Source organism: Hyla sarda, chromosome 5 (genome assembly GCF_029499605.1).
Source record: "Hyla sarda isolate aHylSar1 chromosome 5, aHylSar1.hap1, whole genome shotgun sequence".
Classification (NCBI taxonomy): domain Eukaryota; kingdom Metazoa; phylum Chordata; class Amphibia; order Anura; family Hylidae; genus Hyla; species Hyla sarda.
In genome coordinates, this window is record NC_079193.1 from 336,273,006 (window position 1) to 336,394,901 (window position 121,896).

Here is a 121,896-nt window from a genome sequence, read left to right on the forward strand (position 1 = left end):
GAGAGAGGCAGCAGAGGGGAGGGCATGTACGGGAGGGAAACAACCAGGCAATGGCTACAGCTCGGCCACATGGGCCTGTGGCACCCGCACCGAAAATAGATGAAACAGAAAAAAATAAAATAAAAGAAAATGAAAAACCCAGTGAGACAGCGTAAATAGTACTATACACAGGCATTATCATAACATCAAAGCACAGGTAGACAGCAATCAACCCTATCGGAAACCTCCTGGCCTCTCCACAGAGCCAGATCTGGTGCGATGGCGGCGTCGAGAGTGTTGGGGCCGCGGGGAGAACCTCTCAGATTGGGAGGAGCGCAGCCTAGGCTGGGGCGGGAGGAGGGAGGAGAAGGGGTCAGCAGACAGTTCCACCCATCCCGGGAGTGACACAGGAGGGAGATCAAACGCCCGGAGAAAATGGGGGAGGTCCTCCAAGGTGCGCAAGGTAGCAGACTTGTCTTGGTGATGAGCATGCAAGGTAAACGGAAAGCCCCAGCGGTACACGATGTGGCAGGATTGCAGTTCATGCAGGAGGGGCTTCAGGGCCGGCCGCAGGCGAAGCGTGTGTCTTGATAAATCCGGAAAGAGCTGCAGCTTAGCCCCATCAAAGTCAATGTCCCTGAGCTCTCGGGCCTTTTGCATAATCTCTTCTTTCTCAGAGAAATAGTGAATGCGACAGATAACGTCCCGCGGCTTAGCAGGGTCTGAGCTAGGAGGACGGAGAGCTCTGTGTGCCCGGTCAATAGCAATTGGGGACTGAGCCGGACGGCCCAGGATAGAATTGAAGATGTCTGTTAACGTAGGCAGAAGACCATCAGTTCGAGTCGCCTCACGGTGACCCCGCAGTCTGATATTGTTGCAACGGTTTCGGTTTTCCTGATCGTCCATATGAGAGTGCAAAAGCTTCTGATTAACCGCTTGTTTAGAGACTGCAGCCCTAAGCTCAGCAATAGATTCCTGGGTGTCAGATCGAAAGGATTCCAGAGTCCCAACTGTTGCGGAGAGGGTTTGCACCTCAGACTGCACCTCCTGGAGGTCCCGTCTCCAGGCAGAACGCAAGTCCTCCCTGAGGGCTACAATATCAGCCTTGGTAGGTAAAAAAGATAATAACGCCTGGAGCTCAGGGTGGGATTGCAGTATTTGGGCTGCAGCAGAGCTTGGTGGGATAGGGTCCAGGACAGGTGCAGGAGCGGGCAGTTGTGGGGGCCTCTGTGAGAGCTGTGGGGGGCAGGGCACCACAGTCTCAGTCCCAAAGTCATCAGCTGGGGTCTGCAGGGGCCAAGGGCTACCCCCTGAGGAGGACCAGGAGGGGGCCAGTGAGGGAGGAGGTTGCACCCCCTCAGGTGCCCGGGAAAGTGGGCCCAGGGGGGGAGGTGATGAGGGGGCTGCCACAGCAGAGTAGAGCAGGGGGGATCCCTGCGTTCCAGGACAGTCCGCCATTGCTGTGGTGATGTCCCCAGCCAGGATGGGGACCCCAGATAGCTGAAGGGGCCACCGCACTCCCGTTGTTGCAGGTGGCGTGGGCAGGGGCTCAGCAGCCCAGGTGGTGTCCGGTCTAGGACTGGAGAGGGGAGCTGAGGGCTGATACGGTCGGGGCTGCAGTGGCGTGTGCAGAACGGCCTCTGCAGCTCCCGGCGGATCCGGCAGCAGAGGGGCGCCCCGTGAGGTTGGAGCAGCTGGGGCAGGTAAGCACAGGTCCCCAACGGGCAAATCAATCAGCAGCGGGACAGGGGGTATCTCCTCAGGGCCCGCACACACTCACCGGAGGCCTGGTGTCCCCGCCGCTTCTTCCTGTCTCCTGCGCCTGAGGACCGAGATGGCGCCTGCTGTGAGGTGCCACTGACGGTGGGCGGGGCTTCACACTGCTGTGAGGGAGTTGAAGATGGCGGCGGCCCCGGGGGGACTGCGTCCAAGGAGTCCTGGAGCCCGGCCAGAGGGGTAAAATAAATTGAGATCGTGCCGGGGGAGCCCGGGAGTTTCCCACGCCTTTGGGGCCTTTTAGTTTCATCCTCCGCACCATTATTCAGATATTGTGGGCCTCTCTCTCCCGTGCAGTCACGGAGCTCACAGAAAAAACAGCTAGACGGCGTGCATAGCAGGCCACGCCCCCGTATACATTTTTTTTATATGTTTCTATTTTCAGAGTGTCATTTTTTTTCTCATATTTTTGTACATTATTATAGCTGCAGCCATATTGCCTGAGCAGTTTTTAACAGCATTTAGAGATGTACTGGTAAGAATAAGTCTTTAGCCCAGTGGTCTTTAAAGGGGTACTCCGGTGAAAAAACTTTTTTTTTTTTTTTTTAAATCAACTGGTGCCAGAAAATTAATCAGATTTGTATATTACTTCTATTTAAAAATCTTCATCCTTCCAGTATTTATCAGCTGCTGTATGCTCCACAGGAAGTTCTTTTCTTTTTTATATTTCCTTTCTGCCTGACCACAGTGCTCTCTGCTGACACCTCTGTCCGTGTCAGGAACTGTCCAGAGCAGCATAGGTTTGTTGTGGAGATTTGCTCCTGCTCTGGACAGTTCCAGACATGGACAGAGGTGTCAACAGAGAGCAATGTGGTCAGACTGGAAAGAATTACACAACTTCCTCTGGAGCATAAAGCAGCTGATAAGTACTGGAAGGATTAAGATTTTTAAATAGAAGTAATTTACAAATCTGTTTAACTTTCTGGCACCAGTTGATTTAAAAAAAAAAAAAATATTCCACCGGAGTACCACTTTAAAGACCACTGATCTAAAGGCTTATTCTTACCAGTACATCTCTAAATGCTGTTAAAAACAGCTCAGGCAATATGGCTGCAGCTATAATAATGTACAAAAATATGAGAAAAAAAAATTACACTCAGAAAATAGAAACAGATTAAAAAAAGAAAAAAAAAAAATATATATATATATATATATATATATATATATATATGTGTGTGTGTTTCAGTATCTGGCTATAAATCAGTAAAAATAAATTTAGGTAACACATTTTCTGTACAGCTGCGCCCACGGAGCATATCTTTGTCAGGCTGCTGTGTCTGAAACCCCACGCAGTCTAAATGCATTAGGTAAAAACCTGACCTTTAAAGGGGTACTCTGGGGAATAAAACCTAGCCCTTAACCACAGGATAGGGGTAAGTGTCTATTCACAGGGGTCTGACCACTGGGACATCCAAGAATTGTACATACTGTAACCTTGTCAGTAGCAAACAATATTGTGGCAGCTAAAATCCAACATACTAGGTCCTTCTTTTAACAACAGGGAGACTCAGGATACCCCCAAATATATTAGATGGTCAGTCGGTCCCACCATAATTGTCAGATTCAGCTAGTATTTGTCTAATATTAATGGCCACCTTAAAGGGGTATTCCATGATTTTTTTAATGTGTGCAACAGGGTCTGTAAAGATAGCGTAGTTCATAATATAGTGTCTGTATCTGGGTTTGATGGTGGTCTTGCAAATTCTTCTGTCATTTTTACCCCAATGTTTCTTTTCACAGCATACAAAATGAGTGTGATCTCAGGTTTTCCCAGGTTGCAGTGCGGCTCGAGACATTACATCACTAGTTAGGTGTTCAGAGGGAGCCTATCTATGCTTCAATGGGTGGAGCGACCGCTGGGCGGGAGGGAGATTATTCTGCAGTGAATTGTAGGTTCATAACAGCTGGAGGCGCCCTGGTCAGAATACACTGGTCTATTGAATTGAAGGGAGCACAGGTGTATTTCAGTGGGTGGGGTGGCTGATGTGTGGGAGGGAGAAGAATGACCTCACACTTACAAACAAGGAATTATGGGACTTGTAGTTCGAGGGAGGAAACTCCAACAGGAAATAGCTATTTCACAAAAAGCTAGCCTCGGTGTTATGGTTGACTCAGAGCACAGCCATTTAACCCAAAAACAAGCGCAGATCCTTCCTAAGCATGTCCATTACTGTCTGGCAGGCAAGTACTAAAATCACCTTATGGTGGAGAACCCCTATTATGGATGTGTTCACACGTTGCTGCTAATTAGTGGTACTGCAGCTCATTACCGCATGTATTTTTGCCTTAAGTTACTGAATTCCCTGTAAAAATTGTGCATTCTACAGCAGTTATGTAAATTATGCAAAATAACGGTAAATTGCGCCATTTACTGTGATTTCAGTCATTTTTACTGTGATTTCAGTCATTAGTTGGAAAAACGCATGCGGTAATTAACTGCTGTACCGCTAATTAGCAGCAACGTGTGAACACAGCCTTAAGTTTTACTATCATTTAAAACAACATTAGCTCCCATATTCCCTATGTCTTTTAAGGAAGTATTTGTAATGTTAAAGGGTATCTATCATGTCAAAACAAAATTTGACATGTTGTCCAGACTACTGAGACCTACTGCAGTCAGTAGTTATATGCCAGGAAAATTCTGGAAAGCATTCACCTCAATGCCCAGCTGTCAATCAAATCTGACCTTTCTCTACATAAGTCTATACAGCAAAAAAAAAAAAAGGTCAGATTTGGAGGTTGGCTAGGGAGTCGAGCTTGATGCTGTGAACTTCTTAAGCTTATGATTTGTGATTGCAGTGGGTCTATGGCGCGACACCCTATCCAATCAAAAGTTTTGACATCTGGGCAACATGTCAAAATTTTTTTTTACATAATTGTTACTCTTTAAGTTTACATAGAAGATTTCCTAGGAGATATGGGAGCTTATATTGCAGTTAGACAGCTCCAGATCTTGTGGACTGACACGACGCTTCATATCATGTATCAGTTTTCATATTAGACTCAGAATACATTTGCTGTTTATTGTAATGAGAATTATAAAATGTCTCTTTTATTAGATACTTATAAAAACAAACTATTTCTGGTCAAATAAAGAAATAAAACCAAATTTCAATAAACAGTGAGTCTCATGGACTCCTCTGAATGGACACGTGTGTTCGTTTCCATACACTCTCTGTCTTAAAGGGGTACTCTACCCTTAGACATCTTACCCAAAGGATAGGGGATAAGATGTCTGATCGCAGGTGTCCCGCCGCTGGTGACCCCTGCCATCTCCTTGCTGCACCCGGCATTCGTTTAGAGCTTCAAGTGCAGGGCCGGAGGCTTGTGAGGCCACGGTCACGCCCCGCTCGTGATGCCATGGTCACTCCCCCTCAATACAAGTCTATGGGAGGGGGCGTGACATCCACCACGCCCCCTCCCATAGACTTGTATTGAGGGGGAGTGACCATGGCGTCACAAGCAGGGCGTGACCGTGGCATTACAAGCCTCCGCCCCCCCCCCCCCCCCCCCCCCCGCATCGCCAGTCATCCGGCACAAAGCAAAGTTCAGATGTCTGGGGTGTCGCAGCCGAGATCGCGGGGGTCCCCAGCTGGATAGGAGATAAGATGTCCAGGGGCAGAGTATCCCTTTAAGGTTATTTAAAGGAACAGTATATATAAAAATGAATGATAAAACAAAACATAGGAAAGTCTTGCCCACACTGGCAGTCTGCAGGATTGTCTGCATGCCACTGAAATAATGAAATATATGTCTAAATCCCACATGGGTCAAATTCTTCCTGATCTCTAAAGCTGGCCATACACATTAGATTATTGTTGGCTAAACATGTTGATTTTAGCAGGACCTGCTGACCACCTAATGCAGAGGTCCCCAACCCAGTCCACAAGGCCTACTACATTTTTCCCTGTTTTATTCCAATGGAGTAAGGCTGGGTTCACACTACGTTTTAAGCAATACGGGTCTGTATATGCCTGGGGGGGAGCGAAAAACGGGCGCTCCCGTATCTGGCCCGTATGTAATGCATTTCAATGAGCCGACTGGAGTCAAACATTGACTCCGGTTGGCTCATTTTTTCCCCCGTATACGGTTTTCCCATCGGACCTAAAACCGTGGTCTACCACGGTTTTACATCCGGTTAGAGAACCATATACGAGGCAAAAATGAGCCAACCGGAGTCAACGTTTGACTCCAGTCGGCTCATTGAAATGCATTACATACGGGCCAGATACGGCTGGGATACGGGAGCACATGGAATTGTGGCCTTGAGAACCACTGTAATGTGTATGGAGGTTTCAAAAGGATCGGACACTTATATTTCTGGTGCCTGAGCTGTTTGGGAGCTGCATACTTACCTGTCCATTGAAAAAACATACATGTAGCCCAGCAGGCGTGTATATGGGGACAATGGGAGAGCTTGTTGTCCACTGAATAAACTAACACTTATGACTAATTTAAAGGGGTTATCCAGGAAAAAAACTTTATATATATATATATATATATATATATATATATATAATCAACTGGCTCCAGAAAGTGAAACAGATTTGTAAATTACTTCTAATAAAAAATCTTAATCCTTTCAGTACTTATGAGCTGCTGAAGTTGAGTTGTTCTTTTCTGTCTAAGTGCTCTCTGATGACACCTGTCTCGGGAACTGTCCAGAGCAGAAGCAAATCCCCATAGCAAATCTCTTCTACTCTGTGCAGTTCCCGAGACAAGCAGAGATGTCAACAGAGAGCACTGTTGACAGACAGAAAACAACAACTCAACTTCAGCAACTGATAATTATTAGAAGGATTAAGATTTTTTAATAGAAGTAATATACAAATCTGTTTAACTTTCCGGAGCCAGTTGATATATAAAAAGAAATGTTTTCCTGGAATACCCCTTTAACATATTTTGTTATTGAGGAGCGGGTCTTTAGTAAAGGGGACAAGACTTTATCATACCTGGTCTTATTCCAATGGGGGAGGGCACCTGCATCAGCCTGTAGCCATACAGTCATATAGGCATCTGATCTGTGGTTCTGAAGGAGTGGCTCATCATCAGTCTATGTCAAGGATGTGACCAAATGGGCAATTGCATGGGACACCATTTTCGAAGAGGCCCTTCCATTGAGAGGGCTCCCAGCCTGAATTTACTGTCCACTCCTGACTAGTAGGGGGCTACTTTGCTTGTTCCGCAGTGACCCATTGTCTTCCTGGGACATACAGAACTGTTCATGTATTGTTCTTTACTATGTTGATACAAACATAACGCTCCCTGTCTCTCGTATACATGGCGCAGCCAGCTAGAACACGCAGCTTTTTCCTAATCTAAATGAAAATTGAATGAATAGGAAACTTCAGTTTAATGACAGGAATCATTTCCTCTCCATTGACTGATGTTCTATTCATATCTTTAGGAAATAAAGCTTAGGGGAGTCTCATTAGAGCCCACGGATCCTGACAGACAGACACTGGCCGGTTATTGGTTCCAGAAGAAAAGTACATGGGATAATCTGGCTCTAGGGTGACGTCACGCCGCCATTCGCTCCAGAATTTGACTGCGCTCTTTAATTCCTTTAAAGCCTACTAACCTATTTTGGTCGCGTCTAATGAATAAATAACATGCAGTCAGCATTGCCCTGGTTTTAACTCAGCCAGATTCATGGATATTTCATTTTCTTAAAAGTGTCTAAATGTGTATTGATCCGGTCAGTGTCAATGAACAGTCCCTGGGATTGAAACCTCCAAAATATGAAATGAAAGTAGCAGCAGCTATAGAATACCTTGTCACGTGTGCAGTAGATGTCGGTTCAGCAACCACTCCTAGTACTGATCTCTAACTCACCCAGTCCCTTGTCTAAGGGCTCATTCACACTATATACCGGGCGGAGATTCCATCTGTAGTGGGCGCCGTCAAAGCAAGAAGGCGCTAGGCCTGTTAGGAAATGCTCCCAGCTGGCCTGGTGACTGTTTCCTGGATAATGTATGGATTACAGTGATCCCTCAACTTACAATGGCCTCAACATACAATAGTTTCAACATACAATGGTCTTTTCTGGACCATTGTAAGTTGAAACCAGACTCAACATACAATGCTACAGACAGTCCAGATCTGTGAAACATGTCAATGGCTGGAAGAACCAAATAATCAGAATGGGCAATTTACTGGGAAACTCCCTGTATTCCTGAAGTGCATGCACTGACTGGTGTCTGGTAGCGCCCCCTACAGTACAGGGAGGTATTACATGTTCTGTACACTTTACCTGTACCAGGGTTAGCTGCTCCTTTGGACACCAGGATAGGGCGACTCCATGTTACTTTTTAGGACATTGCATGTACTGTACAGGACCCTGAAGAAGCTCCTGTCCTCAACATAGACCAGTGTTTCCCAAGCAGGGGGCCCCCAGCTGTTGCCAAATTACAACTCCCACCATGCCCGGACAGCCTTTGGCTGTCCGGGCATGCTGGGAGTTGTAGTTTTGCAACAGCTGGAGGCTCCCTGCTTGGGAAACACTGACATAGACAGTGATTTACAGCTCCCAGCAGATCTTTCTTACTTTTATATGTAAGGATTTGCTTTATCTATATTAGTTATCTACTTATTTTTCTTTAATTTTCACTTTTTCCTATTTTTGGATGGCATTTTGGTGGCTTCAGAACCAATTACCAGGTTTCCATAGAGTTCTGGTCTCAACATACAATGGTTTCAACATACAATGGTCGTGCCAGAACCAATTAATATTGTAACTTGAGGGACCACTGTATTATGGATGGTTGCTGTGGGCAGTAACAACTAATGGACACGTTAAGGAAAGAAAGGTTTTTGGAGTATATTCAAACAGTCCAATGGTCCCAAACTGAGATCAGGCACTGTGCAGTACAGTGGACTTAAAGGGGTATTCCAGGCAAAACCTTTTTATATATATATATATATATATATATATATATATATATATATATCCACTGGCTCCGGAAAGTTAAACAGATTTGTAAATCACTTCTATTTAAAAATCTTAATCCTTCCAATAGTTATTAGCTTCTGAAGTTTTCTGTCTAACTGCTCAATGATGATGTCACGTCCCGGGAGCTGTGCATGATGGGAGAATATCCCCATAGGAACTGCACAGCTCCCGGGACGTGAGTCATCAGAGAGCAGTTAGACAGAAAACAACAACTCAACTTCAGAAGCTAATAACTATTGGAAGGATTAAGATTTTTTAATAGAAGTAATTTACAAATCTGTTTAACTTTCTGGAGCCAGTTGATAGATTAAAAAAAAAGTTTGGGCCTGGAATACCCCTTTAATGTGATCATAGTCAGACAAGCCAAGGGTCATCCATGGAACAAAAGAGAGGGTAGCCAACCAAGAGTCAGGAAATGGAAATCATTCAGAACTGTATATGAGGAACCATTTATTTTTTTATTCATGTTTTTAATGTTTTACCTTTAATTCTCCCTAGAGGACTTGGCCAACACACTGCAATACTACTGTATTACAGTGTATTACAATTTGACTATGCCCTGCTTTCTCATTTTGGAGTAGGGGTACTTAAAGAGTAGCTATCACTAAATTCAATTTCCCTATTCCCCTTCCCCATCTGTCCCTGACACTAACTACATCTATCCCGGTCTTTATTTTTCCCCAAATCCCCATAAAAAACCTTTTGATGCACAGCTACAGGAGTTCAGAGTTGAGCTCTCTGGTGAGGGCAGTAAGTGGGCGGCCCCGGCAGGCGCGACATCTATCCCTGTATTTATTTTTCCCCAAATCCCCATAAAAAACCTTTTGATGCACAGCTACAGGAGTTCAGAGTTGAGCTCTCTGGTGAGGGCAGTAAGTGGGCGGCCCCGGCAGGCGCGACGTCATCTGAAGCCTGGCTGGGCTCGTTTCCGCCCGTCTCATCTCTCTCCTGCAGCTCGCGCGCTGCAATGAATGGGGAGAGGGAGATGCGGGGGGGGGGGGGGGCGGGGATGTTTAAATTTCGCATGCGCAGGAGCGCTGTGCTCGCTCTCTGCCTGTATAGGAAACAGGCAGAGAGCGAGCACAGCGCTCGTGCGCGCACACGCGACGCGCAAAATTTAAATATCTCCCTCTCCTCATTCATGTGAACGCGCCTTCCGGACCACGCCAGCGTTGGTCTGAATATGATCAACGTCAGGGGTGGAAAAGTAATCCTGAGCCATATAGGGTGACACCTAGTGGCCAGATTTTCAAATGTAAAAAAAAAACACATAAAACATGATTTTTTTAAAATAAAATATATTAGAAACATTTTTGTTTTGACATAATCTATTTAATATTTTTTTTTTTTTTTTTTTTTTTTTATGAGAGTACCCATTTAAATTTCAGGCCTACAGGTGTAGAGCCTTAACTAGGCCCCCAGCTGCCATCTTACCCACTCGGCACACTGATGTCAGGTGTCAGCAATGGGACACAGCATAAATTGTGATGTTATGTGTCATATTATGGATCTATTATCCAATAGAAGCATTTCTTCCACATGATATAACATTGCGCTGTGAAGAACCATGCGCAAGCACAGACTGTCTACAGGGCCATAATATGGACCCATAGGGGTGTCTTGTGCCACTTCCCAGGGACCCAATGACTTATAAACCAGATATAATAAAAAAAAAAAAGGCAAATTTATTAGTAGTAGGTAGGAATGAAAGGTGGCGCATCTTCTCCACTGTCATTTTTACAGCTTTCTCAAAATCACACGGTCCTGTGTGTGATTTTAACTTTAGTCAGTAATTCATAATTTTTCATAATTCATCAAATTTGGCGCAAATCCCGTTTTTTTTTTTTGGCGCAGATCCACGCCAATAAATTTTGCACATGGAAAACACACTTAGCAATGTCAGCAAATGTAAAGGCGTCAAAATACATTAAAAACATTTTTTTGTGAAAGCAGCGACGCCTCCGGGGCTGCTCAATACTATCCTGCGACATAGTTGCCTCTGAGGAACCTTCACCCTCCGTTGAGCCAACATTGGACATGGCCGCACAGGTTCAGGAAAGGTAAAGCACTAAAGCAGTGGTCTCCAACCTGCGGACCTCCAGATGTTGCTAAACTACAACTCCCAGCATGCCCGGACAGCCAACGGCTGTCCGGGCATGCTGGGAATTGTAGTTTTGCAACATCTGGAGGTCCGCAGGTAGAAGACCACTGCACTAAAGTAACCAAAAAAAAAAAAAAACTACCCAAGTTGAAAATAAAATCCATTTCACATGGTGACTATAAACCCCATAAAAGAAAATAACTCATGTCGCTTGCTGATATACTGCAGGAGGGACCCCGAAATGGCTGCTCTACAGGGTAAAATACGCGTCCTCTGTGGGGGTAAGTTCTGTGTAAAAGGCGCTGTGAACGGCTGATTTCAACATTTGCGCCAAAATTACTAACAACTTGCGCCAAATGATAAATTTGATGCATGTCCACGAAAACCAAAGTGAAAAAAAAAAAAGGGTAAAAAGAAACAGGCAAAATTGATAAATAATAAAATCAAGGGCAGTGCAGCTCAATCAATAAATAGCCTGAGGTTAACTGGTAAGGTCTGATTACCCCAAGACCAAGAAATATGTAGATGAATATAATAAAGAAATTATATGACCAGTCCTCAAGGATAATGAAAAGAGTGAAAAAGAGAAAGAATAGAAAGGAAGAAGCAAAAAGATGGAGATAAAAGATGTGGACAAATTGACAGATAGTAGATCACAAATAAAAGTATGGAAAATAAACTGATGCTGACTACAGTGATCTTATCTTGGTTACAGTGATAATAAAAATACCTGCAAAATAAACGTAAACAATCATGTACATTTATTAAGTAAAAATAATAATAAAATAATATTAAAACACCTGGGCAGGGCCCTTGCCCAGGTATTAGAGATATGCTTAAAAATTTACTTATAACATTTCTTGTAAATGATAGATTGCCAACCTTCTCATAAAAATAATTGTTTATAAAATATTGTATATAAGATAGCAGCCAATGACCAAAGTCAATGTGATAGTTCTAGTCTATTTTAGCAGCCACAGTAGTTGGGATTGTTCATCTCATGAAGCCAATGTACTGTATTGGTAACAAAATGGATACAAAGTGTCCGCTAAATATAGCAGATGAGATGAGCGATACAGTTATGCCTCCCACTTTACTTCAAAGAACGATCACAGTATAGGACATTCAGAGCGGTACCTTACTTGCAGTCTTCACCGTGTAGCTTCTAATATATTAAAGGAAAACTCCGATGCAGCCTCCCCCCCAAAAAAAATTAATGCCATAATGTAGCCCATTAAAATACCTTTTGATGGAGCCCTCAATCGTGTAGAAGGGCCCAGCCGTTTTCGCATTATGTGCCCGGCCCGCGCTGTAAAAACGACATCTCCCAGCATGCCCGCTCGTCACATCCGGCCTGTATCTCCCCTGCTCGGCCCCCTCCAGAAATTATAATAAATCACGTCCCCTCCGCGTTTGCTGAGCTGAGCCTATGGCAGCTCAGCTCAGCGCATATATGAATATATTAGTGAGGGGGCAGTAGCCGACACCGGGCTGGGAGGCCGGCAGAGCCCGCAATGACTCATGGGAGGTATGAGTCACCGGGCTAAGTTGCCGATGAAGCGCTCAGAATAAGCGGTCGAGCGTCATCAAATGCAGGTAAAGGACCCGGCTTCCGGGCAGCGGAAAAATGCCGGAGAAGACCGGGAAAGGGGCCATATGGAAAGCGCAGGTATATTACAATGTTATATAACTTTGCTTGATACTTCTTTTGCCCCAGAAAAGATTTGCATCGGAGTACTCCTTTAAGGCTACTGAGGAATACCACAATTGTGGTGAAACGTGTTTAGCTTCAATCTTTAAGTATTGCCACAACCATCTCTTGTTTATATCAGCCACCAAGTCAGCCGATACCGCCTTGCCAGCGCTGCAGTACCCAGACTCGTGGCCCACTACTGAATAGCGCGCTATTCACACCACAAGGATCCCGGCTCACAGCCGATCGCTACTCCCTAGGCCGACGGGCGAATAGTGCCCAGCATAACTCCATTCACCCACTGCTTCATATTGGATGCCGGCTCTATACATCACAGAGAACAACAGCGCATCATTTGGGACCAACGCACCTTCACATGCGCCTTCCCGGAGGAGCCCCTGCACCTATGTCAGGTTGGTGGTTGCCCTCGTTTTAGTCCAGTCTCCAGGAGTCTGCCGCTCCAGAGACAGTCAGCTGCCGTACAACACGGTGAAGACTACAAATAAGGTACCGCTCTGAATGTCCTATACTGTGATCGTTCTTTGAAGTAAAGTGGGAGACATAACTGTATCGCTCATCTCATCTGCTATATTTAGCGGACACTTTGTATCCATTTTGTTACCAATACAGTACATTGGCTTCATGAGATGAACAATCCCAACTACTGTGGCCGCTAAAATAGACTAGAACTTTCACATTGACTTTGGTCATTGGCTGCTATTTTATATACAATATTTTATGAACAATTATTTTTATGAGAAGGTTGGCAATCTATCATTTACAAGAAATTTTATAAGTAAATTTTTAAGCATATCTCTAATACCTGGGCAAGGACCCTGCCCAGGTGTTTTAATATTATTTTATTATTATTTTTACTTAATAAATGTACATGATTTTTTAAGTTTATTTTGCAGGTATTTTTATTATCACTGTAATCAAGATAGGATCACTGTAGTCAGCATCAGTTTAATTTCCATACTTTTACTTGTGATCTACTATCTGTCAATTTGTCCACATCTTTTATCTCCATCTTTTTGCTTCTTCCTTTCTATTCTTTCTCTTTTTCACTCTTTTCAATATCCTTGAGGACTGGTCATATAATTTCTTCATTATATTTATCTACAAAATTGATAAATACCCCCCATATTTCCCAATAGTTTGGTCCATACCTCTCATAAGACCCGTAACGTCCGCCACAAGGATTCTGCCCGTAAATTTTCTGCGTGGCATCATACTTAGCAGCGAGTGATTCACAGCAGTATACAGCCGATTCCAGTAACAAGTACCGGCCATTATATCTGAGTGCAGATTGCGCTGTCACTGCTTACGTTAGGCGGTGATGTCTAAACAAAAGAAAGCCCAAGTTTACAATAGTCTACGAAATACTACCTGCTGACACAAGGCAATATCCTGGGCAAGTTTTCCTCTGCACAGGTTTTGATAGATCTCCCCCATAAAATGTACAGTTTATATCCGAATTCCAACCCCCTGCTCTTGTTTTGGGAGTCACATGTTACCTGGCAGGTTCATCCTCGGACTGTACAATTTTCTTGGTTATTATCTTGATATTTTGGTTTTCCTCTCTTTTCCTTGTATAGATTATGAATGAATTTACTTAGGAAACGCATTTAGCGCCTTTTTTCTCCATGATGTAAACGATCGCCTTGTACAAAATTGGCCAAGAAACTATTCATATTTCTGGAAATCGGCCATTTCTCAGTAACATGGAATGCAGATGTTATTTTCATATCTCTATTAGTGTATAAATAAGTTATGTTCTCTCCCAGTAGTCACTGTAAATCTGTAGGCCATTAAACTTATGTACAGGCATGGACAAATTTGTTGGTACCCTTCCGTTAAAGACTGAAAAACCCAAAATGGTCTTAAATAACTTGAAACTGACAAAAGTAATAATGAATAAAAAATAGCAAAAAGAATTCTGATGAGATTCAGACATTGCGTCTGAATTGTGGCTCAACAGAATCATTTTGAAAATGATGGTCCCTGTACTTAAAGGGGTACTCCACTGCCCCAGCGTCCGGAACATTTACTTGTGAACACCGGGTGCGGGCTGCCGGGTTCATGATGTCACACCACGCCCCTCAATGCAAGTCTGTGGGAGGGGGCGTGACGGCCGTCACTCCCACTGCCATAGACTTGCATTGCAGGGGGCGTGGCATCACGTCACGAGGGGGCGTGGCATTACATCACGACCCTTGCAGCCCACACCCAGCGTTCGGAAGTAAATGTTCCGGACGCTGGGGCAGTGGAGTACTCCTTTAAAGGGGTACTCCGGCGCTTAGACATCTTATCCCCAATCCAAAGGATAGGGGATAAGATGCCTGTTCGCGTGGGTCCCGCCGCTGGGGACCCCTGTGATCTTGCATGCCGCACCCCGTTAAAATCAGTCCCGGAGCGTGTTCGCTCCGGGTCTGATTACTGTCGATCACGGGGCTGAAGCATTGTGACGTCAAGGCTCCGCCCCGTGTGACGTCACGCTCCGCCCATAGGCTGTCACGCCCCCTCCCATAGGCTTGTATTGAGGGGGCGAAGCGTGACGTCACACGGGGCGGAGCCTTGACGTCACAACGCTCCGGCCCCATGATCGACAGTAATCAGACCCGGAGCGAACACGCTCCGGGGACTGATTTTAGCGGGGTGCGGCGTGCAAGATCACAGGGGTCCCCAGCGGCGGGACCCCCGCGATAAGGCATCTTATCCCCTATCCTTTGGATAGGGGATAAGATGTCTAAGCGCCGGAGTACCCCTTTAAGTACAGGGACCATCATTTTCAAAATTTTTAGTAATTTTTATTGATTATTTCTTTTGTCAGTTTAAAGTTTCTATCTTCGCTGAATTGCGCGCTAGAGGCGGGCCCCCGTGTGAATTTGAATATTCATGGTCACATGATCGCTTGTGCCTACTGAGCGCTCACATGTTCAGCAACCATGAATATTCAAATTCACCCGGCGGGCCCACCTCCAGCACGCAATTCAGCTAAGATAGAAGCCAATCTTCAGAGGGACCGGGCACTGGACTGAAGGTAGGTATCTTAGTCAGAGACCCCACATCGGTCTCCTGTTCACCCACACTATAACCCAGTGTATTGGGTTTGGTGTGGGTGAACAGGATGACCGTTTTCCTTTGATATTTTTTTGCACATCCTTTTGGGGCAGTCACTGCGATCCAGTAATTTTTGTAACTCTCAATGACACTTATGCACTTGTCTCCAGGTGTCTTGGCCCACTCCTCATAAGATCCTGCTCCAGCTGTCTCAGGTGTGAAGGTGTCTTCTCAGACTGTAGGTATCTTGGCCCACTCCTCCTAAAATCTTGCTCCAGCTGTCTCAGGTGTAAATGTGTCTTCTCCAGACTGCAGGTATCTCGGCCCACTCCTCAAAAGATCCTGCTCCAGTTGTCTCAGGTGTAAAGGTGTCTTCTCCAGACTGCAGGTATCTCGGCCCACTCCTCATAAGATCCTGCTCCAGCTGTCTCAGGTGTAAAGGTGTCTTCTTCAGACTGCAGGTATCTTGGTCCACTCCTCATAAGATACTGCTCCAGCTGTCTCAGGTGTAAAGGTGCCTTCTCCAGACTGCAGGTATCTTGGCCCACTCCTCATAAGATCCTGCTCCAGCTGTCTCAGGTGTAAAGGTGTCTTCTCCAGACTGCAGGTATCTTGGCCCACTCCTCATAAGATCCTGCTCCAGCTGTCTCAGGTGTAAAGGTGTCTTCTCCAGACTGCAGGTATCTCGGCCCACTCCTCCTAAAATCTTGCTCCAGCTGTCTCAGGTGTAAATGTGTCTTCTCCAGACTGCAGGTATCTTGGCCCACTCCTCATAAGATCCTGCTCCAGCTGTCTCAGGGGTAAAGGTGTCTTCTCCAGACTGCAGGTATCTCGGCCCACTCCTCCTAAAATCTTGCTCCAGCTGTCTCAGGTGTAAAGGTGTCTTCTCCAAACTGCAGGTATCTCGGCCCACTCCTCATAAGATCCTGCTCCAGCTGTCTCAGGGGTGAAGGTGTCTTCTCCAGATTGCAGGTATCTTGGCCCACTCCTCATAGGGTCCTGCTCCAGCTGTCTCAGGTGTGAAGGTATCTTCTCCAGACTGCAGGTATCTTGTCCCACTCCTCATAAGATCCTGCTCCAGCTGTCTCAGGCGTGAAGTTGTCTTCTCCAGACTGCAGGTATCTTGGCCACTCCTCATAAGATCCTGCTCCAGCTGTCTCAGGCGTGAAGTTGTCTTCTCCAGACTGCAGGTATCTTGGCCCACTCCTCATAAGATCCTGCTCCAGATGACTCAGGTGTGAAGGTGTCTTCTCCAGACTGCAGGTATCTTGTCAGGTGTCAGCAGTAGGACAGAGCACAAATTGTGATGATGTGTTTCATATTAAGGATTTATTATCCCATAGAGGCATTTATTCCACATGATATAACATTGCGCTGTGAAGAACCATGCGCCAGCACAAAGACTGCCGCTTCCCAGGGAGCCAATGACTTATTTACCTACTTATCCAGCAACTTTTAGCCTGGTTGTTACCCAACCAGATAAAATAAAAAAAGTCAAAAAGTCTAATTTATTAGTAGTAGGTAGGAAAGAAAGATGCTATGTGAAATTCTCATTGTCCCAATAGTTTCATCCATACCTGCCAACACATTTCACTCCAGAATGCCATGATAGTCTTCAGATTTTTTATTGTACCCTGTACAGATTCCAAACACCCTGTGCCAGATGCAGAACAGCAGCCCAAGAGCCTCCTCTCTGCTTCACTGTAGGTTCAGGGTTCTGTTCTTTGTATGTTTCATTTTTCCCTCTGTGAACATAGAGCTGGTGTGACTTGCCAAACAGCTCCAGTTGTGTTTCATCTGCCCAAGGAACATTCTCCAGGAAGCATTGTGGCTTGTCCTTTGGACAGATGAGACAAAACTGGAGCTTTTTGGCAAGGTACACCAGCTCTATGTTCACAAACACAAAAATAAAGCATCCAAAGAAAAGAACACTGTACCAATTGTGAAGCATGGAGGTGGCTCGCTTATGTTTTGGGTTCATCAAATACAATATGTTATTCCATCTATACTATATTTAGGTTGTGCATTTATAGTGTCCCAATAGGACTGTGCTAGCTACTACCCTATTAAAGTTGTCAGGTGTCATGCATACACTGAGGTCCTATCAAGGGTTTACATTTCTGCATACAATGTACATAGCTGAATGGTGCTTTGGTCACATACTTCTCCTAGCCAGTCACTGCAGGGGAAAGTCCCTAATGTAACCTCTCCTTCTCCAAGGAGAAGGGAAGGACCGACACCTGTTAGAATCAGCTCAGGCCAGAGCCACAAGTCTCTCAGCTCCTGCTGGAAAGAAATGCAAATCTATTAGTCTAGACTGTTCTCCCTCTACAGTAGCTTTTGCGACATGACATTCGGTAAGGCGCATCCAAAGAAGTCTTCCTGATTTGGGATTTTTTTTTACTTCTCTCTTTCAAAAATTTTCCCTCTAGTAGACCTGATAATTAAAGGATATTTCTCACAGCGTGGACAGGAACAGAAGCAGGAACAGAGACTTGATTATAGACCTGGGTCGAAGACAAGTGGCCTAGGTGTAGATTTGCCTAGCAGTAGCAGGAGCTAGGAAATAGAGCCCTGCATTGGGATCCTAAAGGACTCAATGAAAAACATGTGGACGGGGCAGGTATGAGGCTGCTGGTGGCGGGAGCAGGAGGTCAGACACTATGCCTGTGGGTCCCGCAAATCCTGCACATACCCAGCCTCTGAGAAATGTAGTGCTGCCACTGATATAAAATGTCTGCGGCGCCAACAGCCTGTTCAGGATCTGCAGCACGGGCCATGGGCACTTTAAATCAGTGATCCGCCGCAACACAAGGGGTGAGGTGGGTGTTAAAATGGCACGGGCGGGGGGGGGGGGGGGGGTTAAAATGGCATAGGGTGGATAAGGGGGTCATTTAAGAAGGGACAGGTGGAATTGGACACACATGTGGCAGGAGTGGGTGGGAGTGAAACACACCTTGCTGGTTTGGGCGATACTGGCCAAAAATGCAGCGGAAGCAGGATTAAAAAAAACAATTACCGCGCCGGGCAATACTAAGAAATATTCACTTTGATGGCTGACTAGAACTTTCAGCAAGTGCAGAGCTAGGAGAGGTTACTCTGGCAAGAGCTAGACATACATTTTTCACCTTGCATCACAGTGAACCAACCTGTGAAGATCTACAGTAACTTAGTAATTTTAGACTGAGAACTTGAGAACCAGTGAGCATATAGATCTGCATTAGTCATTACATGTACACATGCGAAGACAACACCTAAGATCACTAGATTCAGTAAAGCTAGATGCTGCAAAAGCACTCATTAAAGGACAGTGACCAAACATCCAATTAATGGACAGTGACCAAACGTCCATTCTTCTGGATGAGAAGCTGTAACCGACTAAGCTGTATTTAAAGGGGTTATCCAGGAAAAAACTTTTATATATATATATATATATATATATATATATATATATATATATATATATCAACTGGCTCCAGAAAGTTAAACAGATTTGTAAATTACTTCTATTAAAAAATCTTAATCCTTTCAGTACTTATGAACTATTGCAGTTGAGTTGTTCTTTTCTATCTTAGTGCTCTCTGATGACACCTGTCTCGGGAACTGTCCAGAGTAGAAGCAAATCCCCATAGCAAACCTCTTCTACTCTGTGCAGTTCCCGAGACAAGCAGAGATGTCAGCAGAGAGCACTGTGGTCAGACAGAAAAGAACAACTCAACTTCAGCAGTTGATAATTATTGGAAGGATTAAGAGTTTTTAATAGAAGTAATTTACAAATCTGTTTAACTTTCTGGAGCCAGTTGATATAAAAAAAACCTTAAAGGAGAACTCCGGTATGGGTGGGAAAAAACAACTTATCCCCTATCCTAAGCATAGGGGATAAGTGTTAGATCGCGGGGGGTCCGACAGCTGGGGCCCCCTGCGATGTCCTGTACGGGGACCCGGCTCGCTCCTGCTCAATGCAGGAGCCTTTGGCAGTCTCCGGCCTTGCCATAGAAGTGAATGGAGGGGGCGTGTCGGCCGCAGCTTCGGCTGTGGTCGAAAATGCTCGGCTCCTGCATTGAGCAGGAGCGAGCCAGATCCCTGTACAGGACATCGCAGGGGGCCCCAGCTGTCGGACCCCCCGCGATCTAACACTTATCCCCTATGCTTAGGATAGGGGATAAGTTGTTTTTTCCTACCCATACCGGAGTTCTCCTTTAAAGCAACTGTTTTACGGAATCCTGGTGTCCAGGTCTCACTCCTGCACTTTGTATATGGGGAACAGCTTCACTGACAAAAGCTATGGGGTCACGGAGGAGGATTGGGTTAGTTACCACTCTGCATGTGACATAAACATTAGGGACTACTACACCCAGCATAACCATCAGCATCTCCCCCTAGTGGCTACTAAATATTTGAAGTGTTACCGGTGTTTAAAAAAACAAAAAAACTGACATGTCATAGAGATATGTAAACGGTTTAATCCGTGGGGGTCTGGGTGCTAAGACCCTTAACGATGGCAACAACATATGGGGAGAAAAGTGCAGCTAAATGCTTGTTTTCCCCTCCATGCCCTCACGGCAGTGGACAGGCCCATTTTTTTAATAGTATTTATTTAAATTTTGCATATAAAGATAACAAACATCGCCGTCCTGTCGAGATAAACAGAGGGAACCGCGCCTCCTGAAGGCCCCAGTGAACCCCAATAACCACCAATAAGGAGATGAGGTATACCAAAGGGATCAGCAAGGTACATAGGAGACCACTTCGAAGCCCCGAGAGGAATCCAACAAAGACAAACAACCAGACACACATCCATACACACTTCCCGACATCCCCCCCGAACCCAGCCCTGACACCGACCGAGCAGTGAACTCCCCTGGCGACCTACTGAGACAGTCCAACCGGCCAATCAGCCGACTCTGCAACCAACAACCAAGGGGTCCACACCATATCAAAATTCTTAGGGTACTTACGACTAACATAAAGGGCCTGATACAAAGGGACTGTTACGCCGAGCGCTCCGGGTCCCCGCTCCTCCCCGGAGCGCTCGCTTCTCTCTCGCTACCGCAGCGCTCCGGGCAGCTCCACTGACCCGGTGCGCTGCGATACCGTCTCCAGCCGGGATGCGATTCGCGATGCGGGTAGCGCCCGCTCGCGATGCGCATCCCGGTTCCCGTACCTGACTCGCTCTCCGTCTGTCCTGTCCCGGCGCGCGCGCGCCGGGTCTCTGCGATTTAAAGGGCCACTGCGCAGCTGATTGGCGCAGTGGTTCCAATTAGTGTGTTCACCTGTGCACTCCCTATTTATACCTCACTTCCCCTTCTCTCCCTCGCCGGATCTTGTTGCCATTGTGCCAGTGAAAGCGTTTCCTTGTGTGTTCCTAGCCTGTGTTCCAGACCTCCTGCCGTTGCCCCCGACTACGATCCTTGCTGCCTGCCCCGACCTTCTGCTACGTCCGACCTTGCTTCTGTCTACTCCCTTGTACCGCGCCTATCTTCAGCAGTCAGAGAGGTTGAGCCGTTGCTAGTGGATACGACCTGGTCACTACCGCCGCAGCAAGACCATCCCGCTTTGCGGCGGGCTCTGGTGAAAACCAGTAGTGACTTAGAACCGATCCACTAGCACGGTCCACGCCAATCCCTCTCTGGCACAGAGGATCCACTACCTGCCAGCCGGCATCGTGACAGTAGATCCGGCCATGGATCCCGCTGAAGTTCCTCTGCCAGTTGTCGCCGACCTCACCACGGTGGTCGCCCAGCAGTCACAACAGATAGCGCAACAAGGCCAACAGCTGTCTCAACTGACCGTGATGCTACAGCAGCTACTACCACAGCTTCAGCAATCATCTCCTCCGCCAGCTCCTGCACCTCCTCCGCAGCGAGTGGCCGCTTCTGGTCTACGACTATCCTTGCCGGATAAATTTGATGGGGACTCTAAATTCTGCCGTGGCTTTCTTTCCCAATGTTCCCTGCACTTGGAGATGATGTCGGACCAGTTCCCTACTGAAAGGTCTAAGGTGGCTTTCGTAGTCAGCCTTCTGTCTGGAAAAGCTCTGTCATGGGCCACACCGCTCTGGGACCGCAATGACCCCGTCACTGCCTCTATACACTCCTTCTTCTCGGAAATTCGAAGTGTCTTTGAGGAACCTGCCCGAGCCTCTTCTGCTGAGACTGCCCTGTTGAACCTGGTCCAGGGTAATTCTTCCGTTGGCGAGTACGCCGTACAATTCCGTACTCTTGCTTCAGAATTATCCTGGAATAATGAGGCCCTCTGCGCGACCTTTAAAAAAGGCCTATCCAGCAACATTAAAGATGTTCTGGCCGCACGAGAAATCCCTGCTAACCTACATGAACTCATCCATCTTGCCACTCGCATTGACATGCGTTTTTCCGAAAGGCGTCAGGAGCTCCGCCAGGATATGGACTTTGTTCGCACAAGGCGTTTTTTCTCCCCGGCTCCTCTCTCCTCTGGTCCCCTGCAATCCGTTCCTGTGCCTCCCGCCGTGGAGGCTATGCAGGTCGACCGGTCTCGCCTGACACCTCAAGAGAGGACACGACGCCGCATGGAGAATCTCTGCCTGTACTGTGCCAGTACCGAACACTTCCTGAAGGATTGTCCTATCCGTCCTCCCCGCCTGGAAAGACGTACGCTGACTCCGCACAAAGGTGAAACAGTCCTTGATGTCTACTCTGCTTCTCCACGTCTTACTGTGCCTGTGCGGATATCTGCCTCTGCCTTCTCCTTCTCTACTATGGCCTTCTTGGATTCCGGATCTGCAGGAAATTTTATTTTGGCCTCTCTCGTCAACAGGTTCAACATCCCAGTGACCAGTCTCGCCAGACCCCTCTACATCAATTGTGTAAACAATGAAAGATTGGACTGTACCATACGTTTCCGCACGGAGCCCCTTCTAATGTGCATCGGACCTCATCACGAGAAGATTGAATTTTTGGTCCTCCCCAATTGCACTTCCGAAATCCTCCTTGGACTACCCTGGCTTCAACTCCATTCCCCAACCCTGGATTGGTCCACTGGGGAGATCAAGAGTTGGGGGCCCTCTTGTTTCAAGGACTGCCTAAAACCGGTTCCCAGTACCCCTTGCCGTGACTCTGTGGTTCCCCCTGTAACCGGTCTCCCTAAGGCCTATATGGACTTTGCGGATGTTTTTTGCAAAAAACAAGCTGAGACTCCACCCCGGGGCAGAATCTATCCTCTGTCCGCCCCAGAGACTCTTGCTATGTCGGAGTACATCCAGGAAAATTTAAAAAAAGGCTTTATCCGTAAATCCTCCTCTCCTGCCGGAGCCGGATTTTTCTTTGTGTCCAAAAAAGATGGCTCTCTACGCCCTTGCATTGACTACCGCGGTCTTAATAAAATCACGATAAAGAACCGCTACCCCCTACCCCTCATCTCTGAACTCTTTGATCGCCTCCAAGGTGCCCACATCTTTACCAAACTGGACTTAAGAGGTGCTTATAATCTCATCCGCATCAGAGAGGGGGATGAATGGAAAACGGCATTTAACACTAGAGATGGACACTTTGAGTATCTGGTCATGCCCTTTGGCCTGTGCAACGCCCCTGCCGTCTTCCAAGACTTTGTTAATGAAATTTTTCGTGATCTCTTATACTCCTGTGTTGTTGTATATCTGGACGATATCCTGATTTTTTCTGCCAATCTAGAAGAACACCGCCAGCATGTCCGTATGGTTCTTCAGAGACTTCGTGACAACCAACTTTATGCCAAGATAGAGAAATGTCTGTTTGAATGCCAATCTCTTCCTTTCCTAGGATACTTGGTCTCTGGCCAGGGACTACAAATGGATCCAGACAAACTCTCTGCCGTCTTAGATTGGCCACGCCCCTCCGGACTCCGTGCTATCCAACGTTTTTTGGGGTTCGCCAATTATTACAGGCAATTTATTCCACATTTTTCTACCGTTGTGGCCCCTATCGTGGCTTTAACCAAAAAAAAATGCCAATCCCAAGTCTTGGCCTCCTCAAGCGGAAGACGCCTTTAAACGGCTCAAGTCTGCCTTTTCTTCGGCTCCCGTGCTCTCCAGACCTGACCCATCTAAACCCTTCCTATTGGAGGTTGATGCCTCCTCTGTAGGAGCTGGAGCGGTCCTTCTACAAAAAAATTCTTCCGGGCATGCTGTTACTTGTGGTTTTTTTTCTAGGATCTTCTCTCCGGCGGAGAGGAACTACTCCATCGGGGATCGAGAGCTTCTAGCCATTAAATTAGCACTTGAGGAATGGAGGCATCTGCTGGAGGGATCAAGATTTCCTGTTATTATTTACACCGATCACAAGAACCTCTCCTATCTCCAGTCTGCCCAACGGCTGAATCCTCGCCAGGCCAGGTGGTCTCTGTTCTTTGCCCGATTTAATTTTGAAATTCACTTTCGGCCTGCCGATAAGAACATTAGGGCCGATGCTCTCTCTCGTTCCTCGGATGCCTCGGAAGTTGAACTCTCTCCGCAACACATCATTCCTCCTGACTGCCTGATCTCCACTTCTCCAGCCTCCATCAGGCAAACTCCTCCAGGAAAGACCTTCGTCTCTCCACGCCAACGCCTCGGAATCCTCAAATGGGGTCACTCCTCCCATCTCGCAGGTCATACTGGCATCAAGAAATCTGTGCAACTCATCTCTCGCTTCTATTGGTGGCCGACTCTGGAGACGGATGTCGTGGACTTTGTGCGAGCCTGCACTGTCTGTGCTCGGGATAAGACTCCTCGCCAGAAGCCCGCTGGTTTTCTTCATCCTCTGCCTGTCCCCGAACAGCCTTGGTCTCTGATTGGTATGGATTTTATTACAGACCTACCCCCATCCCGTGGCAACACTGTTGTTTGGGTGGTCGTTGATCGATTCTCCAAGATGGCACATTTCATCCCTCTTCCTGGTCTTCCTTCAGCGCCTCAGTTGGCTAAACAATTTTTTGTACACATTTTTCGTCTTCACGGGTTGCCCACACAAATAGTCTCGGATAGAGGCGTCCAATTCGTGTCAAAATTCTGGAGGGCTCTCTGTAAACAACTCAAGATTAAATTAAACTTTTCTTCTGCATATCATCCTCAATCCAATGGACAAGTAGAAAGAATTAACCAGGTCTTGGGTGATTATTTACGACATTTTGTTTCCTCCCGCCAGGATGATTGGGCAGATCTTCTACCATGGGCCGAATTCTCGTATAACTTTAGAGTCTCTGAATCTTCCTCCAAATCCCCATTTTTCGTGGTGTACGGCCGTCACCCTCTTCCCCCCCTCCCTACTCCCTTGCCCTCTGGTTTGCCCGCTGTAGATGAAGTGACTCGTGATCTTTCCACCATATGGAAAGAGACCCAAGTTTCTCTTTTACAGGCTTCATCTCGCATGAAAAAGTTTGCCGATAAGAAAAGAAGAGCTCCCCCCATTTTTGCTCCCGGAGACAAGGTATGGCTCTCCGCTAAATATGTCCGCTTTCGTGTCCCCAGTTACAAACTGGGTCCACGCTATCTTGGTCCCTTCAAAGTCTTGTGCCAAATTAATCCTGTCTCTTACAAACTTCTTCTTCCTCCTTCTCTCCGTATTCCTAATGCCTTTCATGTCTCTCTTCTTAAACCACTCATCATCAACCGTTTCTCTCCCAAATTAGTTTCTCCCACTCCTGTCTCCGGTTCTTCTGACGTCTTCTCAGTGAAAGAGATACTGGCCTCCAAGACGGTCAGAGGAAAAAAGTTCTTTTTGGTGGATTGGGAGGGCTGTGGACCTGAAGAGAGATTCTGGGAACCTGAGGACAACATCCTAGACAAAAGTCTGCTCCTCAGGTTCTCAGGCTCTAAGAAGAGGGGGAGACCCAAGGGGGGGGGTACTGTTACGCCGAGCGCTCCGGGTCCCCGCTCCTCCCCGGAGCGCTCGCTTCTCTCTCGCTACCGCAGCGCTCCGGGCAGCTCCACTGACCCGGTGCGCTGCGATACCGTCTCCAGCCGGGATGCGATTCGCGATGCGGGTAGCGCCCGCTCGCGATGCGCATCCCGGCTCCCGTACCTGACTCGCTCTCCGTCTGTCCTGTCCCGGCGCGCGCGGCCCCGCTCCCTAGGGCGCGCGCGCGCCGGGTCTCTGCGATTTAAAGGGCCACTGCGCCGCTGATTGGCGCAGTGGTTCCAATTAGTGTGTTCACCTGTGCACTCCCTATTTATACCTCACTTCCCCTTCTCTCCCTCGCCGGATCTTGTTGCCATTGTGCCAGTGAAAGCGTTTCCTTGTGTGTTCCTAGCCTGTGTTCCAGACCTCCTGCCGTTGCCCCCGACTACGATCCTTGCTGCCTGCCCCGACCTTCTGCTACGTCCGACCTTGCTTCTGTCTACTCCCTTGTACCGCGCCTATCTTCAGCAGTCAGAGAGGTTGAGCCGTTGCTAGTGGATACGACCTGGTCACTACCGCCGCAGCAAGACCATCCCGCTTTGCGGCGGGCTCTGGTGAAAACCAGTAGTGACTTAGAACCGATCCACTAGCACGGTCCACGCCAATCCCTCTCTGGCACAGAGGATCCACTACCTGCCAGCCGGCATCGTGACAGGGACATATTTATTCACCAACGCTATCCAACGAGACAACGGAGGGGTGGACGTATCCTTCTAGGTCATAACTACCACCTTGGGGGCACAAAACAGCAGGAAACGGATCAACAACCGTCTATGAGCACTGAAGACCAAGTCATTGATAACCCCCAATAGACATACCGTAGGGCTAAAGACAGAGGGGAAGTCCAGATGAGCACCCAAGAAACCCATCCCCTCCCTCCAGAAGGCTGCAATAACAGGACACTCCCATACAGCATACAGAAAGGTACCAACTTCCAAGGAACATCGAAAACACAGGTCAGAGGGAGACAGTCGTGGACAGGCCCATTGACCCCGCAAAAAAGGAGATGGCAACCTGAAAGAACGGGAAGAACCTCCCGTTCACCTAAGAGTTTCTATCTGTTCTAGAGATCGGTGGGGGTCTCATCGCCAAGACCCCCACCGATCAAAACCTTTCACTTGTCTCTATGATACTATTTGTATAAAAGAAAGATCCAAAAGTTGATGACTTCATAGCCCATTGTTGTCTACAGTCCATATTATAAGTAGATGCTTCCATTGTACTAAATTATGGAATTAACTAAATTAACAATAGATTTCACTGATGGGGTCATTGAATATTATCACAGTCACTTTATATTCCTGGAAGCAACAAACCACATCCTGGCTCCCATCTTTAGTTTTCCAAGTACTTCATACTCATTCATTCTTCAGGATGGTGTTTGTTTTCTTAATCTTGTCCTACATAAATATTAATGACTCATCTGTGGAGGAATTTTAAAGGGGAAACATGGCGAGGAAATAAGGAAATTACTTTATCAACCCAGAACACGGAAGTTCTCGAAGAAAAAAAAATCAACCCTCCCCCCAATGTTACACTTTATCATGTCACTGCTACTTCTTGTACATGTTTGCTATAATAAAGGCCACTGCGGACCCCCGCAATCTTGTATTCGCCACCCACCTCTGCCGCGCTGCACGCCGCGCTGCCAGCTCACAAACTGCCGGGTGCCGACCACGGGGCCGGAGTATCGTGACGTCACCCCCCGCCCCCGCTATGCAAGTCTATGGGAGGGGGCGTGACGGCCGTCACGCCCCCTCCCATAGACTTGCATAGCGGGGGGTGACGTCACACGGGGGCGGGTGACGTCACGATACTCCGGCCCCGTGGTCGGTACCCGGCAGTTTGTGAACTGGCAGCGCGGCGTGCAGCTCAAAGAGGTGGGTGGCGAATACAAGATTGCGGGAGTCCCCAGCAGCGGGACCCCCCGCGGTGAGACATCTAAGATGTCTCAGGGCTGGAGTACCCCTTTAAAGCTTTTTATGTATTTACAGCAGTGTTTCCCAATCAGTGTCTCTCCAGCTGGTGCAAAACTACAACTACCAGCATGCCCGGACAGCCAAACTGATGTCCAGTCATGCTGAGAGTTTTAGTTTATTAACAGCTGGAGACACACTGGTTGGGATTAGAGATGAGCGAACTTACAGTAAATTCGATTTGTCACAAACTTCTCGGCTCGGCAGTTGATGACTTTTCCTGCATAAATTAGTTCAGCTTTCAGGTGCTCCGGTGGGCTGGAAAAGGTGGATACAGTCCTAGGAGACTCTTTCCTAAGTATCCACCTTTTCCAGCCCACCGGAAAGCTGAACTAATTTATGCAGGATAAGTCATCAACTGCCGAGCCGAGAAGTTCGTGATGAATCAAATTTACTGTAAGTTCGCTCATCTCTAGTTGGGATGTTGTTTTAAAGCGTAGCTGTTTTTTCAGGTACATTTTTAGGATAAGCTGCTATGTGTGTACATGAGGAGTAGCATAGTTTCTGGCTATTATAAAACTTCTATATGGTATTTTTCAGGAGATTTCACAGGGGTTGAGGGGGTCCTGTACTTCTATGTCTCTGTCATGTCTTCCATGCTGCTGCTGCTGCTTTTTAGACTGTGCTAAAAAGTGGGGAGCAGTTTAAACTGTGAATACAGTGGTCCCTGAACATATGATATTAATTGGTTCCAGGAGAACCATCATATGTTGAAACCATCATATGTCGAGTACATATGTCTATGTAAAAATGGTACTGTAGTTGGTTCTGGGGCCTTGGAACCATTGTATGTTGAATACATATCTCTATGGGAAACTGCTAATTGGTTCTGGGATGACCATTGTATGTGGAGTGTATGGGGAGTGTTTAACAAACCAGGGTGCCTCCAGCTGTTACACAACTACAACTCCCAGCATGCATGTACAGCCATTGACTGTCTGGGCATGCTGGGAGTTATGGTTTTGCAACAGCTGGAGGCACACTGATAGGGAAACATTGATGTATATGGGGTGTATAGTGTGTATATGTATTGTATGTGATGTGTGACATCGCATACAGTACTGTACAGTTCTTTAAATACCTTCAGGGGGGACAGAATGTCCTCCATTACGATCCTGCCGACTACAGCTCTATAGGAAAGGAAGGGGAGCAGCTCATTGGATGCCTGCAGCAAGATGCTGCAGGCTATTGGCTATGGCTGCACTGGGGGGCGGGGCTTACACGGAGCTCACAGTGGAAGCCTCCATGAGTTAGCAGGACAGCATGTGAGTAACAGGAGGCAGAACGGGGCACACGGGGCACATTATACAACTATCTGTCAGGTGCTGAAGTTGTCAGCGCTGTCAGATAGCTGTTTGTACGATGGCCCCGAAACACAGCAGCATCATATGTCGAGGCTGCCTTCAACATACGATGGGCTCTGAGAGGCCATCGTATATTGAAATGATCATATGTCGGGGCCATTGTAAGTCGGGGGGTCACTGTACAGCCCTGGGGAGAAATCTCCCAGGGCTTTCATCTACCTTCATACACCTCCCATCTATCTCCATAGACTTGTATAGCAAGTGTAATTTGATCTGAGTAAGCTGCATGTGCATCTAGTAAACACTGGATGGAATTAACCCCTTAAGGACATAGGGTTTTTCGGTTTTTAGGTACTTTAGTTTTCTCCTCTCACCTTCTAAAACTCATAACGCTTTCAATTTTGCACACACAGACCTATATGAGGGCTTTTTTTTTTTGCACCACCAATTGTACTTTATAATGACATCAATCATTTCACCACAAAATGTGGGGCGAAACCAGAAAAAAATATTTGTGGGGCAAAATTTTGTAATTTTGGGGGCTTCCGATTCTATACAGTGCACTTTTTGGTAAAAATGACACCATATCTTAATTCTGTAGGTCCATACAGTTACAAAGATACCTAATTTATATAGGTTTTATTTTGTTTTACTACTTTAAAAAAAATTATAACTACATGCACCAAAATTAGTATGTGTAAAATTGTCCTCTTCTGACCTCTATAACTTTTTTATTTTTCCATATCCAGGGATACGAGTTTTTATCGGCCTTATTTTTGTTTTGATGGGACTTTTTTTTAATAACTTTTGATACATTTTTTTAGGGTATACAAAGTGACCAAAAATACGCAATTTTGGACATTGAAATTTTTTTTATACGCCATTGACCGTGCGGTTTAATTAACTTTTTTTTTTTTTTTATAGTTCGGACATACCACATATGCACGCGGTGATACCACATATGTTTATTTTTATTATGGTTACATATTTTTTATATGGAATATGGGAAAAGGGGGGGTGATTCAAACTTTTAATATGGAAGGGGTTAATGGGTGTTTTTTTTAAACTTTCGTTCAACTTTTTTTAATTTAATTTTTACACTTTTAGTCTCCTTAGGGGACTATTAGGAGGAATACAGATCAATGTGGTTCCATAGAACCACATTGATCTGTGTGCTCTGTGGTTGACTGATAAAGCCTGGTTCTCTGCTGACACCTCTGTCCATGTCAGGAACTGTCCAGAGCAGGAGCAAATCCCCATAGCAAACCTATCCTGCTCTGGACAGTTCCCGACATGGACAGAGGTGTCAGCAGAGAACACTGTGGTCAGACTGGAAAGAACTACACAACTTACTCTGTAGCATACAGAAGCTGTTAAGTACTGGAAGGATTAAGATTTTTAAATATAAGTAATTTACAAATCTGTGTAACTTACTGGCATCAGTTGATTTAAAAAAATGTTTTCCACCGGAGTACCCCTTTAAACTGATTTTTATAGTGGAATACAGTTTAGCAGGGGAGAAGAGGCCAAAAGAAAGAAGCATTTTGTCTGATTGCATAGATATATAGAAACTTTTTAATATATGTTAATAACAGCGCCTATTTAACTGGGCTTTTACAGGTAAATACAAAACAAAAGACATTACACATTATGAGCTATGAAAGGTGGCTTTATACTTTAGATGAATGTAATTAGAGAGGAGCGAATTTACAGTAAATTCGATTCGTCACGAACTTCTCGGCTCGGCAGTTGATGACTTATCCTGCATAAATTAGTTCAGCTTTCAGGTGCTCCCGTGGGCTGGAAAAGGTGGATACAGTCCTAGGAGACTCTTTCCTAGGAATGTATCCACCTTTTCCAGCCCACCGGAGCACCTGAAGGCTGAACTAATTTACGCAGGATAAGTCATCAACTGCCGAGCCGAGAAGTTTGTGACGAATCGAATTTACTGTAAGTTCGCTCATCTCTAAATGCAATGCTTTTATTTTTGGCCAACAGCTGTTCCTCATCTCAATCCACCATACATATGCAGGCTTAGGCTGGGTTCACACCACATTTTTGCAATACAATTCCCGTATATGTTTTCAATTTGAAAACCGTACAGAACTGTATTGAAAACCATATGCCAAAAGATGCATCAGGTTGTGTCTGGTTTGCATCCTGTACCGTTTTGTCAGTTTTTTTCCCATACCCAAAACCGTAGCCTACCACGGCTTTTTGGTCCAGGTGAAAAACCGTATTGAACCGTATACCGTTTTTTGTTATTTTTAACATGGGAGAACAGACCTGTATGTGCGTACGGTTCCATCCGGTTTGCACCATACTGTTTTTGACTTTGCACAGTTTTTGTCTTTGTCTTTTTGCAAAAACGTGGTGTGAACCCAGCCGTGGTGTGCATGTGTTGTCAATGGACAGAGTAATCACCCGCTGCCACACACCTCTGGCACCAGCTTATCTCCAATGATAGCTAAGGAAGAAGGCATGTCTGGGAAACCTCCATACACATTAGATAAAGGGCCAGTACATCCATAATCAGTGGGTTTGACCAACTTTAATTTAAGGCTGTGCGCACACACGGGGGGAGATTTATCCTCTTGCCTTCCTGACATTTTATTGCCTGAAAGTTTACGCAATTTCACAATAGACAACTATTTCAGAAGTGACTGTGAATTGCAGTGCTTCATTTTTGACTATGCAGTGGACGAGATTTATGAACTGCATCTTTTTAAAAAGGCGCAAAAATATTGCACACATTTTTACCACCTCTACCTTGCCGTGATTTTTCATTTGTGCAAAGTTTATCAAAGCCTGTGCGCCGTTTTGATAAATTTGTTGCACATAAGCCAAAAACACAGCACAAAAAAAAAGTGAAGTGGCTGTACACAGATACATATTGATACATCTCCCCCATAGCTGGTACTTAGGCCTCATTTTTAGCTCATTTTGATCAGTATTTTTAGCCAAAACCAGGAGTGGGACGTACACACAATGGGGGAGATTTATCAAATCCTGTGCAGAGGAAGAGTGGTGCAGTTGCCCATAGCAACCAATCAGATTGCTTCTTTCATTTTCCACAGGCCTCTTTAGAGGCCTGTGGAAAATGAAAGAAGCAATCTGATTGGTTGCTATGGGCAACTGCACCACTCTTCCTCTGCACAGGGTTTGATAAATCTCCCCCAATAACACTATAATGGAATTTGTTATGACCGTCTTAAAAGCTATACCTTTGCTATCTTCCCCCGATCTTTTATTTAAAAACAAAAAATACTTTCTGTTCCATAGTTTCTCAAACGTTCTGATATCTGTAAACTCCTTCAGAGAAGCTATTTTCTGAGGAGCTTCTTATCAGTCTTTCTTTCCTCTCGTGAATGAATTTGTATGCGGGATTGATAAGTACAAATAAAGGGTAAAAATGCCTTTCAAAGATGTCCATAGAAAAAAAGAGACAGCAAAGAAATAAAAATGGACACTCAAACATTAAATAGTTGTATAATTTCAATTTACATTACTTCTATATTTGTTTTACTTTAACCCTTAAAGGGGTCCTCTGCCCCCTAGACATCTTATCCCCAATCCAAAGGATAGGGCATAAGATGTCTGATCGCGGGGGACCCCTGTGATCTCTCCTGCAGGACCCCCTATCATCTGCTGCACGGAGCGGATTTCCCTCCGTTCCTGATGACTGGCGTTACAGGGGCCAGAGTATCATGATGTCACAGCCCCGCCCCTTTGTGATGTCATGGCCCGCCCCCTCAATGCAAGTCTATAGGAGGGGACATGGCGGTCGTCACGTCCACTCCCATAGACTTGTATTGAGGGGGCAGGGCAGTGACGTCACAAGGGGGCGGGGCCGTGACTTCACAATACTCCGGCCCCTGTAACGCCAGTCATCGGGCACAGAGCTGAGCTTGCTTTGTGCCCGAATGACAGGGGTGCCGCAGCGGAGATCACAGGGGGCCCCAGCAGTGGGACCCTCGCGATTTAGCATCTCATCCCCTATTCTTTGGATAGGGATAAGATGTTTTCAGCGGAGTACCCCTTTAAGGACCAGGTCAATTCATTTTGGCCTCTCCTTTTAAAATCCCTAACATTTTTTTTATCTACAGACCCACATGAGGGCTTGTTTTTTGCGAGACCAATTGTACTTTGTAATGATCTCTTTCATTTTATTATAAGATATACCATGAAACCAAAAAATTTACATTTGCAGGCTGCAATTTTGCAACTTTTAGGGGGTTTGGTTTTTACGCAGTGTACTTGTGATAGATTATCTTTATTCTGAAGGTCAATGCGATTAAAAAGATTTTTTTTTTCCTGATACAGTGGGGATCAAAAGTTTGGGCACCCCAGGTAAAAATATGTATTAATGTGCATAAAGAAGCCAAGGAAAGATGGAAAAATCTCCAAAAGGCATCAAATTACAGATTAGACATTCTTATAATATGTCAACAAAAGTTAGATTTTATTTCCATCATTTACACTTTCAAAATAACAGAAAACAAAAAAATGGCATCTGCAAAAGTTTGGACACCCTGCAGAGTTAATATCTTGTAATGCCCCCTTTGGCAAGTATCACAGCTTGTAAATGCTTTTTGTTGCCAGCCAAGAGTCTTTCAATTCATGTTTGAGGTATCTTTGCCCATTCTTCCTTACAAAAGTCTTTCAGTTCTTTGAGATTTCTGGGCTGTCTGTCAAGCACTGTTCTTTTAAGGTCTATCCATAGATTTTCAATTATGTTGAGGTCAGTGAGGTCAGGAGATTGTGAAGGCCCTGGCAAAACCTCCAGATGTAATCCCCCATGGATTTCGAGGTGTGTTTAGGATCATTATTCATTTGTAGAAGCCATCCTCTCTTTAACTTCAGCTTTATCACAGATGGCATCAAGTTAGCATCCAAAATTTGCTGAAATTTTATATAATCCATTTTTCCTTCTACTTGTGAGATGTTCCCTGTGCCACTGGCTGCAATACAACCCCAAAGCATGATTGATCCACCCCCATGCTTAACAGTTGGACAGAGGTTGTTTTCATTAAATTCTGTTCCCCTTCTCCAAATGTACCTTTGCTCATTCCGGCCAAAAAGTTAAATTTTAACCTCATTGGTCCACAGAACTTTTTTCCAGAATGTATCAGGCTTGTCTATATGTTCATTTGCAAAGTTCAAACGCTGATTTTTGTGGTGATGGTGTAGAAGATGTTTTCTTCTGTTGACTCTTCCCTCAAGACCATATTTGTACAAGTATCTCTTTATAGTGGAATAGTGTACCACAACTCCAGTGTCTGCCAGATCTTTCTGGAGGGATTGTGCAGTCAAACGTGGGTTTTGAATTGTTTTCTCACAATACTGCGAGCTGTTCTGTCTGATATTTTTCTTGCTCTTCCAGATCTTGCTTTAACTTCCACTGTTCCTTATGACTGCCATTTCTTAATTACATTCCGAACAGAGGATATTGACATCTGAAAAAGTTTTGCTATCTTCTTATAGCCTTCTCCAGCTTTGTGAGCATCAACTATTTTCAGTTTCAGATTTCTAGACAACTGCTTATAAGAACCCATGGTGCTGATTGTTGGGGCAAGGTCAGATGAGTCTGGGCATTTAAAACCTTTGAGATTTACATCACCTGGTCTTCCCAGATGATGATTGAGAACAATCCATGACACTGGAAGCTTTGCAAAGGGGGCAGTGCATGCTATAAATTCTGTAGGGTGCCCAAACTTTTGGAGACGCCATTTTTTTGTTTTCTGCTATTTTGAAAGGGTAAATGATGGAAATAAAATCTAACTTTTGTTGACATATTATAAGAATGTCTAATCTGTAATTTGATGCCTTTTGGAGATTTTTCCATCTTTCCTTGGCTTCTTTATGCATATTAATACAAATGTTTACCTGGGGTGCCCAAACTTTTGATCCCCACTGTATATGATGTAATTAAAAATCAGTATTTATGATGTTTGATATTTTTTTTTACGTTGATGCCGTTTACCGTGCCGGATCATAAACATTATATTTTAATAGTTTGGACATTTACGCACACAGTGATACCAAATAGGTTAACTTTTTTTTGTAAAATGGGAAAATTAGGGTAATTGATTTTTTGTTAGGGGAGGGAGTTTTATATAATTTTAAAAACTTTTTTATGAAAAATTTTTCACACTTTTTAAGTCCCCATAAGGGACATTGATATGCAATTATTAGATTGCATTTACTGTATAATGCTATGCCTATGGCTAAGCCAGGCTACATCATTAAATCGGCAATCAGGCGGCAGGTAAGTGGACCCTCCTTCGCCATTTTAACTCACGGAACTTCTGAGTTACCCGAGATTTTTAGTTTCACTTTAGACACTTTGATCGGCATTGATCACAGTGTCTAAAGGGTTAATGACCGACAGCAGTGGGATCGCCGCTGCCTGTCATTAACAGTAAGTGTCTAGCTACTGTTAAGCCTACACTCACTGTTCTGAAGCGAGTGCAGTACAGGTACGCCCTAGGTCCTTTAAGGGGTACTCCGGTGGAAAACTTTTTTTTTTTCTTAAATCAACTGGCGCCAGAAAGTTAAACAGATTTGTAAATTACTTCTATTAAAAAATCTTAATCCTTCCAGTGCTTATTAGCTGCTGAATACTACAGAGGAAATTATTTTCTTTTTGGAAAACAGAGCTCTCTGCTGACATCATGAACACAGTGCTCTCTGCTGACATCATGAACACAGTGCTCTCTGCTGACATCTCTGTCCATTTTAAGAACTGTCCAGAGTAGGAGAAAATCCCCATAGAAAAAATATGCTGCTCTGGACAGTTCCTAAAATGGACAGAGATGTCAGCAGAGAGCACTGTGGTCATGATGTCAGCAGAGAGCACTGTGCTCATGATATCAGCAGAGAGCACTATGGTTATGATGTCAGCAGAGAGCACTGTGGTTATGATGTCAGCAGAGAGCATTGTGTTCCAAAAAGAAAGAATTTCCTCTGTAGTATTCAGCAGCTAATAAGTACTGGAAGGATTAAGATTTTTTAATAGAAGTAATTTACAAATCTGTAACTTTCTGGCACCAGTTGATTAAAAAAAAAAAAAAAAAAAAAAAGTTTTCCACCAGAGTACCCCTTTAAGCACCAGGACCATAACAGGTTATATTCGAAGTTCATAACTGCACTGCATGGTTTAGGCCAATATTTCCCAACCAGTCTGCCCCTAGCTGTTGTAGAACTATAACTCCCAGCTGGTCTCAAGTCCACGCTGTGAGGCCATCTATTTTCAAGTATCCTGTTTACAGCTCCAAAAAGAAGAATATACCAGTCAGAAGTGGAGAAGCAGCTCGGCAAGTGCCTTTCTGCGAAGACTTATCTTTGTGGGCTTCCAGATGGAATTAGTGCTGCCTGGCTAGCACATTGAGCTGTTGCAAAACTACAACTTCCAGCATGCCCGGACAGCCAAAGGCTGTCCGGGCATGCTGGGAGTTGTAGTTTTGTAACGGCTGGAGGCACCCTGGTTGGGAAACACTGGTTTAGAATAAAGTTGAAGTTAGGTCAGCCCCTGACTATAAGACATGGTTGAGAAGTTTGGTGCAGCCTGGTACTATCGCTCGGATCCCTATATATAGTTATTCCGGCGGTGACAGTGAACTGTAGGTATTTCTCACTAACATTTATTGCTCTCCCCTTAGCAACCGTGTCTGTTTTCTAAACACTTTGGAAGAACTCCTCCAGATCTCATATACGATTGACTCAGCCGCTGAGTGCGCCTCTCGCCATGTCACTCGAAGGGGCTCGGACAGGGACAAATGATGTTTTGCTGATTACTTGGGTTACGGCTTCTTTAAAATAAAACAGAGCAGCAGCAAGTGGGAGTGAGGAGGCGAGCGGATCTACGAGATACGAAATTGACACCACGATGGATAGTTTTTGGTTAACGGTGTTGACTTCGGATCGGGTTCCTGGAAGCACTGTAAACCATTCATTCTAATATGCAGCCAAAGTAAATGTAAGATAAATATTCCACCAACCTGTTTCGATAAAAAGACAGCTCTGGCCACACACAAATATTACAGCCGTAAATTCAGCGTATTACCGGTAGAAGTTATGTGGGGTAACGTTCGCTGCAGCTTATTACTATAATAATCTAATAAATATTTTACAGAAAGTATTCTGAGATGTCACTGTACAAAAAAACAGAGTCATCAAGGCTGCACCAGTCAAAAAAATTAAAAATTATATATATATATATATATATATATATATACACACTTTTCATTATTATTATTACCGTATATATACTCAAGTATAAGCTGACCCGAATATATGCAGAGGCCCCTAATTTCACCCCCAAAAAAACCATTGACTCAAGTATAAGCCCAGGGTGGGAAATACATCATCCCCCCCGTCATCATCCCCCCCTCCCCGTCATCATCCATCATCCAGACCCTCCCCGTGTCCATATCACCCCCTGTCCATATGCTCCCTGTCATCATCGAGACCCCCCTTTCGTTGTCTTCTTACCTCCCCAGTTGTTGCTCTAGTAGCTGCAGGGACGAGGTTGAGGGAGGTTGAGCCGGGCCGTCCATCTTCACTACAAGGACCGTCCGCATTCTGGTGGGGATGGTGAGCCGGTCTGGGCCATCCATCTTCACCGGGAGGCCCTCTTCTCCGCTCCGGGCCGTCCCCGGACTAGTGACGCTGTATTGACGATGACACGCAGGGACGTCCGTGCGCAGGGATGCCCCTGACGTCACATGTTTGCTGCGCATGGACGTCCATCCGCGGCGGTGTCAGGGATCACTAGTCCAGGGATGGCCCGGAGTGGAGAAGAGGGCCTCCCGTGAAGATGGACGACCCGGACCGGCTCACCCTCCCCACCAGAATGTGGATGTCCCTGCAGTGAAGATGGATGGCCCGCTCCCCACCCCTCCCCCACCGGTATGGCTGAAGCGATTATTTTTTTTTTTTTTGGTTCACTCGAGTATAAGCCGAGGGGGGCATTTTCAGCATGAAAAATAGGGCTGAAAAACTCTGTATATACGGTATTTCTAAAAAAAAAAAAATATTTTTTAATGATATATGGTATTTATGTTTACTCAATTTTTTCCCCTTATCTTTTATTAAAGAGGCGTAATGAAGGCGTAATGAAGATAAGGTCATGTTTGTTACTACTTTTAGTACAGAATATTATGAGATAACCAAAATTGTAAAAAGTTTTTACCGGTGTTGTCACAGGATCCAATGTTGGCCAAATACACACGGAGCGGTTGCAGGTTTTCTTCAAGACGTGCTCCCACTCTGGGTAATATCTTGTCCCCTAGCCTGTTTTCCACCGGCAGCGACACTAGTCCCACCTGGTTGCAGGTTAAAGGATTTTTTAAGTGTGGCCTTTCACGCTGCGTGGTGTGCAAACACGCTCAGGTTACTAAAGAATTTGTAAATCTTAATACTAAACAGAGCTTCTCTATCCAATCGTTTATCAACTGTCAGACTACCTTCACGGTTTACGCCATGTCTTGTACTACCCTGTTTCCCCGAAAATACACCCTACCCCGAAAATAAGCCCTAGCTGGATTATCGGGGTGGGCTGCAATATAAACCCTACCCCGAAAATAAGACCTAGGCCAGGGGTACTCAACTGGCGGCCCGCGGTCCAGATCCGGACCGTGGCTGCCAGTAATGCAGACCGGAACTCTCTCCCCCCCCCCCTTGGCTGGTCCCTTGGCAAGTTAAATGAGCCGGGGCAGGGACGCTGTCGCTTTAAAACGTCCGCATGCACGTGTCCCTGCCCCGGCTGCTAAGCAGCAGGAGATTCCGCCGCCAGCTTCAGTTGCGGACGCTATGAAGGTGGGGTAGTGCTGGTTTCCGCTGGGGATGAAATGTGTAGTTTATTATGGCAGAGGGGTGGGGGGCACTGTAGGAGTGTGGAGGAAAGTTATACAGATTTGTAAATTGCTTCTATTAAAGAAATCTTAATCCTTCCAGTACTTATTAGCTGCTGAATACTACAGAGGAAATTCTTTTCTTTTTGGAACACAGAGCTCTCTGCTGACATCATGACCACAGTGCTCTCTGCTGACATCTCTGTCCATTTTAAGAACTGTCCAGAGTAGGAGAAAATCCCCATAGAAAACATATACTGCTCTGGACAGTTCCTAAAATGGACAGAGATGTCAGCAGAGAGCACTGTGGTCATGATGTCAGCAGAGAGCTCTGTGTTCCAAAAAGAAAAGACATTTCCTCTGTAAATAGACAAAAAATAATAATAATTACATACATAAATAACTAAATAAAGTAATAAATAATAACAAAGAATGTCACAATCATGGTAGAATTAAGGATACAAAATACCGTATTTTTTGCCAAAATACCGTATCTTTCGACGCACTTTTTCTTCACCAAAACTGTGGGGGAAAAGTTGGTGCATCTTATACAGCAAATACACATTAAAACCCTGTCCTATCGCGGAGGTCCCTGTGGCCATCAACGGCCGGGACCCGCGGCTAATAAAGGACATCACCGATCGCGGTGATGCCCTGTATTAACCCTTCAGACACAGCAATCAAAGCTGACCGCCTCGTCTGACGCGAAAGTGACACTAACCCGGCTACTCAGTCGGGCTGTTTGGAACCGCTGCTGTGAAATCACGGCGTCCCGAACAGCTTACAGGACACCGGGAGGGACCTTACCTGCCTCCTCGGTGTCTGCTTCGTGCCGGGATCCCCTGCATGGCCGGCACTCTCCTTCGACATCATCACATCATCACGCACGCCGTCCCGTCATCCAATAGGAGCGGCGTGTGCGTAGCGACATGCGTAATGATGGAGGGCGACATCCAGGGCAGCGGTGACGAGCTGCAGGGACACGTGAGTATTACCTCCTATACCAGTGGTCTTCAACTTGCGGACCTCCAGATGTTGCAAAACTACAACCCCCAGCATGCCCGGACAGCCAACGGCTGTCCGGGCATGCTGGGAGTTGTAGTCTTGCAACATCTGAAGGTCCGCAGGTTGAAGATCACTGTCCCATACTTTCCATTGTATTTGGTTCAGAATCTTTATTTTCTAGATTTTTGTCCTATAAAATGAAGTGCGTCTTATATGCCGCAGCGTCTTATACGGCAAAAAATACTGTAAATACTTGCCTCACACCCCCGGACAGGGGCTCGGCCTCCTACACCTAGTATGACATAAAATGGGTCATCATTTTAAAGAACAGGAAAAGAATGTAGTAAGATACTAGACATAGGCCTAAAAGCTACATGTAAATCACTAAAGCAAGAGAGATAAATACCCATAAATATAATCCATCCCAAGATTCTAGGATCCATGGACCGGTTCCTATTTTACCGCCAAGTATCAAAAACATTTCTCTCTTGGACTGTTTGGTTTTCTGCATAGTTGGCAGCTGAAGAAGCTCCATCTTTCATCTTTATTGTGAAATATGTGTCCGAGCACTGACTCTTTGTTGCATTACGAATGCCAAGTATCACCACATCATGACCTAGCATTAGAAGTTACAGGGGTTGTCCAAGACTAGAGAAACGTGTCTGCTTTTTACAAATAACAGCACCTGTCCATAGGTTTATATGTGGTATTACAGCTCACCCCTATTCACTTCACTAGAGTCTAGCTGCAGTACTGGACACGACCCACAGGCAGGTGTGGTGCTGTTTCTGGAAGGAAGCAACCATGATTTTCTACTTCTAGATAAACTACTTTAAAGGGGTATTCCAGGAAAAAACTTTTGATATATATATATATATATATATATATATATATATATATATATATATATCTCAATTGGCTCCAGAAAGTTAAACAGATTTGTAATTTACTTCTATTAAAAAATCTTAATCCTTTCAGTACTTATGAGCTTCTGAAGTTAAGGTTGTTCTTTTCTGTCCAAATCCTCTCTGATGACACCTGTCTCGGGAAACGCCCAGTTTAGAAGAGGTTTTCTATGTGGATTTGCTTCTAAACTGGGTGTTTCCCGAGACAGGTGTCATCAGAGAGGATTTAGACAGAAAAGAACAACCTTAACTTCAGAAGCTCATAAGTACTGAAAGGATTAATTTTTTTTAATAGAAGTAATTTACAAATCTGTTTAACTTTCTGGAGCCAGTTGATATATATAAAAAAGTTTTTGCCTGGAATACCCCTTTAAGCCTAAGACTAACGGTAAGCTCACACTGTGTAATTGACCTCCCGTCTCACAATGAATATGGTCCCACCAATCATTTGTAACTTTTAATCTAGGGATAACCCCTTTAAGTGCAGGGTCACACAGGCACATCCGCAGCATATTTCACACTGCGGATGTGCAGACGACAGTCACAGAAGAACTGCAGAGCGAGCTCCAGGCTGCGGCCGGGTAGCTTTGTGTTTCCGCTAGTAGCGGCGGATTTCTACAGCGGGAGATCCAGTTCGGACACGCTCCCTGCCCAAAATACGGGCAACTATGATAAACATCTACAACTGGGTTCATAGGACGGAATATCTGCCTGCAAAAATTCCAGACGGACAAACTGTGCACAACAGACACCGACTGACCAGCGCTAGGACCGCTTGTCTATGCGCTGCCTTCATAAATAGCATTTCCGAGCAGCGGCTGCTGCTAAACCATTCCCCTTGCTCTACACTGCAGCTCTGCTCAGAAAGGCAAATTATCCTCCTATTTGTCCCATTCCTATGCACATTGGGGAGATTTATCAAAACCTGTGCAAAGGAAAAGTTGCCCAGTTGCCCATAGCAACCAATCAGATCGCTTCTTTTATTTTGCAGAGGCCTTGTTAAAAATGAAAGAAGAAATCTGATTGGTTGCTATGGACAACTTTTCCTTTGGACAGGTTGTGATAAATCTCCCCCAATATGTGCTGCATTAAAAGGTAAGGAAATATTAGTAGCCTCAGGTGACTGGCAGCTGGTCCTCAATCCTTAGGGTATGTTCACACCTGTATATTTTGCTGCAGATTTTCTGCCCATTGATTTCCACGGTAGCAAAATCTGCAACTGCAATTCTGCAACAGAAAAGTGTATTCAGCATCACCCGCATTATTAGTCTGTACCAACAGGTAGTGCGACCTTGCAGGGTTCTGTTTAAATTTTCGGTCCCTATAACCCTGTCCTACCACACCTCCATTGGTGAATCTACAATTACATAAGGTCAGCATTAAAAATCACCATAATGATTTACTGGCATACAGTTTGGCCTTTTCTATGTGTCCAGACCGGTATTATTACAGAAACATAAAAAGGTTTTTATATAGGCCAAATAAATTGTTTGTGCCAAAATATGAGCAATCAAAAAAAAATTAAAATAAAAAAAATAAAAACACAAAAATGAATAACATTGCTTTTATTAAAAAATGTTTCATATACACATATAAACATATTCTATTGAAAAGCATTACTAATATTTAACACGCCATCTTATAAAGTGATAGCGTAATATCAAGGCCGTGTTTCCCGACCGGAGTCTGCCCTGTGGGACACTCATCAATCCTCTTAATAGTTTCTCTCTTGTACAGCGCCACCCTGGTCTCTGGTTGTTCAAGGAATTACAGTGTGGCCCTGTTTAAGTGAATAGAACAGCTACACTTAAAGGGGTATTCCAGGAAAAAAACTTTTTATAAATATATATATATATATATATATATATATATATCTCTATCAACTGGCTCCAGAAAGTTAAACAGATTTGTAAATTACTTCTATTAAAAAATCTTAATCCTTTCAATAATTATCAGCTGCTGAAGTTGAGTTGTTCTTTTCTGTCTGGTAACAGTGCTCTCTGCTGACATCTCTGCTTGTCTCGGGAACTGCACAGAGTAGAAGAGGTTTGCTATGGGGATTTGCTTCTAACCTGGGCGGTTCCCGAGACACGTGACATCAGAGAGGACTTAGACAGAAAAGAACAACTCAACTTCAGCAGCTCATAAGCACTGAAAGGATTAAGATTTTTTAATAGAAGTAATTTACAAATCTGTTTCACTTTCTGGAGCCAGTTGATATATAAAAAATTTTTTTTTCCTGGATAACCCCTTTAACTGGATCAAGGAGAGTAAAAGGGGACACAGCACTACACCAGCAATGTGGCCTCTTTATTCTTAGGATTAGAAAAGTTCCCAGATAGTGGACCTACCAATACGCCATCACTTAACAAGAAGGGAATAACCCTAAAAAAAAAAAACAATACATTTTATACCTCTCACGTCATAAAATATACAATTTAACTCTTTAGAACAATCACACAAAATTGCATTACTGACTTCTAGAGGGGTGGTCCTCTGAACGCAGATGGTCAGTATCCATACTTCACATTCTACATTGGCTGCATCATGAGGATGAATTGCTGTAGCTGGGTCAAGTAGTGCAGCTGGGGTAACTCCTACAGACTTTAAAGGGGTGATCCAGGAGTAGAAATACATTGCTGTCTTTTTTTTCCAAAAACAGCACCGCTCCTGGCCTAAGGTTGTGTGTGGAATTACAACTTTCCTCTATTTACTTTAATGAAACTGAGCTGCAATACCACACACAACCGGAGGAGAAGAGTGGCACTGTTTCTGAAAGAAATCAATTATGTTTTGTTTTTTAAATTCAGGTTAGGATTATTGCTTAAAGGGGTACTCCGTTGGAAAACTTTTTTTTTTTTTTTTTTTAATCAACTGATGCCAGAAAGTTAAACAGATTTGTAAATTACTTCTATTAAAAAAAAAATCTTAATCCTTCCAGTACTTATAAGCTGCTGAATACTACAGAGGAAATTATTTTCTTTTTGTGAACACAGAGCTCTCTGCTGACATCATGGCCACAGTGCTCTCTGCTGACACCTCTGTCCATTTTAGGAACTGTCCAGAGCAGCATATGTTTGCTATGGGGATTTTCTCCTACTCTGGACAGTTCTTAAAATGGACAGAGATGTCAGCAGAGAGCACTGTGCTCGTGATGTCAGCAGAGAGCTCTGTGTTCACAAAAAGAAAAGAATTTCCTCTGTAGTATTCAGCAGCTAATAAATACTGGAAGGATTAAGATTTTTTTTTTAAATAGAAGTAATTTACAAATCTGTTTAACTTTCTGGCACCAGTTGATTTAAAAAATAAATAAAAGTTTTCCACTGGTGTACCCGTTTAAAGGGCTACTCCGCCCCTAGACTTCTTATCCCCCATCCAAAGGATAGGGGATAAGCTGTCTGATCGCAGGGGACCCCCGCGATCTCCCTGCAGCACCCGGCGTTCGTTTAGAGCGTCGGGTGCAGCGCCGAAGGCTTGTGACGTCACGACCGCGCCCCCTCAATGCAAGTCTATGGGAGGGGGCGTGACGGCCGTCACGCCCCCTCCCATAAACTTGCATTGGGGGCGGGCATGACTGTGACGTCACCAGCCTCCGCCCTGCATCGCCAGTCATCCGACACGGATCCGGCACCGGACGTCTGTGGTGCCGTAACGGAGATCGCGGGGTCCCCAGCGGCGGGAGCCCCGCGATCAGACATGTGATCCCCTATCCTTTGATAGGGGATAAGATGTCTAGGGGCGGAGTACCCCTTTAAGGCCGGTAACAACTGTAAAAAACCATCAGCTGTGAGAAGCAACATATTTCGTGCTTCATGTTAACAATCTGCGACCATATTCCCTAAGATCTAACCTCATTTACTCCTTGAGAACAAGAGTCTGTAATGTATGCAACAAGCATCTTCCTCTACAGCAGTGGTCTTCAACCTGCGGACCTCCAGATGTTGCAAAACTACAACTCCCAGCATGCCCGGACAGCCGTTGGCTGTCCGGGCATGCTGGGAGTTGTAGTTTTGCAACATCTGGAGGTCCGCAGGTTGAAGACCACTGCTCTATAGAGTGCTCACACAGGGGGCACATACTTATCACCTGTTAGCTGTTTGTCATGTTCTGGAAAACAAAGGACATGTATTCTCTGCCCGGCCGGAGAAAGGGGTCATCGGAATCCTGCAGCATGGAAAAGTGTTTCCACTGCATCAGTTCGGACATGGAAATGTTCTTTTCTGCCTTCTTGCCTTGGTGACTGCCCCTGGGCTTAAAATGATTTTCCGTGGTATCATCTGAAATGAAAACAAGAAGTGTGAAGACTATAGTGAGGATGAGAACGTAGCCGGCTGATAATGGAGTCAATGCTGGGTCTGGTAATGTATTCTCATAGATCCATCATACTCACACGCCAGGTATAAGGGGTTTATCTAAATACAAGTTTGATCACTGCATCAAGTTTCATTTAAAGGGAAAAACTTTATTTATATATATATATATATATATATATATATACTGGCTCCAGAAAGTTAAACAGATTTGTACATTACTTCTATTAAAAAAGTCTTAATCCTTCCAATAATTATCAGCTGCTGAAGTGGAGTTGTTGTTTTCTGTCTGGCAACAGTGCTCTCTACTGACATCTCTGCTTGTCTCGGGAACTGCACAGAGTAGAAGAGGTTTGCTATGGGGATTTGTTTCTAAACTGGGCGGTTCCTGAGACAGGTGTCATCAGAGAGGACTTAGACAAGGACAACCTTAACTTCAGAAGCTCATAAGTGCTGAAAGGATTAAGATTTTTTAATAGAAGTCATTTACAAATCTGTTTAACTTTCTGGAGCCAGTTGATCTATATATAAAAATTTTTCCTGGATAACCCCCTTTAACCTTAGAATATACTTGGTTTCCATTTTTTACCATATTCAATATCTCTGATAGCAGTTAATGAATGGAAATAGTCTTGTGTACATTTCGAGGCTAAAATCCTGTGCTGATCATGTCTGGCTGTGCGGAGGTAACAGTCACACTCGGGCCCTGTTGAATGAGGGGCCCGATATTTCTTTTACCGCATAAGAGTTGTTAACCTCCCTGGCGGTATGATTATGTGTGGAAAAATTTACCAAAAGCGGTACAATTTTTTGCATTGAAATTTCACATCTCCCCCCTGTCACATTCTCCCCCCCCTTATCACATTCTCCTCCCCCTTGTCACATTCCCCCTTGTCACATTCCCCTCCCCCTCGTCACATCTCCGTCTTGTCACATTCCCCCCCCTCCATGTCACATTCCCCTCCCCCCTGTCACATTCCCCCCCCTCCATGTCACATTCCCCTCCCCCCTGTCACATCCCCCCTTGTCACATTCCCCCCCCCCTCCTTGTCACATTCCTCTCCCCCCTATCACATGCCCCCCTTGTCACATTCCCCTCCCCCCTGTCACATACCCCCCCCCCTTTACATTCATCCCCCCTGTCACATACCCCCCCCCTCTTGTCCTGCAGCAGTATACACTGGGTTTGCCGGGCAGATTTCAACCCTAGTGTATTTGCTGCAGAACAAGTCCTTTCCCCTTCAGCCAATCACAGGCTTTACACCACTGCGGCCTGTGATTGGCTGAAAAGGGAAAGGTTCTGTAAGATGAATAAATAAGTGAGCAGGGACCGGAGCACACGGAGTGGAACGGCATCTTCAGGGACCGGGACTAAGTGAGCAAAAGGTTTTTTTATTTTCCTCCCGGTGGCCTTTTACACTTAGCTCAGTGTTTTTCTAGCAGGGGCCTCCAGCTCTTGTGAAACTACTACTCCCAGCATGCCCGGACAGCCTTTGGCTGTTCGGGCATGCTTAGAGTTGTAGTTTTGCAACATCTGGAGGCCCCCTGGTTGAGAAACACTGACTTTTAGTATTTGTCTTTACCTGCTCTGACTGTCCCCTGCTACAGGAGCCGACACGAGCAGATAATCACATGTTTTCCCGGGGGCCGTATCGCTATATCGCAAAAATCTCGATGCGATTGCATTTGTGATATATCGTGCAGCCCAGCCGGCAACTCTGCAATTCTACCCCGAGCGTGACTTGGGGTTACCGCTCCTGGCAGGGAAAATTAACCCCGAGTCACGCTCAGGATAACCGCTAAGAAGGTTAATGGTACAATGTTATTAAAGGGGCTGTTGAAAATGTTGCATTGGGGCCGTAGAGTTTCAGGTTATTGCTCTGTCCAGCTTCTCCTAGTGCAGTAGTCTCCAGACTGTGGCCCTCCAGATGATGCAAAACTGCAACTCTCAGTTTGGCCAGACACGCACCAGCTGTCCTGTCCAGGCATGCTGGGAGTTGTAGTAGTTTGCAACAGCTGGAGGTCCACAGTTTGGAAAGCACTGTTATAATATATCAGAGCTTTGTCAGCAGAACTTGATCAGGACAAGAATTCAAGACAGGACACAAATATGTTTCCATTCACTGACAGCAGGCAGTCATATGGTGAGTAATGAAAAGTGTATTAAAAAGTTGCACGGCTTCAAAAAGGCTGTCCAGACCTTTATAAATTAAAGGGGTACTCCGGCGCTTAGAAATCTTATCCCCTATCCAAAGGATAGGGGATAAGATGCCTGATCGCGGGGGTCCCGCCGCTGGGGACCCCCGTGATCTTGCACACAGCACCCCGTTACCATCAGTCCCCGAAGCGTGTTCGCTCCGGGTCTGATTACTGTCGATCACGGGGCCGGAGCGTTATGACATCACGGCTCCGCCCCCATGCGATGTCCGCCCCCTCAATGCAAGCCTATGGGAGGGGGTGTGACAGCTGTTTAGGAAACATTTACACGTGGCCTATCTGCTGTGGATTTGCTTTTGTATATAACTATTTGTAGTGATTTAACAGCATGAAATCTGCAGCAGATAAGGAATTTGCGAATGTATTCTCATGTACATAGCCCGCTGACGATGCTACTCACTGACTCTAACAGGATTGCAGCAAATCTGTAATTTGGATGGATTTGCAATTTACTTTGGACCAATTGAAGTCAATGCCAAAGAAAATAGGTTCCAGCGATAGATAGTCCTTAAAGGGGTATTCTGGGATTTGTTTTATGTGACTATGCTACAGGGGCTATAAGTTCGTGTAGTTCAGAATATAGTGTCTGTACCTGTGTGTGATGGATGGTCTTGCAATTCTTATGTGATCTTTGCCCTGAGGTTTATTTTTAGCAGAATACAAAATCACTGTCGTCTCAGGTTTTTCCCAGGTTGCTGTGTCCTGGAGCGACTGCTGGGAGGGAGGGAGATCATTCTCCACAGGACTGAAGGGAATTGTAGTTTCATGAACAGCATGCATAGCTCAAGTGTGCTTCAATGGGTGGGGTGGCTGATGTGTGGGAGGGAGAAAACTGACCTCACACTTACAAACAAGGGATCCTGGGACTTATAGTTGGAGTGAAAACACATCAGCGTTATAGTGGACTCACAACGCAGCCATTTGGTGCCAAAATAAAGCACGGACCCTTCCGAAGCATGTCTATTACTGTCTGGCAGGTAAGTGCTAAGGTCACCTTATGGTGGAGAACCTCTTTAAAATAATCTTTTATTGGAACATGTTAAAACAGATATTCAGCATCGTACAGGAAACGCACAAGGACAACGCGTTTCAAGGTTACCCTCAACCACCAAACACGTCAAACCAAGTGCCTTTCCTGTAAGATGCGGATTTTATTTTATTTTTTTAACATGTTCCAAGAAAGGTTTCAGCATCAGATAGTCCTTGTCACTGTGCGCACTGACGTTGACATCGCGTTGAGGACGTCACTCGACATTGCGCAGCGCACAGCAACAGCGCAAAGCAACAGCGCACAGCAACAGCGCAAAGCAGCAGCGCACAGCAGCAGCGCACAGCAGCAGCGCACAGCAGCAGCGCACAGCAGCAGCGCCCAGCAACAGCGCCCAGCAACAGCGCCCAGCAACAGCGCCCAGCAACAGCGCCCAGCAACAGCGCCCAGCAACAGCGCCCAGCAACAGCGCCCAGCAACAGCGCCCAGCAACAGCGCCCAGCAACAGCGCCCAGCAACAGCGCACAGCAACAGCGCACAGCAACAGCGCACAGCAACAGCGCACAGCAACAACACAGCAACAGTGCACGACGCCGCAGGAGCCAGAAGTAGCACGGACCCTGGGAACAGGTAATTATAACACCGGGGATGGGGGAGGCAATGGGGCAGCTGGCCAGAGGATAGGCAGGAGGATCGGGCAGCGGCAGTGGTTGGACTCAAGACAGGCAGGGGGAGAGAAGCGGGTGGCGGCGGCGGTCACTGGACCCGCGGCAAAAGCCGCTGCAGTTCATTGATTTAAAGCGCCTGCATTATCGGCAAGGTATTTGCCGATACCGATAACTTAAAAAATAGGGAATATCGGCCAATGATATCGGCCAAACCGATAATCGGTTGATCCCTAGCGTGAACCTAGCCTAAAAGTACCCTTGTGGAGTATTTCCATCTTGGAATGTTAGGTAATATCACAAAAATGGGGACCAACGTTTGTAACCTTTGCTGGGTCTATTCTCTTCATTCTGTGATCCGTGGGGGTCCATGTAGTCAAACTCCCACTGATCAGGAAGTGTTAGCAAATCCTAGAGATATGACATCAGCCTATAAATGACGACCGGCCTCGGTCATATTGTCCGCCCACCTGACTGTCAGTGCTCAGTATATGTCAGTGAATGTTTTCCTGACTATATGCATATACTTGAGAGTCAACTCATTCTCTAGTGCAGTGTTTCCCAACCAGGGTGCCTCCAGATGTTGCAAAACTACAACTCCCAACATGCCTGGACAGCCGAAGGCTGTCCAGGCATGCTGGGAGTTGTAGTTTTGCAACACCTGGGGGCACCCTGGTTGGGAAACACTGCTCTAGTGTTTGTGAAGAATTGTCAGTACTGGGTGGGAGCATCAGCACAGATCAATAGGGAAAGTTTTTTATTTTTATTTTTTTTGGGGGGGGGGGGTTGTTTTATGTCATCACAGTCCTCTACAAAGGCAGAATACATAAAGTCTTAGTGATGCTGGGATTACCTGTCAAGCTCTTTGTTTGTGTACAGTCACATTCTAGCAGCTCGTGGGTGACACAGTCGGAATCTTCATGCAAGGTAAAGAGATCTCTAAGTTCATCCACCGAAAATCGAATATGCTCCGATTTTTTGGCTAAATCAACAACCGCCCCGGAAAGACCTTGCTTGCTGATCTGTCTCTGGTAGATCTTTTCCTCTATAGTACCTGAAACACAATGTCAATACTCAAGGTCAGAGGTTCAGCTATCTACCCAGTCAAGCTGACAATGGACATGGAATTCAGCAAATAACAGTGAGCATTAGCGCTGATAACGTGAGTGTATACAAAATATCTGCAGGATCATTTCATACCAATACAATATCATTTACCCAGTTAGTAAATGTATAAGATCCCGGGATAACCACTGTCCATAGCCCTACTAGGGCACCAGAACATCAGAGCTTGGGATCAATCCCACTTGGGACCCCCAGAAGGGAAAGCCAATCTGGATAACCAGAATGACATTTTGAGAGATTGGTCGGAGAGAATTTCAAAAGTTTTGGAATTTGACAAATACATTGACCCCCACCCGACCTACGACCTCAACACAATAATTTCAACATGCGATGGCCTCTCAGACTCCATCGCATGTTGAAGGCAGCATCAACATCCGATGCTTTTGTATGTCGGGGCCATCGCATAAACGGCTATCCGGCAGCGCAGACTGCTTCAGCTGCCACCGGATAGCCGTTTATGGTGCCCCTTGTGGTCCGCTGACGATCACTTACCTGTCCTCGGGGCTCCGGCGCGTCCTCTTCGGGATCCCCTGCATCATCGGCGCTCTCCATCATCGTCATCACGTCGCTGCGCACGCCGTCCCGTCATCCAATAGGAGCGGCGTGCGTAGCGACGTGATGGCGGCGACGGAGAGCGAGGATGCCGGGGAAGCAGAGGCCTTGCCGGAGTGTCGGGGACACCCCGGGGACGTGGCGACAGCGATGGAAGGCGACATCCAGGGCAGTGGTGATGGTCCGGAGCGGCGGGGACAGGTGAGTACAACATCCTATACCAGTGGTCTTCAACCTGCGGACCTCCAGATGTTGCAAAACTACAACTCCCAGCATGCCCGGACAGCCGTTGGCTGTCCGGGCATGCTGGGTGTTGTAGTTTTGCAACATCTGGAGGTCCGCAGGTTGTAGACCACTGTCCTATACTTTACATTGCACGGATCCCTCAACATACGATGGTTTCAACAAACGATGGTCCATTTGGAACGGATTACCATCATATGTTGAGGGACCACTGTTAAGACATTTTTTGGGGGGGAAATTCTGAATGAATTTGATTTGTGTCTAAATGGCTTGCCCATCTGGAATAGGAAAATTATACAGTGGTAACAGGGCCTGAATGGTAGCAATGTCTGTACACGGCTTGTGTGATATAATCAATGAAGTACTGTGCTGTTACTGAACGCCCAACCCTCGGCCTAAGAAACGACCGATTTATATAAGATAACTGCAATAAAGCTGAGGAATTTACAGGTCTAACCTATAAGTATATTCATGGAAGAAGAGATCCTTGTTTATTTGTCATATAAAGAGCTCAAAAAACTTATATGATTTCAATATTTCTTTGAGTGATACAAAGAAATACAGAACAGTTCAGTACGATTATAAGACTCCATTACCGGGGCCACCTATGTCCATCTTTAGTTACACATCTGCCCCTGCACAAACAGCAGCCGTCCTATATGAAGCTCTTTGGAGGGGAACTCTGGAGGAGAAAGAAAGGTTTTCAAATCTACTGGTGCCAGAAAGTTATACAGATTTGTAAATTACTTCTATATAAAAATCTTAATCCTTCCAGTACTTAGCTGCTGTATGCTCCCGAGGAAGTTGTGTAGTTCTTTCCAGTCTGACCACAGTGCTCTCTGCTGCCACTTCTGTCTGTGTAAGGGACTGTGCAGAGCAGGAAAGGTTTACTATGGGAATTTGCTCCTGCTCTGCACAGTTCCTGACACGGACAGAGGTGGCAGCCGAGAGCACTGTGGTTAGACTGGAAAGCACTACACAACTTCCTCTGGAGCATCCAGCAGCTGAAAAGTACTGGAAGGATTAAGATTTTTAAATAGAAGTAATTTACAAATCTGTATAACTTTCTGGCAACAGTTGATTTGAAAACGTTTTTTTTTTTTTCTCCTCCCGAGTACCTCTTTAACAAAAAAAAAAATAATTTTATATATATATATATATATATATATATATATATATATATATATATTATCCAAATGATAAAAATGACATAAAAAAGAGAAAACAACAACAGAGAAGTGGTCTCAAATGGCTGGAGGTGCTCAACCCCAGATGCGGTTGTGCATTTATACTGGGGGAGCAGATCCTGCCCTTGTAGTCCGTTGCTAGGAGTGATCCCCAGTATAAAAATGCATACAATGGAGGATGCCTGCAGCGGACTACAAGTGCCACAATAGAATCCTACACCAGATAAACGGTGTGGATGTGTAACAATTAGAATACAATACAGGAATTGACCTAAATTCCTGTATTGCATAAAAAAAAAGAGAACAAAGATCAACTGCACAGTGACCTCTTTCCATATGCAGTGCTGCAAAGTTTGTGTAACAGTACTGGGCCACAAAAAAGACTACGGTAACATGGGACCTATGATACAGTCACAATCCAACAGAGTCAGAGATGAATGTGTATCTACAGTGGAGCCATATGGGATATGTATATCTGGAAAGACAAGAAGGCAGTGCTCACTGTTAGTTACTATGTTAAATGTTAACCTGTGGTCAGGAGTCTGTATATATGCACAGTACGCGTCTGACCATCTCTCCACACACGAGCCATTGCCTAAAACAGAAAAAAAGCTCATTTCAATATTTATTCACAATCACATTTACCTTAGAATTGCATCTCTGTATAGCAGTGTTTCCCATTCAGGGTGTCTCCAGCTGTTGCCTGGACAGCCTTTGGCTGTATAGAGATAGAAATCTCTTCTAGGTCCTATACTTGGCCACGTGAAAAGACCTAGAAGAGTTTTCTATCTCTGTACATAAGTATTTCCCAACAGGTATGCCTCCAGCTGTTGCAAAACTACAACTCCCAGTATGCACAGAGCGTCTCTTAACATGTCATTCAATGTCATTAAAGTCAACATAGGCCGAATGGAAACCGGCAAATATAGGTGAATAAAGGATGAACTCACAATTCATTAAGCTAGGAGAACAGTGACATCTACTGGCCAAACTCCATATGAACACACAGATCTAATATACAGAATTACAAAATGATTCATCCTTTATTCCTGTATCACTGTAGATTTGCCATTCAGGACTGCTTTTCTTTGGAGAGAACACAGTGACCCTATCTTTTGCATAATGCGAACGGCTCCAGCACCGACCCCCTGCATGAACGTTTAGCTTGGAAATACTGATCAAACGAGTGTAAACGTTACTTGAGTCCAAGTGGATTATAAGATTATCATATGGTAAACACCCAGGGGTCAGGTCCTGAGGAAAAAAGTGAGGGAACTCATCCAAGAATTACACTCAAAAGCTGGTCCTGAAGGACTATTGCTAATGGCAACAGTGTTCCTGCTGTGAAAAAAAGTGCAGGAACTCAGTTCTCACGCATTCCTGTAGGACTTGAGCCCTGTAAACACAGATTAGTGATCATAACTAAACCCCAACACTTTGTGGTCAAGAACCCCTATTTAAAGGAATACTTCGGTGCAGAAAAACTAAGTGTCTGAACGTGGGGGGTCCGACCGCTGGGACCACCTGCGATCTCCTGCACGGCCCCCTGACAGGCTCCAGGAAGGGAGCCGAATGCTGTATCTCTGGCTCCTCCAAAGAACTACATGGAGGGAGCATGTCACCTGATACTTCGTGCGGGGGGCGGCACGGCCCCTTCCTGGGGACTGCCAGGGTGCTGTGCAGGAGATCGCCGGGGTCCCAGTGGTAAGACCCCCAGCTATCAGACACCTATCCTTTGTATAGAGAATAGTAACCCACCCTTAAAAAATACATTTTATTATCCAATTTATAAGAGAAAACATATGACATTTGTGATCCACACAAGAGTTAAGAACCCGGTACCCCAGTGTATGTATCAGAAGATTATGATAATTTAATAGATCACCCCTAGATTTATAAACACTTAGCTTAAAGGGGTACTCCGGCCCCAAGACATCTTATCCCCTATCCAAAGGATAGGAGATAAGATGTCTGATCGTGGGAGTCCCGCCGCTGGGGACCCCCGCAATCTAGCATGCAGCACCCGCCTGTAAGCACTTCAGGAAGCCCTGAAGGCTCTCAGTGTTATGCCTCCCGACCACGGGGACGGAGTATTGTGACGTCATGACTCCGCCCCCGTGTGATGTCACGCCCCGCCCCCTCAATTCTAGATTGTGGGGGGTCCCCAGCGGCGGGACCCCCGCAATCAGACATCTTATGCTCTATACTTTGGATAGGGGATAAGATGTCTTGGGGCCTGATTACCCCTTTAAGGCTGCGTTCACACGGCTGTCTAGACCCGTCCCGTTCTTCTCCAGTCAAAAAATAAAAACGGACAATAACGGATGCAAACGGATGTTATCCGTTTCTATCCGTTATGGTTCCGTTAATAAACCAAAAAAAAATTATAATTTTTTTTGTTCTGAGCATTCTCAGAAGTAAAAAACTGATCAAAAAAACGGATGCAAACGGATGACATTAAAGGCTCATCTATTTTCCATAGACTTCAGTGTTAAATTTACTGTATCCTATTTTACTTCAGTTTTTTTTTTTGACGGAAGAAAGAATACTGCATGTGCCGTTTTTTCTGCCGTCAAAAAAAACGGATATGAGTGCAGACGGTACAAACGGATGTGAACGGATTGTAAAAAAAAATCCCATAGACATGAATGGTATCTTTTTTTTTTAAACCGTTTTTAATCCGTTTACAGCCTGCCAGACAGAACGGAACCGAAACAGGTATAAAAAAAAAAAACGGGGACAGACGGCCGTGTGAACGCACTCAAAAACCAGCAGAATCTACAGTATTCCTCAACGTGTTTTGCTGCACATGAGCATCATCAGTAGGATAAAGAGCACCCCCTGATGATGATGCTCCGATATCTAAAACGTTAAAACTATGGGGTATGAGGGGGGAAAAGGCACTAAACCAGTGGTCTCAAACTGTGGCCCTCCAGATGTTGCAAAACTTCAACTCCCAGCATGCCCGGACAGCCAACGGCTGTCTGGGCATGCTGGGAGTTGAAGTTTTGCAACATCTGGAGGGCCACAGTTTGAGACCACTGCATTAAACAGTGTGAACCCATTAGAACACCAGGTTCTTGTGCTAACCTGTATGTCATTGGCCGGATTCCAGTCGATGTCATATAGAATGAGGTGGCAAGCGCCAATCAGGTTCAGTCCAACACCACCAGCTTTGGAGCTGAGCAGGAAGATGAAGTCTGCTGAATATTTGCTGTTAAATCCATCCACGATTTGCTGCCTATGAGTGACCGGCGTCTGTCCATCCAGCCTGGTGCACTTATAGCCATGTTGCCGACACAGGTCTTGTAGTATATTCAAGGTCTGGGTATAGTGAGAGACCAGAACCACTCTGCAGAAAAATACATCAATCTACAGGTTTATAATCTCATACAGTCACACCATACAGTGAATATCAGAATCTTTAATTCTGCCCTGTTCTTCAGACCGCACAACTAAACCCTTACCACCCCCTGCCGCCAACACCTCAAAAACATTTCTGCCCTTTTCTCAACAAAAATTGCTATTGCATGCCTTATCATCTGCAGCCTGGGCCACTCCAACATCCCCCTCTGTGGCCTTCTATCTAGCACTCTTGAACCCCACCAATTCACCCTCAACTTTGCAGATTCCTCCTCTGCCGACCCCTTCACTACCTTCCTATTGCCCAACGAATACACTTCCAAATACTACAAGAGGATATAGTTTTAAATTAGGGAGGCAAAGGTTTTGCCAGCGTCAATTGCTTACTCTATAATAACCAAAAAGAAAGAGTGGGACAGGGAGAAGCCGCCAGGGACCATCCTGATGATTGGTGAGGCCCGTGATTTTAATATCTGTCACTCACCTGTTATATATTATTTTGAACACAATAAAAGTTAAGTTTTAGGGGTGAGAATTAAATTCGGGTACTAGTGACCCTTGTGTTTACTGGGGTTATAGGAATTATGATATATAGACCCTAACCCATTCCAGGGGCCATATGGTTATAATGCACAGGGGCCTTAAAACCCTTGGGCAGAATAGAGAATATTTGACACAGCCCTGACCTCGGTATCTGAGGAAAGGGATTTAGGGGACATTATTTCAGAAGACTTAAAGGTAGGAAGACAATGTAAGAGAGCAGCAGGAAAACGCTAGCAGAATGCTTGGCTGTGTAGGGAGAGGTATAAGCAGTAGAAAGAGAGAAGTGCTCATGCCGCTGTACAGAACACTGGTGAGACCTCACTTGGAATATTGTGCGCAGTACTGGAGGCCGTATCTCCAGAAGGATATAGATACTCTAGAGAGAGAGTACAGAGAAGATACTAAACTAGTACATGGATTGCAGGATAAAACTTACCAGGAAAGGTTAAAGGACCTTAACATGTATTGAAGAAAGAAGAGACAGAGGGGATATGATAGAGACTTTATATATATAAAAAGAATCAACACGGTAAAGGAGGAGAGCATGTTTAAAAGAAGAAAAGCTACCACAAGACGACATAGTTTTAAATTAGAGGGGCAAAGATTTCTGCAGTAATATGAGGAAGTATTACTTTATTAAGAGAGTAGTGGATGCATGGAATAGCCTTCCTGCAGAAGTGGTCGCTGCAGATACATTGAAGGAGTTTAAGCATGCCTGGGATAGGCATAAAGCTATCCTTCATATAAGATAGGGATAGGTATAAGTCTATCCTTCAAATAAGATAGGGATGGGTATAAGGCTATCCTTCATATTAAATAGAGATAGGTATAAGGCTATTCTTCATATAAGATAGGGATAGGTATAAGTCTATCCTTCAAATAAGATAGGGATGGGTATAAGGCTATCCTTCATATTAAATAGAGATAGGTATAAGGCTATTCTACATATAAGATAGGGATAGACATAAGGCTATCCTTCATAAGATAGAGATAGGTATAAGGCTATCCTTCATATAACATAGGAATGGGCATAAGGCTATCCTTCATATAAGATAGGGATAGGTATAAGGCTATTCTTCATATAAGATAGGGATAGGTATAAGGCTATTCTTCATATAAGATAGGGATAAGCATAAGACTATCCTTCATATAAGATAGGGCCAGGGACTATTGATAGGATTCATATTATTGGGTGGACTAGATGGGCCAAATGGTTCTTATCTGCCGACACATTCTATGTTTCGGGCAGAATTAAAGTGATGACTGGTTCCTTTTGATGAACACTGAAGGGCTTTGATCTAGAGGTTCTGGTAAGTCTCCTTCAATCTTTAAGTATCAATCTGCTAAGAAGCTGCATGGTGCTCACCTTTCAGAGGGACTTTGCTCCCTTATGGCAAATAATAACTTGGTTAAGACCGACAGTTTCCCAGATTCAGACACAGAAACTGTATTTGTGCTATAAACCGGGGGAAAGAGTTCAGCTAAACTCTCATAGAAGCTCTGCTCTTCACCGTTCACGTTGGTGCTTTTCTCCTGAAAAAGGTATTAGAGTAAAAAAGTAAAGAAACAAGAGTATATGCCAAGAAAATGTACCATGACTGCAGCATACGTACAGAACCTACCGTATATTGTACTGTAACTCAAAGTCTAATGACAGACACAGCAGCCCTAGGGAAGAGATCTTACCGCCTGCCCTGCAGGTCATGTCTACTGAACACATGGAGACAACCTATCGTGGGCGTATCAGGCTCTTCTTATCTTGGCAGACAGAGGAACAGACAGGAAGAGCATGCAGCAGCTCTCATATCTCCCGACACCAGTGTTTCCCAACCAGGGTGCCTCCAGCTGTAGCAAAACTACAACTCCCAGCATGCCCGGACAGCCTTCGGCTGTCCGGGCATGCTGGGAGTTGTAGTTTTGCAACAGCTGGAGGCACCCTGGTTGGGAACACTGCACTACACCTTTTCCATACCTGAAAATCAATTGAGAACCAAAAGCTACTTTCAGCTGTCAGGAAACTGTCAATAGGGGAAAAAAAAAAACTATGGACACGTCAAATTTTTTATAAGGCTGCATTCACAGCACGTTTTTGCAATACAGTTCCCGTATACGTTTTCTATGTGAAAACCGTACGGAACCGTATTGAAAACCGTATGCATTGACTCTCCATTGAAAACTGTATGGCAAACGATGCATCCGGTTGTATCCGTTTTGCGTCTTGTAAGGTTTTTTTTTTTCATACCCAAAACAGTAGCCTACCACGGTTTTTGGTCCGGGTGAAAAACCGTATTGAAACTGTATCCGTTTTTTTTTTTTTTTTTTTTTTTTAAATATGGGAGTCAATGGGAACCGTAGAGAACCGTATGTGCGTACAGTTCCATCCAGTTTGCATCATAAGTTTTTTTTTTTTACTTTGCACAGTTTTTTTTCTTGGAATTTCAATCAAATAAGTGAAACTTTATTCATAATGGAATGAAAAGTTTAAAATGTATGCAGTTTATTCTTAAAAAATGCAACATAATTTTTCAAACTGTATACGGGTTAAAATCTGTACACATGTTTTGATACAGTTTAGTACGGTTTTAAGGAATCAGTTTTTCAAAAATCTGATACAGGAACCGCATTGCAAAAACATGGTGTGAATGCAGCTTACATCTTTTGTAGCCAGACATAAAGCAGTGATATACCGTATATTAGATATATAAAATATATATATATATATATATATATATATATATATATATTTTACCCGTATATACTCGAGTATAAGCCGACCCGAATATAAGCCGAGGCCCCTAATTTTACCTCAAAAACAAAGGAAAAGTTATTGACTCGACTATAAGCCTAGGGTGGGAAATACATCATCCCCCCCTGTCATCAACCAGACCCCCGTCATCATCCAGACCCCCGTAATTAACACCCCAGTCATCATCACCCTGTCATTTTCACCCCCATCATCATCACCCCGCCATCATCCCCTCGTCTTCATCCCCCCATCATCATCCCCTTCGACATCCCCCCGTTCATCATCACCGCCTGTCAATCCCTTCTCAGTGGTCTTCAACTTGTGGACTTCCAGATGTTGCAAACCTACAACTCCAAGCATACCCGGACACCCATTGGCTGTACGGACATGCTGGGAGTTGTAGTTTTGAAACATCTGGAGGTCCGCAGGTTGAAGACCACTGCGGCCTTCATCATCATACAGACCCCCCTTTAGTTTTCTACTCACCTCCCCTTGATGGGAAGGAAGGGTGAGCTGGTTCGGGCCATCTATGCTGCAGGGACCGTCCGGTGGGGAGGGTTAGTCGTTCCGGGCTGTCCATTTTCACCGGGAGGCCCCTCTTCTCCGCTCCGGGCCGGCCCCGGACTAGTGACGTTGCCTTGACGACGACGCACAGGGATGTTCATGCGCAGGGACGTCTGCTGCGCACGGACGTCTCTGTGCGTCGTCATCAAGGCAACGTCACTAGGCCGGGGCCGGCCCGGTGAAAATGGACAGCCCGGAACGACTAACCCTCCCCACCGGACGGTCCCTGCAGCATAGATGGCCCGGACCAGCTCACCCTTCCTTCCCACCGAGGGGAGGTGAGTAGAAAACTAAAGGGGGGGTCTGGATGATGACGAAGGCCGAAGGGATTGACAGGCGGAGAGTTCACTCGAGTATAAGCCGAGGGGGGGCGTTTTCAGCATGGAGTGACAGAGGAGTGTACAGGGGTGACAGAGGAGTGTGCAGGGGTTACAGAGATAATAGAATGTGTTAACAGAGATAATAGAAGAGGAATGCACTTATCTATACTAAGGGTAGGGTCACACGTACAGGATCTTCCGCATATTTGATGTGCACTATTTGAGGAGTGTACAGGGGTGACAGAGGGGTGTACAGGTGTGACAGAGAGGTGTACAGGGGTGACAGAGGAGAGTACATGGGTGACAGAGGAGTGTGGAGGGGTGACAGAGGAGTGTGGAGGGGTGACAGAGGAGTGTGCAGGGGTGACAGAGGAGTGTGCAGGGGTGATAGAGGAGTGTGCAGGGGTGACAGAGGAGTGTGCAGGGGTGACAGAGGAGAGTACATGGGTGACAGAGGAGAGTACATGGGTGACAGAGGAGTGTGCAGGGGTGACAGAGGAGTGTGCAGGGGTGACAGAGGAGAGTACATGGGTGACAGAGGAGTGTGGAGGGTGACAGGAGTGTGGAGGGGTGACAGAGGAGTGTGCAGGGGTGATAGAGGAGTGTGCAGGGGTGATAGAGGAGTGTGCAGGGGTGACAGAGATAATAGAATGTGTTAACAGAGATAATAGAAGAGGAATGCACTTATCTATACTAAGGGTAGGGTCACACGTACAGGATCTTCCGCATATTTGATGTGCACTATTTCAGGAGTGTACAGGGGTGACAGAGGGGTGAGAGGGGTGTACAGGGGTGACAGAGAGGTGTACAGGGGTGACAGAGGAGTGTGCAGGGGTGACAGAGGAGTGTGGAGGGGTGACAGAGGAGTGTGCAGGGGTGACAGAGGAGTGTGCAGGGGTGATAGAGGAGTGTGCAGGGGTGACAGAGGAGTGTGCAGGGGTGACAGAGGAGTGTACAGGAGTGACAGAGGAGAGTGCAGGGGTGACAGAGGAGAGTACATGGGTGACAGAGGAGTGTGCAGGGGTGACAGAGGAGTGTGCAGGGGTGACAGAGGAGTGTGCAGGGGTGACAGAGATAATAGAATGTGTTAACAGAGATAATAGAAGAGGAATGCACTTATCTATACTAAGGGTAGGGTCACACGTACAGGATCTTCCGCGTATTTGATGTGCACTATTTCAGGAGTGTACAGGGGTGACAGAGGGGTGAGAGGGGTGTACAGGGGTGACAGAGAGGTGTACAGGGGTGACAGAGGAGTGTGCAGGGGTGACAGAGGAGTGTGCAGGGGTGACAGAGGAGTGTGCAGGGGTGACAGAGGAGTGTGCAGGGGTGACAGAGGAGTGTGCAGGGGTGACAGAGGAGTGTGCAGGGGTGACAGAGGAGAGTACATGGGTGACAGAGGAGTGTACAGGGGTAACAGAGGAGTGTACAGGGGTGACAAAGAGGTGTAGAGGGGAAGGAGTGCAGTACCTGAAGCTGAGTAGGCCTCTTTGGATCCCGGCTCTATGCTCAGCAGAGCTGCACCTGCTCTTTACCAATCATTTTGCGGGGGGACCAGGGAAAATCTCCTGGAGATATGGGGGTCGGAGCTGCAGCATCCGTGTCCCGGAGCGTGTGCAGTCTAGGCAAAAGCTTATTTTGCCGGCCCCTTGACTGCACCTTTTGGCACACTTCACCTTACTACTGGGGTAACACACTGTAACAAATCTCCTCCTCATGTAATCTCCTTACTACTGGGGTGACACACTGTAACAAACCCCCTCCTCATGTGATCTCCTTACTACTGGGGTGACACACTGTAACAAACCCCCTCCTCATGTAATCTCCTTACTACTGGGGTGACACACTGCAACAAACCCCCTCCTCATGTAATCTCCTTACTACTGGGGTGACTACTGTAACAAACCCCCTCCTCATGTAATCTCCTTACTACTGGGGTGACACACTGTAACAAACCTACTCCTCATGTCATCTCCTTACTACTGGGGTGACACACTGTAACAAACCTCCTCCTCATGTAATCTCCTTACTACTGGGGTGACACAGTTTAACAAACCCCCTATTAATGTAATCACCTTACTACTGGGGTGACACACTGTAGCAAACCTCCTCCTCATGTAATCTCCTTACTACTGGGGTGACACACTGTAACAAACCCCCTCTTAATGTAATCACCTTACTACTGGGGTGACAGACTGTAACAAACCTCCTCCTCATGTAATCTCCTTACTACTGGGGTGACACACTGTAACAAACCCCCTCTTAATGTAATCACCTTACTACTGGGGTGACAGACTGTAACAAACCTCCTCCTCATGTATATCTCCTTACTACTGGGGTGACACACTGTAACAAACCCCCTCCTCATGTAATCTCCTTATTTCTGGGGTGACACACTGTAACAAACCTCCTCCTCATGTAATCTCCTTACTTCTGGGGTGACACACTGTAACAAACCTCCTCCTCATGTAATCACCTAACTACTGAGGTGACACACTGTAACAAACCTCCTCCTCATGTAATCTCCTTACTACTGGGGTGACTACTGTAACAAACCTCCTCCTCATGTAATCACCTTACTACTGAGGTGACACACTGTAACAAACCTCCTCCTCATGTAATCTCCTTACTACTGGGGTGACACACTGTAACAAACCTACTCCTCATGTCATCTCCTTACTACTGGGGTGACACACTGTAACAAACCTCCTCCTCATGTAATCTCCTTACTACTGGGGTGACACAGTTTAACAAACCCCCTATTAATGTAATCTCCTTACTACTGGGGTGACACACTGTAGCAAACCTCCTCCTCATGTAATCTCCTTACTACTGGGGTGACACACTGTAACAAACCCCCTCTTAATGTAATCACCTTACTACTGGGGTGACACACTGTAACAAACCTCCTCCTCATGTAATCTCCTTACTACTGGGGTGACACACTGTAGCAAACCCCCTCCTCATGTAATCACCTTACTACTGGGGTGACACACTGTAACAAACCCCCTCCTCATGTAATCTCCTTACTACTGGGGTGACACACTGTAACAAACCCCCTCTTAATGTAATCACCTTACTACTGGGGTGACAGACTGTAACAAACCTCCTCCTCATGTATATCTCCTTACTACTGGGGTGACACACTGTAACAAACCCCCTCCTCATGTAATCTCCTTATTTCTGGGGTGACACACTGTAACAAACCTCCTCCTCATGTAATCTCCTTACTTCTGGGGTGACACACTGTAACAAACCTCCTCCTCATGTAATCACCTAACTACTGAGGTGACACACTGTAACAAACCTCCTCCTCATGTAATCTCCTTACTACTGGGGTGACTACTGTAACAAACCTCCTCCTCATGTAATCACCTTACTACTGAGGTGACACACTGTAACAAACCTCCTCCTCATGTAATCTCCTTACTACTGGCGTGACATACTGTAACAAACCTCCTCCTCATGTAATCTCCTTACTACTGGGGTGACACACTGTAACAAACCTCCTCATGTAATCACCTTACAACTGGGGTGACACACTGTAACAAACCCCCTCCTCATGTAATCTCCTTACTATTTTGGAGATACAGAGGTGCAGGTGACATCCCAGGTCCTTTACCCACCCACAGGTCCTACAGCATCCAGTAAGTTCAGGGAGGGGAAAAAAATGTAAATGATTTTTTATAATATTGTTCCCACCGCAGTGTCCTGGGGCTGGGGGCTACACCACTGGGCCCGTCCTTCTTTGTCCCCTGTCAATAGCAGATTACATAAATGTTGTACACACACAATATAATACATAACACATACATTTAAACATATAACACTGAAAATAACCTGTACACCTCACCTGAATGGTTTTATACAGCAGGCGCGGGTGGTTGCAGAGTTTCTTCAGGGCTCCAATGCACACGAGATGAGGACTACTCTCCCCTGAACCCTGCAGACAACACCTAACAAGGCGAGAGCTGAGGAGCTTTCTGTACAGATCGAGCTGGAACGCAGAGGGTTTGCAGAAAACAATGCTTTCAATTTTAGGGGGGAGAAACTTATTAATAACCTCCTGAGTTCTTCGGAGCACAAACAGCCCTGTTAAACGTCCAAGTTCTGCGGCTCTTTCGTCTCCTAATTTTTTTTCCTCCTAGAAAGACGGATTTAAAGGGAACGTGTCATCAGGAAATTACTTTGGGTTTAAATTAAGTTTTTATGTTAAACATATTTTTTGAAGACTTTTTGGTGCATTTTTTTTTTTTTCCCCATCTATATTTCAGATCCTAAAAACTGTTAATAATCTGACACTTCCTGCTCTGTACAGATCACTTTGCAGCATTGCCCTCCCTTTTATTACAGACATGATTACAGTGAAAGATACAGCGGTCCCTCACGTTACAATATTAATTGGTTCTGGGACGACCATTGTATGTTGAAACCATTGTATGTTGAGACCAGAACTCTATGGAAACCTGGTAATTGGTTCTAAAAGGCGCCGAAATGTCATCCAAAAAATAGGAAAAAGTGAGAATTAAAGAAAAATAAGTAAATTAGTAATATAGATAAAGCAAATCCTTACATATAAAAGTAATAAAGATCTGCTGGGAGCTGTAATCACTGTCTATGTCAGTGTTTCCCAAGCAGGGAGCCTCCAGCTGTTGCAAAACTACAACTCCCAGCATGCCCGGACAGCCAAAGGCTGTCCGGGCATGCTGGGAGTTGTAGTTTTGCAACAGCTGGGGGCACCCTGCTTGGGAAACACTGGTCTATGTAGAGGACAGGAGCTTCTTCAGGGTCCTGTATAGTACACACAATGTCCCAAAAAAGTAACATGGAGTCGCCCTCACCTGGTGTCCAAAGGAGCAGCTAACCCTGGTACAGAACATGTAATACCTCCCTGTACTATAGGGGGCGCTACCAGACACCAGTCAGTGCACACACTTCAGTAATACAGAGGTTTTTGCCAGTAAATGCCCATTCTGATTGGTCGGTTCTTCCAGCCATTGACACGAGTCACAGATCTGGACTGTCTGTACATTGTATGTTGAGTCTGGTTTCAACTTACGTTGGTCCAGAAAAGACCATTGCATGTTGAAACTATTGTATGTTGAGGCCATTGTAAGTTGAGGGATCACTATATTACAATAACTCTGTCAGAAGAGTGCAGAAATCCACTTTCTACTCCCCACTACGCAAAACTGAAAAGAAAATGCTAAAAACCCAGCACTGCTACACTATTGTATATTTGCATTCATGGTCGCTATATAAGCGTAGACTGTATATCACAGGTGACCTGAAAACTCCTGCAGTGTGTCTACAGGAATGAATATTGTATTAAGCTGTTAAAAAAAAAAAAAAAAAAAAAAACTTTACAAAGCCCCCCAACATGTTTTGTCACCTAAGTGACGTCCTCAGAACCTCTAAAGACGTCACTTAGGTCACGAAAAACATTTTGACCTACAATGTGCAGGCCCCAGATATCCCACGATTTATTGTCTTTAGTTGAAACCTGTAAAATATTTCTGATGTAAATGTAAATCATATGAGCAGGGATGTAACTTCTGCATATACTTACTTTATTTGCTGAAGGCTCACGGGATCTGATAATTGGTTCCTCATATATTTTTCTGTAAGTGGACAAAGAGCCAAGAATGCCGGGATTAACAAAGTCGATCAATGCATAAAACTCCTGGAGATCGTTTTGAACTGGAGTGCCTGGAAGAAAGCAAAGTTCATTAATCACCTGTCATTTTATTTATGTTCACATTAGGATTATATAGATGCATCATGGTTCATAAATTCTAATCAACTGGTCATAGGAAGTTTTACAGATTTGTAAATTACTTTGATTTAAAAATCTCAAGCCTTCCAGTAACCACTAACTAATAAGTTACTCTTAGGCAACCCAAAAAAAAAAAAAACTGATTTCCAAATTATCGAACTTATTTTAAAAGTGCAATCTTTATTTAATGTTTCTGCACATCATGCTTGTTTAAAAGGGTTATCCAGGCAAAAACTTTTTTATATATATCAACTGGCTCCAGAAAGTTAAACAGATTTGTAAATTACTTCTATTACAAAAATCTTAATCCTTTCAGTACTTATGAGCTTCTGGAGTTAAGGTTGTTATTTTCTGTCTAAGTCCTCTCTGATGACACCTGTCTCGGGAAACGCCCAGTTTAGAAGAGGTTTGCTATGGGGATTTGCTTCAAAACTGGGCGTTTCCCGAGATGTGTGTCATCAGAGAGCACTTAGACAGAAAAGAACAACCTTCACTTCAGAAGCTCATAAGTACTGAAAGGATTAAGATTTTTTAATTGAAGTAATTTACAAATCTGAAAAAATATATAGGTATGTGCAGCTCACAATTAATACTCACCGAGGTCAAACTGGGCAAGCAACTATACCTTAATTGCTAAAAAAGGGAAAACCAAAAGACTAAAATGTAGCCCGGACCTTCTAGGTGAGTGTGTGGAAATGAATGATCGTGGATCGTGCTTCAATAATAATCAGTCATTTATTAAAAATATGAATAAAATTAGGTACTTCTCACAGGGCCCTTGTGAGAAGAAGAACATACATAATAAAAGCAATCTAACAGTATAATTTATGCATAAGATAATTAGAACAATAATACTGGCAAAAATTGGTTTCTATTTTATGACAAAAATGGGAACTGTACAAGACTTTTAAACTTGCTTGTCTTGTACAGTTCCCATTTTTGTCATAAAATAAAAGCCAATTTTTGCCAGTACTATTTGTCTGTTTAACTTTCTGGAGCCAGTTGATATATATATAAAAAAAAGTTTTTGCCTGGAATACCCCTTTAAAATTCACATTCGCCATAATGTCCCAATTGTGAAAGTCAATGTTCAATGTATGTGACTATTAGACAATATATAAGGTGCCTGCAGAAACACCCACAGTGCCCATTTGCCTCTTGACAAGGCTACTTCGGTAGTGAAACATGTTGAGGGGGGCCGTTTAGATTTTATTACAACGCCATCGTCCTAGTATCAAAGACATATGGGTGTTTCTGCAGGCACCTTATATTGTCTAATAGTCACATACATTGAACATTGAGATTCACAATTGGGACATTACGGCGAATGTGAATTTTAAACAAGCATAATGTGCAGAAACATTAAATAAAGATTGCACTTTTTAAATAAGTTTGATAATTGGGAAATCGTTTTTTTTGGGGGGTTGCATAAGGGTAACCTATTAGTTAGTGGTTAAAGTTTCCACCCTCCAATTATCTGTCTCCAATTGCTTTTTTGAGTTTAAAGCCTTCCAGTACTTATCAGCTGCTATATTCCCTGGATGAAGTCATGTAGTTCTTTCCAGTCAGACACTGTGCTCTCTGCTGCCACCCGTGAGGAGCATATTTTTGCCCAGTGGAGCATTGCTCGGCATACAGGACTACACAAGCCAGTTTGGCACCCTCCTTAATAAGAAACCTTACCCTTTCAGTTCCACACAAGATGTTAAGAACAGGTTGGTAAGTTTCTGTGTAATGGCCTAAATCTTCCCTTTTCTCAGTGATCTTATACTACAGCTGAGATACCATAATGGGCCAATGGGGCTCTGCTAGTAATAGAGCATCAACTATATATATACATGGAAGCCTATATTCAGTCTTCAGATCCCAGCTGATGTAAAACAGACAGGGCCTGCTGACAGGTACAGGTAAGCCTGGCGCTGCGGCATCCTGTACACGGAAGCTTGGAGCTTCTGTGTTCATGACATCATGCCACGCCCCCTCCATTCATGTCTAGTACACAGCCGTCACGCCTCCTCCCATAGAAGTGAATAGAGGGGGCGTGACGGCTGTGGTCACCAGTCATCCGACACGGAGCAGAATTGGCTCCATGCACTGGATGACTGGGGTGCTGCGCCGTAGATCGTGAGGGGTCTCCGCATCTGGACTGTCCCTGTTAGCAGCTTCAGTAAAAAGTATATATCAGGATATTGCCTTTAAAGGGGTACTCCGCTCCTAAACATCTTATCCCCTATTCAAAGGATAGGGGATAAATATGTCTGATCGTAGGGGTTCAGATGCTGAGACCCCTCACGATCTACGACGCGGCACCCCAGTCATCCAGTGCATGGAGCGATTTCTTCTCTGACTGGTGACCACAGCCGTCACGCAGCCTCTATTCACTTCTATGGGAGGAGGCGTGACGGCTGTGTACTAGACATGAATGGAGGGGGCGTGGCATGATGTCATGAACACAGAAGCTCCAAGCTTCCATGTACAGCAGTGGTCTCCAACCTGCGGACCTCCAGATGTTGCAAAACTACAACTCCCAGCATGCCCGGACAGCCAACGGCTGTCCGGGCATGCTGGGAGTTGTTGTTTTGCAACATCTGGAGGTCCGCAGGTTGGAGACCACTGATGTACAGGATGCCGCAGTGCCAGGGGGGGGTCCCAGCGGCCAGACCCCTGCGATCAAACATCTTATCCACTATTCTTTGAATAGAGGATAAGATGTTTAGGGGCAGAGTACCCCTTTAATGCAACTCCCTTATATATATAAAAGCATAGGAACCTGATAGGATGATTCTTCTACTGCAAGACAGGCTGCTGAGGGCGGAGGTCGTCTTTATGGAGCTGTTCTTTAAGCGATGGCCTTCGTCACAGATGATGAGATCAAAGCTCAGCTCCTGCAATTGTTCCAGAGATCGTAGTAACATCTCATAGCTGATTATGAGCACGGAATATAGGGGAGAAGCAATGAAGTCTTCCACTTTGTGATCCTGGAGAGAAGAGAACGCAAAATGTTCCTTTATTGCTGCTATTATGTAAGGGAAAGAAAGCTACTACGATTATAAAGTGCAAAAAAAATTAAAATAAAATAAAAGCTAACGCCATATACTGAGCGATATCAAGTCTTCTCAAAAAGCGAGGGAAACACCAACTATACACAACAACATGTTATGGTCTGTTTTTTTTTATTTTTGGGCATGGAAGTTTAGATTTTTTAATAAAGTAGATGTCCATATGTGTTGAGTGGAGAAAAAAAAATACTGCATGTCCTATTTTTTTTTTTCTCCTTCTTATTAGGATGTTGAAAATAAGAGCCAAAAGGAAACAAAAGGGATAAAAAACCAGCATTTTAAACTACTGTTTATATTACATCATGGTCGCTATTACAGCGCACTATAGTCTGAAATATAATGCAGTGTACCCCCAGACTGGGCAGGATTGGGGCTGATTTAAAACACTTTACAAAGAGACTATTAAAACCTGTGCAGAGGAAAAGTGGTGCAGTTGCCCATAGCAACCAATCGGACTTTTGAAGAAAAGAAAAAAAAAAGCCTTTGAAAAATAAAAGAAGCAATCTGATTGGTTGCTATAGGCAACTGCACAGGTTTTGTTAAAATCAATTGGTGCAAGAAAGTTAAACATATTTGTAAATTACTTCTATTTAAAAATCTTAAAGGGGTACTCCGCCCCTAGACATCTTATCCCCTATCCAAAGGATACAGGGGCCGGAGCATCGTGATGTCATGGCGCCGCACCCTCGTCACGTCACAGCCCGCCCCCTTAATGCAAGTCAATGGGAGGGGGCGTGATGGCGGAGCCGTGACGTAACGAAGCTCTGGCCCCTGTATTGCCCGTCATTACGCACAGAGCGAGTTTGCTCTGTGCAGTAATGATAGCGGGGTGCCGCAGCGGAGATCCCGGGGGTCCCCGACCTTTAAATAGGTGATAAGGTGCTAGGGGCGGTGTACCCCTTTAATCTTTCCAGTACTTATCAGCTGCTGTATGCTCCAGAGGAAGTTCTTTTGTTTTTGAATTTCTTTTCTGTCTGACCACAGTGCTCTCTGCTGCCACCTCTGTCCACGTCAGGAACTGTACGGAGTAGGTGCAAATCCCCATAGCAAACCTTTCCTCCTCTGGACAGTTCCTGACATGGATAGAGGTGTCAGCAGAGAGCACTGTGGTCAGACAGAAAAGAAATTCAAAAAGAAAAGAACTTCCTCTGGAGCATACAGCAGCTGATAGGTACTGGAAGGATTAAGATTTTTGAATAGAAGTAATTTACAAATCTATTTAACTTTCTTGCACCAGTTCATTTTAACAAAAAAATTTTTTCCACCAGAGTACCCCTTTAGGGCACCCTGGTTGGGAAACACTAGTCTACCTGGAAAACAAAGGATTGGCCATGTTGAAATGTAAAATGCAGAATCATATTTATGGACATTTATCAATGGGTTTAGTCAGGTTTTCTTTTCTATAATTGTCGCAAAATTGTCGCAACTGCGACTACGCGATTTTTCGTGCGACATTTGGACTGGAAAGCGAGAAAAGCAAGTTTTCCAAAAATTAACTACATAGTAATAATTTTAAAATGGACTACGGGTAGTCAGGTATTTATTAACTGCGACAGTCGCAACTGCGCAAAAAAAGTCGCAACAGGTTTAAAAATTGACTAAATTTACTCCAGCTCAAACATGGAGCAGAAAAAGCTACTACCAAAGTAAAAAAGGAAAAATGGCTTATGTGAAAGAAAATTATCAACAGGCTGAAACCAGTTGATAAATAAGTCACACATAAGCAAAAAAAAAGTTAGGAAAAAATTACTAAAAAAAAGAAATACATAAGCAAACATTGATAAATGTCCCTCATTGTTCCTAGACATTATCTAAACATCTCATAAACATTAGGTGAAGGGTCGACACCCTGCAAAACAAATTTGGCTGACCGAAGTTTAATGTGTACGGCCACCTTGGTCTCTATCCTAAACTTTACTAAATTATCCTGGACTGTAGACATTACACTCGTTACCAATGTAGTATAGTTACATCATACAGATCATAATACCTGATCCACAGCAAATACTCTCATTCTCTCCGTTCCCAACCACTTCTGAAATTCTTTCCTCCAGTTCTTGACCAGGCTCCCCGGAGTAACAATCAGAGCTTTCTTCAAGATGGGCTTCCCTCCATACGGACCCTGGCGTAGAAGAGTCCAGATCAGAGAGATACATTGAAGCGTTTTGCCTAAGCCCATCTCATCTGCCAGGATCGCTCCAAATTGCCCACTGACCCTATAAGAGAAATACATGATGCTAAAAGAAGCACTTTTTTTTTGCCTATATCATGCACACACTATCACTAGTCCTACAGCACCATCTGTTTTATTCCAGCACAGCTGCATTTATATGTTTCCACAGTGAAGTACACTTCGAATATGCCCCATGTGATGCTTCCATATCAGGGAATTTTTAATTTATAGAGAGGATCCCTGTTAAAAACTCTTGGCTACAAAGAGCATCTCTCACCCAATTACCCAGAAAAGCCTTTGGTTTGAATAGACATGGGGTGATACTTTATTTCCCCTGCAGGGAAACTGAGTACCAACTATCAGGATTCCCAAAAGATTACAGCCGATTTCCATGGGTCCATGAAGGGGAAAACTTTATATTCATTTATTTCAAGTAGGGATTGTAAAAACCAGACAACCCCCAGTCATATGCCCCTTTATTTTGACACCATTGTGGGATAGAAAACGCTGACTTCATACATACCCCAGCAACACAGCTGATTTCCTTCCAATGTCTACAGACATGGAAGAGGAGGGCTGGAAAGTGAGGGTTGTCAGAAAATTTTAGAAAAGTATGGAGGCCCTTTTACAATGGCTGACGGAAAGAGGATAATGAGCGCCGATCTCTGTGATCATCGGTTCTTTACTGAGACTTTATACCAGGGGTCTCAAACTGATGACCCTGCAGATGTTGCAAAACTTCAACTCCCAGCATGCCCGGACATGGCCAGACAGCAATTTGCTGCAGCTAACGGCTGTCGGGGATGCTGGGAATTGGTTTTGAAACTTCTGGAGGGCCACAGTTTTAGACCCCTGCTTTACATGGATTGAGTGATCATGCAGCCTTTAAAACTTCACTATTTTACTAAGGACCAAGTGCAGGCGATAATTATTTTATTGGCTGATCACTGGCCCTTTAAGGGTGTGTTCAGTTATTAAGTGTAAATGAAGGTCGTGTATAAAGGAAGGAATGAGACTTCTCCTTTCAGGTCTAATCCTGGTTTTGTATTCAATAATTGCAGTTAAAAACCTGATCAATTAAAAAGTGAACAAAAACTTCACGGGACACTTACCGGGAGCGAGCGTTCCTGCGAACACTCATTCGCCATATAATCATGTGGTGTAAAATGGCCTTTACCAAATGTTTGCTTAAAACCACTAGCACTTACCTCATGCCCATAACACATTCATAAAGAAACAGGATGCCTTCTCTTTGATGGGGTCGTAGATGGACTGCAACGTAGGGATCCAGCACCACATCTACAACAGGATTGCCGGATTTGTTGAACATTTGCTGGTGATGTTTCGATGGTCTTGGCATCACTATGGAGTCTTCAAACAAAACAAGATGGAGATAATCCTGAACTGAAAAACTACCATTTACAAGACTGCAGTTAAATACTATACATAGTGTCGCTATGTAACTTGGTAAATACTTGATGTTTTATTCTTCAAAAAGTTAAAAAGATTATATCAGGATTAATTGTTATACGGGATAAATAAATGATCAATGGGGATCTCATCACTGGGACTTGTGATCAGTCACTGACTAGAGCAGCAGTGCACATGCTTGGCCACCGCTCCATTAATTGTGTAAGGGACTAAGCTAAGTTCAGTGCTCGGCAATGTTCAGAAGTCTCAGTGAATGGAGTGATGGCCAAGCATGTGCGTTGCTGCTCTATTCACTCGGGGGACAATTGACATCTGCGTTTATGACTGGTGGTGTCCCAGCGGTTGGCCCACTGATCAGCTAGTTATCCCCAATCCTGTGGCTAGGGTATAGCTTTTAATTTAATCCCTTTCATTCTTCTAATTGCTTATTACCAAAGAGCAGTGCATTATGGGAGCTGAAATGACAATTAGACATTTAAAGGGGTTATACAGGATTTAAAAAAACATGTCCTCATCTGTGGGGTATTGCAGCTCAGTTCCATTGAAGAAATGGAGACAAGTTGTAATACCTCATACAACCTCAGGAGGTTTGCTGTTTAAGGAAAAAAATAGTCTAAAAGGAAAAAAATAGTTTTTCCTAATCCTGGATAACCCCTTTTAATGGCTAGATATATATATATATATATATATATATATATATATATATATATGAACACAGTCAGCTGAACCTCTCCATTTCTGCCAACTATCTTATGTGCACTGCTCAAAAAAATAAAGGTAACACTAAGATAACACATCCTAGATCTGAATGAATGAACTAATCGTATGAAATACTTTCGTCTTTACATAGTTGAATGAGCTGACAACAAAATCGCACAAAAATAATCAATGGAAATCAAATTTATCAATCAATGGAGGTCTGGATATGGAGTCACACTCAAAATCAAAGTGGAAAACCCCACTACAGGCTGATCCAACTTTGATGTAATGTCCTTAAAACATGTCAAAATGAGTCTCAGTAGTGTGTGTGGCCTCCACGTGCCCGTATGACCTCCCTATAATCCCTGGGCATGCTCCTGATGAGGTGGTGGATGGTCTCCTGAGGGATGTCCTCCCAGACCTGGACTAAAGCATCCGCCAACTCCTGGACAGTCTGTGGTACAACATGGCGTTGGTGGATGGAGCGAGACATGATGTCCCAGATGTGCTCAATCGGATCCAGCTCTGGGGAATGGGCGGGCTAGTCCATAGCATCAATGCCTTCCTCTTGCAGGAACTGCTGACACACTCCAGCCACATGAGGTCTAGCATTGTCTTGTATTAGGAGGAACCCAGGGCCAACCGCACCAGCATATGGTCTCACAAGGGGCCTGAGGAGCTCATCTCAGTACCTAATGGCAGTCAGGCTACCTCTGGCAGGCACATAGAGGGCTGTGCGGCCCCCAAAGAAATGCCCCCCATAGCATTACTGACCCACTGCCAAACCGGTCATGCTGGAGGATGTTACAGGCAGCAGAACGTTCTCCACGGTGTCTCCAGACTCTGTCACATCTGTCACAAGTGCTCAGTGTGAACCTGCTTTCATCTGTGAAGAGCACAGGGGCAAATTTGCCAATCTTGGTGTTCTCTGGCAAATGCCAAACGTTCTGCAAAGTGTTGGGCTGTAAGCACAACCCCCACCTATGGATGTCGGGCCCTCTTATCACTCTCATGGAGCCTGTTTCTGACTGTTTGAGTGGACACATGCATATTTGTGGCCTGCTGGAGGTCATTTTGCAGGGCTCTGGCAGTGCTCCTCCTTGCACAAAGGCAGAGGTAGCAGTCCTGCTGCTGGGTTGTTGCCCTCCTACAGCCTCCTCCACTTCTCCTGATGTACTGGCCTGTCTCCTGGTAGGGCCCCAATGCTCTGGACACTAAGCTGACAGACACAGCAAACCTTCTTGCCACAGCTCGCATTGATGTGCCATCCTGGATGAGCTGCACTACCTGAGCCACTTGTGTGGGTTGTAAACTCATTCTACCACTAGAGTGAAAGCACCGCCAGCATTTAAAAGTGACCAAAACATCAGCCAGGAAGCATAGGAACTGAGAAGTGGTCTGTGGTCACCATCTGCAGACCCACTCCTTTATTGGGGGTGTCTTGCTAATTACCTATAATTTCCACCTGTTGTCTGTTCCACTTGCACAACAACATGTGAAATTGATTGTCAATCAGTGTAGCTTCCTGAGTGGACAGTGTGATTTCACAGAAGTGTCATTGACTTGGAGTTACATTGTGTTGTTTAAGTGTTCCCTTTATTTTTTTGAGCAGTGTACATGGGGTTGTCCTGACTCTTCCCTGACAGGTGATGTTAGAGAAAGGAAGTATTGGGCATGTTACATTTTACAACTGTTTTTTTATTTTTATTTACTGTGGCTCATGGCCCTCTTCCAATTGAGGTCACGTGCATGAATGGTTAAACTAATCATGTATGTGTGGGGGGGGACGGGAGCATAAGTCCTCAGCCAACAGCTAATTAACAGACTTTGCAGCTTCATACACATAATGCTTACAGTACACATCTTTCTAATATTCTCTTCTTCTTGCTTGCTGTCAGTGAATGCAATCAGTGTTTACTTCTGGAGCGTGAAAACTTGCCCAGATCATATGTTCTGCAAACATTTCTGCAAAGTTCTGATACATCAGAGATTTCCAAATTGGGGGCCTTGGCGGTAGTACATCGGTAGCAGCCCGCCAGTCCAGCAGCTGGTCTTGAATGGCGTGGAAACAAGGGGGAGAATGAAGTGGCACAAGGGGTGATCAAGGGGGGGGGGGGGGGAATGAAAAGGTACAGGAGGAAAGAAGGAAGGGCTGAAGTGGAACAGCTGGGGATCAAGGGGGAGAATAAAGGGGCACGGGATGATCATGGGGGAGAATAAATGACACGGGGGGTGATCATGGGAGAGAATGAAGTGATATGTGGGGGGGGGAGACAAAGGGGAAATTAAAGGGGTACTCCGGCGCTAAGACATCTTATCCGCTATCCAAATCCTATCCCAGCGGGACCCCTGTGATCTTCCACGCCGCACCCCGTGGAATCAGGCCCCGGAGCATGCTCGCTCCTGGTCTGATTACTGGCGATCATGGGGACGGAGCATAGTGACATCATGGCTCCGTCCCCGTGTGAAATCACGCTCCGCCCCCTCAATGCAAGCCTATGGGAGGGGGCGTGACAGCTGTTACGCCCCCTCCATAGGCTTGCATTGAGGGGGCGGAGCCGTGACGTTACTATGCTCCATCCCCGTGATCGCCAGTAATCACACTCTGAGCAAGCACGCTCCAGTGGCTGATTCTAACGGGGTGGAAGATCGGGACCCCCGCGATCAGGCATCTTATCCCCTATCCTTTGGATAGGGGATAAGATGTATTCGCGCCGGAGTACCCCTTTTAGTGACATGGGGGGGGGGAATGAAGGGGGGTGATGAAAAGGCTAGGGAGGTAGCACTCACATTTGTAATGGTGATAATGGCATCACAAGGCAATATATGCAATTGGCAGTACAGGGAGGAGTGTTTCACCAAACTATGCACATCTAAAAAGCAATCTTTATTTCCAGGCATACATTTACACTTTGTGGGGGAGATTTATCAAAACCCGTCCAGAGGAAAAGTTACTGTGTTGCCCATAGCAACCAATCAGATCGCTTCTTCCATTTTTCAGAGGCCTTGTCAGAAATGAAAGAAGCGATCTGATTGGTTGCTATGGGCAACACAGTAACTTTCCCTCTGGCCAGGTTTAGATACGGTATATCTCCCCCATGTGTGTGTATACGGTATGTGCAGATATAGAAACCTAAAGACACAACAAAGACAGGGAAGACTTATGAATGTATACTTGGTGCACTGGGATCGTGTCGGGGTTTGCAGATCTGAAGGTCTCTCGATGTGTTGGTCTCTTTGCTTCCATCTTTCAGTGGGTTGGTGAACGGTTTCACTGGGACGTAATCTGCGGTTGTCGGGGTGGAAGCCATCGCCACCGAGTGAAAACATCTGCCACTGGTGTAATCTTCTGCGGAGATCGTACCCATCACCTCTATCTCCTTTCCACCAATCATTAAAGTGTGGCCATCTTCTAAGCCTTCCAGGTCTTTCAACTTGTATCCTGACCCTGTAAAGAATAACCTTATACTTATATAAGAATAAGACTCTGGTTATAGTGCCGGCATGATACTATATACAGTGATCACAGTCAGTGTGACATCTATCCACCATCTTCAGGCATACAAGTCCATAGTGAGGAGATTTTTTTCTATCATGTCCATACTTTTTCCTACACTATATCTCTAGCATTAAAGGGGTACTCCGCTGCTCAGCATTTACAACAAACTGTACCGAACGCTGGAGCTGGCGCCAGGAGCTCGTGACATCATAGCCCCGCCCCCTCACAACGTCACGCCCCACCCCCTCAATGCAAGTCTATGGGAGGGGGCGTGACGACTGCCACGCCCCCTCCATAGACTTGCATTGAGGGGGCGGGGCTATGACATCACAAGCTCCCAATGCCGGGTCCAGCGTTCGGAACAGTTTGTTCTAAAAGCTGAGCAGCGGAGTACCCCTTTAAAAAGGTGTCTGGACAGACTTAAAGGAGTAGTCCAGTCCTGAAAAACATATCCCCCATCCTAATAATAGGGGATAAGTTTCAGATAGCGGGGGGTCCGACCACAGGGACCCCCCACAATCTCCCGTACATGGCCCCGACAGCCCGCGGGAAGGGGGCGTGTCGACCACCGCACAAAGCAGCGGCTGACACGCCCCCTCAATAAAACTCTATGGCAGAGCCGGAGCGCTGCCTTCAGCAATCTCCAGCTCTGCCACAGCGCTGTATTGAGGGGGCATGTCGCCCGCCACTTCGTGCCGTGGTCGACGCACGCTATCGGGCCAGAGAGCAGGGGCCCTGTACGAGAGATCGCGGGGGGGTCCCAGCAGTCGGGCCCCCAGCTATCTGAAACTTATCCCCTATTCTTAGGATAGTGGATACATTTTTCAGGACTGGCCTACTTCTTTAAAGTTCACCCCTGTCTATAGGAAAGGGAATATCTAACTGGTCAGTGGTTGTCTGACTGCTGGGGCCTCCACTGATCATGAGGATGGAGCTAAATATTCCCCTGAATGTAGTTGTAGCAGCACACATACCTGACCTCCACTCCACTAGTTCTCTATGGGACTTCCAAACATAGGCAAGTTCAGCAGTCACATAGACAAGTGTCCCAACCAGGTTGCCTACAGCATTTACGAAACTACAACCCCCATCAAGCCCAGACAGCCTTTGGATGGGCCAAAAGTTACTCCTGCAGAAACTTATTCTCTTAGGGTGCATTCACACCACGTTTTTGCAATACAGCTCCCGTATACGTTTTCTATGTGAAAACCTTATGGAACCGTATTGAAAACCATATGCACTGACTCTCCATTGAAAACCGTATGCCAAACGATGCATCAGGTTGTGTCCATTTTGCATCCTGTACGGTTTTGTCAGGTTTTTTTCCTGTACCCAAAACCGTAGTCTACCACGGTTTTAGATCCGGTTGAAAAACTATATTAAACTGTATACGTTTTTTTTAAACATGGGAGTCAATGGGAACCGTACAGAACTGTATGTGCATACAGTTCCATCCGCTTTTCACCATACAGTTTTTGACTTTGCAGTTTTTGTTCTTGGAATTTCAATAAAACAAGTAAAACGTTATGCAAAATGGAGTGAAAAGTTAAAAACGTATACGTTTTTTTCTTAAAAACCGGATGCAACCGGATGTCAGTTTTCAAACCGTATACGGTTTAAACTGTATACGGGTTAAAATTTGTACACACGTTTTGATCAGGTTTTGAGGAATCCGTTTTCCCTCAAAAACCTGATACGGGAACTGTATTGCAAAAACATGGTGTGAATGCAGCCTTAGGGAATCTACCAAACTGCATGATAGATCTCCAGATACTGGACCCCTTTGCCTGTGAAATGGACAATTAGAGGAAAGGAAGTTGGGTTAGGCATTAAATAGACTGTCAGAATAAAACTTTTTTTTATTTGTTGTACATCGTAACAAAACATTAACCATGCTAATATACTTCCTTAAAATGCACTCTCCTTTTTATAGAAATCATGACTTATAGAAAAGACCACTAGGGGTCCCCATACTATCCAGAACATAATCCTGTGTGGCTACAGCATCATCTTTGTCCCAGCCGAAGCACAAGCGGGACAAAGTCCAGGAAGTGAGGGCGGGAGTAGCACTTCTCTGTACTCACTCCTGTCTGCAACAGCTGGAGAGCCAAAGATTGGGGACCACTGACTCATTTAACTATATGATCTACCTATATATGCCTGAAACTGACGTATGTAGGGGGTTGGATTCACATAAGGCATCCAGTCCATGACAACACTATGACCCTGATTTACTAAGAGTGTTGTGTAGGTTTCTTTGTCGGTTTTACTTCCATACAATTTTTTTCCACGGTATTTCCTAAGGCTTCCCTACATTTTGCTTTTTTTTTTTTACACCTGCTCTGATCTGTCGGGTTTTCCTCAGCTCAAATCCAACTCATTTTCTGCGGAAACCTTAGTAAATATGTTTTATTTTTTTTATTTTTTAAAGGACGGGAAAACGCCCCTTTTTCGTGTTTTCTTAGTAAAATGGAGAGTTAGTCGGGAATTTTTCAATTCTGGCGCAAAATCTGGCACAGACAGAATTTCTGGCGCACAACCCGACAAAACATGTCAGGTTTGCAATAGTAAATGAGGGCCAATATCACCATTCACGCTACCTTTTCCAATATCTTTGCCTTCCATGTCCTTTAAGGTCACGGATCTTCCTCTTGTGACGAGGACCGCATCTCCTTCCCACTTCTTGTGCTTCTTCTTTGACGCTTTGCACCACACCACACTAAAGTACTTTGTAGGGCAGCCGGGCTCGTTCTCCTCACTTCTACCATCCGTAACCTGATTTGCCACCTGGGGAGGAGCTGTAAATCCTAATAAATAAAGTCAAATATTTGGTAGTGAACAGCTGAAAATAGTCATGTAATAGTAACGTCAAGTTATTCACTGTCACGTTGTGTTTGTTAAATTGTAAGTGAAATAAATTATATTATTATTATTATATATATTTTTTTTTAAAGCAGATTTGTCACTTGACTTTGCTGCCCTATATAAGATCTCAGTAACAGAGCTGCAGGTCTAACAAAACAATACGTTGTCATTATGCTAAAAGAAGCGATCAGAGAATACACTGTACACATAGTTTACGAGTCTAAAGTATTCATGGGAAGAGCGCCCCCATTCCGCTCATCCGTCAATGTCAATTACACTAAGAGTAAATACACCAGACTCCTATTCCTATCTTACAGTATCCACGATATGCCATATAGGTCTCATGGGAATGACATAAACTGCATAAAACAGCCCACTTTTTGACTGTTTTTAGGTTTCCCCACAACCTATGGCACCTGTAAGCTCCTTGATCTTGAGATCAATGCAGGTTCAGGAGGAAGGAACAACATTTATCCACAAATACACTACATACTAATGGCATGTCTCGTGGATATGTCACAAATGTTCAGATGGGGATAACCCCAGCGAAGTAATTAAGATAAATTAAAGGGGCACTCCACTGTCCCAGTGTCAGGAACATTTAGTTCCGAATGCTGGGTACGGGCTGCGGGGGTCATGACGTCACACCACGCCCCCTCAATGCCAGTCTATGGGAGGGGGCGTGACGGACGTCATGCCCCCTCCCATAGACTTGCATTGAGGGGGTGTGATGTCACGACCCGCGCACACAGCGCTCTAAACAAAACGTTCCGGACCCTGGGGCAGTGGAGTACCCCTTTAATCTTTCCACCCCCTCAATGCAAGTCTATGGGAGGGGGGTATGACGGACATCACGCCCCCTCAAATAGACTTGCATTGAGGGGGTGTGACGTCACGACCCACGCACACAGCACTCTAAACGAAACGTTCCGGACCCTGGGGCAGTGGAGTACCCCTTTAACCTTTCCGCCCCCTCAATGCAAGTCTATGGGAGGGGGGGTATGATGGACATCACGCCCACTCAAATAGACTTGAATTGAGGGGGTGTGACGTCACGACCCACGCACAAAGCGTTCTGAATGAAACGTTCCCGGACGCCAGGGCAGTGGAGTACCCCTTTAACTTTTCCAACAAAAAAATAAAAAATATGATGAGGTTATACATGCAGATAAGAAATAGTCGAATATGTAATACATGGTGGGGACCAACACTGAGCCAACAGATTTACAGCTGAGATATGGTTAGAGTTGACAGAACTTTACAATATATCGGGGGTGTATGCTGGGATTACTGTGTGTATGTGTCAAAGAGGGGCCTCCCTGCTATGCTGAAGCTGGCAGGTCTATGGTCGGCCATTCACCATAATAAGTAGCTGTAAATGCCAGCAATAGAGACCTCATCTGCCTTACTTCTCAAAGTGTGTATTCACGGGACAAACCCCATTAAAAGCCAAAGACATCCCTGCACTGTTTGTGAAGAAACTTTCTATATAATCTTCATTAAAAATGTTGTATCATTTAGCTGCTACTCAGAACAATAAGTTCTGTAGGCAGATATTCTTCTATCTCCGTGTTAGGGCAGACGCACACTGAGAAGATTCAGCAAGTCATTTCCTCGCTGACTTTCTCCAGCAGATCCGTGCGGCCTGGCGTAATCAAGATATACAGGCTGTAGAAGAGAAACTAGGGAAAATTTTTTAATAAAGACCTATTGAAAAAAAAAATTTGGCACCATAAGAATATAAAAAATGCTTTTCAAAAACAAGATTTTAAAAAGGGACCTAGCCACATCAAGTCCGTTCCCCTTTCAATCACAATATAAATCCATGCTGCCATTTTTAGTCCGGTTCAGAAACCAGATCTGGTCAGAAACTGAGCCGACCAAAGACACTAGATGACTCTGGTCGACTCATTGAAATCAACTGGGTGAACAACAGATCAGGCTGGAGGGAGTTTTAAAAAATTTCCGCCATGTCAAGCTGCCAGATTCGCAAACCCGTGATGTAAAGAATTGCAAACCCAAGCTGCATCCCCTTTATTGTTTAGCAGGCACAGCTACTTACAGCAAAGTCCAATATATTGTATTTTTAATACTAGAGTTATACAGTCACTCTTAAAAGTACAGATCTGTGGCTGGTAACCAATACAGCAGGTGCAGTGCTCGCCAATACTTGGTGGTAATTGCTCGGTGGAAGTGCCAGGAGTCTGAGTCCCACCTATTTGATATTGATGGCTAATTTAATAATAGACCTTCAGTTTTGAAATCCCGAAGACCATTTAAAATAAGAATGCATTTGTACTGCATCCATGCTACAGATCTATATTAGGCCCATTTCATGCGGTGTCTTGCAGTGTTCTTTGAGCGTAGATGTCTACCTACAACAGATGCCACAGAGTATGATCAGTCATCCATAGGGTTCAATGCTATAAATTGAAATTTTTTTTTACTGGATCCAATGTAATGGCAGAAATGCACTCTCTTAGCCAGCAATTAAACAGAAACAGAAACCACTAGAAGGGAGACGAAAATTACACTCTTCTGGCCTCCATTAGGCCCCATGTAAAGAGCAGAACCGTATATACATAACTTGTGTAAAAGCAGTAAGATGGAGAAAACTTCCACATTAATAGAGCATATTATCATGGTCCTGTTGGAATTGTACAGAATCCAACATGATAGAAAGAGGGGGGGAAATACCCATCGAGGTGTGAATGGAGTGGCAGTGCATATGCTCATCCACCGCTCCATGTAGGCTATGTTCACAATTCGGAATGTCCGCACGGAAAATCTCTATGCGGAGATTCAGAGACTGCGGGCAGCGGCATAATATGCCGGCGCTAGGACCGCACGGGAATGTGATGTCTCATAGACAGCTATGCATTCCGTGCGGAGTCTCTGCAGAAAGAATGAACACGTTCATTCTTTTTGCAGACACGGAAATTCTGTGTCTGAAAATTCCGCCGAGTGCACAGCACAGGAGAATCCCATTGAACACAATGTGATTCTGCTGCTCCGGAATCTCCGGCGGAATTCCAATTCAGAATTCCACATAGAAATTCGGAATGTGTGAGCATGGCCGTACTGTCGATGGGACTTCCAAACATAGCAGGGCTCAGTTTTCAGAACTGTTCAGAATTCGTATAGATAGCGGTGCCTCCCCATTCACTCAGGAGACAATTAACTCTTCTCTCAGGGGTCCCAGAAGTCAGACCCCAACATTCAGCCAGTTAGCACCTATTCTTCGAATAGGGGGGATAACTTTTTTTTTCTATCTGAAATTAAAAAGGGTTTAACCCGAGTTTAAAAGGAAAAAAAAAAAATTTATAAAAAAATTGTCATAACCTGCAAGAAATGTTTATTCTTTTAAGAAGAAAGGACTCACAGACTAGAATTCTCACATTGTCAAAAACTTTATTATTAAGTCAAATTTATACATAATATATAAGAAATATTTAAACTTTAGAATTGCAAAAATTGATAAAGCAGATAGAATACAAGATATTGTTTATTTTAATTTTTTTTTCTTCCTGGAATGAGACATAAATAAATGAAAAATAGTTTACAATAAACTTTTTGAATCTGCGATTCATAGTATTTTGTACAAAAATTATCTTTCCTATACACTAGTCATAGATCATTTCTAAGCAATACTGCAGAGAAATTAGATTTAGAATTCTCAATTAGATGTCGGGGCCTTGTATGAAGTGGAATTGATCGTTTTGCCTATTGTTCACACAGTGGAATTTTTGCAGCAGCAGGTCCGCCCGGGAAAATTTCTGGAAGACATTCGGCAAACAGCGGGCGCCAGCAGAACATGCCGGCGCTAGGACTGCTCAGAGATGCGCCACCTCCATAGACGACAATGCGTTTCAGAAAAGATTCTGCAAAAAGAATTGACACTTCAATTATTTCTGCGGCAGCCAGAATGGGAATTTCTGCGGCAAATATTATCGTCGTGGAAATTCCCCTTTGTGCACAGAGCAGCAGAATTTCTATGAAACTTTGTTGCAACCAAATTTTTGAGTGAATTTTTTGTTGGATATTGCTTGTAATTTCTGCAATGGTCTTAGGGCCCAATTGTTTTCAATGGCATTCTGCTGCACCTTTCACTCTGCAGAAATTTAGGATTCCGGACCACCAAAAAGAATAAACACGTACATGCTTTTGGCGGAATCCCATTCTGATTGCATTGCAGTGCGTGTCAGTTCAGTCCTAGCACCGATGGATTTTTCATAACTACACACAGAATCTCATGTCCACATTAACATTAGTATGGGGTATGGGCAGTGTTTTCCAACCAGAGTGCCACCAGCTGTTGCAAAACTACAATTCGCAGCATGCCCGGACAGCCAATGGCATCCTGGTTGGGAAACACCGGGCTTGGGGAAAGGTAAGACTGTGTAACATGTATTGAGCCCAAAAGATGCTGAGTCAAGAGGTTGATAAAAGTGAATATGTCAGCACTGCGTCAAGACCCTGCAACCAAAAGTTCTTCATGGATGATGGTACAACTGTACCATGTTCAGCTAAGTTCTGTGCATGTGCGCCGTTCATAAGATGTACAACAGCATTTCCCCACGCTGGATCTGAAGATCACATGTGTTCACAGCTTTGGACTTACACTTTAAAATTATTGTAGAGATGACTTAAAAGGGGAACTCCGCTGCTCCCTGCAATACACAGCATTCATTAATTTTGTTTCTAAATGCTGGTGCGGCAGTGGTGGCCGTGACATCAGGCCACGCCTCCTCCATTCATGTCTCTGGGAGGGGGCGTGGCGGCCGCCGCCACGCCCCCTCCCATAGACATGAATGGAGGGGGCATGGCATCATGGGCACCGCCGCTGCACCAGCTTTTAGAAACAAAAACCATGAACGCAGCATGCAGCGGAGTTCCCCTTTAAAGAGGTACTCCGGAGCTAAGACATCTTATCCCTTATCCAAAGGATAGGGGGATAAGATGCCTGATCGTGGGGGTCCCGCCGCTGGGGACCCCTGTGATCTTGAACGCATTACCCCGTTGTCACGCTCCCTCCCATAGGGTTGCATTGAAGGGGCGGAGCGTGACGTCACACGGGGGCGGAGCCGTGACATCACAATGCTCCGTCCCCGTGATCGCCAGTAATCAGACCCGGAGCGAACATGCTCCGGGGACTGATTATAACGGGGTGATGAGTGCAAGATAACGGGGGCCCCCTGCGGCGGTACTCCCACGATCAGGCATCTTATCCCCTATCCTTTGGATAGGGGATAAGATGTCTTAGCGCCGGAATACCCCTTTAAAGCCTAAAGCTTCTCTACTTCTCTCAGGAACAGTGCTGTTCTAATACCATTCGTAGATCCAAATCCTCCTCCTCACCAATAGCATAAGTATTACATTCTGGTGGCAGTGGCAGGTCAACATTCACACGGACCAGAACATTCAGATTTATACAGGTTATCAGAATCTCAGCAGTGCAGCCTCAGACTTGGGGTCTACAAGGTGAAATTTCCACTTGCAGAATTCCGCTTCAAATTAAAACACAGACTTCTATGGGATTCCGCACTCCCATTCACACTTCTGGATTTCCGCTTTAATTTGCGGCGGAAATTCCTCTGTGTGAATAGACCCTTAAGGTGTGCAAAAAAAATCTCAGAATAAAAAATAAATTTAAAAAAAAGTAAAAATTTGCCCATTTTAAAACACATAGGTACTTAAAGGAAATCTGTCATCAGAATCACCCGCACTAAACCTGTTACACAGGCTTGTAGTGCGGGTGATCCTGATTAAAACGCTTCTTACCTGGTTAAAAATGGTTCAGCGGTTCCTCAGATATCTATATTTTTAGTTTTCTGTTATTCCCTGGCTTGGGACTCAGTATCATCTGGGACTCGGCCACACGTCATTCTAGCTGGGCGGAGCTGCCGCCCGGCTCATGAATATTCATGAACTTAGACCGAGAAAGAAGAATTAGACCAGGAGGATAAGTTCATGAATATTCATGAGCCGGGCGGCAGCTCCGCCCAGCTAGAATGACGTGTGGCCGAGTCCCAGATGATACTGAGTCCCACTGAGTCCCAAGCCAGGGAATAACAGAAAACTAAAAATATAGATATCTGAGGAACCGCTGAACCATTTTTAACCAGGTAAGAAGCGTTTTAATCAGGATCACCCGCACTACAAGCCTGTGTAACAGGTTTAGTGCGGGTGATTCTGATAACAGATTTCCTTTAAAATAGGGGATCCTGGATCAGGGTCCTCATCTCTAGGCCAGAGTGGACACAGAGTGTCTTTGGAGGATCTGTCACGTCTTGCATTATATAGGCAACCCCACTGATTTAAACAGGTACTGTGTAATGCTGTATTCGCCCACTTTAGGTAAACGCACACTAGACTGATTTGCTGCAGATTTTCCATGCAGAAATTCACAGGACAAATCCACAGCAGATTATAGCAGCAGCAAAGTGAATAAGACCTCAAATTTTTGGAACTGTTAAAAAGGAGTACTCCGGTAGAAAACTATATATTTTTTTTTTAATCAACTGGAGCCAGAAAATTAAACAGATTTGTAAATTACTAATATAAAAAAAATCTTAATCCTTCCAGTAGTTATTAGCTGCTGAATACTACAGGGGAAATTATTTTCTTTTTGGAACACAGAGCTCTCTCCTGACATCATGACCACAGTGCTCTCTGCTGACATCATGGCCACAGTGCTCTCTGCTGACATCATGGCCACAGTGCTCTCTGCTGACATCATGGCCACAGTGCTCTCTGCTGACATCTCCTTAGGACGGTTCCTAAAATGGACAGAGATGTCAGCAGAGAGCTCTGTGTTCCAAAAAGAAAAGAATTTCCTCTGTAGTATTAAGCACCTAATAAGTACTGGAAGGATTAAAAATGTTTAATAGAAGTAATTTACAAATCTGTTTAACTTTTTGGCACCAGTTGAACATCGGCACCAAGAAGACGACCAGTGAACCGGAGCGGCAGCAGGTAAGTCCTGTTTGTTGTTTTATATAATGGCAGCCTAGGGATGTTAGCACTAAAATGTGCTGCACTGGATTCTCCTTTAACTTTTCAATTGAAATCAATGGTGAAGGTAAAATCTGCACAAAACCTGTGCAGATTTAATGCAAAATGTTCTGCTGCAAATCAGTCTTGTGTGTGTTTACTCTTACTGCGAGGTGATCACTGTGGGTCACTAGGTCATCAGCTCATTGTCAAGGGACTTTTCTAACAAAAATGGGTTGTGCAAAGTGGAAAACCCCTGTAAACATTTTACGACCTTTGCAGACTTTTACGGGGCAGGTTTATTTTTTTATTTTTTTATTTTTTTTTTTTAAAAAGGTCTGTGAAATATGTATTCACTTTAACCAGCACACATTTTCTATTGTATCTGATCAGTAGGAGCCCAACTACTGGTGGTTGCACATTAACTCATTGGAATGGAGCTGGGGCCGCGCGTCACAGATACGCCGGCACACGGCCCCGCCTCCAAAACTCACTACACACATAGGGCTGCCGCCGGAAAGCCCTGTGTGTATAGTGAGCAAGGGATACGCAGCGTATTTCCCGCTGCTGCCAAACATTTTGCGCAGCGTCAAATACGCTGCGTATACGCCCTGTGGGAACGCACCCTTAAAGTGTACCCGTCAGATCCTACAAAAAAAAACATTTTATTTAACATATCACTCGGTACCTATTCCTGACCATGTACATCTAGTTTTTATGTGTCTAGCACCTTTATTTTTTTGACACCTAATTTAGCTCACTAGTCTGAATTCCTCTCAAAGGGAGGGGGCGTGGCCTCACTGTGCAGGTCTCCGCCCCCTCCCTCAGTATGCTGTCTGCTCACATCTCCCCTAGCATTAGCAAAACTACAACTCCCAGCATGTCCTCACTAACAGTAGCGGGACACAAGCTGACAGTGGGAGGATTTTTCCTCCAGCTCTGATCCCTGCACTCACAGCTGTCAATCAAGGAGGTGTGTCCATGACATAGGTGATGATGCATGGATACAGCAGGACTAGTATGTGTCCAAGCAGGCGGGGGGGGGGGGGGGGGGTCAGTTGTATGAAATACTTTACAACATATCAAAAAAGTTTTTTTTAAATCTGACAGTGCACATTTAAAGTTTATGGGACATCTGAAGATCGCAGCTTTTGCTACGTCTGATAACGCCATAGAGTTGGAATGGAGTGGCAGTGTATATGGTCGGCCACTGCTCCTTTAAAAAGGGGGCACATGGGACCTGTGTGGCTATTGGACCCCCATTGATCAGATACTTCTCACCTATCTGCAGGAGAGTTGATAAGTTTTGATTACAGTAAAGCCCCTTGACTCATCAAACCTCCAACATGTCCCTGGCTTAAGGAGACTTCTAGTTCTATACCAGAAAGAACATTACAATCCCAATTTATAATCAATAACCAGACACACAGAATCTACAAATTGCTATACTCCGGCAGGTCCCGCCTTAATCGTAACGCCTTTAACTTCTCAACTTTAATTTTAGCCTTGAGCAATTCCTCTTCTAGATGCTGCCTCCTCTTCAAGCATTCCCTCTTCTCCTTGATGTAGAGTCCATATTGCTTCTGGTTGTGTAAAATTAACTGATGCTCTTTCTTTACCAGCTGCAACGTCTCTGGATTGCAGGCGCAGGTCGTCCGCAACCGCGGGCAGCTCTGGCTGAAGCATTCCTCTATCCTGGGAAGTGGCGGAGACATGGATAAGTTCATGTCCACCGAGGAGAGCGAAGGAGACAGCGACCGCTCCAAGGTGTTCTCAAAATCCAGATCCTCTGGGTCTTCAGAAATCACCTCCGGCCGCGGAGGTACGAGTAAAGATGGCGGCGGCTTCACGTCTTCTTCGTCTTGTTCCAGCTCCACGGTGACGGTCGAGATGTGAGGTGGTAAGGGCGGTGGTAGGAGATTGATGATAGATTCTGGTTTCGTATTTTTCACCTCACTGGAATGTAAGCAAAAAAATGAAAATTGCAGTTATTTTGGACATCTCTATCGGTTATCGGTATAATGGCGGCAGCAGATGATGACTGTACCTAGATTGGGTTCTCCGCAGCCGGTCCACTGGTGGTTAACCTGGCTTCAGTAGGCCACATGGGCAGTATTAATAATCAGTTAGTAACCTTGCCGATCCTTTGCTGGTATCTAAATCTACACAGTATCAATCAAATAAAAGGGGCCAGGGGCCACCTTCAAAATGCGTCAGCGGGGGCGATCGGCTGATTTTGCCTGGGGAAGCCGCAGTGGGAATGCAGTTTTGTATGGCAGCCATTTATGTAATATAAGGACTGGCTCCGATAGTAGAATGGGACACCCCTACATTGCAGCTCTCCGATTGGGCTCATAAATGGGGTGTGGGGTAATTCATGCTCTATGACAGAGTATCCCAACCAGTGTGCCTCCAGCTGTTGCAAAACTACAACTCCCAGCAGTTATTCCCAAGGAACAATGACATAGCAGCAGCTTAAATATTTACTTGATAGTGTTTTCCATCCAGGGTGCCTCAAGCTGCTGCAAACCTACATCTCCCAGCATGCCCGGACAGCCTTTGGCTGTAGGGCATGCTGGGAGTTGTAGTTCTGCAACAGCCGGAGGCACTCTGATAGGAAACACTGCTCTATGAAGTCTATACAGCTCAACAGGACTTCTAAACAGGGGTTAAACTTATCAAAAAAAAACTTTGTATAAAGGGGGTTTTCTAGAGAAAGTTTTTTTTGTTTTTTTTTAGGTCATCTGCTTCCCTGTGCATTTAAAATGAAAAAAGGCTGCATACTCATCCCCCACGCTGCTGCTGTCACCATCAGTTCTTTTGGTCCTCTCTCCTTCCAATAAGGTTTCATGCCCGCTCAGCATTAAATGGAATCGGAAGATGAGAGAAGGGGACCGCAGTGGGGACAAGAAGATTTAGCAGCAGCAGAGGAGGTGAGTATGTAGTCCCCGCGCCTACGTAACAGAGCCCAGGAAGAGAACACTGAGGTCATGGACTGACTGCAGCACCACATGCATGATGCACAGGACAGAAAGACAGAGAGAGACAGAGATATTTGCTATATACGGTATATATATATATATAAAAAAAATAAAACATTCCGCAGCACTTCCAGTGTTAGATGCAAAAAGTGATGGATTTATTAGCCTGACGGCATAGCAACGTTTCGGCTGCCCACTTGCAGCATATTTTTTATATACATATTTTTTATATTTTTTTTTTTAAGTATAGATGTAAAAAAAGGGGGGGGGGTGCTATACATGTAGGCCCCCTACCCATAAAGGCCTGTGTTGACTCAGGCTGGTGGAGACCTTTGGTCTATTTATTTTTGGCGAATACGTGAAGATATGTGTGTGTAGACATAAGCGACGTGTATAAACTCTGACCGCCTTTAACTTTTTTTTATTTTATTTTATTTTGTTACTAGGATTGTATTACCTCGGGTCAGAATTTTAGCCACTAACCAGAATAACCAGAATAATTATGCTAAATTGCGTCAGCATAATGCAGTCTTTCGCAACCAGGATGCCTCTAGCCAAAGGTTGTCCTTGCTGGGCATGCTGGGAGCTGTAGTTTTGCAAAAGCTGGTGGCACCCTGGTTGGAAAAAAAACTGGCATAGTGATTAAAGGGGCTTTTTTTTATTTATAAATAGATTGTCACATTTTTTTGTGTTTGTCAAACCTAAGCAAACTGGCTTTGGAGCAAGACGGTTACGTTATTATCCTACAGGACAAGGTTTATACACATTACATACATGTGAGAAAATAATTCCCCACGTGCCAGGCATCCGGGATGTAGTATATAATGTATTTCTGAGATAAAATAGAACCTAAAATCCACGGAAGGGATTAAGTGCTCGTAAGCCTAGAGCAAGGCCGGCTTGAGAAACCCCTTGTCCTCCCCCCATCCCCCTAGCAGCGCCCACCATCCCTGGGATTGGCGCACTCCGCCAGCTTTATATCCTAGGACTGGAATTTCAGGTTTGGACTGGCTTGTGGGATCTGCCGGCTCCATTCTGCTGACTGCAGCTTTACAGTCGCTATCTCCTCTATTAACCCCTTCTATTCTTCTGTTCAGTCTTATTTACATGTGAATTGTTTCAGCCTTGGGCTTTGTATAGAGGACATGGAGCCGCTCCCGTCCTCGTCTGCCCATACTAATGACCCCTCTTCTATGTTTGTCTATTCTGGGATGTAATAGTTATTACCTGTCGCTGGGAGAAACCAATATGACTGCTGCTGCAGGACCCACCAGACCGGTGTGATCACCCAGCTTTTCCAGGTGCCTGAACAGTGAAAGCAGATTACACATTTGGGAACCCAGAAAGCAGCCCTTGAACACCAGCCATATCAGTGCTAAATGCAGTAATCATTCACTTGTATATCTAGAGCAGTGTTTCCCAACCAGGGTGCCTCCAGCTGTTGCAAAACCACAACTCCCAGCATGCCCGGACAGCCAATGGCTGCAGCATGCCTGGAGAGCCAAAGGCTGTCTTGGGCACGCTGGGAGTTGTAGTTTTGCAACAGCTTGAGCAGTGTTTCCCAACCAGGGTGCCTCCAGTTGTTGCAAAACTACAACTCCCAGCATGCCGAGTTATAGTTTTGCAACAGCTGGAAGCACACTGGTTGGGAAACATGGTTCGAGCTGTTGCAAAACTAAAACACCCAGCAGCCTTTGGCTGTCCAGGCATGCTGGGTGTTTTAGTTTTGCAACAGCTGGAGGCACACTGGTAGGGAAAAACTGATCTTCAGTGTTCGTTTCATACTATGTCTCACAGGTACAGTCTGGAGGACTCCCTGTTGGATTTTACTAAGTGACATCTGTCCTACATAGAGGAAGACCTTGAAGGGGGGGGAGAAAAAAAAAAATCATACGGCATGTGCGATATAACGGTTTATACGGTTTTGTAGTTTTCCAGCGGGCTGGGCAACACTGGTATAAGGTATAACTGTCGGGCATGCTGAATGTTGTAGTTTTGCAACAGCTGGAGGAGGACTGTCTTATAAGAGCTCACCTAGATCACATGCATTCCAATGCTGTCAGGGCATGATAGGAGTTGTAGTTTTGCTACAGACTGCAGAACCCTGGGATAAGGTATAATTTGATTTTGGGTTAGGTGATAATGTGCAAAGTGCGTCCCTGGCTGTTGCAAAACTACAACTCCCAGCATGCTCGGACAGCCGAAGGCTGTCCGAGCATGCTGGGAGTTGTAGTTTTGCAACAGCTGGAGGCGCCCTGTCTGGAAAACACTGTCTTAGGCTGGGTTCACACCATGTTTTTGCAATACAGTTCCCGTATACATTTTCAATTTGAAAATCGTACGGAACCATATTGGAAACCGTATGCATTGACTCTCCATTGAAAACCGTATGCCAAAAGATGCATCAGGTTGTGTCCGTTTTGCATCCTTAACGGTTTTGTCAGTTTTCTCCCCGTACCCAAAACATTAGCCCACCATGATTTTTGGTCCGGGTGAAAAACCGTATTGAAACGTATACCTTTTAATTTTTTTTCATTTTTTTTTAAACATGGGAGTCAATGGGAACCGTACAGAACTGTATGTGCGTACGGGTTCCATCCGGTTTTTCACCATACGGTTTTTGACTTTGCACAGTTTTTTTTTTCTTGGAATTTCAATCAAACAAGTGAAATTTTATTAATCACGGAATGAAAAGTTAAAAACGTATACGTTTTTTTTTCTTAAAAGCAGATGCAACCGGACATCATTTATCAAACCGTATACGGATTAAAATTTGTACACACGTTTTGACACAGTTTAGTCCGGTCTTGAGGAATCCGTTTTTTTTTTATCAAAAACCTGATACGGGAACTGTATTGCAAAAACGTGGTGTGAACCCGGCCTTAGGGTACGCTCACACGGGTGGATTTTTTTGTGGGTTTCCCACTGTGTATTTAAAAGTGGGCGGGCTCTTCTCGGCTGTCCGCAGCAGATTTTCCGCGGTGGAATTTACACTGCGGAAAATCCGCTGCAGTCCCTACTGACTTCAACAGGGTTTGTGGAGGATTTTCCACAGCGTAAATTCCGCCGCGGAAAATCTGCTGCGGAACGCCGAGAAGAGCCCGCCCGCTTTCAAATACGCAGCGGAAAACCTGCTAAAAAATCTGCGCGTGTGAACGTACCCTTAGGGTACGTTCACACGGGCGGATTACTTGCCGAATTTCCGCTGCGTATTTTGCTACCATCGGCTTCAATGGGTCTGAAGGAAAAAAATCAGCAAATCTGCCTCTATTGCGGATTTTCTGCTGACCCATTGAAGTCAATGGTAGCAAAAAAACAAGCGTATTTTGCTCCATATTATAGGGTGCGTTCACACGCAATTTGTTTTCGCGGGTTTTCCGCTGCGTATTTGAAAGAGTGCGGGCTCTTCTCAGATTTTCTGCAACGGAATTTACGCTGCGGAAAATCCGCCACAGTCCCTACTGACTTCAATGGGGCTTGCGGCGGATTTTCCGCAACGTAAATTCCGCTGCAGAAAATCTGCTGTGGACAGCCGAGAAGAGCCCGCCCACTTTCAAATACGCAGTGGAAAACCCGCACGTGTGAATGTACCCTTAGTGTGCGTTCACACGTGCGTATTTTCTGCTGCAGATCTGCTTTAGCAGATTTATCTACCCATTAAAGTCAATGAGCAGCAAATCTGGAGCAAAAATCTGCACGTGTGAACGCACCCCGAGTGCGGATTTTCAGCAGCTTATTTTCTACAGCTTTTTTTTTTCTGCTACTGCTTATTTTTTGTCTGGTTAGTCAATGATAAAACTAAGCGGCAGATCAGCTGCGGAAAATCCGCACAAAAAAAATCAGTTCGTGTCAAGGACGACTCCTTTATATAAAAGCAGTGGTCTTCAAACTGTGGCCCTCCAGCTGTTGCAAAACTACAATTCCCAGCATGCCCGGACAGCCAACGGCTGTCCGGGCATGCTGGGAGTTGTAGTTTTGCAACAGCTGGAGGGCCACAGTTTGAAGACCGCTGGGGGAGATTTATCAAAACCTGTGCAAAAGAAAAGTTGCCCAGTTGCCCATAGCAACCAATCAGCTCGCTTCTTTCATTTTCAACACAGCCTCTGCAAAATGAAAGAAGCGATCTGATTGGTTGCTATGGGCAACTCTTCCTTTGCACAGGTCTTGATAAATCTCCCCCTCTATAGTGTCTAGCAGAAGCCTGCAGAGCGCTCCCAGGACCGGCAGGGGGCAGCACCGCTCACGTGTATCAGCTGCAGTCACTTACTTGGCCGCTCCGTTGACGACGTTGCCGAACTGCGGGATGATGTCGAGCAGCTTCTTGGTGGCCTCGGTCAGGGTGCCGTCCCCGGGGGCGCTCTTGCACTGTAGCAGCTCCTGCTTGCTGTGCTCCTTCAGCCTCTTGTAGAGGGTGCGCAGGCCCTGCGGGGTGCGGGGCGGCCTCCCGGGGCCCATGGCATTGTACTTCTCGGCTATGATCTCCCAGCAGTTGTTCTTCTCTATGATGACGGAGTGCTTGTTGGTGTGCTCCTCCAGCACCCCTATGTACGGCCGCACCAGCTCCAGCAGGTCCAGCTTTTCAAACACAGTGAAGTTACACGATCGCGCCTTCATGTCTCTAGGCCGCCCTCACACTCACATAGAGAAAACAACAAAAAAAAAAAATGGATCGGGCTTAACTAGGTTAGTCTCGCTTAGGCCTACGCCTACAGGGGAGGGTTTATTAAAATTCCTCCGGCTTAATCTGACACGAGTCCAGGAAGTCAGCTCTAAGACAGGCCTGACCTACATAGGAGACTGGAGAGGGGGGGGGGGGCACAAGGGCTGGGGTGTTGTAGTGAGAGCCCAGCCTTATACAGGGGTCACACACACACACACACTATACTGAGAGAAGAGCTTTATTAGAAAGAAAGCGGCGGGCGATGATAAAGAGACCGACCGTCGCCGTATATCACTAACCCCCCTAGCGGTACCCCCACCACCACCACTCTTAGGCTTTGACTTCATTTGCATAATGCTGGTCCTGCTGTCAATCAAAGGGGGCTCGGCCGTTTAGGTCCCGCCCAAGGCTCAGAACTGGGCTGTAAAGCTCGGCCTCGGCCGCGGGGGATTATGGGATGGGAAAGGAGGAGGAAGAGGAGATGTGTCCGCCATTATTCGGCCCCCCCCCCCCCACAGAAGGGCTGCGAATTTAACCCCTAGTGTGATAAAAAGAGCCGCGAATGTCAAAAAGGCAACGACGTTCTAAAAAGGGCAACGGCTCTTGTTGCCCGTAGCAACCACTATAGAAATGACCGCTGGGCGGTTGTGGTTGCTATAGGCAACAATAACAGTTTGCTTTTTATTTTATTCTAGTTTCTCTTTCTTTTCTCCCCCTTCTCGATAGTGTGAGCCAGGAATGGCTGATAACAGAGGACAATGGGGGAGATTCATCAAAACCAGTGTAGAGGGAGAGTGGTGCAGTTGCCCATAGCAACCAATCAGTAGCCTCTTCAAAAATGAAAGAAGCGATCTGATTGGTTGCTATGGGTAACTCAGCAACGTTTCCTCTGGACAATGGGGGGAGATTTATTAAAACATGTAGTTGCCCATAGAGATAGATAATATGGTTTTATTAATAAAAGTTTTATTTCCATCTAGTTCAGTGGTCTCCAAAACCTATAGACCCTCGGCCGTTGCAAAAACTACAACTCCCAGCATGCCCGGACAGCCAACGGCTGTCCGGGCATGCTGGGAGTTGTAGTTTTGCAACGGCTGTAGGTCCACAGGTTGGAGATCATAGGATTTATATACTTAAAAATCATATATATCTAGAAGTATCCGTTGACTTTTATTGACAAATCGTATGTAACATACGCACCCGTTTTGGTCAGTTTATTTTTTTTCTCCAATTTGTTTTGTCCCGATCCAATTTTTTTACATTTTTTAATACTGTCTATGGCTGCATTCACACCACGTTTTTGCAATATACAATTCCCGTATACGTTTTCTATGTGAAAACCGTGTGCATTGACTCTCCATTGAAAACCGTATGGCAAACGATGCATCAGGTTGTGTCCGTTTTGCATCCTGTACGGTTTTGTCAGGTTTTTTTTCCCCCGTACCCAAAACCGTAGTCTACCACGATTTTTGGTCAGGGTGAAAAACTGTATTAGGGTGCGTTCCCACCTGGCATATACGCAGCGTATTTCATGCTGCGCAAAATTTACGGGAGCAGCGGGAAATACGCTGCGTATTCCTTGCTCACTATACACTAGGGGTGTGAATCGCCAAGAATTTGGCGATTCGATTCGAATCGCGATACCAGTGTGGCGATTCGATATATCGCGATATATCGCGATACCGTCTAGGTGACAATACATCGCGATATATCGCCCACCTGGGAGCATTCATAGATCCCAATAGACGCCGCTGTCAGCTTTGACAGCGGCGATCTAGTACTCCGGTGCTCACTTTTCTCATGTTATCCCGTCCGGGCTGCAAAATAAAATAAAACGCACTTTATCTTACCTGCCAACGAGCCCGCGGAGCTCCGGTACAGTCCGGTACAGGTGTTCGGTCCCCGGGCTGTATTCTTCTTACTTCCTGTTAGTCCGGCACGTCACATGGAGCTTCAGCCTATCACCAGCCGCAGCGATGTCCCGCCTCCGCTGGTGATAGGCTGAAGCTCCATGTGACGTGCCGGACTAACAGGAAGTAAGAAGAATACAGCCCGGGGACCGAACACCTGTACCGGACTGTACCGGAGCTCCGCGGGCTCGTTGGCAGGTAAGATAAAGTGCGTTTTATTAAAAATTCCACATCCCTAAAAGAATCGATTCAAAAATATTTTGAATCGATTCTGTATCGGCAAATGAAAAATCGCGATTATCGCGAGAATCGATTTTTTCTTACATCCCTACTATACACACAAGGCTTTCCGGCGGCAGCCCTGTGTGTGTAGTGAGTTTTGGAGGCGGGGCTGTGTGCCGGCGTGACTGTGATGCGCGGCTCCGCCTCCAAAACTCACTGCACACATAGGGCTGCCGCGGGGAAGCCCTGTGTGTATAGTGGGCAAGGAATACGCAGCGTATTTCCTGCTGCTGACGTAAATTTTGCGCAGTGTGAAATACGCTGCGTATACGCCGTGTGGGAGCACACCCTTAAACCATATAGTTTTTTTTTTTTTTTTTTTTTTTTCTAACATGGGCGTCAATGGGTTTTCACCATACGGTTTTTTACTTTGCACAGTTTTTTTTTTTCTTGGCATTTCAATCAAACAAGTGAAACTTTATTCATAATGGAGTGAAAAGTTAAAACGTACACTTTTTTTCTTTACAAAAAACGGATGTAACCGGACATCATTTTTTTTAAAACCGTATAACATTTTTAACTGTATACTGAATAAAATTTGTACACACTTTTTGACACAGTTTAGTCCGGTTTTGAGGAATCCGTTTTTCATCAAAAACCTGATACGGGAACTGTATAGCAAAAACGTGGTGTGCATGCAGCCTAGGTAAGTCATATTACTGTACATTTCTATCTGGTTATATTGTACACAATTTTTATTATTATAATTTTTTTTTTTTTTTTTACATGCGCAGTAGCTTTGAAATAGTCTAGAAAGATTGAGAAACATAAAAATAGTTTTTTTTTGTTTTTTTTATAAAACGGACAAAAATTTACAAACTTTAATAGATATCCGATTTTGGGGTTTCCCCCCCCCCCCTCTTTTTGTTATTTTTATTTTTTTTAAGCATACAATGTCAAGCAATTAATTATCCATTCCACGGAAAAAAAAATTGTGATGTTCCTTAAAAAGGGGGTGTCTCATCACAGTAAGAGAGGACAGGACACATTCACCGCCGCCAGCTCATACACTGGAATGTACTCCGGTGGAAATTTTTTTTTTTTTTTTTTTTAAATCAACTGGTGCCAGAAAGTTAAACAGATTTGTAAATTACTTCTATTAAAAAAAATCTTTATCCTTTCAGTACTTTCGAGCAGCTGTTTGCTACAGAGGAAATTCTTAGCTTTTTTTAATTATTATTATTTTTTTTTTTGTCATGTCCACAGTGCTCTCTGCTGACACCTCTGCCCATGTCAGGAACTGTCCAGAGCAGCATATGTTTGCTATGAGAATTTTCTCCTGCTCTGGACAGTTCCTGATACGGGCATCAGTTGTCAGCAGAGAGCACTGTGGACAAGACAAAAAAAATAAAAAATTCAAAAAGCAAAAAATTTCCTCTGTAGCATAAAGCTGCTAAAAAGTACTGGAAGGATAAAGATTTTTTAATAGAAGTAATTTACAAATCTGTTTAACTTTCTGGCAGCAGTTGATTTAAAAAATATAATTTTCCACCGGAGTACCCCTTTAAAGGGTACCTATCAAAAAAACTTTTGATATATTATAGATTAATGTATGCAGAATAACTTTACAATTGCATGTTATTAAAAAATATGCTTCTTTCTATTTAATTTTCCACTTTGAAGAAATGACCACTAGGGGTCTCCCTACCAGTCCTGGCAGCAAGCATTTCAGACTCATGCTGGAGTCCTAAACACTACGAGCTGCCAGTCTGCTTTGTTCACAAAGGAGAACACTCAGAGCTGCCAGCCTGCTTTGTTCACAGCCTGTTTGGCTGTGAACAAAGCAGGCTGGCAGCTCTGAGTGTTTAGGACTCCAGCATGAGTCAGAAATGCTTGCTGACAGGACTGATCGGGAAAAATACAATAGAAAGAAGCATATTTTTCATTAACATGCTATTGGAAAGTTATTCAACATTCATTAATCTAAAATATATCAAAAGTTTATTTGATGAGAGGTACCCTTTAAGTCGCTGTGTAGCTCTAACCTAACACTCATTTAGTCTGGAGTGACAAAAGGTGGCCATGTTATGCTCCAGGATTGTGGCGCATGGCATTAGCTGTGATGCTGGACAATCCTGGAGCATAGCATTGTATAGGCTACAGTCCATTTAATTTTGCTGTATACAAATATGTGGTCAACTACGCTATTGTGTACAGCACATAACGTATACATTGCGATCTATTTTCTATATGTAAGTCAATACCATAGGAAAATAATTATGCTGCTATACAACAAAAAAAAATTATTTAAAATGTACAAATTATTCCTATAAAATATTCATAGAACCCATTCTCACACAGGGAGAGGATAAAATAAATGGCTAGATACTGGCCCTCATCTACTATAGCAAACCCGACATGTTTTGTCAGGTTGTGCGCCGGATTCTGGCGCATTTGCGTGAAAAATCCTGTCTGCGCCAGAATTGAAAAAACAAACGACTGACTCTGCATTTTACTAAGAAAACCTGAAAAGGGGCGTGGCAGTCAGGAAGGGGTCACCGAAAAGGGGGCGTGTGCCCGACATGTTCACAAAAAAAAACCAACATATTTACTAAGGTTTCCATGTAAAATGTGGTGGATTTGAGCTGATGTGTAAAAATCTGCGCTTTCCCACCTGTACCCCCTGCCTCCTTCACCTCCCTTCCCCGACATGGACATGTCTTTCGTGTGAATTGAGGAAGTGCCCAGTTGTACGAAACTGCGCCGTCCCACCTGTACCCCCTGCCTCCTTCACCTCCCTTCCCCAACATGGACTGTCACGATCCACTCCATGGAATAAAGTCCACGCGTCTTACAGCAGTGGTGAGTTGCAGAGTCTTTTCTTCAGCTTGGTTTTACTTTTCGTATCTACACTATACTCTGGGCACCGCCTAGCTGTCCAGCGGGGATCCGGAACACCCTGCCTCTTTCCTTAGCAAGCTGCTGCACTTCTCAGGGGATCAGTAGTGCCGGATTAATATAATTCTTCTATATTGTCTTGTTCTTGGAATATTAGCCCCAAAGGAGAGGCACGTTTGATTTTTAAGTCTCACTTGCGGACAAGTAATATTCCTTTTCACTACCAGGACTGGAATAAGAACTTTTTTTCATAGTCCCGGATGCCACAATATATTTGAATATAAGGTCTGTTTTACATCGCAGCTTGTGAACTATGCTCGCAGTGTCATGTAAGGGGCCCGGTCTTCTCTCCGCTGCCTGGGCCTGTTCCATGACGCTGCACTCGGCCTATCACCGGCTGAGGCGGAACATCGCTGTGGCTAGAGATACACTGATCGCAGTGTGCCGATCCATACACACGGAAGCAAGAAGGAGACCGGGACCAGCAGACCGAAGACAGATATCGGAGAAATGGGGGAGCCACAAAAGTTGAGTTAAAGGGGTACTCCGCTGCTCAGCATTTGGAACAAACTCGTGACATCATAGCCCCGCCCCCTCATGACATCACATGCAAGTCTAAGGGAGGGGAGCGTGATGGCTGTCGCGCACCCTCCCATAGACTTGCATGGAAGGGGTGGGGCGTGACATCATGAGGGGCGTGGCTATGACGTCACGATCTCCCGTCACCTGCTCTAGCGTCCGGAACAATTTGTTCCAAACGCTGAGCAGCAGAGTACCCCTTTAAGTTTTTTTTACTTTTTTCAAGCCGAGCACAATGGAATCATAAGAATTCCCACTACTACTTTAAAGGGGTATTCCAGGAAAAAACTTTTTTATATATCAACTGGCTCCAGAAAGTTAAAACAGATTTGTAAATGACTTCTATTAAAAATCTTTCAGTACTTATGAGCTTCTGAAGTTAAGGTTGTTGTTTTCTCTCTAAATCCTCTCTGATGACACCTGTCTCGGGAAACGTCCAGTTTAGAAGAGGTTTGCTATGGGGATTTGCTTCTAAACTGGGCGTTTCCCGAGACAGGTGTTGTCAGAGAGGATTTAGCCAGAAAAGAACAACCTCAACTTCAGAAGCTCATAAGTACTGAAAGGATTAAGATTTTTTTTTATAGAAATCATTTACAAATCTGTTTAACTTTCTGGAGCCAGTTGATATATGAAAAAATAATTTTTTCCCTGGAATACCCCTTTAATCTTTAAAGGGGTACACCGGTGGAAAACTTTTTTTTTTCAAATGAACTGGTGCCAGAAAGTTAAACAGATTTGTAAATTACTTCTATTAAAAATCCTTTCAGTACTTTTTAGCAGCTGTATGCTACAGAGGAAAATCTTTATTTTTTTAATTTCTTTTTTGTCTTGTCCACAGTGCTCTCTTCTGACACCTGATGCCCGTTTCAGGAAATGTCCAGCGCAGGAGAAAATCCCCATAGCAAACCTATGCTGCTCTGTATAGTTCCTGACACGGACAGAGGTGTCAGCAGAGAGCACTGTGGACAAGACAAAAGAAACTCAAAAAGTAAAGAATTTCCTCTGTAGCATACAGCTGCTAAAAAAGGATTAAGATTTTTTAATAGAAGTAATTTACAAATCTGTTTAACTTTCTGGCACCAGTTCATTAAAAAAAAAAATTCCCTCAGAGTACCCCTTTAAGGTTAGGTTCACACTACGGTATTTCCGGTGATGCAGAATCCTATGGGATTCTGCTGCACAGTCTACACTTCGAAATTTCAGTGGCACATATTCTGCCAACAAAAGTATGATCTCACTCTTAGGCCGAAACCGCACAGAAGACATTGCCGTGTATGATTCAGTGGGCGCACGCCAAATCTCCTGCTCCTGGATCTCCGTGTTCCCTGACCTTGCTCTCTGCAGCTGCTTCAAAACTACAACTCCTATCATGGACAGAAATCAGAATGCTGTCAGGGCATGATGGGAGTTGTAGTTTTGCAACAGCTGCAGAGCCACAGGCTGGGGAACAAGGCCCTAAAGTGCCCCTATTTGGTTCTCCCCAGGGGTCAGGCTGGGCGGTACAGTTGTCAAGGCAACCATACAACAGCCCTTAATTAGCACCGGTCCTGGGTACGATTTGGCATTGAATCATTGCCTTGGTAACCATCACCCAGCATATTCCCAGTGAGCAATGCCAAGAATTATGGATTTGGGGACATTTTATTTTGTCTTTAATGTATTTTATTTTATTTTTTTTGCACCACTTTATATGTGTTAAAACCTGGATATATTTTTCTTACATTGTTCACCATGAATGAATGAATAAACATTCTACAAGTTGTTACAATTATGTGGATATCAATTAGACATATCAAAGAAAGTCAGGATACAATGATTCAACATGGAGCAATACTGGAAAGAAGTCACAGAAGATCGTGGTTAGAGATGAGCGAACTTACAGTAAATTCGATTCGTCACGAACTTCTCGGCTCGGCAGTTGATTACTTTTCCTGCGTAAATTAGTTCAGCTTTCCGGTGCTCCGGTGGGCTGGAAAGGTGGATACAGTCCTAGGAAAGAGTCTCCTAGGACTGTATCCACCTTTTCCAGCCCACGGGAGCACCTGAAGGCTGAACTAATTTATGCCGGAAAAGTCATCAACTGCCGAGCCGAGAAGTTCGTGACGAATCGAATTTACTGTAAGTTAGCTCATCTCTAATTGTGGTAATAACAATTAAAACTTAATATTTAATCCATTTCATATCAAATAAATTGTCCTCAAAATAACAAGATAGTAAAATACCAAAAACTAAGAAATATAGTACATGCAGAAAAATGCCAGGGTCACAATACTCAAAGCATGGGGTACCAAGGACAAACATGGAAGGCCCATAGATTGACCCTCACCTGACTAGCCTGGAATATACATCAATTCCTGCAATATGAAACATAATCATAATATATTGTCACATAAGTCCCAACGTGTTTCCCCCCTATTTTTAGACATATAGCCTAAACAATGCAGGGTTCCTCAGGGGACAACTTAGCAGGAAAAACAATACAAACAGATATGGCTGCAAATAATGTCAACTGCCAAATGAAAATAAATAATCCAATAGGGACGACCCACTCAGGTACCAATGATCATAATATGGTGTAGGATAGCACATTTTTTCAAATTCAACTGGTGCCAAAAAGTTAAAACAGATTTGTAAATTACTTGCAATCAAAAAGTCCCATCAAAACAAAAATGGTACCAGTAAAAACTACAGACCACAGCTCAAAAATAAGCCCTCATATAGGCCCATATGCAGAAAAAAAAAAAGTTATAGGGGTCAATTTTAAACATACTAATTTTGGTGCATGTAGTTATAATTTTCTTTTTAAGTCGTAAAATAAAAGCTACATAGACCCATGGACCTACAGAATAAATATAAGGTGTCATTTTGTACCGAAAAGTGCTCTGCGTAGAAAAAAAAACGTATTTTCAATTTTGTCCCACCATTTTTTTTTTTTTGTTTTGCCATAGATTTTGTGGTGAAATTACTGATGTCATTACAAAGTAAAATTGGTAACGCATAAAACAAGCCCTCATATAGGTCTGTAGGTGGAAAACTGAAAGGGTTATGATTTTTAGAAGGTGAGGAGGAAAAAACTAAAGTGCAAAAACTGAGTCCTTAAAAAGGGGTATTCCAGGCAAAACCTTTTTTTATATATATCAACTGGCTCCGGAAAGTTAAACAGATTTGTAAATTACTTCTATTAAAAAAATCTTAATCCTTCCAATAGTTATTAGCTTCTGAAGTTTTCTGTCTAACTGCTCAATGATGATGTCACGTCCCGGGAGCTGTGCATGATGGGAAAATATCCCCATAGGAACTGCACAGCTCCCGGGACGCGAGTCATCAGAGAGCAGTTAGACAGAAAACAACAACTCAACTTCAGAAGCTAATAAACTATTGGAAGGATTAAGATTTTTTTAATAGAAGTAATTTACAAATCTGTTTAACTTTCCGGAGCCAGTTGATATATAAAAAAAAGTTTTGGCCTGGAATACCCCAGTCTTGAAAAACTAAGGATAGGGGATAAGTTTCAGATCGCGAGGGGTCCGACCGCTGGGATCCTGTACAGGGCCCTGGCATCCTGCGGGAAGGGGGCGTGTTGATCACTGCACGAAGCGGCGGCTGACACGCCCCCTCAATGCAACTCTATGGCAAAGCCAGAGCGCTGCCTTCGGCAATCTCCGGCTCTACCATAGAGCTGTATTGAGGGGGTGTGTCGGCCGCCGCTTCATGCCGTGGTCAACACGCGCTCTCGGGCCAGCGAGCCCGGGCCCCCCAGCGGTTGGACCCCCCACGATCTGAAACTTATCCCCTATCCTTAGGATAAGGGAAACGTTTTTCAGGACTGGACTACTCCTTTAACTCCTTCATGACCTGGGGTTTTTCCACTTTCGTTTTCTCCACCTTACCTTTAAAAAAAATCATAACTTTCAACTTTTCACCTAAAAATCCATATGATGTCTTATTTTTTGCGCCACCAATTCTACTTTGTAATGACATCAGTAATTTTTCCAAAAAATCTACAGCGAAACTGAAAAAAAAATATCATTGTGCGACGAAATTGAAGAAAAAAAAAACACCATTTTGTAAATTTTGGGGGCTTCCGTTTCTACACAGTGCATTTTTCGGTAAAAATGACACCTTATCTTTATTCTGTAGGTCCATACGGTTAAAATGATACCCATTTATATAGGTTTGATTTTGTCGGACTTCTAGAAAAAAAATTATAACTACATGCAGGAAAATGTATATGTTTAAAATGGTCATCTTCTGACCCCTATAACTTTTTTATTTTTCTGCGTATTGGCCGGTATGAGGGATCATTTTTTGCGCCGTGATCTGAAGTTTTTTGCGCCGTGATCTGAAGTTTGTATTGATTGGACTTTGATTGCTCTTTAATTTTTTCATGATATAAAAAGTAATAAAAAATACGCTATTTTGAACTTTGGAATTTTTTTACGCGTACGCCATTGACCGAGCGGTTTCATTAACAATATATTTTTATAATTCAGACATTTCTGCACGCGGCGATACCACATATGTTTATTTTTATTTACACTGTTTTTTGAATGGGTAAAGGGGGGTGATTCAAAAGGGGTTAAATGGGTTAAATGACCTTTATTCACTTTTTCATTCCCTTTTTTTGCAGTGTTTATAGCTCCCATAGGGACCTATAACACTGCACACGCTGATCTTTTACATTGATCAATGGTTTCTCATAGGAAATCTCGCGATCAGTGCCACGCGCTATTAGCCACGGGTCCCGGCCGTTGCTAGATGCCGGGCCCGACCCGCTATGACGCAGGGCCACCTCACGTTATAGAATGGGAGCCGACCCATGACGTACATGTAGGTCATAGGTTGGGAAAGGGTTAAATGGGCACTGTAAAGCATGCAAAAGCAATAGGTTTTGCAATTGCTTCCATTAAACAATTTTCAGTATTTAATACTTAAAAAGCCAGTCAAAAAACTGCCCCCCTGCCTCCTGGGATGCATACCAGCCTGGCTGTGTCCACTCGTTATCACCTACGTCATGGACCCAGTTCATGATTGACAGGTCTGCAGATCAAAAGCTGCTGTGATCGGCTCCCTCACTGTCTGTGTTTACTTCACAGTCTCCTGTGTGAGGAGAAGGGGGGAGGGGCGGGAGTACACTGCTGCCTGTGAGCAGATGATGAAAGAAGCTGGGGACTGAATGGAGGATTTTTTGTTTAAAAAGTAAGTGTCTCTGCATGTATATATGTTTGTGTGTGGATATATGTGTAGGTGTGTAAATCTGTGTTGTCTAGGTAATGTGCATGAATAAATTAAGTCTGTGTGTGTGTATATCTAATACAGGGGGACTACAATCATATGCCTCCAGCTGTTGCAAAACTACAACTCCCAGCATGCCTGCACAGCCAAATGATGTGTGGACATGCTGGGAGTTGTAGTTTTGCAAAAGCTGTAAGCACAGTGTGTGTGTGTATATAGCATAAAACCAGAAAGGAAAGGGTTACAGATGCTCACTCCCAAGACCAGTGACTGAGAAGAGTGAGTGGGTGATCTGACAGGTACGCTTTAAGGTGTTAAAGCAGGGGTCTCAAACTCCCGGCCTGCGGGCCATTTGTGGCCCACGGAACGAAAGTTTGTGGCCCGCACCAGGTATATGTAATTTGTATTGCCCAACGCCCGGGACATGCAGTTCCGGGTGCCGGGCAGGTAACTTCTTCAGGCATTTAGCCCTGCTTCGGGCAAGCAGCGCTAAATGCCGGAAGACTTCACCTACCCCGCCCTCCTTCGGCTGGCCGGCCGGCCCGAGTCTAATAAGGGACGTCGCGCATGCGACGTCCTTTCGCAGACCCACACAGGAGAACGTCAGTGACGTCACTCGTCAGGCTGCCGCCGGAGAGGAGCAGCGCAGAACAGGTTAGTGTGTCAATGTGTGTGTGTGTGTGTGTGTGTGTGTGTGTGAGTGTGAGAGAGAGAGAGAGAGAGAGAGTCGTGGGGGGGGGGGGGGCGGCGAAGACAATGCTACCGAATGTGGGAACCTGCTGCCCACCGAATGTGGGAACCTGCTGCCCACCGAATGTGGGGAACCTGCTGCCCACCGAATGTGGGGAACCTGCTGCCCACCGAATGTGGGGAACCCCCAGAAGTAGCACCCCCATCATCCGTCAGCTCATGCTATATTACCACACAGGGTAGGGGGAATGGGGGGGTTGCAGGTGGATGATGGGGGTGCTACTGCTGGTGGGGGGTGTTGCTGGTAGATGATAAAGGGCGCATGATGGGGGCATTATATGTAACAGGCACATGCGGCCCGGCCTCACCCAGCTGCTACCTCCAGTGGCCCCCGGATAATTTGAGTTTGGGACCCCTGTGTTAAAGGGAACCAATCATCAGATTTTACCCTATATAAAAGCTTGGCAAAGCATTATATAGGGTAAAATCTGTTTCCCCACCATCCCCGGGGGACACTCCTGCCCCCAGGGATGGGGAGGACATGAACTTATAAACTAGTCACCGCCATGGCCGTAAGTAGTCCACTGGACGGGGAGCTCCTCTCACCTATTCCCATTCTTCAGCCGGCAGTGACGCCCCTACGCTTGATTGATGGGCCGCATCATCGCCCTGCTCACTGAACAGATGAAGCAAGGTGATGACGCGACCCGTCAATCAAGCAGAGGGGGCGTCGTTGTCGGCCGGAAAACGGGAGTAGGTGAGAGGAGCTCCCCGCCCAGGGGACTACTTACGGCTGCAGCGGTGACTAGTTTATAAGTTCATATCTTCACCATCCCGGGGATGGTGAGGATACAGATTTTACCCTATATAATGCTTTGCCAAGTGCATTATGCATTAGAGAGTGTGTGTGTGTGTGTACGCTAATAATTTATGGCAGTGCCTAACATGCGTTTTCAGAGGACAAGAGAAGAAAAAGGGGGAATTAAAAAAATTTAATAAAAAAATCCACTAAAACGTAACCTTTATTAGTGATAATATCTGAAAATCATACAATAAGCTATCAGCAAGTCATGTAGGTCACAAAAAATACAATAAAAATAGCAAGACCATAGTATAGTGGGCAGGGGACATGACATTATATCCCTTATAAACTCTATCCCAGTGTTTTTCAAACAGTGTGCCTCCAGCTGTTGCAAAACTACAACTTCTAGCCTTTGGCTGTCTGGGCATGCTGGGATATGTAGTTGTGCAACAACTGGAAATGCATTGTTTAAAATAACACTGCTCTATCCAAAAACTAGACCCTACCTAGCACAAAAGGAACCTAACCGAGTTATCCCTGAACATAGTTATCTTAGATTTAGGACTCCAGCATGATATATATTTAAAAAAAAAGGCTTGCGGCCAGGACTGGTAGGGAGACCCCTAGTATTCATTTTTTCAAAGTGGAAAATTTTATAGTAAGAAGCATATTTTTTAATAAGATGCTATTGGAAAGTTATTCTGCATACATTAATCTATAATATATCCAAACATTTTTTTTTGATGAATGGTGCCCTTTAAAGGCCAAAGCAATCTATTATCAGAGCACAACCCTGGAAGCCTTAGGCTATGTTCACACGGCATTTACCACTGTAGCACTTGTGTAAATACATACTGTCCGGCCCTACAGGGGATTTGATATGGTCACTCCTGCTCTCTTTTAAGCTGTGTTCACACATTCGGGTTTTTAATTACAGTTGCTGAATACAAAGCCAGAGAGAGATCATAAATTGAAGTCACAAATAAAACAAAAAGAATGAGACTTCTCTTTTCAAGTCTTTGTATTCAGTATTTTCAATTAAAAACCTGATGTGTGAACACGCTCTTATATGCAGAAACAAGCCATGGTTGTCAAGGGAGTGGTTCTACCAATAAGTATATTTTAGGCTATGTTCTCAGGGTGGCATGTCCGTACAAAATATTTCTGTGCAGACGTTATACAGACAGCTCGGACTGCTGGGAAATGCACTGTCTCATAGACGGCAATGCACTTCCGAGCGGAATCCGTAAAACATTGAGCAGGTTCAATGTTTTTGCGCATGCTGGAATTAGGATTTCAATATCTGCCGCGATAAATTCTGCCGAGTGAATATAGCAGCAGAACCCATTGCAATCAATGGGATTCTGCTGCTGCGAAATGTCCGTGCAGAATATTCATGCGGAATTCCTTGTGGACATTCAGCCTTAAAGGGGTAGTCTAGGGGTGTATTGAATAAACCTAACAGCAAGAAATGTTACTCACCGGTTATGTACACACAATATTTTGGACGTGTACATCAGGATTGTTCCCCAAAAGTAAATCTGCAACATATACACCAGACAAATACCCCTGTATAGCCAGTGTTTGTTTTACAGTTTTTTGTTTACTTGTCTCAGACGGCAATGCAGTGGCTTATTGTATAGTAGGGATGTCCCGATACCATTTTTTTTTTTCTTTTAAAGACAGAGCACAAGTACCAAAAAAAATTTATTTTATTTTTTTATAAATAAGTAGTCGCTGATACCAATTAACAATACTTTTGTTCAATGTTATGCGACAGGGTTTTTTTTTTTTTTTAAATGGGAAAAGGAGGTTTTTTTATTTTAAGTTTTTATTAAAAGGAAAAGCTTTTTTTTATTTGAATTAAACTTTTTGAAAAGGAGGGCGATTCAAATTTTTGTTAGCAAATGGGTTAATTCACATTTATCATTATTATTTAAAAAAAAGTCACAATTTTTTAGTCTCCATAGGAGGACTATTACATGCAATTTGTAGATAGCATACACTGATCAATGCTATGCCATAGCATAGATCAGTGGTATCGGCGCTCCTTTACTACTGCCTACTATAGGTGGCTGCAGGACAGGAGAGCGGATTGGACTGCACGTAGCACGGGAAGGGACCTCCAGCCGTCCTCTCAGCCAATTGGGACACAGTTATTTTATCATCCCTGAGCTAATTGGAAGTTAATTTCAGAACTTCTAGACGCTGAGATCAACTTTGATCACAGCGTCTAAAGGGCTAATGCCGGACATCACCGTGATCGTTGATGCTTGGATTTAGCCACAGGTCCCGGCTATGACATGTGCTTAGCTGCTGAGCGCACTGCATAGTTCGGTAGCGTGCACAGGGCACCTCCGTGATTCCAGATGGCAGGGGTCCCTCCGGCAGGTATCAGGGAAATTTGCATGAGTACTCAACTCATACATACAAGTACTCGTGCAAATATCCAGTATCGGCCCCAATACCGATACCAGTATCGGGACATCCCTATTGTATATTATTATTGATTTATTTTTATAGCGCTCTTGGTTCCAGGGCAGTGTATATATGATAAAGGTTACAATACATCATGCAAGTACAATGATTGTAAGACAGTAAATGACAGACTGATATAGAGGGAGAAAGGGCATACAATCCACATATGTATAGGAAAGTGCAGACTGATGAGCCCTCTAGTACAGTAAAAAAATAAATCTTCCATCAGGACAATGGCTAACTTGTGGCTATGCTTGGCATATGCACAAAGAGCTTTCCCAGCACATATGCCGAACGTATACATAGAACGCAGTGCGCGTATGGCTTTAAAAGGGGTACTCCGCTGCTCAGCGTTTGGAACAAACTATTCCGAACGCTGAAGCCGGCGTCTGGAGCTTGTGACATCATAGCCCCGCCCCATCATGACATCACGAGCTCCCGGCGCCGGCTCCAGCGTTCGGAACAACGCTGAGACGCAGAGTACCCCTTTAAATCCCTAGCAGCCACAGTGTCCATGATCCTGTAACTCAGTGGTCTCAAACTATGGCCCTCCACGAGTAGCAAAACTTCAACCCCCAGCATGCCTGGACAGCCAACATCTGGAGCGCCACAGTTTGAGACCACTGCTGTAACCCCATTTGGTATTTGTTCATTGTCTTTCAGCATTGACATTACGTAGATCCATGTGAATGCTACAGCCAATCACTGGCCTCAGCCATCTTATGCCATACATCACCACTGAGGCTAGTGATTGGATGCAGCTGTCACATGACTGTACAGCATGTTGGTGCAAAAAAATAAAATTAAATAAAATTTCACGAATGGCATCACTAGAGTGACAATGAATAAATCAGGTTAGTAGCGGTCATTTTTAAAAATCTTATAGCATTTTCTTCCATCACATTCATTTAAACTCCTGGACTACCCCTTTAACCACTTAATGACCAGGTCTGCTAGGGTTTAAATGGCACTGTCAGATACAATAACTTTTGATATGTTATTAAGCATGCAAAAACAACATGTTTTACAGTTGTTTTTATCAGAAAATTTTCAGTATTTCATACTGAAAAAGCCTGTAAAAAAATTGGCCACTAGGGGTCCCCCTGCCTCCTGGGACACATATCAGTCCTGCAGTGTCCATCGGTCATCGACATGTCATGGACACCATGAGTGATTGACAGGGCTGAAGGCAGGTCCAAGGCTCTCTGCGAGTCAGAGCAGAATAAGGGAGGGGGAGGAGTCATCACTGAGGAGAAGAGATGGACACGCCCCCTGACTCTGCATGGACAGAAACCTCACTAAGCAATGATGCCAAGTAAATAAAGGTGATTCTGAGAGAAATATAAGTCAAAGATCAGGATGAGGTACTGAGCAACATAGAATAGGGTTTTTGTTTGTTTGTGTTTGTGTGTGTGTGTGTGTGGGGGGGGGGGGGGGGGGGGATCTGACAGATAAGCTTTAAGGATGAAGCACCTTTTTCATCCTCACATTACAAGAACCAAAACTTTTTTTTCCCCAGCGATGTACAATTCCTATATTTTTTTTTATGACAATCCCCTTATGGTTAAAAAAAAACCCACACACATTAACTTAATAATTAGGGTTGTTATAACCATTGCCTTAACAAATAGGATTAATTTCTCTTGCATTTTTTTTTTTTTTGCAACATAAAACCATTTTATGTGAATACTTTTTTCTTTTTAAACCCAGTTGAAGACTACACAATGCGATCTGGTTCCTATAACACAATGCAGCATACCAAAGCATTATTGCCTTTTAGTAAAAGCTGACATAACTGGCTGGCAGGCCTGTAGGTCTTTGTTAGGCCTCTGGCTACCATGGCAATCATTTGGTGGCCCCAAGAGTGCCTCTGTTTAACCACTAGGGTACTTAAAGAGGCACTGTCATTATGAAAACTTTTTTAAATTTAGTAGTACTACTGATAATTTGACTTTTCAATATACATTTATAATAAAATATGTAAATTTTACTTAAAAAAAATTAATTAAAATTAAAATAGCCGCCACTAGGGGTCATCCATTTTTATGCAGACAGACTACACTGTATTTTGCAGCATTCTGAATACCGCCGTAAAGTGTGTAGGTATCCAGTATAGGAGATCACCATTGCACCACTACAGCCTTCAGATGTTCCTAAACTACAACTCCCATGATGGGGTTACATAGGATTCGTGCCTGTGCCAACACAATTAGAATAACATGCATTATTCTGCAGAAAAGTATAAAGCAGCCCTTACCTGTAGGTGGTCTAAACCTGGAAACAGCAGCGACTACAGACTTCTGGGTTGTGGCCACAGGTTTAGCAGCTTCTACTTCTCCAGGAGATATTAGGTCACCTCTGCAGCTTCGTTCAAAGGCTTCTGAAGACACATTGTCATTCTTGGGCTTTACCAATAAAACAAAAATTAACAACATTATGGTTTTGGGAGGAAGACCAGCAAACAAATTAAAAGGTGTATTCTCAGTGTCTAATTGGCGGGGTACCAACAATTGACACTCCTGACGATCAACTGAGCATGGTTCAGGCATAAACGCAATAAATAGGGCCATTCATTGTGTATTTAAAGGAGCTGCGGCTCTGATGATCAGAAATTGATAGCCTCTCCTGAGGCTAGACCAACAATGTAACAGTCCTGGAAAACCTCCTTTAATATTCCAGCCTGCAACTAATGAACTTAAAGATGTACATCATACAAATGTGTAATAAAGACCTCAAATAATCCTAGATAATCCTTCCAACCACACCCAGCTTAGGCTAAATTCACATTGCCGTTGTCCCGATGGATCCCTTTGACTTCAATGGGGTACAACGGGGATCCGGTAATTTACGGGAGTTTAGCAAAGAAAAAAATAGTGCATGCGCTATTTTTTTTACTCCGCTCAACTCCCGTCACCCTGACGGACTTGCTGACGGAGCTCCGTATAATGCAGCCCAACGGCAATGTGAATGAGCCTTTATACATTTAAAAAGTACTCCGGTGGAAAACTTTTTTTTTTTTAAATGAACTGGTGCCAGAAAGTTAAACAGATTTGTAAATGACTTCTATTTAAAAATCTTAATCCTTTCAGTACTTAGCAGCTGTATGCTACAGAGGAAATTCTTTTCTTTTTTAATCTCTTTTTTTGTCTTTTCCACAGTGCTCTCTGCTGACACCTCTGTTCATGTCAGGAACTGTCCAGACCAGCATAGGTTTGCTATGGGGATTTTTCTCCTGCTCTGGACAGTTCCTGATACGAGCATCAGGTGTCAGCAGAGAGCACTGTGGACAAGACAAAAAAGAAATTCAAAAAGAAAATAATTTCTTCTGTAGCATACAGCTGCCAATAAGTACTGAAAGGATTAAGATTTTTAAATAGAAGTAATTTACAAATCTGTTTACCTTTCTGGCACTAGTTGATTTAAAAAAAAGAAAAAAAAATGTTTTCCACCAGGGTACCCCTTTAACCCCTTAAAAGGGGTACTCCAGTGAAAACCTTTTTTCTTTTAAATCAACTGGTGGCAGAAAGTTAAACATATTTGTAAATTACTTCTATTAAAAAATCTTAATCCTTCCTGTACTTATTAGCTGCTGAATACTACAGAGGAAATTCTTTTCTTTTTGGAATGCTCTGATGACATCACGACCACAGTTCTCTCTGCTGACATTATTATAATAATAATAACGCTTTATTTATTGTTGTCCTTAGTGGGATTTGAACCCAAGTCCCCAGCACTGCAAGGCAGCAGTGCTAACCACTGAGCCACCATGCTGCCCTTAGCATACATCTGCTATGCATGGTTGCTAAAATGGACAGAGATGTCAGCATAGAGCACTGTGCTCGTGATGTCATCAGTGTTCCAAAAAGAAAGGAATTTCCTCTGTAGCATTCAGCAGCTAATAAATACTGGAAGGATTAAGATTTTTTTAATAGAAGTAATTTACAAATATGTTTAACTTTCTGATTTAAAAGAAAAAAGGTTTTCACCGGAGTACCCCTTTAAAGGGGTATTCTGCCCCTAGACATCTTATCCCCTATCCAAAGGATAGGGGATAAGATGTCAGATCACCGCGGTCCCGCAGCTGGGGACCCCCGGGATCCCCGCTGCGGCACCGCGCTATCATTACAGCACAGAGCGAACTCGCTCTGTGCATAATGACGGGCGATACGGGGGACGGAGCAGCGTGACGTCATGGCACCGCCCCTCGTGACATCACGGCCCGTCCCCTTAATGCAAGTCTATGGGAGGGGGCGTGACGACCGCCACGCCCCCTCCCATAGACTTGTATTGAAAGGGGCGGGCCGTGACATCACGAGGGGCGGAGCCGTGATGTAACGATGCTCCGGCCCTTGTACCGCCCATCATTACGTGCAGAGCGAACTCGCTCTGTGCGGTAATGAGAGCGCGGTGCCGCAGCGGAGATCCCGGGGGTCCCCAACAGAGGGACCGCGGCGATCTGACATCTTATCGCCTATCCTTTGGATAGGGGATAAGATGTCTAGGGGCGGAATACCCCTTTAAGGACACAGCGTTTTTCCATTTTCATTTTTTCCTCATCACCTTCTAAAAATCATAACGCTTTCAATTTTGCACCTAAAATTCCATATGATGGCTTATTTTTTGCGCCACCAATTCTACTTTACAGTGACATTAGTCATTTTACCAAAAAATCTACGGCGAAACGGAAAAAAAAAAACATTGTGCGACAAAACTGAAGAAAAAATTTCATTTTGTAACTTTTGGGGGCTTCCGTTTCTACGTAGTGCATTTTTCGGTAAAAATGACACCTTATCTTTATTCTGTAGGTCCATACGGTCAAAATGATACCCTACTTATATAGGTTTGATTTTGTTGTACTTCGGAAAAAAATCATAACTTCATGCAGGAAAATTTATATGTTAAAAATTCTCATCTTCTAACCCATATGACTTTTTTATTTTTCCACCTATGAGGACTCGGGCCGGTATGAGGACTCATTTTTTGCGCCTTTTTGTTCTGAAGTTTTTATCGGTATAATTTTTGTATTGATCGGACTTTGATTGCTTTTTATACATTTTTTCATTATATAAAAAGTGACCAAAAATACACTATTTTGGACCTTGGAATTTCTTTGCGTGTACGCCATTGACCATGCAATTTAATTAATGATATATTTTTATAGTTCAGACATTTCCGCACGCGGCGATACCACATATGTTTATTTTTATTCACACATTTTTTTTTTTTTTTTATGGGAAGAGGGAGTGATTCAAACTTTTAATAGGGAAGGGGTTAAATGACCTTTGTTAACTTTTTTTTAATTTTTTTTTTTTTTGCAGTGTTATAGGTCCCATAGGGACCTATCACACTGCACACACTGATCTCCTATGCTGATCCCTGATCTCCATAGCTTTGCAGGGATCAGTCAGATAGGGGCTCGATTGCTCAAGCCTGTAGTTCAGGCTTGGAGCAATCAATCGACGATCGGACGCCGCGGAGAGAGGTAAGGAGACCTTCGCCTGCATCCCAGCTGAACGGAACATCACGATTTTATCGCGATGTCCCGATCAGCCCGACTGAGCTGCCGGGAAGTGTTTACTTTCGTTTTCAGATGCGGCGGTCAACTTTGATCGCCGCGTCTGAAGGGTTAACAGTGCGCGGCACAACGATCGGTGCCGCACGCCGTTAGCCCAGGGTCCCGGCTATCGTTAGCAGCCGGGACCGACCTGGTGTGATGTTTTTCACACCGGGACCGGGCTTAGGGCATACAGGTACGCACTAAGTCCTTAAGAGGTTAAAGGGGAATTCCAGGAAAAAAACTATTTTTTTATATCAACTGGCTCCAGAAAGTTAAATAGATTTGTAAATTACTTCTATTAAAAAATCTTAATCCTTTCAATAATTATCAGCTGCTGAAGTTGAGTTGTTCTTTTCTGTCTGGCAACAGTGCTCTCTGCTGACATCTCTGCTTGTCTTGGGAACTGCACAGAGTAGAAGAGGTTTGCTATGGACATTTGCTTCTAAACTGGGCGGTTCCCTAGACACGTGTCATCAGAGAGCACTTAGACAGAAAAGAACAACTCAACTTCAGAAGCTCATAAGTACTGAAAGGATTAAGATTTTTTTATAGAAGTAATTTACAAATCTGTTTAACTTTCTGGAGCCAGTTGATATATATATAAAAAAAAACCTGGATAACCCCTTTAAGGTTGGCTCATCCAAGCTTGCGCGATTTCAATGGGGAACAGGAAATAGGCTGCTGCCAGGCACCTCCGACAGCAGTGTATTTCCAGGATCAGGTGTGGAAATTCCACAGGCCCAATCCTTTTTTACTCTGATATCTGCTAAGAGATAGTCTGCAGGTCCCCATACACACAAAATAGTCAGGTGGTTCGGTTGACTTATCTTTGATGTGTAGGGGGGGCCTTTAAGTCCAACTGAGAAAATAACAATAGAAGATAAAGTAAAGTAAAGTTTTAGAGATGAGCGAACTTGCAGTAAATTCGATTCGTCACAAACTTCTCGACTCGGCAGTTGATGACTTTTCCTGCATAAATGAGTTCAGCTTTCAGGTGCTCCGGTGGGCTGGAAAAGGTGGATACAGTCCTAGGAGACTCTTTCCTAGGAATGTATCCACCTTTTCCAGCCCACCGGAGCACCTGAAAGCTGAACTAATTTACGCAAGATAAGTCATCAACTGCCGAGCTGAGAAGTTCGTGACGAATCGAATTTACTGTAAGTTCACTCATCTCTATAAAGTTTCTCACTGACAAAGGAAGTGTTTTCCAAATATTGTGATTTTTATAAATCAATATTTCCCAACCAGTGTGCCTCCAGCTGTTGCAAAACTACAACTCCCATTCTGACTTTTATAAATATTTCCCAATGTTTACAACAGTGTTTCCCAATCAAGGGGCCTCCAGCTGTTGCAAAACTACAACTCCCAGCATGCCCGGACAGCCATAGGCTGTCCGGGCATGCTGGGAGTTGCAGTTTTGCAACAGCTGGAGGCCCCGTGATTGGGAAACACTTGTAAATAGAAGAGTTACTGTAGTCATTACCTTCAATGTTGCAGTCACATTTCCCACAGCTACATGTGTATTCACTTTAACAGGTGGAACAAAGCGAGGCCTTTTTGCTGCATTCCCAGCGAGCTGTTGGCTTGGAGCTGCTGATCTCCTCATTCTGAGTCTTTCTGCAATAAATAAAGGCGCGCCGTTATACTACAAGGACAACAAGACAGAACAAATATTTGCGCAAAAACGAATATTTCCACAACTACATAAAAATAGTAAAATTAGAGCAACTGGATTTTTGAGTAGATTCCGCAGCATGAAGAAAACATATTTCCGAATTGATTTTCCAATAACCCATCCATCCACACTGCGGAGTTTAAGAACTCTGGACCCTTCTATCGGCAGGAATTCCACGCGGACTGCACTGCAGTCAATGGGGATGCCGCAGGTCTGCTCCGTCCTAATGCAGATGGATTTTGGCGGCAGAGATTCTGTAGTGTGAATGTCAGGCTGGGATAACACAAGGGGGGAGATTTATCCAAACCTGTGCAGAGGGGAAAGTCGACCAGTTGCCCATAGCAACCAATCAGATCGCTTTTTTCATTTTTAAAAAGGCCCCCGAAACATGAAAGGAGCACTCTAATTGGTTGCTATGGGCAACAGGTCAACTTTTTCTTTACAAAAGGTTTTGATAAATTTTCCCCAATGGCCCTCATTTACTAAGAGTGTTGTTAAGTTTTCTTTGTGGGTTTTAAAGGGGTTGTGCGCTGCCCTGACTTTTGAAGTTCATTACTCCGAACACTGTGTGCAGACTTCCGTGTTCGCAGCCGCCGGGCGCGACGTCTCGCTCGGGCCCTCGCGACGCCTCGCCCGAGGCGTCACGAGGGGGGCGGGCGAGGCGTCACGAGGGGGCGGGCGAGGCGTCACGAGGGGGCGGGCGAGGCGTCACGAGGGGGGCGGGCGAGGCGTCACGAGGGGGCGGGCGAGGCGTCACGAGGGGGCGGGCGAGGCGTCACGAGGGGGGCGGGCGAGGCGTCACGGGGGGGCGGGCGAGGCGTCACGGGGGGGCGGGCGAGGCGTCACGGGGGGGCGGGCGAGGCGTCACGGGGGGGCGGGCGAGGCGTCACGGGGGGGCGGGCGAGGCGTCACGGGGGGGCGGGCGAGGCGTCACGGGGGGGGCGGGCGAGGAGTCACGAGGGGGCGGGCGAGGCGTCACGAGGGGGCGGGCGAGACGTCACGCCCGGCGGCCGCGAACACGGAAGCCCGCACACAGCGTTCGGAGTAATGAACTTCCGGATGCTGCGAGTGGAGCTCCAAAAATTACGGCAGCGCACAACCCCTTTAATTTCCTACAATTTATTTTCCACGGTATTTACTAAGGTTTCCCTACATTTTTTTTTTTTTTTTTTTTTTTTTTTTTTTTTTTTTTTTTTTTACACATGTTCTGATCTGTCTGGTTTTTCTCAGCTGAAATCCACCACATTTTCTGTGGAATCCTTAGTAAATATGTTGGGTTTTTGTGAAAATGTCGGGAAACACGCCCCTTTTTGGAGACCACACCCCCTTTCCCCCAGCGACCACACCCCTTTTCCGGGTTTTCTAAGCAAAATGGAGAGTTAGTCGGGGTTTTTTCAATTCTGGCGCAAATTCTAGAGCAGACAGAAGCTAGCACACAACCCGACAAAACATGTCGGGTTTGCAATAGTAAATGAGGGCCAATGTTTTTAAAAAGCCATACTCACTGTATGCTAAATTTTTTATTTTCTTTGGGGGGGCAAAAATGCTGCAGCCAGATGTCAGTCGGGAGTCAAGAGGGAAATATGAAACGCTGACCCCACATGGAGATTTTCTTTTGCCATTTTAGTCCACTTTTGTGGAGTTTTTAGGCTCAGGGGCAGTTTTCCAAAATCGCAGCATGTTGAGGGTATGCTGTTTTTTCAGGAGACCTTGACTATTTTCCTCCCATAGACTTCTATAGGAAGAAAAAAAAACGTAATTTGTATTTCAAATTGTCGTTTTTAACGGCGTTCCCCCACCTAGCTAAGTCTTTAATAGGAATCTTTGAACTACATGAAAAGTCACATGGATGAATTACATGACATGTAATGAAAGAAAAAACACCTATACTAACACATTGGCCCTCATTTACTATTGCAAACCCGACATGTTTTGTCTGGTTGTGCGCCAGATTGTGTCGCATTGCGCCAGCAATTCTGTCAAAATTTTTGCGCCAAAATTGAAAAAACCCTGACTAACTCTCCATTTTGCTAATAAACCCGGCCACCAGGGAAAAGGGCGTGGTCTCCAAAAAGGGGCGTGTTTCCGACATTTTCACAAAAAAACAACATATTTACTAAGGTTTCCACATAAAATGTGGTGGATTTGAGCTGAGGAAAACCTGACAGATCAGAACATGTGTAAAAAAAAGCAAAATGTAGGGAAAGTGGAAAATGTAGGGAAACCTTAGTAAATACCGTGTAAAATAAATTGTAGGGGATTAAAACCCACAAAGAAACCTACACAACACTCTTAGTAAAAAAAGGGCCAATATTTTTGAATAAACACCACGAAAACTGCATCTTGGGAGTGCTAAATGAGAGTTTTTTTTTCAGGTTAAGAAAAACCCAAACAAAAGTTCTGGGTTATCCCAGCCTGATCCTTACTTTTCAGATGTACCTGTCGCAGCCAATCCAGTGAAAGACAAGGAAAGGTTTTAAGGGGGTACTCCGCCACTAGACATCTTATCCCCTATTCAAAGGATAGGGGATAAGATGTCTGATCGGGGGGGGGGGGGGGGGGGGGGTGTGCTGGTGGGTGGCACCCCGGTGTTCTGAACATTTTTCCATTCATGAGGTGGCATGACAGGCGACCACACCTGCCATGTCTTCTCCCATAGACATGAACCCAGTGTTCAGAACGCTGGAGTGCTGCCTGAAGATCGCTGGAGATCCCAGCAGCCGGATCCCCTCCGCGATCAGACATCTTACCCCCAGCGCAGTGGTGTTGCCTTGACGACGACACACAGGGACGTTCATGAGCAACGTCCCTGTGCGTCGTTGTCAAGGCATAATGACGAAGGCCCGGGCAGTGGTCTTCAACCTGCGGACCGCCAGATGTTTCAAAACTACAACTCCCAGGATGCCCGGACAGCCGTTGGCTGTCCGGGCATGCTGGGAGTTGTAGTTTTGCAACATCTGGAGGTCCGCAGGTTGAAGACCACTGCCCTAGGGGATAAGATGTCCAGAGGTGGAGTACCCCTTTAAGTGTCTGATCGTGGGGGGCAGGGGCAGACCACTGGGACCCCAGTGATCTCCTGAATGGGACCCCAGCTCTCAGAGAGGAGCGTGTGCTGCAGATGGTACCCACTCCATTCATTTAAATGTACTCTGGCATCTCCAGCGCTCAAATGGGGCGTGTGCTGGCCAACCCCTTCACAGTCCTCAACTACCTCATTCATGGTACCCATTATGGCCCACCACTCATTGCTAGTCCACAGCATAGCTCCCCCTCTTATTCCTAGTCCTCAGAATGCCCCCCCCCCCCCCCCCCCCCATTCATTTTAGTCCATGGCACAGCTCCCTGTCTCATTCTTAGTCCCTAGCAATGATCCTCATCTCAGTCCTGGTCCCAAGCATGGCTCCGCATCTCGGTTCTGGTCCCCAATATTGCAGGGTTGTTCCATTTGGATAAGGGTGGGTTCACACTGCCTTAATTTCACTGTTTCCGTAACGGTGAGGTTTTTTATGTGGCTCACGGAAACATATGGTCAACTACACTATTGCGTACGCCAAAACAATACCTATACGTTATGACCATTTTTTTTTAAATAATGTAAGGCTGCATTTACACCACGTTTTTGCAATACAGTTCCCGTATACATTTTCAATGTGAAAACCATATGCATCGACTCTCCATGGAAAACCGTATGCCAAAAGATGCATCAGGAGGTGTCCGTTTTGCATCCTGTACAGTTTTGTCAGTTTTTTTTCCCCATACCCAAAACCGTAGTCTACCATGGTTTTTGGTGAAAAACTGTACTAAACCTTATCCTTTTTTTTTTTTTTTTTTAACATGGGAGTCAATGGGAACCGTACAGAACCGTATGTGCGTACGGTTCGCTCCAGTTTGCACTATACGTTTTTTTACTTTGCACAGTTTTTTTTCTTGGAATTTCAATCAAACAAGTGAAACTTTATTCAAAATGGAGTGAAAAGTTAGAAACGTATATGTTTTTTTCTTAAAAATTGCTGCAACCGGACATCAGTTTTCAAACCGTATACAGTTTTTAACTGTATACGGGTTGAAATTTGTACACACGTTTTGATACAGTTTAGTCCGGTTTTGAGGAATCAGTTTTTCATCAAAAACCTGATGCGGGAACTGTATTGCAAAAACATGGTGTGAATGCAGCCTAAGTCAATGAGAAATGCATAATGTTGCATGGCATACTGCAGCATCAGTTTTTTTAGAATCTTTTACGTATTTTTCCTATAAAAAGTATACATTAAATAAGACAGCAATAACATGGTGTGACTGCTCCCTAACATCTTTATGGGGCATCTGACAACATGAACCTCCCCAAAACAGAGATCCAGTGTATAAGAGGGGGACCCCTTCCCACCGCATGCCCACCGTGTGTGAATAGGCAGCGTATGATGCGGAAGGAGACCCCATTACAAGCAGTGTTACTATGCCCGCTGCAATAGAACTACAAATCCCAGCATGACGCCAATATATACTATAGCAGTGGTCTCCAACCTGCGGACCTCCAGATGTTGCAAAACTACAACTCCCAGCATGCCCGGACAGCCAACGGCTGTCCGGGCATGCTGGGAGTTGTAGTTTTGCAACATCTGGAGGTCCGCAGGTTGGAGACCACTGTACTACAGCAATGTGGTGATCCAGCTGTTGCAAAACTACAACAGATGAAGAACAAAACTATAACTGGCTGTCAGGGCATGATGGGAGTTGTAGTTTGGCAAAAGCTGAACAGCCCCTGGCTAAAGAACATACATTAAAAAACTTTACAATACTCACACCAAGGACCGATCAGACGTCACTGCTCAAACCTCCCTCTCTCCTCCCATCATGCATCACGACCCGCCAATTCCCTTCACTCAATGTAGAAATGTAGTTGTCATCTCTCTCCGGATAAATAAAGCTTATTGAAATGAGAGAAAAAAAAAGTCACCGAGAGGTCTTCTAGTTGCTATAGCAACGTGTTACAGGCCGGAGGAATGGTTGTATGTGGAGGTAGCACGCTCAATAAAGTTTATTGAAGGGAAAAAAAGCGCGAATAAAGATCTTTGGTGGGGGAAAAAAAAAGCAGCACTGCAGTAAATAGAAATACAGTGTCCCGAGACGATTATTGATGAGCCCCGCCCCCTGTGCAACCAAACTCCGCCCCAGTGACGTCATTCTGTCATGTGACTTGTGTGATGTAACTGTGTGCAGAGATGATGTCATGCTTCAGCGCTTGTAAAAATTAATCTAAAGTTTTCTTTTCTTTTTCATTTGAGTGGAAATAGCTTTTTGGAGCGTTTGGCGTGATCAAGGCTAGAAAAAAATGCCCCCAAAAAAATGACAATGTTAAAGGGGTACTCTTTTTTTTGTTGTTGTTTTTTTTTTTAATCAACTGGTGCCAGAAAGTTAAACAGATTTGTAAATTACTTCTATAAAAAAAATCTTAATCCTTCCAGTACTTCTTAGCTGCTGAATGCTACAGAGGAAATGGTTTTCTTTTTGGAACACAGTGCTCTCTGCTGACATCTCTGTCTATTTTAAAGGGGTACTCCGGCGCTAAGACATCTTATCTCCTATCCAAAGGATAGGAGATAAGATGCCTGATCGTGGGGGTCCCGCCGCTGGGGACCCCCGTGATCTTGCACGCAGCACCCCATTACAATCAGTCCCCGGAGCATGTTCGCTTCGGGTCTGATTACTGGCGATCACGGGGCCGGAGTATTGTGATGTCATGACCCTGTCCCTGTGTGACGTCACGCTCCACCCCCTCAATGCAAGCCTATGGGAGGGGGTGTGACATCACACGGGGGCTCCGACCCCCGTGATCGCCAGGAATCAGACCCGGGGTGAACATGCTCCGGAGACTGATTGTAACGGGGTGCTGCGTACAAGATCACGCGGGACCCCCGCGATCAGGCATCTTATCCCCTATCCTTTGGATAGGGATAAGGTGTCTTAGCGCCAGGAGTACCCCTTTAACCCCTTAAGGACCGGAGGTTTTTCCGTTTTTGCATTTTCGTTTTTTGCTCCTTGCCTTTAAAAAATAATAACTCTTTCAAATTTACACCTAAAAATCCATATGATGGCTTATTTTTTGCGCCACCAATTCTACTTTGTAATGACGTCAGTCATTTTGCCCAAAAATCTATGGTGAAGCGGGAAAAAAAATCATTGTGCGACAAAATTGAAAAAAAAACACTGTTTTGTAACTTTTGGGGGCTTCCGTTTCTACGTAGTACATTTTTCGGTAAAAATGACACCTGATATTTATTCTGTAGGTCCATACGATTAAAATGATACCCTACTTATATAGGTTTGATTTTGTCGGACTTCTGGAAAAAATCCTAACTACATGCAGGAAAATTAATACGTTTAAAATTGTCATCT

At 44.7% G+C, this 121,896-nt stretch overlaps 1 protein-coding gene across 4 annotated transcripts; it reads right to left on the minus strand.

Annotated features, from left to right (window-relative positions):
• Window positions 1-42,071: 42,071 nt before the first annotated feature.
• RAD54B (RAD54 homolog B) lies at window positions 42,072-120,733 on the minus strand. Of its 4 annotated transcripts, none has more exons than XM_056522504.1 (16): window positions 120,304-120,733; window positions 115,312-115,445; window positions 110,529-110,676; window positions 78,559-78,765; window positions 75,635-75,907; window positions 71,538-71,700; window positions 70,147-70,372; window positions 67,868-68,075; window positions 64,891-65,030; window positions 63,175-63,465; window positions 57,058-57,224; window positions 54,876-55,137; window positions 52,314-52,380; window positions 49,532-49,732; window positions 44,585-44,775; window positions 42,072-42,278 (listed from the first exon to the last, which is right to left on the minus strand). In XM_056522504.1, exons 2-15 carry the CDS (start codon window positions 115,432-115,434, stop codon window positions 44,588-44,590), a joined length of 2,664 nt encoding a protein of 887 aa, XP_056378479.1. In that variant the 5' UTR covers window positions 115,435-115,445; window positions 120,304-120,733; the 3' UTR covers window positions 42,072-42,278; window positions 44,585-44,587. The 4 variants fall into 4 exon arrangements, with proteins under 4 accessions (XP_056378479.1, XP_056378480.1, XP_056378478.1 ...); XM_056522505.1 differs by lacking the exon at window positions 42,072-42,278 and adding an exon at window positions 42,704-42,883; XM_056522503.1 differs by lacking the exon at window positions 42,072-42,278 and having other exon boundaries at window positions 44,517-44,775.
• Between the last annotated feature and the right edge of the window lie 1,163 nt (window positions 120,734-121,896).

Excerpts from the sequence above, each read along its gene's own strand:
- RAD54B (XM_056522504.1), bottom strand. The coding sequence starts at position 115,434 with ATGAGGAGATCAGCAGCTCCAAGCCAACAGCTCGCTGGGAATGCAGCA. Across the intron at positions 78,766-110,528 it reads CAGGTTTAGACCACCTACAG|GATTTACAGCTCCTCCCCAG; the intron begins GTAAGGGCTGCT and ends TTTATTTATTAG. Across the intron at positions 52,381-54,875 it reads ATCCGGCCAATGACATACAG|GCAATGGCTCGTGTGTGGAG; the intron begins GTTAGCACAAGA and ends TTTCTGTTTTAG.